The sequence below is a fragment of the Telopea speciosissima genome, chromosome 4, assembly GCF_018873765.1.
Source record: "Telopea speciosissima isolate NSW1024214 ecotype Mountain lineage chromosome 4, Tspe_v1, whole genome shotgun sequence".
Taxonomy (NCBI): domain Eukaryota; kingdom Viridiplantae; phylum Streptophyta; class Magnoliopsida; order Proteales; family Proteaceae; genus Telopea; species Telopea speciosissima.
In genome coordinates, this window is record NC_057919.1 from 3478429 (window position 1) to 3620680 (window position 142252).

The window sequence follows — 142252 nt, forward strand, 5'->3', positions numbered from 1 at the left end:
TCATCAACAGATAAAAGGGACAAAAAGTAAAATTGGACAATCTCACAAGAAAGCCCACCAAGAAACTGATATTAAAGAGCATAATATCATCTCTTTACCAACCAGAATACCATTTCACTAAAGTAATCTCTGGCTAGTGATCAAGATCGACCACTGCCAGATGCAGTGACCCTAAATGCAGGACTTTAGGGACGAAAAGAGTATATAATATGTGATAATAGCATAGAAAAGAACAGAGGACGAATCCCTGGATTTGTCAAATAAAAGAAGAATGCTTGAAACCTTCCCCATTTAGACTATAGGATTCATTGCAAATTGAATTAAAAAAAAAAAAAAAGATACGAATGCAAAAAGAAAGAACAGAATAGGGTTTTCAAATTATACTATAAAATTGTTACAACAATTATCAAATACTAGAATTGAATGAATCAGATCAAAAAACACAATCCGCAGAACAGTAAGAAAAGAAAAGGGGGGCAAAATGTGGATTGGTGATGTAGTAATTCTGATCCCATTTGCTGTAATGCACCTTCTTCCTAGTTCTACATTTTTTGAAAGCTTTATTTTTTCCATTTGACAACTCCAAATTAAGCTAAAACTTGACAAGCGATCAGGGACCTTTGGGTCTGTCTTTTTACAAAAAATCAGCTCCCATCTGCTTCCATGAATACCATATACTCAATTTCCCAATGATGATCATCTTCTGATCTAATCATCCTATAATAACCCTAAAGAGAAAGAACGAAATGAAACAGAAGGGAAAATAGAATCGAACCCTTGCAACAAATGCGTTACCCAATCAAGAATTTCAGATCTGATCAGGGCTGTTGCTGTGCATCCATATACCCAGCATCAACGAGCACCTTCTCCCTCTTGGCCAACTCGACGTCCTCGTCAACCATCATCTTCACCAATTGCTCAAACCCAACCTTGGGCTTCCACCCAAGCACCCGCCTCGTCTTACTGGAATCCCCCTGCAAGTTATCCACCTCGGCGGGCCTGAAATAACGCTTATCGATGACCACGTGATCTCTCCAATTCAATCCGACATACCCAAATGACACCTGCAAGAACTCCTCGACAGTGTGGGCCTCCTCGGTGGCGACCACATAATCGTCGGGCTTGTCCTGCTGAAGCATCATCCACATGGCCTCCACGTAATCCCCAGCGAAACCCCAGTCCCTGGAAGCCTGCAGATTGCCTAGAAAGAGCTTGCTCTGGAGACCGATCTTGATCCGGCCGACAGCGCGGGTGATCTTGCGGGTGACGAAATTCTCGCCGCGGCGGGGGGACTCGTGGTTGAAGAGGATGCCATTGCAGGCAAAGATGCCGTAGGCCTCGCGGTAGTTGACGGTGTACCAATGGGCGGCACACTTGGAAGCGGCATAGGGGGAGCGGGGGTGGAAAGGTGAGGATTCGGACTGAGGCGGAGGGGTGGAGCCGAACATCTCCGAGGAGCCAGCCTGGTAGTAGCGGATGTGGGATCGGCCGGTGGCAGCGATATGGGAGCGAACGGCCTCTAGGAGGCGGAGGGCGCCGGTGGCGACGACATCAGCAGTGTAATCGGGGATCTCGAAGGAGACAGCGACATGGGACTGGGCAGCGAGATTGTAGACCTCGTCGGGGAGAATGGTGTCAAGCCAGCGGCGTAGAGAGGAAGCGTCGGAAAGGTCGCCATAGTGGAGCTTCATGCGAGCCTTCAGGGAATTGTGAGGGTCGATGTAGATGTGGTTGATCCGCTGCGTGTTGAAGTTGGAGGACCTCCGGATCAGTCCGTGCACCTCGTACCCCTTTGCCAGCAGGAACTCTGTCAGGTACGACCCATCTTGCCCAGTTATACCCGTTATCAGCGCGATCTTCCGACGCTGGTCTGTCTCCACCGGAACCGGAGACGGAGAGTGATGCTCCCCGCCGTTCGCCACAGCTGTAGCGGTGGTAGTGGATCCAGATCCGGCGCCATCGTTACTCTCAGATGCCATTGTGAAGTTTTCCTACTCTCTCTCTCTTTCTTCTGGTCCTGTCTTTCTCAGTTTCCCCCTTCACTAATTTGTGTGATTTTGGGTCGACGTCTGGAGTCTGGACACGAAGTGGGGGAAGAAGAAGAAGCATAGACAGAAAGACGGAGGCGACAGTCCTTACATATATATAGTACATAGATTGGTGTAGTGGGGCCTACTCCAACTCTGCCATTCATTTTAACGACAACTGTAAAACAGAGTTCTACCCTTTTTCTTCTTCCCTTCATATTCACAATGGTGGTGCTAGTGTGGTACTCTCTGGTTCTACTAATCTACATGGGAAATCGTGCATTTATATTCTTTTTGGGTGTTTTTATTAATTATAGATCTATTCCTTTTCTCTAAGGGTCCGTTTGGCAGGGTCTCCCCTGCATTTATATTCATTTGGGTGTTTATTTATGGAGTCTATTCCTTTTATCTAAGGGTCCATTTGGTAGGGTTTTAATGCAGGGTTTACCCGAACAGGGGTAAGGCGATCATTCACCACCTCGCTGTGTCTCAGCAGTACGATCTTACCAGACAGCTTGTCAGTAGAGGATCCAAATTGATGGACCATATCAAATTCAGATCAAATTAAAATTAAAAATAGTATCTTTTTTTTTTTTAATCAATATCATCAAGTAATATCAATATCGATCACGGATTCACGGTTGATACTTAAAATCATTAATATATTTCAAAATAATTTAAGAGAGTAAAATCATCAAATTTTTATTATGCCCATGATAAGGTAAAACAAATTTTCCACCTTGCACCCAAAAAAAAAAAAAAAAAAAACCCACTAAAAATATATTTCTCAATAAAATAAAAAATTTTAAAAATTTGAATGCAGGTATTATGGATTTGAAGTGTTTATTTTTGTTTGAAAACTAAGAAGTACCTAGATGGCTTGTTATAGCCAAAATCTAGGATTGTGTCCTACTTTTACCCTCTCTTCTCTTTATCTTCACTCTCTATAATTAATATAAATAATTTTGTAGTACAAAAAGAAAGGGCATTTTTTCTTACTTGATAGGGTTTTTTTTTTTCTTTCCTTGAATTCACATCAATTTTCAGTATAGATTTTTCTTCTTAAAAACATTTTACAACTAATTTAGCTTCAAAATTACAACATGCATTACCATTTTACATTATATCTACTTTCAATTAAACAACACACATTGGTTTTTTTTTTTCCCTCTCTCTCATATAAAGTATACAGGGTTTCATGTTCAAATCTCATTTGGCAGAAATAGATAGGACTGTGAGCAAATACATCAGGGAAAAAGAAAATTTATGAGATCAATTTTCTGAACTTAGCAATATCCTTTTTTTTATTTTCTGTTACATCTTTACCATTGAAGAGTTTTTACCCTCCATTTCGTTTTCAAACAAACGAGATCTAAACTTAGAATGAAACTGCCCGTCAATTGTGCCTACAGGAAGTCAGAGAGAAATGGAGATCTGGATCCAAAAACCTTTTTAATCCAATAGGAAGGCTGAATTAAGAGGTTATCTATCTCTTGGCCGTGGATGAAAAGAAACTCGGTCTCATGTCAATTGCAGTTGAAACTACATGGAGGCTAATATTTCAGCAGTAGTGCGCTTCCAGTAGAATGTGTTGGTTTGAAATCTTTTCGCCTTCAAATCCAAGAAGGCAAGAAGCTGAGGGGGACGGGAGAATTTATGGACATCACACGCCAGAGACTATAGCGATTCTAAAAAAATGAAGCAGACTTCTAAAAGTGAATAAACTTCCCCCAAATAGTAAAAAAACACCCTCTCCCATATAGTGATATAGGACTAGTTTTCCTTTCCTCCACCCACAGAGGATGGTTCGCCCGCCATCCTAAGTTTACAAACCCCTATAGGGTTTTGGCCCTTAAATCCCTCCAAATACCCTTTCCCCGGCCTTCTCCCGCCCAACATTGATCAATTCACCGTAGGTGAAGGACAGCACGATAAGTACAAAAGATCCACAAATTCAACTACAAGAACTTTACAGATGATCCTAAGGTAAGCTGAAGAGTCTTGGTTTCTGAAAACAGGTTGATCGGCAAAGCTTTAATACAACTTATCGTGTTGAATCAAAACAAATTATCGCTTTGTTAGATGACTTCCAAATCAGATTTATGCATCATCACTGCGAAGGGTTTTTGACGCACAGACGTTTATTTACTTCAACAATAGTAAAATTGATTGGTTGTCAACCCAATATCACAACCACCATGCTCATGTTCATTCACTTTTCCCACATCACAGTCAATGTCACATTTATAACAAAGAAAACCTTAAAACATTACTGAAACAGACAAGGAAGGCGCCTAATGCAAAAGTAAGCTCTTACATGGTTACCAAAAATAATAATTTGGGCAAGAGATAAGTCATAGGCAAATTCTAAAATTAATTCCTTCTTCAGTCTACAAAACTGAAAAGTATCTAGTTAAGTATTGCTCAGGGATCTGCAATGGTGACCTCAACCTCAACACCGGGTTCAATCGTAATCGATGTGATCTGCTTCACAACCTCAGATGAGCTCACAAGATCAATAACCCTCTTGTGGACGCGAAGCTCAAAACAATCCCAAGTGTTTGTGCCTATAACAAATCAGAGAAGCATCAATAAATCCCTCCAAATGAAAGAATGAAAGAATGGGAAGGATTTAATCAATTCCTTGAAAAAGACAGGTTGCACAAGCACACAACATGCAGTTGTAGACAGCTCAGTATTTAATCACAGAATGCCCCATTAAGCTTCTAATCATCAACTGACAAACAGCATAGAATAATGTCATCTAAGCACAACCACGACAAAGCATCATAACGCAGATCATTCTGCTTGTTCTTTTTGATGTGGAAGCAAAAGGTCAATTCTCAGATTTTGCACCTAGCATTAATGTCCAGCATCCTTGCAAGGCATGATGATGCATGTGATATTTATAAATATACAAGCACATGGGAGTGTTAGAGGGGGGGGTCTTTCCATAGGGTGTTTCACAACAACTGATTAAGTAGTGAAGGGAGAACAACAGCATGGAGACCTACTTCATGTTCATATCACTCTCCTCCATCTATCTATTATGGCAAACATTAAAATGATCCCACTGAGATCCACAGAAGCAAATGCAAAGCAGCAGTGGCATAAAATCATTGGGAGATTAGATAGTTAAGACCCCAAAAAAATCATTGAACTATAGCAATCTTTTTATAAATTGGTGCACAACGAACAACAATAAAGCCTTGTCCCAACTAAATGGGGTCAGCCACATGTGCTTTCCAATCAGTTCTATTCGACGTCATTCCTAATATAAGGCCCAAACTATGCATGTCTTTCCTCACTTCTCTCTTTATAAATTAGTTCCAACACGTTAAAATAGAAATGCCTCTGAAAATATTATAATAAATTGTAAACGTTAAAGTTGAAAACACTAATCAATGTGTTTTCTTATCTTAAAAGTAATAACAGTGAAATCTAGAAATATAACCCTACATATAAGAACAAGAAAAAGAAAAATACAAGCACGAAATCTTGCATAACCAGCTATTCTGTTGGCCATCCTTGGCAACCAATGGAAAAGAAGTGTCATATCCCGTCACATTTGTGACCATATACAGAAATGAAACAAAATTCTAAAAATTTAAAAAAAAAAAACTTTACTTCAACTCAAATAACCTGGAAAAGAGGTGCAACATCCCTGTCACCTTTGTGCTTATATACAGAAATGACACAAAATTCTAAAAAAAATCAACTTTACTTCCACTCAAATAACCCATAATTATCCTCAGGGACAGAAAATAACCCTTTGTCAAAATCCCTTTGAATGACACATCCTGCCCACCATAGAAAATGAAAACCTATGGAATCCCCTTAATGTTGCAATTTCTCTTGTAAAGCATTGCAAAAAGCTCTCCCTTCCAAACCCCCCCCCCCACCAACACACACCCACCCACCGAAGAACCTGTGTCCAATAACCAGCGACATGCATAAACATGAGTGGCCAGAGAATATAACCAGTAAGCATAATATTGGGTTTAACCTAAAAAATATATGAAATACAAGAGATGGCAGAAGTTCTCAAGAAACAAGCACAATAGTAGATTTTATATTAGACAACATATTAAGTATAACACTACTCAATACTCTCAAACAATAATACATCACCATTCCAGACTATAATAAATAGCTCATGCTTTTCACTAGCAAAAAATTGAACTGTAGATTTTAATGGTAAAACAGTTGTAACATATAACAGAAGAGAAGTTTCAAGACAGAGAAAAGCCGTGATAAAATATACCCAGAAAAAAAAGTCATGAATGCAATTTTTGTTGCGAGCCTTGGCACAACAATTAAGTTGTGCTATTGCAACCTGTTGGTTGCGGGTTCAAAACTTGGAAACAGCCTCTCCTGCGAAGCAGGGGGTAAGGCTGTGTACATTTGCGCCCCCCCCCAGACCCTACAGTAACAGGAGCCTCGTGCACTGGGACACTCTTCAATATGAGAAAATTTCTCAACTTCTGAAGCTGTTGTGATACCCTGTGCTTCTTTTCTTATCAAACACAACACAGGACAAAAGGATATGAGTGGGAAGAGAAAGAAAATACAAGATGCACCCTTCACTGGAATAGAGAGCCATCTGAAATTATTCCCTAGCCTCCATCCCAGGTGTTGGTAAATGTGACATTTCATCATTAGGAACACTGAAAAACTCTGGACTGTGCCCCAGAAACAACCCGCCTAAGTTTCCAAGCATTTTCCCTTAAAATTTTCCTACCAGTTCCAGGTCATTCCTAAAATTAACTCACTTTTGAAACCGATCTTACTCATGTTTCTTAGAAAAACAGACTTGAACATAAGTATTCCTAACTAACAACACTTTGCTTATCAAATATCTAATAAATGAGAGCATTTACAGCTCAGCTCTAAGGATCAGCAGCTGGCCATGACATGTGATACTGACTTTGCAGTTGTTACTGGTAGCAAACCATCCAAACAAGAATTCTCCCAACGATGGCAAACAGAAAAATTGCAACACAAGTTATACTACAGCTTGTGATGCTCCAACTTTACTGGATTGCAGGAACAAAAATAGTTTAGTTGCAACATAAAATTAGAAAAAGGAAGCTCAAATTACTTTAAACATTTAAAAATTGTTAATCCTACACGGATAAGGAAATGAGGCAAATCCCTCCACCTCAACATAAAGTATTACCTTCCAACTGTTCCCATGCAAACCTTTTGATAAACTTAAGTGACAGAGGATTACATCTGGAAAAAAAATAAAAAGAGGCTTACGAGTTTACCTTCTCCACAAGGAGATTTTCTTGTGGTGATGCGCAAAACTTTTGTTGGCATCCTTACTGGACCCTTGACTTTCAGCCTTTTGTTCTTTGCACCATTCACAAGATCAGCACAGACTGTTAAAAGACCAATGAAAACCCTTTATGCCTCGTCCCAAACATAAGGACAGAAAGAAATGAAAATCATAACGAAAGAAGGGGGAACCTTTCTCAAGATTTTTCACATTCTTGGATGAAAGAGTAATCCTAATCCGATGCAATTGCTCCTGCGGTTCTTCTAGACCAGGCTTGACGGGTTTCATCATCCCCAGCGACATCGTATCAAATATCCTGTTCCGACAAAAGAAGAGGAAGAAGCTGACAGATTAGAGACGCAACGGAAATCATGAAGCAATGCACCGAATGAAAACACACACACACACAAAAGAAGCCACAGACAAACGGTTTAGGCTTGTTTCTGGATACGAAAACTGTAATTAATAATACTTCCACAAATGGAAGCACAAACTTTTAAGGTGAATAAGACAGATCAAAGCATAACACTACATACATAAAACTGTTTCACCAGCAGGAGACGCTTAGAGATCCTAGCTAGAGAAAGAACCTCCGTAATACTACTCCAAATCAAGTTCCAATGACTCATAAATTATCATGACTCAGATGGTTACAACCTAGAATGCAAATCCATCAAAGTCTAAGGAGCTTCACTTATAAATCTTTCACTGATTCCTACCACTAAGAAGTTACTCCAGTACAAGCTCAATCTCTATGAAACTACTTCAATCGGAATTCAAATAATCGAACAAAGTTTCAGACAAATGCAATCTTAACCAAAGGGAAAAGTCGTTTCCTAACTCATACGCTACGTAGCAGTATAACACCAGCACAATGAAAACCCTAGAATGCAAATTGATATAAAAAAAAAAAAACAAAAACTGTTATACAAGGATCAACTCAAGCAGACTGAGGCTTCTCAACTTACGGATAACATGAAATTCTGTCAGTTTAACAAGCAGATGTTGTATAACAATGAAAGCTGAAATAGATATGACATCGAGATCCTACCTTCTCTGCTTCTCCTGTTCTTCGAGGTCGGAGAATGAACAAAGCAAAAACCCTAGAAACGTAAACGGCGCGAGGGCTGGAACTATATTAGAACTTAGAAGGCAGAAAGGAAAACCCTAAACAGATTGTTCACGCTGCAGAGGCAGCGTAGAGACAGTGATGAGGGGAAATTTTCTCTCAACTCCCTAAACTTACCTAGCTAAAGGCTAGTTTATAGGAAAGGTCACCACGCTTAGCGTTGTGGGGATGCTTTCCCACGCCTCCTCACATTCTTACCACATGGGTGGTTTTTTAGTTAATTCAATTTGGTTGTGGTTCGGTTTGATTCAAGAACCAATATATACAATCGAACCAAAACGAACTGAATCGAATTAGTTTGGTTTTTATATTCGATTAGTATAAGGTGTTGGTAATTTAGTTCAAATTCCATTTAAGCGAAAATAATCTGCTAAAACAAAACAAATACAATTGGAAAGATTACATGAAAATACAGTCCTAAATATCAAATCTGATATATTTCAACCTTTTTTTACAACTCAACCAAAAAAAAACATAGTATATCATTTCACTCAACTTGACAAAGATACGTGATCGTATGGTTTAGTATGGATTAAGTTAGGTTCGATTAAGTTTTAAGTGGGTTACACTTTATTTGGTTCGGATGAACAAACAGTTGAATGAAATAAAATTTCACTTTCAAAATCAAAACTGAATCTAAAAATTTGGTTCAATTGTAATCATTTGAGTTCGATAATAGTTCTGATTCTAAATTGACACCCCTTACATTCTCTCTCCTCTATAACTCTTTGAGTCGATGAAATCATCTTGCACCTTTGATTGGTGTGGTACAGAAAATTCCCTGCATGACTAATTAGGGCGAATCTTTACATAAACTAGGGTTAGGGTGTTTTTAAACCGATTCCAATCTCAATCCTAGATTTTTAAACATGGATATCTATGTTTACCCAAAAAAAATACATGGGTATCTATGAGTTACACATTTAATGGATCTTCCCAGTGGGTGCTACTCTGTTGTCACTGATTTTATGGTATTTGTCCTTAAAAAATGATCGTGGTAAACTGAGTTGGGTTGCAACAAATCATTTGTTCTTATATTCAGTTATTATCGGTGAAGCCTTTGTAATCAAGTTGGAATTGAAGATGGATTTATTTGGTGGAATTATTAAGATTTGTGTAGATTCTGATTCCTAAGCTTTTATTCGTTACATTGTAAACAAACAATCTCAGTTGCTGATGGAAGTTTTCGCTAACATCTGTGACAGTAGGTCAGTCATGGTCTCCTTTCATTTTACTCGTAGAGATTAATGCACATGCTCATGGTATAGCTAGGTGGGTCTTATGCGACCCAAGGTTGGGTGTTGTGGTCTCCTTCCTTTTTGAGAGGAACTCATTCCCATTGTAAAAAAAATGTTGTCCCTTGAGGAAGAATAAAATCAACCCAATGAGTGGTTTTGCACCCAAAAAAAATAAAAAATAAATAAATTAAATATTGATCACTTGTCAAATTTTGTACTTAAAACTTAATCCTAGACCCTCCCATATATTATCATGCATCTTCGTAGTAGTCTAAGCATTACCACGCTCCTACCGAAAAAACAAAAAAAAAAGCATTACCACCCAGTCGTTTAGTAATCTTGGATTTTTTAGAGGGACATCATACTTTCTTAGTAGTATCGTGCATCCTCTTGATAGTCCTGTATTTTTTTAGGGATGTCCTCCATATAATCTTGCATGGTTACATAATTACACAAAGCAAAACCAACTTTTTTGAAAGCTTAATTTTGCCATTCAATAATTCCGTTTGAATTAAAATATGACAATGAGGAAGAAAGCATATTAACATGATAAAATATTAACAAGTCAATAACGTGATTGAGTTTGACGACCAAATTTAATGGGTAGCAAATCCAACAAGTCAGACATGTTTGTATTTTTTAGGGTATTTGTTTGCATAATATCTTGATCATAGTACTTCCAGGTTGGTTTTTGTTTTTTGTTTTTTGGGTGCTATTTAGCTAATGGTATGGAAAGTTGAGATGAATATGTAAACACGAAGAACACATAATCAAACAAATACATATGAATACAAGGAATTTAACATGATTCAACACGAATGCTTACATTCCCTCAAGAGAACTAGATAATTTTTTAATAATCAAGAAAAAAAAAATTACACCATCATCCACTTCACCACGTGGTCTCCTTTGGTTATATGTATACCTATAAATTTCCCTAAAGAGATAATATATAGGCACCCTAAAAAAATTAATACTCTCATAATTATAATTTTACCTTTGTAAATGTTATAGAACCAAAACTGATCCAACCAAATATAAATAAAGCCAAAAAATACATGAGCTTTGCAAAATACGAGACGTAAAATCCAACATGAAGAACCCACCAATTAAGGGAAGGGTTATGATTTATCAAATAGTGGGAGAAAAAGAGTGTTAGGAGGAGAGAGCTAGAGACGGAGTTGCTAATATGAAGGACCTGGATCTTCTGTAGTGCGACAGGGCATGCAGGGCACATCCAACGGCTGGGGGCACCTGATCACGCAGCCCAGGGTACTCTCAACCGTCTGATGTATGCTGCACGCCCTGCCGTGCTATGAAAGAACCCCATCCTAGCATGACATTCTTGGCAGTTCTTTTTTTTTTTTTTTCTTTCTTAAATACGAAATTCACCTACAGAGGGTGAGAAATATAAGAAAGAATCTGTACACTATACCAATAAAAGGGTTAGAGAATTATATCATCATATGGGTCCACATGGGCCCGAATGGTTAAATTATTATGTGCAAAAAGTATACAAGGCTACAAGCATCTGTACAAGGGTGAAACATGCTTGGGTTTTCAAATACTGATGTGGCATTTTTAAGTTGTAATAGTGCAGCATAAGATTCTTCGCCCTTAAATTTTAAAACATCAGATTTGTATGACCAATCATATATTCAACGTATTCTCTAACGACCCAAATCTTGATCTAAATTAAAGAATTGATTGTGATGCTTTTAAAGCTAAATTAGGAGACAGAATGCTACCAGTGCGCAAGCAGTGTGCTGTCCTTGCGTCGAACACAAGGGTGGGCAAAATGATCACCGCATCGTCATGGAAAGGCAGAATTTTTCGGGGTGTAGCAATCATTTCGCCCATCCCTTATCTAGGTGTAGGGGCAGCACATCGCACACGCTCAGGTGGCGTTCTTTTTCTCAAGTTTTTTATAGAGAAAAACTTCATTCTGTTACTGTGAAGAGATTCTCCAAGAATCGAAAAGAGAATGCTACCCAAGCGCATACGGTGTGAGAAATGATTGTTGCACCTTTGGGAATTTCCACATTTCCATAGGGGTATACACACCCCTATGTTTGGGCATAGGGGCAATGCACTGCATGCAACTAGGTAGCGTGTTCTTTGTTTCAGGTCAAGGATTAAACCCTGGTATTTATATCGGGATCCCAATTGGTCTTGATTGATTTGATCTGATAGAATCAATGAGCAAATTGGCCAAAAAATGCCATAACCTTAGATTTTAGAAGGAGATCGGTCTCAGATCAATTTCGATCTCGATCATGGTTCGGATCTCGATATTGGTTGGATCGGATGATACGGACTGGGATCGCCCAAACTCGGGCAAATATGAAACTTTTATCCCTGTTAAAAAAAACCTATATTTTTTTTGTATATTTTTACCCCTGTCCGTACAACTGGATCAGATCGGTAATGGGATCGGTCTCGACCGATCTGATTCGATACCTCAAACCATGATCTCAATCGTATCAATCTTGGCCGATGTGATTTGAATCTTTAATCATGCCAGATGTGAACCCACGATTGTGACTTGATAATTATTTCCCTTTTATCTAAAATTCTCTTCCCAAGGGGTCAGCGTAGTTGGCAAAAGACCAACTCCTCAAACAAGAGGTCATGAGTTTCCCAAATTAAATTCCCTTCCCATTGTTCTAAAAATCACATTTAACCACACAAGAAATGATGGATGAAGAGATTCTTTCTTCACCTTAGATCAAGGTTTTGGTATATGATATCACGTTGTTTTAGTCTCAATTGATACTAGATATGGAAAATTGTCACCTCCAGTTCCCCTAGTGCCCTGTAATAAAGGGGAGGGGTGAACCCCACCCGGTAGAGTGTTTGGATAGGGGTAGGGTGGTCATTGTGACCCCCCTTTTTAGAGGCATTGGGGAACAGGGACAGGCAAGGAACTGGAGGGGACAAGTATCCTACTAGATATCATTATGGATGGTCCGTATCGGGTTGGATCAAACCATGTTTTCCTCTGACAATAACAATGCCGCCAATCTTGTATCAGAATCATATCAATATCAAATTTATCAATGCCGAAATATATCAGCCGGTTTGATCAATATGATACCGATACCTAAATCCATCAACGCAGGAAGCGAGGCCAACTATCTCTCCAAGGGAATTATATTATAGTATTGGGTATCGTATTAGTCCTTATCGATACTAATATCAATACCGGTTAGATTGGTCTTGTGGCGCCGATTCAAGATTAAAACGCTATTTTTTATTTATTTATATTGATCAATACGAATCAAATGAATATCAATATCAATATATCGGCACGATATGATACCGGAATTAGAAAAAAAAAAAAAAAACCAATTGTTTTCTGTGCTGGGAGCGCAGGCTGCGCTAGACATCCCCCCATACAGTGTATAGTCATCAACCTCGGAACAAACCGATATGATGTCATTAATGGTTAATCATACGTCATATAGGAGCGACAGTGACTGCATTTGCCATTTTGCCCTAAATCTATCATCAGAGAGGCTCACAGCTAATTTCAGATAGTAGGTTCTCGTAACGCCAAAAATTGTCAAAGTTTTGAACTTTCCAACCTTCTATGATCCGTCTCCATTTTAACACGACACCAAACCAGGGAGAGTATTAGAATTTGGAACACAATTTTTCTTTTTTGTTTTTTAAATAAAATTATAAGGAGGATATGATATCGAAGAGAAGACTATAAAGTACCTAGAGACACCCAAAGTTTCTTTCTTTAATCTTCTCTCCGTCAGGCAGTCAGTCAGTCAGTCGGAGATCACTCACTATATGACTGCACTTATCGTTTTTTTTAAGTGAATCAAACCATTGACAATTAGGGTTTTTTTTTGCCAGAAATTACTAAAAAGATCCGATTACATTTGTAGATTAGGGTTTGGAATGAATTTCTAGATTATCGTGACCTCGATCAGGTTCTCGTATCCGATCCTAAAATCTCCTCTTCATCTGATTTTTCTAATTTATTGACAACTGAATCGAGAATCATCGTGAGTTGCTCTCGATCATAAAATCTGTTTATCTGATTATTCTAATTTATCGAGAACTGAAGCGGGAAGAAGTGCAAGATTTTATCTTGTTAATATGCGGGGATCGCAGAAATCAAAAAGGGTGTCTTGGGCCTCAGATGTTAACCTTTGTCAGGTAAAACGCCGATATCTTTATGGAAATGAGTTTTTCTTCTGCAATAAAGTCCTTAAATCTGCTTTGCATGTTCTGTTTGTTTTTTTCCTTCCCATTGATGTTTGTTCTGTTTCAGTTTCCTTGCCATTGATGCATTAAGATGTATGCAATACGAATCCTTTTCAAGAAAAAAAATCTGTTATTAAAACTTATCTAACTGTCCGAAAGGAATTCTGTGGTTCGTACATTTTATTCGACATTTTCCATGTCTTACATCGATTCAGACATTCTTAGATGTGAATCTCTGATTCATTATCTCTTCTCCCCGCTAGCTTCGGTTATAATTTGTTCTTCTATTTGAATCCTTCTTCTTAGACCTACTGTTTCACACCAATAGTTGTTGCTCTTTTCTGAATACTCTTGTTTTCACACTACTGACTGTGTTAGGCTTTTCTTATTCTCAGAGAAGCTTTTTCTATGGTCGACAAGAAAGAGGAGAAATATCCCCATTGCATTGTTGCCTAGTGTTTCCTTTTATTGATAGATGAGCTTCTTGCTTGACATTTGCTATATGCCAATCATTTTTGCAATGAACGAGAACCTCTGGATATTAGAAGGGAACAAACATATTAGGAATAAATTTTTTTTTTTGGGGGGGGGGGGGGTTGCTCTTTAGTTTTACGCACATCCCTGACAACAATTGCAGAAGAAGTCTAAAGTATGGAAAAGGATGCCTTATCGAAACTAATACATTAAGTTTTGAGAAATAAGGTTTGCCGCCCAACGAAATGGGATGTTTTGGACCAAAGCTATCCTAAAATATGCACTATAAAAAAGGCTGAGAACTCGTAAAAATACTGAATATTGGATCCTTAATTGAATGATTGGACCATGTGGTGGACATTATTAGTGTCCCCTATTACTTCAAGATATGGAAAATATCAGCATAAAATTTCAATTACTAATCTGAAAGCACAGGTATACAGTTGATGTAAAGACTAGACCTGTAACACATTTGGTGGCCACATGGATTCTGTTGTACTTGACTGATGAACTTGATCTAAGTGCTTCTATAATGAAGGATTCAAGAAACATGTTGGGAAGAGCATTCATTGGATTGAGAAGGTCAAACCATGTTTGCCCATTGCTATTTTAAATTAAACAAGAACAAAGATTGTGTTAAAAAAAAAAAGGAAAAAAAGAGAGTAAAAGATGTGACTTGATGGGTTTTGAACTGCTGTATAGACCAATCAAAGACATGACCTCATTTAGAACTGCTGTATAGACCAGTCTTAAGTAAAATACATGACCTCATTTTGAACTGCTGTATAGACTCATCCTGATATAGTTAAGGGAGGAATTTTGTAATGGTTTTAAAATGGAGAATACTGGAGATGGCTTGCGTAAGGTATGTAGAATGATGCAATTGCCTGTATTAGATTAAATTTATCCAAGGGTATTGAAACTTTTGCCATCATTGGAATATATGTAGTTGGAGTGTGCACTTCAGTTGTCCATGTAATCATAAGTAACACCTTGGTTGTGGCTCTGGGACTAGATTTTATGCACTTCACTTCCTAGTTGATTCATTTGGAGTTGTAAATGAATGAATTACAAATTGTGGATCCATTGTTGAGTATGTCTTTGCTATTTCATGATGTGATTGAGTAATTGAATGTAAATGGTTAGATCAAGTAAAAGTAACAAAGTATACCTTCGTACATGGTGAATTTGTTATTCTTTTTTGGAGCTTTCATATAGGGTGCTATTTGTTGAAGTATAAATATTGATGCACTAAAAATTATTTGTCCTTTCACTGATTGTTGAAGTATAAAAAGTGATGCACTAAAAATGATTTCCTTCCATTTAAATATATTAAGTGCCATATGTTGCATCATTTACTTCTGATGTCAATGGGAATTGCTAGTTGTTTCCCATTGTGCTCCTTTTGAGTCTAGCATTGCTGGAACTTGTTGCGAATGCAGGATTGTGTCAACTAATAACAGTAGGCAGTAATGGTTCAAGAGAACAAAATGTTCATGTATAGAAAATACAAGTTGTTGCAAATTGAACTTGGCTAGAAAGGAATATTTTTTTCACTTCTTATACCTTCTACAAGGAGAAGTTTATAACGGAGGCCAAGAAGTCAGAAGCTGTGAGGCACGACTTGAGAGTTCTTTGCATATGTTTTTTGATGATGATAAGATTAGAGAGTGACTATATGCTAGCTACAATTATTTTTTCTGCTTTTTTAAAAGTATATTTGGAAGGTTATTTTTTAGAATGAAAAAGGTTTTAAGGAAATCTGTTCCATGGAAGACTGTACAAAGTTAAATTCACTGGGAATAAGAGTAGAAATTAAGGCATCTTACCAATTGATACCCCAGATTTACCATTTTTATCTTGGTTCCATTTAAAAGGAGGCAAGGAGGGAGATATTGAAGAAAATGATTCCAATAACAATAGAGCACATGGATGAAGCTGAAAGTGCTTTTGCAAATCTCTGTTTGATTGCTGTGCTAAAAAACAATTTCCAACTAGAAATGAGTTTAGCTGACTGAGATGTTGAGACAGATAACTGGAAAGACAAGAAAAGATGCAATCAAAGTGAATGCTTATACAGGAGAAGGTTAATGGATGAATTAAAGTTGACTAAGCTGGTTCAGTCATGTGTGATGGACACCAACAATGATATGATGTTAGCTGGAAACTTTAGAGGACATGGGAAGGCAGAAACTGACTTGGGATGAAATAATCAGGAAAACATGGTTACTCATGATTTGACTGAACATAAGGCTTCTGATGTCATAGGATGGAAACACAAGGTCTCTGTAGCACCCAAAGTAGTTGGAATGGGTTTTTGTTGAGTTTATGATTCATATACATCGAAAAATATGTCCGTTTCATGGTAAATTTAAGAAATTACAATGTGTGATGGTTTATTATGAGAAACTCTGATATAAAATTGATGATGAAGAAGGTATAAGCTTTTGGAGATAAGGGATTATGAAATTCAGGAAAGTATTTGGGGAATCGATTAGAATTCACTTGTATATTGGAGGGAGCGGAAGGGATATTATCTTGGGTGTGGCTGGCTGGAATTGCTCATTTGTTGTTTTGATTCCTAAGGTCAGGTCAATTTCTTCACTTTGCAATGTAATTTTTGTTGAATAAGTAAAATTAAAGTGGAGACATAATATCTTTGAGTTTCGAAGGTTTGTGTAGTTCCAGATTTTCCTTTTATACCATTCTCTTGAGAACCGAACAGTCATGGTGTCTTTTATCCTTAATAAGTTTGTTGCTTATGAAATAAAATGAAGACTCATGCAGATTTTGATGTTTATTGTCTATATGTCACATCTACAAAAAAATTTCATGGTATATATTGGCGTAGTTTTTATATTGTCAACTCAATTTGTTCATCTAGTGGTCGGATCAGTTTGACGGGTGACTAGAAATCTCTCTCACCCTCTCACATGCACACAAACAGAAGATGTAATTGTGCTATTGTATTTTTAAAGTTCATAGTTTCCTTTTTCTTTTTCTTTTAAACCTAGCCAACTTTGTTTGATGCCCTTATTTGAGGATCTAAGATGATTGTGGTTTATGGGAACTTGGAAGTAAAGACCTCTTTTTGTTGGATTCCTAGTTTCAGTGTTATTAGCTCTATAAGTCTTCAAAACAACCCACTGGATTTTCTTCTTTGTAAGGGGAGGAATATGAATTCTATATCTATATTGGACTTTTGATGTAGCATTATTATTTTCACAAGGTTGTAAATAATCCAATGTTCAGTGATATGACTTTACTACTCACTGAATTGCTTAAATTAGTGAAAGGAAGTGAGGCTTCTGGCCTGGTTGGTCCCACTGGGGATCCCCGAGTTATCTATTATTATTTTTTTAAATATAAAAAAATGGTCTGAGAGTGTTCTTAGAGAAGGGGGGAGTTGGCCGATATCATTAAACTAACTATCGAAAGAGCGAAAAGTGCCTTTCCAGTTGCGCAGAATCGTTTTAGCCCGAATGATTTAATCTTCCAAGTAGTTGCTAAGTGTGGAAATGAACAAGACAAAAAGAGAAATGGCCCTTTAACCCCCTTTTCTCTCTTTTAATGCCTATTGGTGTTCCAAAAGTCCCCTTTTGTAGTCCCGGAGAGGAAGATGCAGTTTGGGTTGACCTGTAGTGCGACTTGTTAGACATATTATGAATTATAATGTCGGTGTCAGATTTATGATGAGGTGTGGTGGTTGTATCATGCTCAAGGTCTCCAATACTTCCTTGATGCAACTCTTTTGGCAGACTCTGTCAGTTGACAGGATACCCATGGATCATCATTTTCGATGCTGTTTTGCCCTCTTTTCTGATAGATCTGATTTTAGATATGTCAAAGTTACCATGGATCCGTTTTCTTTGTCGCACTTAGTAGAGTTGCTTTGGGAGTTCCAAGATCTTACTAATTAATAATGAGTAACACTTCGCTACGATAGTTGTCATCATCTGATCATTGGTCTCATTGCTTCTGGATTGTCGGAACTTTTGCCCATTTCTAGTAACGCTTCATGCCAATTGTGGACTATGCAAGTAATTTGATGTATTTATTCTCTTGGATGCTTACATTTACTCATCATGGAAAGTAGTCAAGTAGTGGATGATCTTTACTTATCTGAACAGAGTGGTGATAAACCCCTTATAGAGCTGCTACTATAGGGAAAAATAGGTGGGGCTTGAAGCCACCAAACCATTGAAAGAGGAAAAAAATTGGCATCTACTGCCAATGCATGTGCTTCTTTGACTATTATATGGGAACATGCTCAAAGTCTTGAATTAGTTTCCTACTATTTGGTATGATTGTCACATCCCTCCAGTCTGAGTAATCTCCATGATAGTTAGAGTGTGTTACATATTGGCAATCTGAAATAACCATAATACGTTAAGGGCTAGACTATTGCATAGCATCATGCCTTGATTGATTGTATCTGTATCCACAGCTTCTCAGAGCCCGGATTTGAATGAAAGTCTTGAGTCCAATTTTGATCCTGTAGGTCATTTGTTTAAACCATTTTTTTCAAATCATCTTCTAAGTTTCTGTTTGAAAAGCTACTTTTGACCCATATCATGTATTTCTTGCATGGGGGCATTAAAACATTGCTTGCATTATTGTTTCTTGAGGATCTCCAGTTAATAGATATGAAGGATCATCTACTGTTCCTTTTTCCTTAATAGCCTTTCTCTAACAGAAAGAGCTCCTACACAGGTTTTCCAGTGGAGTAGACATGAAGAATCATCTACTATTCTTCTTCTTTTGAATAGTCAACACGAGCTCCAAAACAGCTTTTCCCATTGAGGTTTTGAAGTTTAGGTGGCATTTTCAGTGACCAGATTTTCTTCCTTCTAGTCGGGCTTTTATCCGTTAGCATCTTCCTTGTGCTAGTAAGCTGTTCCAACATTAAAATTACCTTTCTTAGCAAACCACCATAAATTACCAGTTCTTATTCGTAACTGAGACCGCAATCTGTTTTATACCTTTAATTTCTTCCTCTGAAAACAACTGTTTTAATATTCCTTTTCTACTTTGATTAATCATATTCTCACATTAGTACACAGCCAGTTACCAGGGTTGTGAGTTAGAAAATGTATGAGGACTGTTATAAGGAGGGGGTGGGGGCCTTGGAAAAGGCTATCATTCTAGTGGGCTACAATTTAGCTTAATTGCTACATTTTCCCTTTCTATCTTTTTGCATGGACAGTAGGGAATCTGCTCTGGGAGTTTTATAACCTGTTGGATTATGGCTCCTGTGGGCTCTTTGGAATTTGGGTATCCAGTGATGCTGATATGCTCCTTGGCTCCTTGTCATGGAAACTTAGAATTATCAAAAGATCTATTGTTGTTGGTACGTTCCTTGGCTCCTTGCTGTGGGGACTTGCAATTATCAGGAGATTTTTGGTTGCCTTCCGGGGAACTAATATCACTTGAATCTTGCTTATTACCTTTTTTCTTCCTTCTGTGGATACCTCCTGCTGATAAAATGTTTGTTAATTCTCTCTCTCTCTCTCTCTCTATATATATATATATATATATATAATACAAATATTATATAAAAGTAGTTGCTGAATGATCACCATGAACCTTCTGTTGAGCAGGTAAGGCTGTTTCTTTCTGATGATTCACCCTCGCAAGTTGGTATTGGAGCTCAAGATCACCTCCAAACAAAGACATCATGGCTATTACATTCAACTGGAATGGGCGATGATCATCTTCCTCCTGGATTTGAGGCAGCTCATCCTGCTAATCAGTTGAAGGAATTGTCTCTGATCCCTTTGATCAAATGGAAATGTCCTCCTACGGTAAGCTCTTGTTATTTGAGTGCTTGATCAGTTGATCCATGATACCCTGGTATACAGATCATACTTTTAACTCTCAAGTTTAGACTCTGATGGACGTTCAGTATGAGGACGGAGTGCAGTCTCATTTTGTTTCTTGAATGTGCAGTTTGTTTTAATTCCCAGCTGGCAAGTGGTGGCTGGGGAAGAGAGCAAAGAGGCAGAGGTTGAAGACCAGAGAGAGATGAGAGTACTGGAAGCAGTTTATCCTCGTCCTTCTGCCATTCCTTCTAGGTGACAAGCTTCTCCTACCTTGTTATAAATGGGATTCTCTTAGATGTTCTGATGCACCCTCTTATGCCAACTTTCTTTGTCTTTTGCAGCCCTTCTGTTTCACTCGAAGTAGAAGACTATCAACATGATGATTCTCACACTCCTCTCATTCCGGTCACTCCCATTGAGGATGAAGATGCCACAGATCCATCATGCAATTTGGTTGCACCAACTAATTGCATGAGCTCACCACCTTTCATTGTGTCCCAGAGCTTGTTGCCTCCTGGGATGAAACCTCAATCTCAATACGATGTTCATTCTGCTTGGAAGGCACCAACTACCGAAAAACCTGCACTTGATGCTGTACCTGAAGCTGACATCGTTGCTGCTGCATCTGCTGCCTTCACAGCAATCATGCGAAGCAATGAGCAGGGAAGCTTGATTGACAATGACCTGCTTGTTAAGATGCTCAACCACCCAAAACTAATTGAGAAATTGGTTGCAGATTATGGGAAACCCTCCATTTCACAGTCCACACCCAAGCCAAAGTCACCACCAATGACCCCATTGCCCCCTCCCGTCCATATCAACAGGATAGAAGTAGATGTACCGTTTTCAGCAGCCCCCACAACTGGCCACTTCTATCCTGTGACAAATTCTGTATTACCCACTTTGAATCTTCCTCCGCCTGGAATTGTTCAATCTGTGAAAGCACCACCTGTGAAGGATATCAACTACTATAAAAGCTTGATTCAACAACATGGAGGAGAGAAACCAGAAACCCAGGATCACCCCTTCACACAACTTAGTGATCGCCAGAACCAGCAAATACTAGAATCCAATCCTGAACCTGTACAAAGTTCAAAACGGAGAGATTCAAAACCCAAAATCATGAAGCCTTGCATATACTTCAATAGTTCTAGGGGATGCCGGAATGGAGCCAAGTGTGCATACCAACATGATGGATCATATCAGAGGAGGGCCGGAAGCATTCAGGAAGCACAGAGTGCAAAGAGAGTTAAACTAGACAGGGAAATAACAGGAAGGACGTGAGGTGATGTTTAGGTATTACTCAGCGGTGTAATAATGTTTTAGAGGATTTGGTAAAAGACAGTCCGGCTTCCATATTTTTACATTCATTTCATCAGTAAATAGAATTTCTCTGGCGCTCTTTCTTGGTTAGCCCTGTAGAAATTATTTTGAGAACTCAGTTTGCATTTTTTCATTTGTGCTTCTTTTGAATTTACATAAGCCTCAGTTTGCTTGAAATGATAACTTCAAATGTTTAGCTCTTGACAACCTCGTTCATGGGAATTAGTTCAATGGGCTTTAGCCAAAAGCCCAAAAGAGTAAATTTTCTTGACTTTGTGTTTTTTGTGACCGAAGGACCACAAAAAAAGGAGATTTTATTTTGGACTGATTCATTTTTCTTTGTGAAGAATCATCGGGAGTCAGGATTGTCTCCCATTGATTCCAATTCTAATTTGTCAAATTTTATTTTTAAACCATGACTATGAAACATTATATTTGCCCACCATTGATGGAATTTATGCAGTCAGCTAAAACTAAATCTAATGCTTAATCCATTGTTCATGCCACAGTAAAATCATGAGAGTTAAAACTACAATAATCCTAACAAATGATAATAGGAAGGCCTACCTTATGTTGTGTTTAGTTGCTTTCTTGGAAAGATTGACGCTGTTGTGTTTGGTATGATTTATTGGAATGGATTCTCGATCTAAAACGCATTTGTCTTCCTCCATGTCCAAAAGTTTTAAAGCTCTCAATTTGTTTTTGAGTAAATTACTCTGACCTCCTTTGACTTTTTTGATAATGCAGCGAATCTCCCTTGAGTTTCTGATAATTATTCAAACCTCCCCTATTTTTCAAAGTTTGTTTCACTTAACCCTAATCCATTAACAGTGTTAGTAAAAATATCTGTTGTGACCAAAATGCCCTTAATCTATAATTGTTTTCATTTTAATAACCTTCTTGACATCTAACAATGGAAAACCAAGAACTTGATATGGAACAGGGTCACGGTAATGCTGGTTTGGATTGAATATATTTTTTTTTTTAAATTATATCTCAGCCTACATACTGTGGCCTGTTGATCACCGACGCTTCTAGCTCCGCTGGTAATCACTATTTTGAGCGACCATTTTTTTAATAACCGGTGGTCTCTGCGGGGCTTTTGGATTATAGTAAAGAGGTCCAATGTAAAATCTGGGTTTACAATGGGTTCACTGGCTTTGAGTTCCAGCCTCAGGACCCTGATTAGAAGGACGACGAAGGCCAGTGATGTTGTAGGCTGCAAAATCTTTGCTGGCGACGTCTCTATGGACCACCACCAGTGGAGGACTTAGATCTGAAATTGGATTGATTCTGGCCTGTTGAGATCGACGAGGAGAGCAGCTGTACAACGCTGCGACCACCTCCAATTCTGAACTCTTCTTGGGATTTCTGGGACCCTTTTGACCTTTCTTCATCTTCTCCACTTCAGCGGAAGAGTGAAGAGGTTCGACAGGAAGAGGAGGAAGAGTGGGTAGAGACAAACGGATTTTGATGAAGAAGAGGAATTAGTTGCAGTAGATTTTGATGAAGAAGAGGAACTAGGGCAGTTGATATTGTTCTGAATTTGCTTCCGGATAAGCCTCCAGTAGCAGAACTAATTGATGATTGTTCATCAATGGTGAGCTGGAATACGAAGGACACTGTAGATATGGCCATGGTGGTCAGTATCAGTTGAACTTTGGAAAAATAGAAACGCACTAGAACTACTTTCTATATGCAGGTTAGGAGCTAAGTTGAGAGGTTTTGGGAGGTAGAAGATGACGATGGGATTGGGATTGGGATTGAGTTAGCTATTCATTAAGGGCAATAGGGTAACTTTCTAAAGGAAAAAATAAGTATTATGGTCAGGTTTCCTTCATTTTTTCAAATTTAATCGTTAATTAACCTTAAAATACTAATGGATTGGTGCTAAGTGAAACCAAGTTTGAAAAATAAAGGAGATTTGAGTAATTATCAGAAACATAGGAGAGGTTTGCTGAATTGTCAGAAAGGTTAGGGGAGCTTAGAGTAATTTACTCTTTTTTTTTTTTGGTGACTATCCTAACCATGATTAGGTTTCCCCAAATTTGCTCCACAAAAGAAGGGGGAATTAGTATTTAGTAGGAGAGGGGCGGTTTCAGTTTAAACATTAGGAGTAAAACCTCTTCCCTCATTGTTTCCCTCCCGCACATTTCTCTTTCCACAATATTGCCAAGAATGCAACCAAACATAGCAATGGCATTAATGTTTCATGTGAAAATTTTATTGTAATGTTGAATTTGGATATCTATCTTCCCAAGGCAGATAGGATGATGATGTTACCAACTCAGTTGCTTGTAATATCAAATTTTAATTCAATATTAGAATATAATCATAGGGCATCGAGGGGATAATCATGACCAAACCAGCCAATGGTGAAGAGAGAATCTCTTAATCTACAGATTCTTGTGGTTGAATAAGACTCCTGAAATATTGTCAGGCACTATCTGCCTTCATACAAAAGAGAGCAGAGGGAATAATGAAATTCTAATGGCTAGAATTTCTTCACCTAACCATTAGGTCTTGAAAATATTTTGAACTGGCCAAGTGTCAAATTTCAAACTCAAGTCCACTCAAATAACCGCTTGTATGTCCATTCATCTCTGTATTTGTCCTTAATTTTCCAGTGGTTAAATTTTACCACTCGTACCAACTCCGATAAAGATGAAACTTGACTTCAGTCAGTGAACACCGGAATCCACCTATTCACAAAATCACAGCCAAGTCTAACCTGCCATGTTGTAGAACTAGAACAAGGCCTGCCTGTAGAACCCTCTCCAGACCGGTCCACCTGGGAACCCCACTTCATTTTGTTGGGATTAACAACTTCGACTCAATTCTGTAACAATCCAAATCATTCAATGGTGATTGGATCTTACTGAGACGGGTGTAAAGTCTTCAGGGGAAAGAAAGAAAGAGAGTAAGACATTAGACCCAAAAAGAACATCTTTTTTATTTGGTGAAATCCTGGCCTTTTAACCCCAACCAAATTACTTCTTAATAATCGAAGTGTCTGCATTAGAAACACAGGCAAAAACAGCTATTGCTGACCATGAATCGTTTCCATACAAGTACCTTCAAATACAGTCTCAAAATGTAATTAAGAATTTATGAGAGTGGATCACAAAGAATGCTCTCTGATTAGCCATATAAGCGTGTAATAACATGGCTCAACTTCCCCAAATGGATACGCAGCACAAACCAACTTGGAAAGAAAAGCTGATCTGTAGAAATAGAATGTTGAGAGTGTTTGGATCAACGATCAGCCAGTTCTCATGATTATGTGGACACCACTATCGGTATCCACAATGTCACTAATCTCTCCCACTTTCAGAGCATATGTTGCTTCTTCAAAAGGCTTCTGCATCTGCCCTCTGCCAAAAGGACCTGCAACAATCACCACAGGCAATTTGTATCATCAGCGAATTATGGGATGATGGCAAGTCCCTTTGACTAGTTATTACATAATGTATGTAGATAAGCAGCAGATGGATAAGGGACTGATTAGTAGATAAAAACACCACTTCAAGAAAAAAAATCATCATATACATTCTACAAGAAAAGAAATAAGGAGGACAAAAAAATATATATCCAATGCATGAATTACCCTATCAAAAGGAAAAAAAAAGTCAATGCATCAGAACGGAGAAGCTATTTAGCCAATAAACTGTGAACACACAACCAGGTCTTTGTTTAAGTTTTTTCTCGGTAACTCCAAATTCTACAAAAGAACTGATAGACAGGTATTAGCTGAAGAAACTTGTTCCAAATCCAGGGGATCTAAAAGGCTGAAAGAGTGACAACAAACACAAAAAATAAAACACGGACTCAAAGCTTCTTTTCAATCTGTTGACATGATGAAGTTCAAAAACCAACAAAGAAGGCGGGAGGGGGAGCACCATATTTTGGAGAAAACTACTTGGTATGGTTTCAGTAGATCCTTGGAATATCTTGAAAACTTTAGGGAAAACCTTTCAACTTTCTATCTATGGTATGAAAGCAAACCTGCTAGCTGCAAATTTTCATCTGAGCCAAATATTAGAAACAGAGGAAGAAAGAGATAGCCTCACAGACCAACAAGGCCTACTTGCAAAATAACAAGTGTTCTGCACAAATGGCTGTGATCAAGAAAATAAGCAAATTTGCATGCCATTTTACCTTCTCCAATGCCAAGGAGATGGCATTAGCACCTCAGTTGTCTCCACAAACTCTGCCAGTACTCCCAAGCCATGATTAACAAGTCAGTAGCCACTGAATATGGACAGACACTTGCTATCTATGTATTAAAAACATGGCTGTCAAACTCCTCCAGAAAGAAAACATTATTTTCCAAGCTATCTGAAGAACACATTATTAACAAAGGGCATCTCCATATAGTTTTTTACATGACTGGTCAGAGATAGTCAGATTTTCTCCTCCAAATTTTTAAGGCCTTCTCTAGACAATATGTCGGCAAACTCAACACTGACAATCATTAATTGGAAGGCTCATTTTGAGCTACAGTTTTCATCAGGGTTTGTACAGTATAGGCAGCCTCTGATTCTGTTATCAATAATATCCTTATTATCACAAAAAAAAAAAAAAAAAAATCCAGATCCTAGAAGTTTTTAGGGAGTGCAAGTGTCAGTTCCAATTTTGCCTTATATGTCAGGTTAGATACCACGAGTTTCCACCTGGAGTTCAGAGACTAATGACAGGCAAACAAGCTATTATCACTAGATGATTAGGAGCTCCATGGACCATCCACCTATTCTGATTAGATTTTATGGTCATTAGCTGATAAGAGTATCTGGTAGGCATGTGATAACCATTTTAGTGAACATGATGATTTTAGCGTAGGAGCAGCATGCACATTAGATTAGGTCATACCCTATTATATATATTTCATTCCTACAATGGATTTTCTTGTGCTTCCCTAGGATCCATGACAGGGCTATGATTTCTCTTGAATTCTTGCATATATGTCCTTCTCCCGATAAGTTTCACCTAATTACCATAAAAGAAAGATTTGCTTACTAATAGGGAAAACAAATAACCTCAGTGGATGGATTTCCCTCGATCATTTTAACAAAGAGGGGGGGGGGGGGTTGGGGGAGGAACAATTAAGATATCTTTTTAAGAACCTCTTCATGACCAGGGTATACTCATAAAGCACAGACATAATCCCACCACCTACAGCTTCTATCAACTGATCCTTCTGAAAATCAAAGAATAGTTCACTTGAAGTTATAAATGATGCGTCCATTACAAACAGTGGGTGGGTGAAAATTTATAATACATAGAAATTCTTCGGAAGTTGATACATATCATACAAGTAGTCAAGTACCTAAAGAAATTCTTGTTTTAATGCTTATCCATAAAACCTGGGGTTGTCTATACTAATCATATTCCCATATTCCAATATTCCACCCTTCGTGAATTGCACCAGACTACTATTTTTCAGTGGTTTTTTCACTGGTCTTTGTTTAACATAGATGAACCATCATCTCAATAGACTTTTCATCCTTCCAACTCCTGCCACTGATCCATCTCAATATCCTCATCTCATCTACACTCACCCACTTTGTGTCTAATTTTTATCTTTATCGCCCAACATTCAAACCCATAAGAATTGCTGGTGTTAAGCCTTCTCATAAAATTTAGCATTTAGTTTCAACAGAACTTGCCAATAATATTCTGGCCTTTAAAAAACTTATAGACGTAGTATATTACAGTCACTTTCTCAGGAACACAACTTCAACCGTCGACTTGTATTACTAAAATTTCATGCCTTCTTAGCTTTACCAACTCAACTCAACTCAACAATGGCCTTATCCCACCTAAATGGAGTTGGCTCCATGAAATCCTGTTTCACCATTCTCCTCTATTTAAGTTTGTATTGTTCTTAAGCCAAAGCTTTCTAACTTTACAGATTGTATTAGAATAAATATTATGTTAAGCATCTATTTGGATATCCAAGGATCCAAAATATTGTAAAATAACCTGATCTATTTTGGAAGAAGAAGAGATAATTGGGCATTGTGGGAGTAAGGTATATCCTCTACATAACCAATAGATATTCAGACCTCCAACAACACCATAGAGTTTGAAATGAACCTGAAGTTCCCGGTGGTAGAGTGGGAATTGAATCAAACAGATTATGTCAAACATCAGCTGGATCTGTTAAGAAGCATCTATAACAGACATGATATGACCTCCCAACATGCAAACAAAAAGTTGTCTGTCAGCCTTAAATTGGTATTAGGTGTCTAAGGCCTCTTAACTAGAGAATATATTTATGTGCTACATGGTATCACTCAAATCATAAGGAATAGGAATTAATATAGCTAACACTATTAGTACTATCTAACTAATAACATAGGCTTAAATGCCGACATATACAAAAAGTAGTGCAGGATACCTATTTATATTTTAACCATTGAGCGATCAATATAGAACCAATTGGAGATTATTGCTTCATTAATTACGTAACTGGGGTGTGACAGGTATATTATCAGTAGCAAAAATTTTAATCTAAGCTCCAACTTTCTTTTCATCTTCAACTAACAACGTTATATATTTGCCAAATTCAAATAGTTATCAAGTTAAAATTGCCAGGACAAAAATATCTTTTTTCCTACATTTTGAATTCACAAAAAAAGTGCCACAGTGACTCCAAGATCCACTGAACTACAGATGATATATATCAGGCTACAAAATTCTCACATCAAGAAGTCAAAAGAATCATTTCTTGGTATTGTACTCTTAAGTGGAAGTTCTTATGAAGAATCTCTGAATTAGTTTGGTCAATAAAAGCTTAATTGTATATGCAGCTCAGTATTACGGGGCATCAATGTATCATTAGAGCAAAATTGATCTACAGATATGACCAGAGAGAGAGAGAGAGAAAGATCCTAGTTTGCAATTGCAATTCCCATTTGAAGAAGACAAAAGGAAAAATTTTAAAGCAAACTACAAACGGCGAAACCCACGTAAGCCTTATTATACCCATCATCAGTGCGAAAGATTCAGCTAAGACAATTCAAACACAACAATGAAGGTAGAGAGAAAACAAGACAAATTCCTAAAAACTAAGCAGTTACATTCAACTTATGGAAACCACAAGAATCCGGGACGAAGCAGAAGGAGAGAAGTGTGTAGATCGAATTCTCCAAGTGAGATTTAACCACTGTGAAGAAACCCTAACTCTATGGTTTCCCAAGTAGAAGAGAAAGGTGGCAAGAATCCAGAATCGATAAAAAGTAAAATGAGGAAAAGTCAGTATAATAAGAAAGCGGGGAGTGAGAGAGTAACCTAAATCGCCACCGCGCTTGGCAGAGCTGCAATCGGAGTAGCGAGAGGCGAGGTCGTCGAACTTGGCCTTGGTGGTGACGATGTCGTCACGGAGGGTCTTGAGCTGAGAGACAGCGGTGTCCCTGGTGGTGTTCATGATGATGCGACCTTCTGGATCCTTCCAAGAAGCTTTCCTTCTGGAACCCTGGTGCTTGATGAGGATGTGGGACGCCCTCACTTGATTGGAGTTCGACATTTGGATTCTCCTACTTTGTTGCTGCTGCTGCTGCTGTTGCTTCTCTGGTCGATCCGATGAAGCCGAAGCTTTCTTCCTCTTACGATCGTTCCCTATCTTTCTTTCCTTAAAAGTTTCCACTTTCCACAAATACAAAAGCAAAACGCAATCGCTTCTTCCTCTTAATAAAAGGGTGGGTATCACTGTAGCCTTATGACCTGTCCTTCCTTCCCACCCGACGATGGATAAGTTACATAAGTATTTTGCAGAGGAATCTGAACATAAAAATCTATTATTCTTTCGCTTTTTCTCTTGTATCCCTTTCTTACTTTATTTATTGTCTACACACTCCATTTTTAAATCCCGATAAGGTGTGAGAATTGAGAAAGACAAGGCGATTACAGGCGATGTTTAGGAGCTAAAAACTACAGAAGTTGCAGTGTAAGAACCATATTTTAATTGCAATTGATTGAGAGAGAGAAGGACTTTCTTCCCTTCACTTGTAAAAACGAAAATAAGAAAAAAAAAGAAAAGCAAAAAAGTCAAAGAGTGTTCATCGGAAAGGCAGGGCAGGTAGGCAACCGTCATCATCCAATTCCATTCGTCTAACGCAAATTAAATTCCATGATTAGTAACAACTCCAAGCATTCGTAAATCATACACCAAGAGTGGCACCATCATTTCAAATTCTCAATTCCTAAACTACAGCCACTACAGGAGTGAGTCGCTCGCAGACGTATCACGCCTATCAGGCCAGGGCGTAGCACTGTAGCACGCAGGCTATTTGGTGTCTTTAATTGCATCATATCTTCAGATCAGATATAATTAAATGGGATAAATAACGACAACGCCACCCCTTCTTTAACACAAACGTTTGAAGCCCCACACAATATTTATTAAATGTTGAGATTTAGATTATTATTCACTGTGCCGGGGCGGTGGGGTTACAATGACCACCCTGCCCTCCTGAGTGATAGGCCCGTGTGTCTGAACGCAGCCTACACTACAACACAAAGAATATGAACCCTTATTTATTTATTTATTTATTTTAATTTCATTTTTATATGGGACTTTTTAGTTGAGGTAAATAGCTAAAACTTGAGAACTCGACTTGACCTCTAAATCGAATCCAGCTCCAGCCTATTCGTATCGAAACCGGCCAAAATCATCTGTTAGTAGCAGAAACACCGTAACGGGCTTGAATACAACCAGGCATTTCTGTTCTTTAAAACCTTGGTTCACTAGAATCTTTTTTGAAAAATAAAAATAAAAGGCTTAATACCTGAAATTTTATCAACCTTTCATACAAGATTTCTTTCGTGCCCTGCAATCATGAGAAACGCACCTGATTTTCCTTCAAATATTTTTTTTTTGGACCTTTACCCTTTTTATCCACAACATTTCACACTTTCACCAAAATACGATATCAACACAATATCAAGATCAGTGGCTATTAATACCAATATTGATTAACTCAAACCACGTCTACAATGGCCTCGACACAGCAGTCCAAACCTGAGAAAGTCAATAATTCACAGCTTATACAAGATTCAGTCAATAATTCACAGCTTATACAAGATTCTGAATCATCACTAGAGAAAGGTTCAGCCCTGAATTGATTCCTCAGCGTTGGACTATCAAGCATCAACAAAAAGAAGGCTTAGTTAATTAGGGTAAACACTTTCGATAGACTGAGCTCCTCTACAGTGCATGGTTGCACCGCACATCTTGTGGCGCAGCAAGGGAGCTCGCCACGTGGATGAGCTCCCATTTGAACAGCGTAGATCGAGCTGAGAATCCAGATTTCAAAATCAAGAAATCCTCCTGCACATCGCATGTGTACCACGCTCAGCTTTCCCAGCTCAATCCATGCTGTTCAAATGGGAGCTCGTCCTCATGGTGATCTCCCCTGCCACGCTACAAGAAGTGCGATGGACCCCTGCACTCCTGCGCCATAGAGGAGCCCGATCCCTTTCGATACTATAACCAAAAAACCACATCTTGCAAATCATATAAACTTCCTGCAACCACATTAACAATACTACACCCATTCAACATGGAGACAAACAAACGATGAATGATTATTTTTGAATTAAGGGTTTATGAAAACAACCCTCTTTAACAGTTTCTCAGTTATCAAGCACTAGAAGATGTAAGCTGAATCATAATCCTTCGGTAGGAAAAACCAACATAAAACAAAATTGCAGAATTGTCAATGGAGCATCATGGTCTGCCAAAACTTTACAGGAAGACAAACAACTCCTAAAGGTCTATCATTATGCATATTATTGAAAATCAACAATAGAATCCATCCTTGCTTCAATGATGTCCCTTAGCCTCAGCCTTCTGTTGTGACTTTGCCTTAGCCTGACAAAGAGAAAACATAATGCTAAATAATTGGCAATTATCTATGATACAAGTACAACACAGACTGATAAAATAAATCCAATTGTACAGAAAAAAAAAAAAACCAAACTGGATACATAAGAAAGCAAGAAGGGTTAAATGAGCATAAAAAAAGAAATGAATGGAGGAGGTTTTCTTATATCAGACATCCCACTAGAATTTGATCACTTTACTTCAAGGTATCTACTACATCCACATCTTAATCTGTTTTGGAGGTCAAATAACCTTTTGGTTAACAGGGTAAATATGCTTAGCACATTATGCAGCATATGTGCTTAACACAATATACCCAACAAGCAGTCACAGCCTGATAGATGATATTCATGCCCCGTTTGCTTTCTAGTAAAATCCCTTGCAATCGCAAATTTTTGAAGCTGCCAGTTTCACCCTGGTAAAATTATACCCATGTAAAATTTTACATCAGATCCATCATTTTCAAGAATTTTGCCCTTGAATGGGACATAAATTCTTCCTTGTAATTGCAGCTTGTAAAGTTTTCCGCAAGGAGACAAATAGGGCCTTAGAACGTCCATCATGCGAATGTCCCAGCTAATCAACTAAATCATAAGGGGACTGAGATATAAGGAGCTTTGCATTGACATATTGAAGGTTAGACAGGAATGATCACTCTTTGGTACATTTAAATTTCTTAACTTCAGTAATCTTCCCTTTTTTTTTTATGAATTAAGATTAAATATAACCATAACTTATATTCATCAGGATAGAAATTTGATATAATTTGATTTAAAAAAGGAATGTATCTTCTTCAGACAACTAAAGTTTCACATTGGGTCAGTGGATTTGTCTTCCATATGATTCTTAACAAAGTTTCACGAAAATTTTGGCACAATATCAAGTATAAATCTTAAAAAATAAAAAAAGTAATGTATGACTTGGCGTCTCATGCACAAAATTTAAAGGGAGCTCCTCCACTAAATGATTAATTTCCTACGAATTCCAAAAGCATTTGTACAAGGAGAAAATCATGTATGAAGATGGGTCAACAGGCTAAATTTTCTTACTTTCTCTTTAGTTGTTACTTGTATAATTCTTTATGAATGCTAATCCACCTTTATGTAAAATTTATCTTCAAGCGTGGTACATATGGATTTTGATCATTCACTTCCGGATTCCAAGAAGAAGTCCACTGTGAACATTCTATGCTATACATCAACAGTAAATAGCAATTTGTAACTGTTTTATGAGCAAAAACTTCTTAAATGATGACAGCTGTTTCTTGGAAAACAGATTGTGTATTACAAACAATTTGGTAAACCTTGTTTCAGACGAATTTATTAAAAGAATCCACAAAACTGTCATGATTCCCTATTTTCGATTTGTAGGTCACAGGCAAGTTGAGGCCCAGAAGGATGAATGAAATCTTATCAAACCACAGGTAATTCAAAGAAAGAGACCTCACGGATCGTAAAAGATAAGATCCATTTACGATCCAGAGCCATAGGTATACAGTGACAATTCATAAAGATGATTTTATTTCTCATCAAATCAAATCCACCATGAACCCTATATATAACATCCAAGCCAATATATTTCCCTTCACAACAATCCGATGCAATGGAATTCCAGAGACCGATCCGGGAAATGAGTTATAATATGACATCCATATTGACAATGAAAGGACCGAGAATATGAGAAAGATGGAGCAAACAGATCCGGAATTAGAATTCAAAGAGAGTAAGCAGGGGAAATTGGAAGTACCTTAAGATACTTGAGCTTGACGCTTCCATAGACGAGACCGAAAGTGAAGGCCGATGCACGAGCCACCTGCAACGATGACAATCAGAGGGAGAAAGAAAGCTTAAGAAACTTGACAGTATCAGCCATAGCGAAACGGACTTCCACCGAAGGGAGGTGGGGAGAAAAGTGAGGGATTACCAAAGCGAGAGTGCTGGTACCGGAGTAAGGGCCAGGAGGCGGCGCCATGGAAGCTTTGGGATAGCTCAAAATCTAAGGAAGTACAGGGGGTTGAGAGAGAGATGGAGAAAAACCTCGAGAGCTCAGCAAATCGGCCCTAGAATTGGGAAAGTGCGATTTAACCTCAGAGCCTGAGAGGTACTGTCCGTCCGTCTATGCCCTTTACCAATTTGACTCTATATTTGTGAAACACCAATAGTACCCCCGCTATTTGCCTTCAGTCATAGAGTCATGAGTCATGACTTGCCGAAATGGCGAAAACCAGAACCATTCTTCCTTTATGTTTTGGCCACCTAGGACCCTACAAACCCTTCCTAGATCGGTGGATTCAGATCGTCAAGAATCAAGATCAAGCCCGGACGATTCGACCTTTTCGATTCCGATTTTGTAAACCCTCTGATCAAGTAAACGATCCTTCATGCTCCCTAAACCTCGGATCAGGGTTTGAACCGGAAGACCGGAAGAGTTTCCGCATTTCATGCGGTAGGCGGTCATTTCGCCCCTCCCCCTCACCCTTTCTGTGTTTGGGCGCAGAGGCGCACCCACTGGAAACAAACAAAACAAGTAACTGCTCTAGAATTCATCCATATTCTCTCTAGGGATGTAAACGGATCGGATTCGGATCAGATACGGATCGGATGTGATCGGAGCCGGATATTCCCTGGCCGAATACGGATACCTCTAAACGGATTCGGATGCGGATCGGATTCTGATTTTCGACCATCCGTTTATATATCTGCCTTGTGTAACCCGGACCTTCCTCCCCCTAGCGGATACAATTCTCTCTCAATCCATATCTCTTAGATCATGATTCTTTTTTCATCATATTCTAGAACTTGTTTAATCTTCAAAAACCCTAAAAATAATTATTTATTTAATTTTTTATTATTAAGTATTCGGATTTTTTTTCGGACGGATTTTAATCGGAGTATTCGGATTATTTTCCGGATATCTCTAAACGAATACGGATGCCCCTAAACGAATACGGATGCGAATTCGGATTCGGATTTCGGTTATCCATTTACATCCCTAATTCTCTCCATTTTCCTATAAATACTTTTGCAAATGCCCAGTAAAGCAAAGAACTATGGCTCCCCTTCTCTCTGTTTTTTTCAAATTACCTAGATTATCTCTCAATAGTTCATTTATCTAGTTATAATAAATTGATATGGAGATATTAATTTTGGAAATTGAGAACGTCGTGACATGCATTACATCGATGCCACCGCCTTGTTGGGATTGAAGGTAACGATATAGATATATTTTTTTTGGTAGAAGATAGGCTTATTTATTCACATGCGTCAAAACAAGGAATCTGAGTGACATAAATCAGAAATCAAAGGAGTGGAAGATGGCCAATTTGTCCTGCACGCGAGGGACAAGGTATATCGAAGTAAACATAGGCTTGAGACAGCTAATATCATCACAACGCATAACTAAGGAAGAGATTTTCGTGTCACTAAATCACCAAAATTATTCTTGGATCATCACAATACACTGCTATTTCTCATTACAGTATTTTATTATGTCTTAGAACTGAATCTGGGATTGAGAGACTGATGTAAGCAAGTAGCATTAAAAGATAATCTAGGCATTTTAAAACCCCGAGAGGATGTGAAATTATGTTTTAAGAGGTAAATATGGATTAAGCTTTCCTTCATTCATCGGTGATTTGTGAACTAACCCCACCCCAACCCCCATCCCCCACCAAAAAAACACTGTTACAGCAATTACCTAATGCTCTGTTGATTTCCCTACTCTCGATTTCCCAATTCACATGCCTTGCCAGGTAGAATTTGTTTAGGTGTATATAATTCTTCATAAAGTTTCCCACTTCAAAACAAAAGCAGGGTTGTACACTCAACAAGAGCGACTAGAGGCTGCTCAAACCAAAGAGCCAGCACAACCTTGTACAATGGCACAAACAATAACAATTGATCTTCTTCCTTTGTCCTACTTCAGACGAACCAGCACTTTCACTCACCAGTTGAATGTGTACAGATCCAACGAATTCAAAACTAGACTTCTCTCAAGACGGGCCAACCTTTCCTTAGGATTTCATTGATCTTGGCATCAATCTGCCTTTGGCTCTTCAATGGGCAAAGCTCCGCTGCATAGCCATTAAGTTTTGCTGCTAGACTTGATTTCGCAAGTTCCTCCTCTGGCATATTCCCAATAAGCTGGAGGAGGAAGGGATTTCTCTTGAGCTCAAATTTCTGTCAAGTTTAAAATAATTGATGAGCTACAATTTAAGAATTCACCGAGGAACAACAACAATATTGTGCCATGAGCAGCAAAGAAACTTTACAATCCTAAAAAATGATTCCACTTAAAAGTCCCAAGACTTTTCAGTAAATTTCAGTCGTTCATAAAGTTGCGTTGCATTGGTAGGTCTATTGAGAAACTGCAAACTTCATTGCAGAAGAAAAATTTATCGGCACTGTACCTGATGTTCTGGCTCAGCAGGATAAAAAGTTCCCAATTGCTGAATGTCTGTAGTCACAATACTGCTCCTTGATTTGGTTTGTTCCCTTTCTTTGCTCAGAGCAGCCAATCTTACTTCTTCAGTTCCATTAGTGAAGATTATTGACCTGCATATACCCCATACTTCACTGGGTAACTCATGAATGATGCATAGTAAGACGTTACTGCTATAGGTCATGAACAGACTACCTGTACTGAGAACCCACATCAGGACCTTGGCCAAATAATTGCCTAGAATCATGATTAGACCAAAAGACCTCCAAAAGTTGCCTGAAATGAATCAACTTGGGATCATATTCAATCTGCGAAGCATTCACAAAAGCATACAATATGTATGTTATACGAAAAAGATGGAGGAGAAGAAGACCAATATTTCTGCGCAATCAAAATGAATGCCTGCAGCTGCAATACCCAACCCCCCTCCCCTCCCCCCCCAAACAAAAGGGAGGGGGGGGGGGTAGCCGCACATGCATATGGATATGATTTCTCAGGGAATTAACTACTTTTGCAATGTAAACCAGTATATTAGGAAGAGTACCAAACAGCTAATAGGCAGATTTAGGTCATCAGCCAATGGCTGGCAGATTTTGTTTAAAAGACAACAAAACCAATCAACGGAGCCAACCAGGTACTTACAAAAATATATATCAAATGAACCAACCAACCTTTAATCAGACTCCATGAACATGCAACACCAAGATATTTTTGCCATTATCATAAAAAACCACAAATAACCACAAGTTTACTCATAATAAACATAATGCATTCCATTTAGTCATATGCACATTTAAACATTTCACAACGAAGATGAGAAAACCTCAAACCCAAGTCCAAAACTTATGGTGGGTGGGGGACCATTTCTCTCCAAATCATCAGATGAATAAATCATCCATCATCAAAGAAAAGCAAACACCCTAAACTAGTAACACTAAGTCAATAATAGCAACTGTACCTAAGCATTGCAACCTTCCAGCACAAAATATCATAAACCACACAGCAGCATCATGAACATCTATGACTTCCACGATCTGGCTAAAACAAGAATGCATGGGTCTATCAAGTCCTACACATCCTCCCCACTGGGCAATACGTTACAATATATTTCCAATGGAACATTTTAGGTCACTACCCTGTCACCATAGCATCCAAAGCACAGTCCTTTTATGTATAACCAGTTACATTAATTTTGTTCCAACATTCAATTCTATTGGGCATCAACAAAACGGTTGAATAGAGCATCCCCTAGAAGTGACACATGGTACATTGCAACAAAATGAGTAAATCCAGCACGACAAAATTCCTCCCTAATCAAACAAAAAGACACACTGTCCCTAGTCAGATGAAATGTCATGGACCTTTTTGATGCAGGAGTATCTTTAATGTAATATTGTTAATACTTTTTTATGAAATTAGTATTTTAAACAACTCTTTTTAGTTCATGTTGTTTTGCAATTTATACTAGATCCAATTACTTGTTATACTAAATCGGAAAACAATTCTAGTACAATTTTACTATTTCTAGTCAAGTTAGGCTGCTTATTAGTTTAACTGGGAATGAATTGTGGTTGGGCTAGTCTTTTGTTATGGAAATCTAATTGGAATAGGAAAGGTTTTTAAATAATGGAACTTTGTTTTTTAAGGTCCGACATAAGCTAGGGTTACACTTTTACTTCAAAGTTTTATGAAGAGTAAGAATATTTGAGAGTCCATAAATACATGTTCTAGCAGTTGTTTTGATTTAGAGATTTTGGTTTTAGAACAAATAAATTGCTAGGTTACTGAGGGATGTAAGGATGTCTTTCCTTGGTGATTTAGTTGTTGCTATTGCAATTTCTTTCTGTTAGATTTCTTTCAGAGCACTGTTCTCACGATTCTTATTTTGTATTAAAGTTCTTGGTGAGTTGTTTCAATCCTTGATGGCTTGAAGCATTCTTGATATTGTTGAGAAGATTCTTATTTTGTATTGAAGTTCTTGGTGAGTTGTTTCAATCCTAGATGGCTTGAAGCATTCTTGATATTGTTGGACTCTCTTCATAAATTTCCTTTAATTTTAACCATTATGTCATATTCACATTAACCAACAAATTACATTGTATCTGAATTTGTTTTTCCAAACCTAACCAAAAGAGATCTGATTTTACGCCAAATTGATATAATTTAACAAATTCTACTCAAATTCAAATTCTATTTGAGGTCGTATTGACCTTTCCTGCTAATATTCATTTAGTTGTAGCCACCTAATTTCTTTCTTTGTTTTCCATGATTTCATCAACCACACCTATTTACATCATATCTGTATATTTTTTTTCAGTCATAACCTCCAGAGGGTTTTCATTGTATGCAATATTAGCAAACCAGCCCTTAATTTGACAAGGTAGGATTTGATTCTTTGGGCCCATTACCAACAAGGGTAGGATCTTAGGACTATCCTTCATCACATTATTGACAATGGCCAATTTCTATGTGCCTTAATCAACAAGTTATACCAAGGCATCATCACTCGCCAACATAAATGAAGTTACCTTATATCATACTCAAAAACAAAAAAAGATATACATCCATATACCACATACAGAAGCAACCAGCAAGACACCTAATTCAACACACGGAACATTAGAGTGTGGCAGAAGTTAAATTATTTCAATGTTTTTAACAGCCCTATGTTTTTTTAGTTTGAAACTTTGAAAGAGAGACAGGATCCATGGTAAGTATCAGAGTCAATTCCAAACAACAGACATATCTTGCACAGACCCTCTCCTAGTCAATCAAAGATTAGTTTTCATCCTCTTCCATAAAATCAAATTACAAGTAATTGTTCATTGTTGTGAAAAGAAATAAAGGATAAAAATTTTCCGAAACTATACAAAACAATATACATGGCAATTTTCAATACATAATGACTAGCCTGCAGAATGCAAAGGCAACCAATAGTTCAATGATGCCTCAATTTGAGACCCCAAAAGTAAATAATCTCAGATGTCAAATTTCAAAGAATTTCAACAACATAAAGGAGCACAATCTGAACACATGGGCTACAAGGCTAACCAGCATTTTCTATAGGAAACCAATGAACAATTAACATCTTTCCTAAAACTTCACCACTGATATAGAAGAGATTAAAGATCATTCCACCAAGAGAATGGAGTTTTCAGTGAACAATGCTAAGACATTAGCAGAATAAATGAAAAATTATGTATTGATACGAAATTCAATCACTTCTCCTCAATAACTAAACGATTTAACAATTTCTTAAGCTCAATATCCACCCAATTGGGATGGGGGAGAAGGAATAGATAACAGATAAACAGAAATTCCACATTCCAATAAAGAAAAAATAAGAATTCTCATGCATGGCATCTATGATCCATCAAAGACAAATTCACAACAATGCAACATACCAACCTTCTCAAAACCAGCCAACATAGACACAAATTTACATCAGAAATAGGCATTGACCAGGCTAGAACACATAAATGAATTTTAAAGCTTCACATAGACAACGGCATATGAACACGCCATGGACAAGTTACACCAACCAGAGAGCCAAATTTTAGCTTGCAAAACAACAAAACATAAAATGTTGCAAACATGGGCTTTTACTTTGCATTTTTACACTGCCCGGGACTACAAGCGAAAGTGTGGGACAAGCAGTGACAAGACAGTCACAAATTTAACAGGCACAAGTAACTGATAAATAAACATAATCCAATAAGCATGTAACCTAGAGAGTACAAACAATAGTCTGATGGCAAAAGCTCCTCTTCTAAGTTGTCCAAGGAACGAGGAGTGTGCAAGATATGATAGAATACCCAATAGAAAATTTTCACAGAAATCCTTCTAGTGAAGCCATTTGATGATCCAAGTCCAAATTTGTCTCATAATGAAGAAAAACCTCTAAGAAAAGAACAATGATCAAAATTTCGATTCAGAATAAGATCCTCTCAACACAAAACAGGGTTAAAGCTGCTCTCTTGCTACTATAATAAAGTCATCAATATCGATACAATAATTTGGGTTCAGAAACTGTCACCATCTTACCATTAACCTCGCTAAGGATTCCATTTTGCCTAAAGGAAAATTATTTTTTTCTTAAAAACAGGTAGTGTAGCAAAACTAACTGGACTCATGAAGTAAAAAATTGTTGACAAATGACATTCGCCGACATTAACAACATGCATTTAAACTATATAGAGCATAATTCTTCAAGTATTCTGATCATAGCTAGAAAATGCAATCATATAAATTCCAACTTAGCGTTGAGTTACTTCAGTTCCTCGATGCAACATCCACCCCCATCAAGCTGTCAGCCCAATGCAGCCACCCTGGGATCTCATAATTCCATCATAATAGAAATTGCCAAAATTCAAACATAATAGACAATTTGTTACGATTGGAAGAACTCACCCTCATAAATCGGTCTACAAGGGGAGGGAACCCAATATCATATATGCCCACATCCAATCCCTTATGGGACCGATGTGGGACTATTGCACATAACATTACCCCGCCCTTTAACGGCCGACGTCCTCGTCGGCCCACTCCGGATCAGGAAGCCCTTTTCAGGCGGCTCCACTCTGCTCCAGTACCCTTTCCCGGCGGCAGGTGGCCCTTTCCTAGGGGCTTGCACTCTGGCACCAGGTCGCCCCTCCCAGGTAGCCAACCACAAAGGACGGGTCAATGAAAGAACCAATGTTACGATTGGAAGAACTCACCCTCATAAACCGGTCTACAAGGGGAGGGAACCCAATATCATATATGCCCACATCCAATCCCTTATGGGACCAATGTGGGACTATTGCACATAACACAATTGTCTGTGTTATTTTAATCCATTATAAACGTTGGTGTCACATCCTCATAGACCATTTTCCACTGACAGTATTCACTTTAAAAAAGAATACAACTGCAGAAGGAATTGTAACAAAATGCAAGTTTGAAGAAATGCAAATATAATTCCGTTTCATGAAATGTGATAACAGCAAGTATCACAAGTATATATAGTCATTGCAAGGTAATTTTAAACCAAACAAAAAAATAGTGACGCAACCAATTTGTTCAATTTGATCATCCTTCAACACTTTCACTGATCCGCAAAGAACAGAGATAGAACAAAATATCTTATGATCCCCTCAAACCATTGATCCAAGATTTTGAATAATAAGAGAACAATAATTAGGCAAAGAAAAACTTGGAAAAACAAAAACAGAAAGATTTGCAGCAAAAGGAATAGTATTATACAATTCGCCAGACCAGAGCTTGACAAATGGAGACAAAATTCAACAATCCTACCGCGACATCTAGGGATTAAAGCGAAAGGAATCGAGAGGAACGGAAAATGAAACCTGAACGGATTCGGCGTGGTTTCCTAAGCTTCTAAATTCAGGATTGGATTTAGTTCCTCCAGCGTAACCGGCGGTGGTCCGCACAACGCCATTCAAGCATCCGAACACAGCTTCAGACCTCCAAAAGCTCCCTAGGGCGAAACCCGCCGTCTTCAAAGGCTGATTCGAGGGAGCATTCACGCCCACAGGAATACGTTCAGGCAACCTAATGCTCAGAGCTCCGTCTGCCGCAAAGATGCTCAGAAGAACAAACCCTAGGAGATGAGCGGACGCGAGATCTCTCGTCGTGATCCTCATTGGACAACCTCTCCGGCTCTCCCAGCAAGGTAAGAAGTAAAAACTTCACCTTATATCATGGGCAATTCGGGGATTGGGGAACGAAAATTCTACTCGTCTCCCTCAGGTACACAAGGTTTAACTGATTTTTACCAATAATCTATTCCTTCCTGCATTCCTTCATTTCTTGCATTCATGGAGTGATACCGACTCCGATACTGATACATATTGATCAATTGTATCGGTATTGATTGAATATCAAAACAGGAAAATACCACATACGTATCAAATGAGCTGATCCGTATCAGTCAGGTATCGACTTAGGAGTTACTGAATCACGGCCGCAAGTGGTATTTTTTTGGGGTTTAATGCTCACGTGGTAATTATTGATGCGGTCGTGGTCTTTGTACCACATTGAGAGTTTATTTTGACCAGTTTCATAGAATACCAGGAGTCACTGAAATCCTCTTTACCCTGAGTCACTCCACGCGTGATACTACATCTGATTACCACCAGATTAGAATAATTTTGAAAGGCGTATATAACTATTGCTTTCTTCCCTATTCGTCCGTTCAGTGGGGGCTGTATTACCTTCTTTTTTTTTTTTTTGACAAAAGGGCGGTGTTACATGAGACCGTCTCATTTATTATAGTCTGCAGTCTCTGAGTGGTCCTTGTTGGTCCCACTTCCATGGTTCAGCCCATTTTCTCAAGCCATCCAAAATTCAAAGCTTAGTTAGACTGTTAGATTCGATTTCCATGTTTTTAATTTGTTAATGGGCTATCTCTCAATCACTACGGGTCTACGGCCAAGGGTATCAAATTAGAATCGAAAACAGCTCTTTTAAATCGACCAAATCGGTTTTGGTTTTAAAAACTGAAAATTTATTAGGTTAAAAACTGTCTGTTTGAATCACACCGGATCGAAGAAAGTGTAACCCATATGAATCATGGTTTGAGGTATCGGGTTTCCACCGTATTAATATGTACAGGTTTTAAACGTTTATATTTAATAAAAAATCGATACTATTCTCATATAAATTGAGAAATTTTTATTTGAAATACATGCATTTAATTTTCGGTATCCATACATTGACCTTGAGTTGAAGTGATATTATGAAAAATGCAACCCTTCGAATCATCTTTACGTTGGTGAAAGAATCAAACCGATCAAAGTTCAGGAGAGAGAGATATGATCACTTAAGTCTAAGGTCTTAATAAACGCTAAAAAATAGAAATGTGTTTTAAACGTGGGAATGCTTGCTGTTCGTCTTTTTTTCCCTAGTAAATGTGTTTAAAACGGTAAAAAACAAGAACGCGTTTTTTATACCAGTGATCTAATCTTGTTGGGATCAATGGTAAGGCTGTAGAAAAAGTATTAAAATCCTCTGCAATACCAGCGGGGCGGCAATGCACATCCGGCGGCACAGTAGAGGCCATGTGTGTGCCATCGGATGTGCACTGCCGGTACTGCAGAGGATCCTGGTCCGCTGAAAAACCAAACCAATTGGACCCTTAATTCACTCGTCCGAACGAAGGAGACGCAAATGGGAAATGTCGCATCCTCTGGGTTTGTTTTTTATCCAGTCATACACTAGACACTAATACAGATAGAATCCGGGACACCGTTAGATGGTCCTGAGGGACGATCTTGATCTTTTGATCTGGAATCTGATGGGGATCGGACGTCTAGCAGCTATAGCATCGTACAGTGGAGTTACATCATAGCATCCTGATTCCTCTGTGACGTTAACCGACGAAGATCAGTTTCGGAAACGTTATAAAGTAATTACTGCTAAACCCGCGTTGTTTGTAATTGTTTAATCATACTATCTGCAAGTGCTAACTTCATTGCTTCTTCTTGAGGTCTTGTGAACTTTGTCCTTATTAGCCTTTTCTACTGTTCCACTTGCTTTCTCTACTTCAGTCTCAAATCTGAATCGAGTGTCTTAAAGTGGCTTCCACAGTTTCTACTGTCTCCACCTTTCCTCACTCTATCAATCGCAGAAGCAGAACCGAAATGGGTTCTGTTTCTCTGAAGATTGGGGATGGGACTGCCAGATTCAGAAGAGCTTCCTTGTGTTCTTCAGCTCTCAATCTTATTATGCTATTCTCTGTCCTCACCACCAATCTTTTCGCTCTCTACGCTTTCACTTCGTCACCGACAAATCAAACGCTCCATCATACTCACAAGAACATCTCTCTCATCTCGGAACATGTGTCTATTATCCTCAGAGAGATCGAGTCATCCCAGAAGAAGCTTGCCCGGATGGAGAAAGAGCTCCTCGGCTACCAGAACATCGATGTCTCAAGACCCAACGTCGCTAATGAGCTGAAGCTATTCCTACAACACCACCCACTTCCCCTCGGCAAAGATTCCAAGAGTGGGATCACTGAAATGGTGTCTTCCGTCGGCCATTCCTGCGACAAATCCACGGAACTCTTGTCTCAATACATGAATTACAAGGTTGGTGGAGCTTGCCCTGATGATTTGAGCCTCGCCCAGAAGTTGATTTCGAGGGGTTGCGAGCCATTGCCTAGGAGGCGGTGTTTTACCAAGGCCATACCTAAGGTGGGTCTCCTCCCATTTCCACTGTCTCTTTGGAAACCTGTTAGTGACAAGATTGTCAGTTGGAGTGGACTAGGTTGCAAGACTTTTGACTGCTTGAAAACTAAGAAAGTTGGTAGAGGTTGCGTAGGTTGCTTTGATTTGGTTAATGGAACCGAAAAACATAGGTTTATTAAGGCCAGAAGTAAGAACGATTTTCTTGTTGATGACGTCTTGGCGCTGGGGAATGGAGGAATCAGAATAGGGCTTGATCTCGGAGGTGGGTCTGGCAGTTTTGCGGCGAGGTTGGCTGAGAGGAAAGTGACAGTGGTGACAACCGCTTTGGATGTGGACGCCCCTTTCAACGAATTCATAGCTGCAAGAGGGCTTTTCCCTCTGTTTTCAAGTTTGGATCAGAGGTTCCCATTTCATGACAATGTCTTTGATCTGGTTCACGCAGTGAATGGGTTGGGCGATGGGGGTCATCCGGAGAAAATGGAGTTCCTGATGTTCGATATAGATCGGATTTTGCGGGCTGGAGGCTTGTTTTGGTTGGACAACTTCTACTGTTCAGATGAGGAGCGGAAGAGGACTCTAATGAGATTGATTGAGAGATTTGGGTACAAGAAGTTGAAATGGGTTGTGGGGGAGAAGGTTGATGCCGCTGGGACTGGGAAGTCCCTGGTTTACTTGTCTGCAATTCTACAGAAACCTGTAAGAGTATGATGAGACAAAGAGTTTGTGTTTTACAGGATGTGGCCAGAGGTATGAATGCTGGTCCAGTTTCTATTTCTGTTCACACACAATTTGTGTCAATTCATTGCTTCTTTTCTATATGAAATAAGTGAAGCCTTTGTTTTTTCTTTTCCTGACTGTGAATTGGCAGTGGAGGAAGGATAACCTGTAATTTAAGATCTATTGGCAGGACTACTTCTTTAGGTAGGGCAATGGGATGGTGTTGTACCAATATTCTATTTCAGTAGCAAGATGAATCGGTGTAATAGATACTTCCTGGAGTGAAGACTTTCCCTGAGACAATTATGTTTTTCAAGTTTCGTGGTCTTATGTTGCAAGAAGAAAGAGTAGTAGAATTGTTTATTTGAACCATGAAATACTGGAAATGAGAAATTGATCAAGTGTGACCAAACAACCACTTCTTGAATCTACGAAGGTCTGAACTGCATTGATTTGTTCCAATAGATTTAATGCTCGATGAATTGTACTTTGTAGCTTATAAGATGTGAATGTATTTTTATTTTGGAATTGCATTCTAAATTTTGCTTGGTATTGCTTCATTCAATTTCATTTTTGGAAATAGCTGGTAAGGTTTGTATTTATTTTTAAGCATTTTCATTCAAACAAAAATCTTCTTTGCTAATAAAATGGTTGGAATTTCTTCTAGGTTAACCTGCTGTTGGATCTGAATATCACTCTGTCCAACCATTTTATATGCTTCTTCTCCCATTAGGTTCCCACCTTTTATTCGGCATGTATTAGTTCATATCTGATGTTGTGGATGTGTTTGATCACATTGTGAAAGATGAGGCATAAAATAAGATTGAGAAACAATGTCTCCTGTTCATGGAGGCATCTGTTTATAGGTACATATTATATTTCTTTTGAGAATGCTCCCTTGGACATGTCTTAATTCAGGAAGAAAGTACTTACTTCCTCTATATCTTACTTTGTTTTTTCACTGATACTCAGTAACTGTTTTATTGAAGAACATAGTTCATATCATGCATCTGCCCTGTCAATCTGACTACAGATCCGGGTCCTTACTATTAAAATTTATGGTTCCGGTTGTTAGCTTCCCCACCCGATTGATTTATAATTTTTTCCCCAATTTTTCCTTGTATGTACTTTCTGTGATTGTCGTCACAGAGGGCAGTCTTTTGAATGTGATATGACAAGGTTATGAAGTTCAAAATATCATTCTTCACCATGCCCCCAAACCCCCGGACATCAGATGTACAAGTGAGTCCATCAGAGTGGAGATGTGATGACTTGCTTTGGTAGATGTAAGGGAATTTGATCTTGCTTGTTTCTGTTGGTGGCTGGTTCTTAGTGAGTGTAAAACTGAATATGTTCCTCACTCTAAAGATAGCCTTGGATGAAAAACTTTATGAGAATAATTTGCATATTGTTTTGTACTTTTTAAGGATCAAGATTGCAACATTTTATCATTTATATTTGGTCTAATGACACTATAATGCTGGGGATTTAATTCCTTGTATTCTATGATCTTATGATCCTCCATAGCATTTTATGAAGGTCTTCAAATTTTTTAAGTACTGTTCCTCTGCCTCCAAAAATACCTTCAGTATCATTGGAAAATTGGTTAACCTACATTTACCTCTTCTGATCCTAACCCTCTTGCCAATCCTCTCTCCTCCAATCGAGCAAAACGGCAATGAAGGATATCAACTGCAATGCTAAACAGGAGAAAGAGAAGGGGGGGGGGGGGTATGTGTGGCACTATTGTTAGTACCCATGGAGCGTAACTGAGACCCTCCCTGTCAATTCTCTACAACCCCTTCCAAACCTTTTTCTTTTCAAACATAATCAAAAAAATCCCTACACGCATCATCATAAGATTTTTTAGTTATTCTTGCCCACCACACATTTTTGCCATTTCTTTCATTTCCTCGACACTTCCTAGAACTATTAATCAAGAATTTTCTTTTCTCAAATGAAAGCCCCTAGGGGGCATGTAGTTATCCCCTTAAGCACAGTGTTCAATCTCTTGGAAAGGGTTTTTTAGTAAAACCATGCTGGGGGGGAGGGGAGAAAACCAAATGTATAGAAGGAAATTTTATGTTTTCACTTCGATTAATATACATTACCTTAATAAGTGGATAGAGTTATTGATGTAAAAACAACTATTGGCTTTTCTGATTATGCAATCCCAGTGAAGCTGATAGTCATGAATCTTTGGGCCATACAATCACTTTGTAAGGATCAAAGGAATAAAAGTTAGAGTATATTTTTTTCCAATAACCCCTACCCTCTTCTCATGAGTCCCTCTTAAGGCCAGTTTTTAGCTTAAAGGAAAAGCAAGATCTCAACTTTCACTGTTGTACTAGGTATGTACCTTAAGTCTCCTGTTTCCTCAAATTTAACAAATTTAATTCATTCATTGTGTAAGCCATCATTGATACTTGGGTAACTGAAATGGTATCTGAAATGAAGAGCTATCATAGATGAGAAAGTAAAGGGTACTTATTCCCCTTAACCTATAAAAGGTCCTTTGTAAATTCCAAAAGTAGGGAGATAGTGGGGTGGAAGTTGGAGTCTTATTAGACTTCGACACATCTTTTTCCCTCAGAAAAGATCATAGAAAGAGTTTATTTAATTAATGGGAGAGGGATGGCTACATCGCCCACATGCTGCACGCAAGCAAGCAGAACCAATGCAGGTGCAGGAAGTGGCATCATATAAGAAAAGGCAGAGGGTCATTTCAAAGAAAGGAAGAGAGATAGATACAGGGTCACTTCATTCAAAGGAGGGAAAAGAGAAATCGACACAAGGTCCAGTGCCCAGCTTTTTTCCTTAATTAGGGAGAAAGTTTTCTGTCCGGGAGTGTGGCCTATGCTAGCACTCTCATGAGTCTATCTCTCTCCTCTCCATTTGAAAAGACATTTCTGCCCCCTTGTTTTGAGGAGGAGAGAGATAGACACATGGGAGTGCTGGCGTAGGCCACACTCCCAGGCAGAAAACTACTTCCCAATTAATTATTAGGACAAAGTCTTCCTCTACCCACCGAGACAAGCAAAATGAATCGCATTAATACAGCAGTGCAGTAACACAATCACCCCCTCCCCACCCAAAAAAAAAAAAACTCCTGTGATTCCATGGAAACAAGAAGTGTAAAAACTGTGCCAAAATATGGTAACTACAATTTCACCCAAAAAAAATTACAGTAAATATATTAGTTGGCCGATCTGAAAGACCACTGTCAAAAGTTGGTCAAAAGAAACAAGTTTTCTTCACTAGGTGATGTTTATTTGCTTCGTGATATCTGTAAATGTCCTTAAGGTATCAATGGAATTAAACATTGGCAAATGATCCATTGTCTAGAGCGAGTTGGTTGCGATGGTGGTTTTGGAATCTCAGGATAAATCAGCAATTGATGAATTACATGACAAATTGCCCAAAGTTCGGCCAACATATTAACCGATTTCAGTTTCTGAAAAATACCTGTGGCTTCGGCTGGGTTTGGATTTTAGATTTATGACCATTCTGTGCTTTGCTTGTTCTGTCATTGGATGAGGTCTACCTATGATACACTAGTCAAAGCTGTGGGGCTTTTGGCTTGGTTGAGAATGGCTATTTTTTCTATTTTTTGGTTGGGAAAGTCTAGGAGATTTTTTTTTTGGACTTGGTTGGGAAACATTCCCTATTGGGTCCCCAGATGAAATTAAACACCTCATTCACGTAACAGGAGAAAGATTTTTCATTCTTTAGCAGCCATGAAAGAGTTCTATACAGAATTTGATCTGAAACCCCTTTTTTTGACATTCAAGAGGAATGCCTTTCTGTAGATAATTCGGGTCACTGTAATAGACAACAACCCAGAAAGGCCATCACCTATCTGGATAGATTTTTTTTTTTTTTTTACCGAAGGTTCTATCTGGAAGGTTGATATCAAAACAGAACCAGTCTCCTGCTAGGAACACAAATGCATACGGAAGCCCAGATGAGAAAATGATGTTCATTGTGATCTTTATCCTTTGTCTTCTTTCTTCTGGGTTGAGGTGATTGACGTGAGGAATTCAGTACAATGAACGTATTGTCAAATCCAAAGGCATTTATACCTGTACAATATGGGATCTGTTCTAGGACCTCCAATGTATCAGATCATAATCTAAAACTCTAAAGCAAGCTCCATTAAGCTTCATTAAGGATAGAGAAGACAAATTCTAAATGTTTTCTTCTAATAATTTTCAGAAGGAATCAAACCGAAATAAAATATTTGCCATTTTAAGATCCTCAGCACTGCAGGTTGCAATGCCAACCCAGTCAATCTTTCTCAGGTTTTTGTATTGACCAATGCTGTCATGGTTTATCATTAGCTACCAGTGCATCCAATGCTAAAACAGCCAATGCAGCTTGCATACATGATACATGCATTATATTTCAACTCTAAACAAAATGAAGAGAGACTTGTCAAATTATATGGTAGAATTTAGTACTCCCCACCTCATAACCTGTCAATTGCGAAGCTTGATCATGCTGTTCAAAAATAAATGGGAGGCAAAAGAAGAAGGGGGGGAGGCGTGGAAGACTTACTACTACCAGACTGCTTGTGCCATGAGGTGAAGAGAACATATTCTCTCTTCCTGTACTTTCATTACAACACATCTAAATGTCAGTTGATCTCTGACCAGATGAGCATGTACACACGAGAAAGGACTGATTTTCACCAGAGTTTCGAAGGTTTCCAGGTGTCACAGAGTGTGGGAATCAAGCAGAGCCATTCCATGCATGGCCAGAACCTGATACACGATCCTTTGTTCCCTCAACTACAGTATTGCTGATAATTTGCATCCCCTCTTCACTCATCTGCTGAACTTCAGATGGCGATAGAATTCTGATGCAGCGAACACAACTCACAAATTCCCTGCACATGTAAGATTGTTAAATTGACACAAGGTTTTGTAAGACCAACATTACAAGCAAGCACATATGTTTGCCCATTTGGAATTCAACTGCTATTGTTTTCACCACAACAGTACCATCTGATGGCACTGCTGTACCAGAACAAAAGGAAGAACCAGACCAAATAATTCTAACCATCCAAGAACACACTCTTCCTCTATGGGAGAACAAATATGAATATTCTGGTCCAAGGTCTATAGCATGGATGGTTATTTCTATCTCCTAGCTGCTGCCCATTTTGGCACATGTATTATCAATATGCACCGGTTCATTAGAAGAAGAAATAGATGACTTACTCCCATGGGTCATCCCCTACTAGAAGAACATCATTCTCATAGTCCACATACACCAATTTCCAGCCGGAACCTCTTGGATCATCAAGCAGCTCCTCAAGTCCAAACATACAAGCAACTGCATTCCATAGTTCATCATAATTATTAAACCTTGCAACATCAATAGACCTCCCGACAGAACCTAGTTTCTGGACCTGTGAAAACAAAGGGTGTCAATGGCGATTGCGTTGTATGAGAAGGAAACTAGAACACCTTAAAAAGGCAACTGTGCTGCACAAGTGGCAAGCATGCATGACAATTGATCTCAACTGTCTTGAAGACTAGTTAGGAAAAACAACCAATCAGATGATGCTTACCCTCCAGCACATCACATTTCTGATTAAAAAGGTGATAAAATACCTTTTTTTTCTGTAATAAAAAATACTATTGTGAAGACCGAGAAGCCATCCCATTAAACATCTTTGTTAAAAAAAATTTATATATACTTTCATCAGAATATCAAATCAGGATGAATGTCCCACCCACCAGATGAATCATGCTATGGCTCCTTGAAGTTCATCAAACAATATATCTAAGCCTTCTCTATGGTTGACACAGGTATGGCATGAGATTTAATGAAGCTCCAACAAGGTGAAACCGGACTAAAATGTTCCTCTCGAAGTACTCACACCCAATGAGTTTCCTCAAGAGATAGTTTGAATTCATACCTTTGTATATGTCCGCAGGGGTTGAGATACTTGTTGCCACGAGGCTTTTTGCAAGAGACTACTCTCGTCAAAATCCACATTGCTTGAAGATGTTCCCCCAGAGTTGTCGGGGAACTCTTGGAAAGAGAAGCCCCGAGACTCTGCCAGGCTTGCTGAGGTTATTTGAGACTGAACATCTTGGCTTGAAACGAAGTTACTAACCAAGCAGTCAGAAGGATTCTGGAAAGCAGCATCACTCAAGGTACCAAACCCCTTCAAGACCACGCTTGTCACTGACGGATCAACCACAGTGCTTTCACAATTGCTTACATCCAAATGAAGACCACTGTATATTTCACTCTGGTTATTACTTTCCTCAGACAGATTTCTCAGTCCACATGAATTGGATACACTAGGAACGGCAGTTGAATCTTGTTGATGACATGGAGCAAGTTGAACTGCTTGAGGTAGAAACTTTAGATAATTCAACTGAGGACTCCACATCGCCTGGCTCAATGGAGGCAGGCTTGGGTTAACTGCTTCTGGGTACATTAATGACGTATCTTGCTTAGCACCTGATAAGCGTCCTGGTGATTTCAGGTTCCCAGCAAGTGATTGGAAATTACAAGATTGCAACATCCAATCATCACCATCCAAGTACTGTGATGAGAGGTTACTAGGGTATGGAAGTAAGCCATTTTGGTTGTTTACATCCGACTGAAGTGCATCAATTTGTAGCGGGAAGCCAGTATTTGGACACTGCTGCTGAGTAAAGCACAGACCTGTCTGAAACTGCAACATCCCCTGGTTCAATAATAATAATTCATTTACAAGGTTCGGAGGATTCAAGGAGCCCCCACTCATTCTGTCCTCACTACAGTTTCCAAAGGAAGGCAATTGGCTGAGCTGGTCTGTTGCAGCCATAGATGTTGTTTCCAGTATCCCAACATTTGTTTGTGTTGCCACATGCTTTTCAAATTTATTTGGAGGTTGTACATTTTCACGTATAAATGCTTGTAATGCTGAATTTGCATCTATAGTGCATGGGGGGTCTAGGCAGCGAGGAGGATTCTGATTTTCCACCGGACTGTGGTCTGAATGAGGAAGCTGAGGTTTCTGTTGGACTGATGTCTGTTTCAGTGGTTCTGCCTCAGGTACTGGAGCTGCCTTGGATACACAAACTGGCAGGGCAGAAGACAAGGAGCCAACTGGACTAACACTTTGGGGTCTGAGAAGCATCTTCACCAGCTGTTCTGAATTCGTCATTGGAGATCTTTGATCTCCAAATACATTTCCTGGTACCCGCGCAAATGGCATTTTCATTAGATTCCCCCATTCCATTTCTGCCCCTGATAACACAGCAACTCGATTATCTTAGAATCCAATTAGCTCATAAACAGAATATAGTGATGGACTTACCCACATATCCAGTATGAAAAGGTCGTTTGAGACCAGAGGTAAGCGATGGAAAAATGAAAAGACTTTCAGAGGTCTCAATCTCCCATAAGCTAACCCGGTTAGGCATTTCTCCGCATCCAGCTTCATCCCATTCGACCTGATCATAGGACAAAAACGCACCAGTCAAGCAACCAATACAAGCAAAATCTTTTCCGATTTATTGATCTCAAACCTAAACTTTTTTTAAAGGAACAGAACTAAATTCATTACCTGAAGATTTCTCCATTTTGAACCAGGCCACCTCAGAGGGTCCAAGTCACTGACACCAACAACTGTGCCCATGTATCTGAGTAAAATAGAGAATATGTTAATCCTTGTAATCATGAATTCAAAGAAATTGGTATGTACCATTGTACCCAGCATCACAGATTTAATAACCCCAATATTGTCCAGAAAGAAGATATAGCAGCTCCTTTGGAACTGTATTAACATCTCTATATCATGGTAATTTGCAGCTGTTTTATGATTTGATGCAAGGCAGTGTGGAACAAAACTAACGACAATTAATAGAGAGATCTTCTAAAATTAGTGATTCAGAAGGTTACCTGCGCTTACCCGAATCTTCTGTCTCAAACATCATTCCGAATCTCATGCCAACTGAAACCTTGTTACCATATATAGATTTTTGGTACTTGGCCAAAGGAATGACAAACTGTGATGGACATGCCCTATGCAGACACATGAAAAATATCATCGAAATATACAAGGAGCCCAAATGTTTTATCTTGATAAGGATCTTAAATATTCTGAAAGGCATATATTGAAAGAAGAAACATACCTAGGGTTGTAGAAAATGGTAAAGGGGCTTCGATTTGCGGCAGCATGGGCTGCAGCTGCTAGGACTCCAATGTGCATGCTATCAGCCGAAAGCACTGATGACGGCATTGCAGTTTGCTGACGGTTTGCACGCCTCACACCCAGGAATAACTGTGACTTCTCATCCCTTTAACAAGAAGGAATATGCTTTAGTGACGCAATGAAGAAAACTCACCATATGATTCTAGGTTATCAACGTCCTTTTTGAATTTTATCAACATCCACATATATATCCACGTAGAAGTAATGAGGCTTACTGACGTAAAACACCACAAATAAGAAAGTACATCAAGCACAAACTCACAAAGTAGATAATTCACTCACCATTGCATATGGGCATGGAGGCAGAAAGCTATAAACAAAAAGAGCAACTTTTCATTTTCCAAATATTAAGTCATGGATACAGGTTAACGATTCCAATGCTATTTTAGGAGCAGGGTTTCTGTACAACATGTTCTCTAATATAGGGGCTCAATACACTCCTCACCCAAAAAAAGAACAAAAAGAAATAAATAAAACACTGGGTAACATGCATATATACAACAAAACACAAGGTGTAGAGCCAAAAATTCATTTCTAAGTGCTAACTATGGCTAGTGAAACAAGTCTTCACAGTTCTTTTTTGTTTTATTTCATTTTTTTTTCTTTTGGAAGCCGCAATTTGGCAGTGAAAATTTCAAGCCCGGTTAATTTGTGCATTTTGGCACTTTAGAAAGCTGAAAAATAAAAAGTCAACTCTAATGCCAAATGTTGACTAGCGAACCATGAAGTGCTTGATCTGAGTATCTAGACCAAGGCATCAAAAGGTCAATTCGTAAATGTTCCAACTTTAATGTCAGGACCCATCGATCCATGGAATACAGAAAGTAGACAGTTGCTCACTCACAGAAACCATCCAAAAACTTACCTTATAAATAAAACAGCATCACCTGCTCTAAGCCTTTTAGCACCCACAAATAAACTCCAACCGGTAGTAAGAAGATGTCGCTTTGGCTGCCCTACATTATAAAAGAAAAAATAACAGGGGGAAATAAGCTGAAAGTATGAAAGTGTTGAATGACTGCAACTTTCGAATGTGAATTGACGAGTAAATAGTTGTGACTTAATGGCAGAAGACAAACTATGCCCTTAAGTCTTCTCATACATGAACAGTTATAACCTTCCCCAAAGATAAACAGCACTAGAATTATTTAATGGATATCCGAAGAATGCTCACCACGGTATATGTGACGAAACGTCCAAGTATTATCATGCAAATCTCGAACAACCAGCTCCTGAGTTGGAGGTTGCATTGAATAGTCCTGAAATAGATTAAAAAAAAAACAGAAGATTTAGTTTGATCCAACAAAATCTTAGTTAGAATTACAAGAACTTTTTACTCAGCATAGTAGAGCCCTCACCAATGGCGGGAAAAGCTTTTCTGCTGCTCTACGGGGAACTGAGAAGCCACCATGTGTGCTTGTATCGCTGGCAGTCAGAGTCTTGCAGAAGAACTCAGTTGGATGCTTGCTTAGTTTTATTCCGAAATCAGGAATAGGGAAAACATCTTTTTCCTGACCAAATAAGAATAGCATAAAAAAATTTAACCATTTATATGGCCCTTACATTTGAGGAACACTTTTTTATTCATCCAGATGTAAACAATACAAAATGCAGCTTATCAGGAAAGAAATTTCCATTCTGAATAAAAAAAAAAAGAACTGGCTTACAGAGTCCACTGGCTCAAGACTCATTTGTGCATATATCTCATCAGTATCTTTGTCTGCCTGGTAATCAGATAATGTTAAGCAGACAATATCTTCAGAAACATGTGATGAGACCATTTGATGAAAATGTAAAACAAAAAATTCAAAGAAAGGGGAGGCATGCATGGTCTCATAAAGCATACATGTAGTGTGACATTGTGAACCTGGCACAGCAACTGGGCTTGAAGGTTTGGATAGTTTGGGATATGTGAGCTAACCATTCTTTTAGTTGATACTGCCACCTGTTGAAAAGATGAAAAAATCCAGTTAATGGGACGAAGAAAGACGAGGGCAGGACATAGTCAAAAAATTATGATGCAAATCTACTTTACAATATTAGAACTGCAAAAGAGAGAGAGAGAGAGAGAGAGCAAGATAACATACTTCATTAACAGAATTCAAGGAATTATAATGTCACCAATAGTACCCAATATCCCTTATATATCATTGTACTGAGAAGGATTGAGAAATTAGATGATCCACCTCCAACAGCATGCATTAGTCCAGAAGAGTCACAACAATGAGGCACAATGCCAAGCTTCCAGAACCTGGGGAGTTCCCTTGCTCCTGCTGCGTACGATTAGCCAGCCTTGCGGCGGCAAAAGGATTAGACGTCCCCCAATGCTACGGTTCCCTGCGGTCCGAATCCGGTGCCCCAAATTTTAGTTTGAGAGAGAGTGAGGGTGGTCGTAGATCAGGAAAACCAAACGAAGAAAGCAAGCAAGTCCTTCTTCGCGGAAGGACTTGCTTGGTTCTTCATTGGTTAGGGGTTTTCTTCGCTCGTCCCGACCAGACCTTTACCGATGACGGCCGGTCAACTTCAAGTAATGTAAAAGACCGGCACTGCACCTTAGGATGCATATGACGGCCCGGGCTGGGTGGAAAATGTTGAGGTGTGAAACAGGTCCTGGTTTTCTTGATCAGGGGTGACACCACATGTCAAAGTTCAAAAAGAATAAGAGTTTCTGAAGTTGCGGTCAATAAGGTAGGGACCATCAAAACACCAAACCATCTGGAAAGTAGTTGTTTAGTCGTGTTACGACACGGAAATGCATGTCAAAACCACTGGAGAAATCACAGGTTTGTATCTTTAGAGAAAGAGATGAGAGAGATAAAGAATGAGCCACCAGCTGCAAAGAAAAGCATACCTATATGCACTTTCATGTAGAATAAACATACTTATAGTTGTACTTGGGTCATTGAGTACTGAAAAAATATAGATTTTATAGACAAAGGTGTGTCCCTGTAGACTAAATTTTGAGGTTTGCCAAATCAAACACTGGACATCCTTGTTGAAAACTGGCATTTTTGTCCTAGTCATTTTGAAGTAGATTCTAACCAATAGTTCAATGGAGTTCTTCCATTTGTTACTCCAGAAAACAGTTCCCCTCAGAGGAAGAAACGTACTGAAGATCTAAGTTAGCATTTCCACAATGACTCAAATACAGCTCACTCATAACCACCCACACATATATTTTACGACTCTCGTAAAAAACGAAGTCATCTCCACCTATCATTTGCTCCAATCACTTCCTATGATCCTCTGTTCGAACTTCATATGGGCCTCTTTGATCTCCCTCCTTGTTGATTCTTCAATAGAAATATCCATGCTCCTCTATCAGCTATTGTTTCTAGTTACTTTTGGTCATTTAATATCCATCGACTTGACCTTCCACACTCTTCATGTATTCTCGACAGAGATCACTCTCATTAAAGGCATCAACAAGCTGGATCTACTTATTGAAAAACTGAAGCAGAACTTCTGGATGAGCTCAAGGGTAAGTCATAAAGAAGATTACCAACAACAATCAACTTTTTGGTGTTACATGATCATTTCCTAATATATCATCGAAATCTTCTATATGACAACAAATTTGAGTACTATCAGCTAAGGACATGGTCAATGTGTTACCAGCTGTCAACCAGCAGATTGGAATCCTACTGACATCTGTACCATGTGTTTGAATAACCCCCTATGATTATCCAATGACAGAATAGTTCATTCCAGATTACTAATCAATTAAGAGAGAGAGAGAGAGAGAGTTTTCGACTTGATATAAGCTATTGAAGCAGAGGAAGACTCAGTTGGCATGGTTGTAATATACTTCAAGAATAATCAAGTTGTAACATAGGCATCATGGATGGGCCCAGAGGTGTTAAACTCACAAATAGACAAACAAATGGGTGGCATCTAGAACCTCAATCATTAAAACATGCTCACATGTAGTACTACATCCAAGAACACATGGTTTACCCTCACAATCGAATTATCAACCAGTTCACATTTCAAGAAAAATTAGCAAAAATAACAAGGAATAACCATATCAATGGCATTGCTGAACGTAACTTCCTCAAATTGCCTGAAACATTATTTGCTGTTATATCCACTTTACATATCCTATAATACTGCTCTAGCTCCATAGAATTACAAACCACAGAGTACAATATAGTAAAGTTGCCACCGATTGTTAAAAAACAGTAGAAGATTACTCTAAGCGATAAATGGTTCACCACTGTCAAAATAAGTGAAAGCAAACCTGATCGCTATGTCCTTGGGGGAAGTAGTATACGAGGTTGCCGACCTGCGGCAAAGAAACAAGTGGTCCAGCACAGGCATGCCAAAGCTCAGAGTTTAAATTCTTCCGCACTCCTGAAGCCAACCAAATGTGAAACTTTCATGAACAATCCAAGAAAAACTAAATTGTAGAGAAGAATTGAAAAATTCATGTATACATTTCATTCTATTTCAAAAGGTTGTCAAGTCAGCAATCTCTGTTACAACTTCTCAAGAAAAAAACGAAAAAATCTATCTCTGCAACAGTGCTGAATCACTAATAAAATCAATCCAGATGTTCCAAGTCAAGCTTTTTGATTGAATATTTGAAACTCATGTCCGTCTTTGTCACATTAAACACTCTGCGAGTTAAAAGTCGACAACTGAGACACCAAAATAACAAATTTTTATATAGAAGGAACTAACCAGACTGATCTTGGAACTCCTTCAACATCTTCATCTCTTGAAACAGACTAGTGGGTCCCTTGACCAACCCTCCTGTTTTGACCTTCTCATTTACGGAGGCCATTCTTAAAAATTTTGAAGCTTTTACGAAACTAGGATAACGGAAGAGAATAACCAAATCTTCTTCGCCTTAACCATTTCAAGCCAAAATTCCTGTCGCAGAAACCCTCTCATTATAGCTCAAGACCCAACGAAGACGTTTCAAAATCCGACCTTTCCTCCAGAAAACCACAGGACAAACGACAATCACGTCACAAAATCTCATTTCTCCCCCCCCCCCCCTGAAGAAAAGAAGAAACAATCCAAATCGACAAAAGTGAAGCGCCACACTCAAAATCCAAAACCAAGGAACAAAACCTGAAAAAGCTACTGAAATCTAAGTGGGTCTACCCACAAAAACCCCACAAGAGAAAAAGCGGAGCTTCTATCAAAGCACGCGGACCGAAGCATGGGTGGTCGGATTATCAAGTGCTTCTTTCTTTTTTCATCTTTTACACAATTACACCAGAGGAAGCTTTGTCCCTGCCGGCTGCCAATGAAAAAAAGCTTTTGTCCCTATTACTGTATTATTCTCCTGTTAAAGAAACAAACTGGAACGAATGCTACTGCTAATGCGCACCCTCTTAGCCTGCGCACTCTGTTTATGGCGAATCAGTTGCAGCTTTAGACTGGGAGAAAAGAAAAGCCAAAAAAACGAAGAGAAGACGAAGAAAACACGAAACCAGTACTGGAAACTCAGGTTGAGCTTCCTTGTGGTTGTGGGTCTATGTTTGTGTGCGCGGGCGAGAGAGAGCAAGAGAGATTAGACTTTAGAGTAGAAGCAGTAGAGAATGTCAAGGTGGCGCACTTTAACACGTGTTTTACGAGGCTTACAGAGTCTCGGCTTTCTCGGAGCCACTGTGTTTTTTTTCTACTTTTCTTTCCCTCTTTTTTATTTTTCTCTTCTGCAACTTCGTCTATCTTCTTGGTCTGTGTTTCAGTCCGATCTTCCACCGGTCCTCTCTCTGCTCACTCACTCACTCACAGTCTCTCAGTAATGGCAGTCCCTCTCTCTCTCTCTCTCTCTCTTCTTCTCTTTTTCTCTCTTTCTCTCTCTCTGGTTCGCCTTCTCCCGCTTTTACGTATGAAAATTTGACCGTTCGTCACGCGTATGGTTCACGACAAAACAAATGTGAGATTGCACGCTAACATTAAAAAAATAAAAAAAAGAGTCACACGTCGGAGGATGGAAACTTTGATCCTCTGTGACAACATTAGGATTTGGTGATTAGGAATTAATAAGGGAATAAAGGACGTGGAGAAGATGCGTGTTTTTCCTTCCCCTAATTGGATAGTGCATAATACATGCTTTATTAACCTTAAGTTAATGCCTCTCCTTAATCTGATGATATGCACATCACCATTATGATCAGATTGGACTGTTTCTCGACTTACCGTATTATGTTACTCCATTTAATCAAGGGAGGGTGTCAAATTTGGTTCCCTTTTTTTTTTTTATTATTATTATTTACAATATAATATAAAGGGCAGACACATGGAGCAAAATGAACACCGCATCACCCCAAATGCTAAATGATTGACCTTGCTTGATGCTTCTACGCACACTTTCATTAGGGACCTTTATCCCCTAAGTTTCGTTGATTGGTACGGTTGTGCGATTCCTCTCATAGGGGGATTGAAATGACCTCCAACCCTAGATCGAACACACTGCCCGGATGGACTTTACCCCCATTTTATTAGAGGTACTAGGGAACCGTATCGGACAAGGGGACCGCAGGTGATAAAAATTCCTCCCATTATGGGGGCCAATTGGTCTGAAAATAGGTTATCAATCTAGTTTTTTAATAGTTTCGAACTTAAATGGTTAGAATCATAACCGAACCAATAGGCTAATCGATTTAAAATCCAGAGCCATTTTAATTAGAATAAGATGTTAATTTCATTCACATGAGATATGCAATCCACTCTCTTTTTTTTTTCTTTTTTTTTTTTTTGTCACAAAACTAATTTATATTAGTGAAAATTACTTGGACAGCCCCTGTATTATGGCCATTTTGCTTACAATTACCAATATTTGAAACAATTATTTAACATCCCTTGAAACTTGACGGTGTTAGTCCACTGTTAGTGTTTAAATAGAAATATCCATTTTACCCTTATGAGTTATTCAACTGAAACTTATGAAATTAAATGACCAACTTACCCTCCTCGTTCTTCTCCTTCTTCTTCTTCCACCAGGAACACAGATAAAAGTAGTCTCTGCAACTTTTCGTCTCCCAATTCTTTCCCGCTCAGAAATCTCTCAATCAAGCTCTGCAACTTCTGTCTGTTTCTGAAAAAATGGAAAAAAATATTTACCTTGTCTTCCTCCTCATCTCCGTTCTTGCTCTCCCTCTCGTCTCAGCAACATCCACCATATCTCCACCATTCCCACCAGAAATGTCGGCGGAATAGCTTCATAACGCTTTGGTCCTTTGGATCATCGACCATAAGCATATCATTTAATTCCAGCTTCCTCCTCCTCCGCCCATAGGAGTGAGTTCCAGATCCATCAACCTTCCCCATGACTGCAACCTTCTTCAGCCCCACCGACGATGCCATTGAACGTTATCTCCAGCTCACTCACTCATGACTTCGACCCATCAATTATCCTCTTACCATATCGTCCCTCAATAACTCACCTTTTCTGATCTTCAGAAGTTACCAATTGGTTCTTCATCGTTCTGATGCACCATGCTCTTGCGCAGAGTTTCCGATTATTCTTTCAGTTTTTTTGTGCAATTTTCGCGTTCAAGATCCATTAGGAATCTCTTTGCTCGTTGATGGCTTGATTGGGCTTTAGGGCAGCTAAAGAATTGAATCAGATTAATATCTTCATTGGTTCAATTGTATGTCTTGGCATTCTTTGGTTCTGAAACCCTCATGATCTTGAGAGAGGTTTGTAAAATGGTTTTTCTTTTCCCGGATTGGTTTTGTGCCCTCTTGTGTACACTTTAATCTATCATCCAAATTGGGACTCCAGCAATGTTTCAAGAATTGGGAACGAATCATCGGCCTATTAAGAGGCGGATCTGATTTCGATCTATTAGGATTGGAATCCGCCGAGGCCGATCAGAATCAATTGATCCATACTGAATTTTTAGGGTTAGGGCATCAGGATTTCAGTTCCGTCTTTTAAACCCTAGGTTTTATCTCAATTCAACTCATCACGATCAGATGAAGAATGCTGCTTGTAATTTAATGTCATACACCCTGACATGAAGAATGCTGCTTGTAATTTAATTTCATAGTTAATTGGTCCTGAAGGTCATAAGATTGATTTTCTTCGTGTGGTGGAATGGATAGTGTTCTTCATTGGTTGGACAAAAAAATAAGAAAATTGAGAGAAGCCAAAACCAAATTCCTCTCAATCATGACTTAAGGAAGAAGACACACCTACAAGCGTAAGTGGAAAGAAAAAGGGCAAAAGGGGAAAAAAACAAAACACGGAAGCAATTTCTACGGCTTCCCTTGCTATAATGCCAAGATCTGTTAGATCTTTAATAAAAATCCAAAACAGAAACGGCAAAAATGTTCAAGATCTGTTAGCCATGGTTGCCGGGTTTTTTTTGTTGCAGGAAGAAGAAGGGGGTAAATCTGTCACTTCAGCATCCTTTAAGGATAGTTTAGGCATTTACGAAATATTTAATCCATAGCAACGGTGATTGACTAGCAGACAGGGCTACTTAAAAGAAATGGTAAACTGCAAGGGATGTTCAAATATTTGTTTCTAACATTGGCGAGATTAGGTAATTAGATCATAATACAGGGGATGTCCAAGTAATTTATCCTTTATATTACCTTTTATTTTGTATCCAATTAATAACTTGGAACAGTGGAATACCACGCCCTTGAAAAGTGAGAATTATTTAAAGATATGTTTTTAAGTTAATAATTTCAAATTTAACATTAAATTAACAGCCAAAGCTTTGGTAAAATAGCATATGAGACAAGTAGTACCAATCAAAATGAAAGACAAAAAAACATAAAAGGTTTGGCCTTAACTCTCACAACCTTAAATCTTAAGAATTATATAATATGTAGGGTTAAGATGTGAAATAAGCTATTGGGTGGGTTGGTTTGGGTTCGGTTCCCAATTCCGACCCCAAATTGACACCTTTAATTCCCATTGGCCTCTGTGTATGCACAAGAGCCACACTCCCCCATAGGATAGAATTCCTCCCTTGCAAGTAACCACCCTACTCCATCTTGCACCATCCATAGGTTTTAGTCCCTATACCCCCATGGATGTTGTGATATGGGATAGGGTGGTTACCAAGAGGCATAGTTCGTAATCTGGGATTGGTTCAGTCAAGTATTTGCTGAGATCGATCTGATAAACTTGTACGAACAAGGGTATACAAAAAAAAATAGGGGCAAATGCGTTATATTTGAGCCAATTTTGAATGATACTGATCTAATCCTGATATTACGAGCCATGCCTGCAAGGGAGGTATGATTTATGATTCCTATTTTTCATTAAAATAAATAAATATAAGCATAAATTCATTTATCACTATAAATTATTAATATCTTCTTTTGTCGGTAATATTAATAAACATATGCAGAATTACTTTTTAAATGAGATAAAATATTAAAATTAATAAAAATTAGAATAAAATCTCTCATTGTCTCTGTCTTAGCCTCATTAACCCACAACCTATTATTATAATTGTTTATTTATAAATAAGTCATAAATATAAGTATGAGAAAATGAAAACTACATGGTCACATGCAGTGTGCGTTCTTACACTTACATACAAGATTCCGCAAAATTGTCCCATGAAAAGACGGAAATCTCCAAGAACATGATAGTCATTTCGCATGACCCTATGTCTAGCACATGAACCGCACATTATACGTGATCAGACAGCGTTCTCTTACCCTATATGTAGAAGAGAGCCTTTTAAGATTTTCAGTTTCAGTTTATACACTTAACTGAGCATCTACGATATAAGTCCAAAAATGGTTTACAAGTTTAACGGTTTAGGTTCGTGGTTGACGGATGCAATGCCTGGAGAAGTGGGACGTATCATCGGGTGTAACAAAAATAGGATGATTGCCGTCGACGAAAACCGTATGATTTAAAATACAAAAAATCTATTATACAACGTAGGTTGGGGCCCCCTATAGGTGAGATGGTAGGGTTTGCTCACGCTGTTACCAACTCTCGATGTGTTGGGAATCAAAACCCTCTTCCTCCTCCACCAGGTCCCCGCGTCCGGAGCGGCAGTGCTCTCTATCCTCTCCATCCTCCGAGGCTCCGACCCAAACTCATGTAACCTCTAATTAATGCAATCTTAGATTACAAGTTTAAGTGGTAGTTAGGACCGAGCGACTTTTGTGTTCCTGCTTCTAAAACCGTCCATGCTATCCACGTGGCACACATGCAGATATGTTGCGTACCGTACTTTGCAAGCCCCAATTCATTGATGGCTCCGGGTTCCACTCTAAAGATATTTCCTGTATTTCAATAAAAAGGAGGGCAGGGACAGGAGAGAGTGGATTGACGTTTACATGTCACGACGATGGTTCACCGTCGGAGTGTGAGGGGAGGATCGTTTTGTCTTTGTCAACCTTTGGGTCTGGGCTTCTGGGGTGGGGGAGTCTGTGGACCAACCCAAGGACTGTGGATATGTGGCTCATGGATTCATCATAGGTGGGGTCTAATCTCTCAGTTGTCTTTCCTTCCTTTTTATTGAATTGGGGTATAAATGTAAGTCTAAGGAGTGGGTCCCACATTCACTGCAACGCTGGACTCAAACCAGCTTCCTTCCTTCCTTCCTGCTCATATTATTATGGAGAAGTACCATGATCCCATCTTTCTTAAATTGCTCCTTCTATTCCCTACTTAATACTCATTCATTACTCACTGAAAGTGTATTTGGATCATAGTTATTATAAGTATCCGTATAGGATTTTTTTTGGTCAAACTATACAGACAAAATTTTAGGGGAAAGAGTTCTCTGTGGGAGAACGTGGCCCCTATGTATGTAGGGGGTCAATGGGAACGCATGCAGCGGCATCAATAGGGTCATCATTGTTGTCTTTCATGTCGGGTGGGCTGATCATTTCACCACATGTGTCTTTGCAGTATTCCCCCACAAAAAAACATTTCTCTACCCCAAACTTTATTTATAGAATGAAAAAGAAAATCCTTCGGACCAAAAGTAAATCGGGATTTACAATGAAAATAGGGTTTGACGTTAAGCCTTCACACAAGCAAGATTCCACGAGACTCATAACTTGATTAGGAATAATTATCACCTCCAATTCTTCTAATAGGGGTAGTGGACCCTACCTTAAACAGTGTGTTCAGGCAGGGGATAAGATGATCATTTTAACCCCCAATGTGAAAAATTAGACGAATTAGAGCGGACAGTGAATTGGAGGGGATAACGATTCCACTTGCCAGGTACCTGACCTAGATTGATGCAAAGGGATCCCATTGAATGGTCCAATATTTAATGTCTAGAGGCTCATCAACTCATCAGCAATTATTATTATTATTATTTTCTGGTGTTCTGATTAGTTCTAACCCCACTGAACATTGAGGCCGAGGGCATGAGCTTTATGGAGGTTTATGGAGCTTTATGGCCTCTGGGGTGTTGATGTATCATACATACTACAGTACTACACTACTACTACTACTACTAGGTATGGTTGTATGGACTACGGAGTCTGGACTGAAATAAGATGTCAGAGAGAGAGAGCGAGAGACCTTTTATAAGCTGTGGGCTGAGGTAGCTTGCTTGCTGACTTTTGGCACAAGAACCAAGAGCCCTTTGAGAGAGTGTGAGGTTGACATGACGCTCTAACCATTCACTTTCCATCCTCACGCAAGCCTCTCACGATGGAGAAAACAAACAGTGGCACAGTAGTGAAAACAAAAGTTGGAAGCCAGGGTGGGGTGGGGTGGGGAAGTGGGGTTATGAGATATGAATCTATGATTGGGACTAATTCCTCAACGATGCTCGCTCGATCTCTTTGTAGCTCTAATGAAGGGAAGGGAAGGGAAGGGAATGGAGGGGAGGGGAATTGAGGTGGAATGATAGGGTGGGGGACACAGGACAACCACTCAGAGTAGTGTCGGGATTTGGGGGGACATGGATAATACCCAACTTCTATCTGGGTGTCTTCTTTTTCTTTTCTTTTTCTGTTCCACTCCTCCAGTCCCTGCTCCTTAAATATAACCTTTTTTTAAAACAGCACATCCACCACCAAGAAATAAATCTATGAACTGCCCACTCAGTTATATCATACTATCTATCATGTGAGTATCATGTGAGCATATCACATGATATTGAAATTTTATGGAAACATGGAATGGTATTAGATAAGTGGGTGAAGGTAAACTTTCCCCTTAGATGATTTTAGGTTTTTCCCCCCCTGTTTTTCGGACAGATCCTATCGATGCTCCATAGGCCACTAGGTTGGCATCTTTGGGCAGCCAAGGGATTGGGTTGTGAGTTGTGGGAGGTTGGGGGGAGGGGTGTATGGGAATAATAAGATGTTACATCCAATAATAAGATGTTACATCCGACGAGGGGAGAGTTGAACATGCAACCACTCTGTTATGTGTCTAATGTGGCTCAATCTAGTGTATGGATGTTAGATTAGACCAGTCTAATATGATATAAATTAAAATACTTGATTTAACGTGTTTCATCAATTCTTAGCATATCGGTCAAGTAGCTAACATTTGGTATCAGAGTCGGATACCACATCACGAGTGTAAGTCACAAAAGAGCTACTTAAGAAAGGACTAACTGAAGTAAAGGAAAAACCATCAAGAAAAGACTACATGCTCATAGGCAAAAACCTTGGAAAGGACTACCTACCATCAGAATGAGAGTTGCCAAGGACGACGGGTGCAAAAGCGTAATGGTCTGTTATGTGCCTAATAGAACTCGATCTAGTGTATGAGTATTAGATTGGGCCAGCCTAATATGATATAGATTAAAGGGCTTGATTTAAAACGCTCTATCACTTCTAGAGCTTTTAACGTAATGATCAAATACTTAATACTCTTTTTGACATTAGTAGCCACACCATGCCAAGAGGCACTTCCCAATATTTCTAGATTCATGTATCAACTTGTAAGAAAAACAACGCAGTAGAATTGTAATTTTGCAAAAGAAAATAAAGAGGACGAAAAATCAAGCACACAAGACGATGTTTTTCCATGGTTCAACCCCCAAGAAAAAAGGCTACATTCACGGCCAAGCGATAATCCAAAATTTGACTAGTGGACATCCTAATCCGAATCCTAATCCTAATCCTAATCCATGCATATGTATTCAACACTCCAATTTGCAATATAAACCTTTTACATGAGGCAACTAGTTGTGTAATTCATACATTCAATGATAGAAAAGTCCAAGAAGACTTCTACCTCTTATTGTGCTCGACTTTTCTTTAGGTGTAAATCAAACTTTCGTTGAGCTTTGAATTTGTATGGTTTTCAAATTACAAAGTAGAACTCTTTAGTTGTTTTATTAAGGTGGGAAAAAAAAATAGGAGGGAGGGAGGGAGGGGGTTGTGCACAAGAAGGATACAAAAAACACTATCTGATTGTAGGGCTCCTGTGCTCAAACATAGGAGCACGCAAAAGTATTGCCCTGCTCCATTGACAAAAATTGAATTTATGTTCATGCCTTTCATTGACCCGTGCTGATGCAGGTGTTACATGACCAGACACTGCTCGGCAGCATTCCTCTACGCCCTCTCACATGGGGCAATGAAATGCCCACCTCAAACCTTCCTTTGGATGCTAATGCGCTCATTCCCATTTGCCCCCTACCGGGGCAAGGGCCACGCAGCCCAGCAGCAAACCCCCGCTCTGAAACAATCAGCCAAGCCAGCGGGTTACAAAGTGGTTTAACTTCCCATTACAAACGGTGATTTCAGATCTCCATTTAATCGTTGCTAGTGAATGATAGAAGTAATGGTTGATCCCAGGATACAGAAACACCTACAACTACTAACTAGCAAACTTTGTGAAGCATAAATCCTGGAGCGTAATAACAAATTTTGCCCAAGAGGGTACTTTGTACATCAAGATACCTGCTGCCCATGCGTGAATACTGAATTCAAAATTATCAAAATACTTCTTAAGAATACCTGGTTTGAAAGCTTCCTAGAAGACGATCCAAGTAGGCTTGAAGAAAAAACCAAGGCAGGTATGGCCCTCTTAAAAAAATATGAATTAGATAAAAGTGGCACTTGGCTTCCCAAAGACTTAACTAATGTGATTCAACTCATGAGCAGTGAGAAGAAACTAGTTCTTTATGAGACTACAGCCCACCAATTCAATATACTGGATCCCACTGCTTTACTCCATGGAGCACACTGAGGCCAAACCAAACCAATTCCTAATAAGACACAGATCAAAAGTGGGACTTACATACCTTGATTACTGCATCACTGGGTCAGATAACTGCAAAAGTAAATAATTCCACTGACATTATTAATCAAAATTATCAGGCTATAACACTTATATAAATCACAATTCGTGTTCCATTAAACATTAATTGAAATCTAATGCAGCACATCACAACTACCTGAATCTTCTTAGCAAAAATCTTACTACAAAACTTCAAAGCGTCTATTGAAGAGGAGAGATGGGGGAGGAAAGTATCCTGAAGAGGTTCCAAGGATATATGATAAAGAAGAAATGAAATAAAATATTTAAACTTTATCAGCTTTAGCAGCTGTAGCAGCAGCTTGACCACGAAGTCGACCAGTCCTCCTTGCAGCAATGAGACCCACTTTCTGGCCAGGAGGTGCATCACGGCGGACTGTGCTCGCATGCCCAATGTGTTGATGGTTTCCTCCTCCATGAGGATGCTCCACTGGATTCATGGCAACACCACGAACCTTAGGCCAACAGTTCCTCTTCACCCTGAATTTGTGGTATGCATTGCCTGCCTTGAGCATGGGTTTCTCAGTCCTACCCCCACCTGCAACTTGCCCAATCATAGCTCTGCACCCACTTGGGACAATCTTCTTGGCACCCGAGGGAAGCTTGATCCTGCCAATAAATATAAACGCAAACCCGGAGATTCAGAAACAACCATTTACTCTTTAGTTATCAATGAAAATATCTCAAGGAGCTATGTGAACAGAAACAACAATATTTCAAATGCACATTATAAACAGCACTGGAAATCTTTGACACATGAAGATATGATCGCTATGAACTCTGGCAGAATGGTATGAAAAGAGGATAAACCATGCATAGACAACAAGTCACAGATTTTTTGTTGAATTTAAGCCGATGTTCAGAGCATAGGACCTACATTTGCAAAACTTACAACAAAAAGATACTACTGCCACAAAAAAACTAATCAGTAAACAAGAATACACAGCAGAATGAGGCAAGAAAACACAATTGGATATATAGTACACAAATTTGAAAAATGACTCAATTTAAATATCCCCCAAGGAGGCCACGACAGGATGTTATTATTAGAAAAAAGTGGCAGCATCTTGGTCAATGATACAATTGCAACCATGGAGCATGAAGGATACCAACCCTAAGCTATGGATGGATTCATTTCCTCATTCAACCATGCCTACATATGATTTCATGTGCTGTCAAGAAAACAGATGGCAATAAAATACAAAATAAATGTTATAAACAAAACTCAACGTTTCGAGAAATCTTTTCCCCATTGAGACATACAGTCTAGCGTATTTAGAAATATCAGAACATCGGGAAAAGACTGATGATGCAAAAGGGGAACTCATGTGATATATAACATGTCTTCAATTAAACTGTTTGTTAGTCACTATTTTAAAGAGGGAAGGGAAAGCCATTTGAGAACTTACTTTTGGAATACTAAAAGAGTGAAACATATGATGGTTGTTTTTTTAGCAGACACTTCCATTGGCGGTCTGGTGGATAACTTGTGAAGTGGAATCCTCTCTCTTCTGCTGAGGCAGGTGCACTGCATAGGGCCGACCCAAACTCATTTGTGAACCTAGATGGAGATGAACCGGGTGCAGTTTTGAGTCTTGGGTCTAGCAGGATATCAGTAGTCTATTCATTTATTTGGATTTGTCTTTTAGTCTTTTGTTTTATTTTAAATATGATGTAGGCAATGATAGAGTTTCATTATGTTTTAGTTTTAGAGTTAGAATAGGAGTGCTTTGATTTCTTTTATTTATACGATGTAATCTTGCAATTAGAACACAGGTTTGAAGAATGGAATAATGAAGTGTTTGAGTGCCTGCATGGGAAGAATGAATGATTGTGCGATCTTCTTATCCCATCCACCCTTCTTCTAATGTGATTTACCCTCTCCCCTGCAACTCTGATATCCCTATCTCAGGATTCTCCATTCTCCTAAAGGCCCTCCACCATCACCCCTCTAGAAGCCCAAACATAAATTCCTTTTTCAATAATGAAGCTACAGAAGAAATTAAAGACTTTTATGAATCCTTTAATTGGACAAGGTCTTAACAATGGAACAATTAAAGAAAGAGTGTCCTAGCTGACCAATAAATGTACCATGCAAAAAAGGACACAAAAGAAAGTAAGCCATCATTTTTTTCATTATAGTATGATCAAGGATGTGTGCTGCTTGTACTATTTGGCATATTCGAGGGATCGTAGTCCTTCCAAGGAAAAGTGAAAGTGCTGTTTGTATGTTGGGTCTGGAAGGTGTGCAATCAAAACTTAAGGAAAAAGCACGCAGATTCCAATAATCCCTAAAGATTATTGCTGAATTATGTACTTTTTGGACTTCGGTTATGAAATAAAATGATTCTGTGTTGGGGGTTGATGCCTTGAATTCTGTGGTTTGGGTGGTGGGCTGAACTGTGGGGGTAATTTCAGAAATTGAATCTCTTTGTTTTCCCTTTAAATTAGAAAATGTGGGAAATGTAGTCCTAGATAGATAGGAGACCTACTAGGAGCCAGATAACAGGATCAATAGCAAAAGGGGTTGCTGGTTCGAATGGACAGCATTAGGTTTTAGGTTAAATCTAGGGTTTAGGATGGGAATTTGGGAATGGGTCTTATATGGGTTTAATATGCAGGTCTAGGGGGTTATTATGGGATAAAAATAATTGGATTTGGGAAGGTTTTAAAATTCTGCAATTCTTGACAGAATTGAGTTGCAGGTTTTGGGTTTTAATGGAGTGGAGGAATGGAGGGGTTATAGTAGAGACTAAGGGCTAGGGTTAAGGTCGAATGTGGGGAGTGATATGGGGGATGTAGGCTGGAAGTAGGGTTCAAAAGTGATGACTAAAACTGGAGTTATGGGGGAGTCCTAGTTGAGGTAGGAATGCAGGTTTAATGGAGAATTAGGGTTTGATGGATGGAGGGGGGTGTAGATTAGGTTAGAGGAAGAAGGGAATCACTAAATTAACAAACAACTCACCGGATCTACAGATCTACAATAGCAGCAAGTTGAGGAAGCTTGATTAAAGAAGAAGAAGGACCTCCCGATCTACAAGATGCAAGGAGTCGATCGGAGTCCACCAATCCCTTCACCTTGATATTACCCACAAGATAGTTTTGATATTACTCACAAGGTTCACTCAACAAAGCAGAGTAGCAGCTATGGCAGCAAACAAAAGTTTTTTTATTAATCAAATTCGTATGTAATGCTGGCCTCCCTTACAAACTTATCTAGAAGACTCAAAAATAGACTTAGACACTAAAAAGGAATGGCCTAACCTTATCCCTAACCTATCAGGTAACTTAAACTGACTAGGAAACTAGAATATTAAAGGAAATAGACTCAAAACATGGCTGGACTTATAGAGTCCTAATCCAGCCCAACCTACATCACATGACCACTTAACTAAGTCACATGATCACTTAAATTGAACCAATTGGATGCAACCAATTTGAACCGATTCAATTAAAAAACATAAAAATAAATTAAGTATTGGGCTAATCCCGTATGCAACCTATATACCCATATTTTAGGCCCATAAAAGTGGTCTATTACATTAGAAACCCATGGGATCAAAGGCCCAACATGTATGTAACCCAACCCTAGACTTATTCCCAATGAAACAAGCCGTATTTGGTGATGAATCTGCATCAGTAGGGAGGGGGGTTACAGGAAATACTTTGTAAACAGCAAGGAGTGAGAAAGAGATTGTAACAATTTTCTCCATTGCCATTGAAGACTGCTCTCATCTCACCGTGGATGTAGGCACAATGCCGAACAACATATGTACTTGTGCTGTGGTTGCTTGACTGTGTTTTCTTTTTGTTATGTTGTGTTTTTTTCTACACCGTACATAGGATTCAGTCTCTACAATCTGCTCTGTAAAGTTTTGCAAAAGACTTGAGATTCATCAATATCTTGTGAATTATCAAGTGCAGTTCAACATATATAAACTACACTACCACTGTATCATTTTGACTCTTGTATATAAATCTCATACCATTGCCCAGGCAACAGATAAAATTGATGTATCAAGTATAAATGCAGATAATGAGATGGATGAGAAGGTATCGAGAAGAACTGAATTAGAAGTGACTGAATTGGTCTGAACTGAGGGGTAACAACAAATCCAATAGTGGCATGACGAAAGAAAATCAGATAACTCTGTTTGTGACATACAGTGAGGACCAAAAACTCCTACAAAGGTGCAAATTAGTAGTATTAAAAGGGCACATGGAAGGCAACAATAATTACTTGGGTTGAATTCGACAGAAACTTCATCATTGCTGGATAGTTAACTAGATGCATGGCATCAGGTAGAGAAAATGGTCAAGCGTTATTTATGAAGTCAATGTCAAGTAGTTGGCCTAAGGCTTGGTTAGTTACTTAATAGGATATTAGTTCATTTAAAAATTGGAAAAGGGGAATCAAGTAAATAAAATCAACTTAGTGCAATACATGGCAGAGAAAAACCCTATTTTGATTCAAATTCAAGTCACGACGATTAAAACTAAAATGGAAAAAAAAAAAAAAGCGTAATATGATTCTCCAGCAAAAAAAGGAATACGCATGTGCCTTGTGCACTCATTTTGAGACGAGAACCTCAAGGGATCACAATCTTGTATTCCTTCGACTTTCAGAACCACAAAGTCACGAACAAGAATATATGAATGCAAGAAAAATACTGTAAGGATTTACCAGAAACTAAAGCAAAACAAATTCAAATAAAGCAAAGATCATTGTATACACAAGATGCAGAATGACTATAGAGACTAAAATTTCAATGGAGTGAGCAATGAATCAAGATATCTATTATTCCCAATTACTAAGCCAAACAAATAAACAAATAAAAAGAGGGGGAGGATTAGTAGAATAGAAAGACATCCAAAGGAACCTGGAGGTGTCGTTATCAGGGTTGTGACTGATGACGATGGCGTAATCGCCAGAGGCTCTAGCAATGACACCTCGATCACCAACGTGGTGCTCGACGTTGCAGACCACAGCACCTTCAGGGACGGATCGGAGAGGCAAGACATTCCCAACCATGAGAGTGGCCTTCTTACCGCAGTAGAGGAACTGACCCGTGTACATACCTTCAGCTGCAATGAAAAGTTCCTTCTGGTGCTTGTATCGGAAAGGATGACGGAAGGTAACTTTGGCGAGTGGAGCACCTCGGCCTGGATCGTGGATGATGTCCGTCACGACCCCCTTCAGATACCCATTTCGCTCCCCGAAGTCGAGACTGCGGAAGCGAGCAGGACCCTTGCGGTGGTGTGTGTGGGATTTGAAGACAGACCCTGCTCCCTTCCTCTGTGCTCGGATTACACGCCCCATCGCTCACTTCACTCTCTGGATCTCTCAACCCAAGCCTGGCTCTCAGTTACAGGCGCCGAAAATGGGAGATGTATCCCAGCAGAAGGAAGGCTTGAAGAGGCTCTGTGAAGAATAAATACCTTCTTTACTTTTTCGGGGTATTTAAGTCAACCTGAATTTTTTTTTGCAAACCCTAGTCTTTTTTTGATGGGTTTAATAACCCTAGTCCACCATTTGCTAGACCCAGGGAACGAAGAAACCGGTCCCAAGGTGGCCAGTCTTTTTCCCCTTCTTTTTTATTTTTTAGGTTCATTCTCGATGCTTTTGGTTCTATCTTGCTTATGCCGGTTATGCCATTTCCTGGTTTTCCCTGGACTTGGCTCTTGTGCAGCAGTGGCGGGACCCAAATACAGAGGGGGAGTTGGTCATTTCACATGTGGGGCCCAGGTGGGACTCACCTGTGAAATGACTACCTTACCCCTATTTTTTACTGTCGTTTAATGATGTTGCATCTGTGCAGCTCCCGCCACAGTTGCACAAGATCGTTTTCCGTTTTCCCTAATGGTTGGTGTTAGTTGGATTGCCAAACGGCTGGGCCCATTTGACAATACACATCAACGTGAAAAAGGAGGGTTTATAAATATGAGAACTCTTTTTACCAAAAAAATAAATAAGGGTTGATGTTCTCTGTGCTGTAATGCAATCTACGCCTAAACACATGGGCCTGCCATTAGGGGGGTAGGGTGATCATTTCACCCACCCTCATGTGTCGGGGCACAGCCTGCATCACCGACACAAAAAACATTCTCCCAAAAAGTATACAAGAACTCTAGGGTACAAGAGTAAGACTACAACAGAAGATAGAGAGAGGGAGAGAGATAGGACTAGAGTAACAAAATACAATGAAGTGTTAAGATTACATTAGAAGAGATAGAGATTATGAGAGAAAGGTCCCATGCAACTGCACCACACAGCCTCCCTAAATTTACTGCTCCACCCCTATAAAATGGAAACTCTTCCCTAGAAGATGCCCTTGTGTGTGTTCCCATTGGTCTTGCACTGGTATTGGGGCCACATGAATAATCAGGATTTTTCTTCTCTAATAACATTATGGGGAGCATTCTCTGTGGAGGAGCGCAGGGACCATGCACACGCAACAGCTAATGAGATCGCTCACGTTGGTAACATTTCGGGGCAGTCATTTCGCCCCCATTGTGTTCAGGCTCCCCCCCCCCCCCCCACCCACACACAGAACATTTTCCCTAACATTATTGTAGTTTTAACTGAATTTTACCTTATCATTTGAATCATTTACTGAAAAAAGAAGGCTGTCAGGCTGCGTGGAGCTTATGCCCAAGCACAAGAAAAGGGTGAAATAACCAATCCCAGCCATCAGATGTTTGCGTGAATCAATATTGTGCATGAATTTCCCCTTTATCTATTATCCGGGGGAGGGGGTGAAGGCATCTTGTGAATACATCTTATCCATGGGCTTTTGGGGCTTAGTATGTTAGCCCAGTTCGGAATGACTTGCAGGCGGGACTTTCCCCTTGTCCACTTTCAGTTGTCAGTGTGGGAAACCCTAGGCCTAGAGCCCATTCCACTCCCACATAAGTGGGCTGGAGGCCCATGGACATATTTATCCACTTCACCTATGCGATTAGGAAGGCTTTTTGATCTATTAAAAACCAATCATTCTAGAGCTGTAAGGTTCAATCTTGCACGCTTAAACATGGGCAATAGTTTTTAGTTTCCCCAAAAACAGTAATTTTCACTGTTTGAGGCTTTGAGCTAGTGGGCATTGGATGGGTTAGATGTGTTTGGGCTGAAGGCCCAAATTTCATTGCCCAGTTGATACGGGCTCTCTTGTATTTATTCAACGATCCTAAATTCCTGATTGGCTACATAAAACCTTCAACCCAAGAAGGGCAGGCCTTATATGCTTGAAAAGATCCAACTCCAGCCTATATAAGGATGGGCTATCTAAGTAGCCCATATCCATATTACCATCTAATCCATTTATGGCCTATTTCACTATTTTGGGAACTCAACCATATAGGGTAATGATAAGGATCAAATATTTATCTTTAAAGGTAATCAATGAATAATACCTAGCTTACTTGGTAAAGCTAAGACCATGACCAAACCCTACATTACCCACTGCCACATACTTGCTAAGCTTGAATTGAGCAACCAAACACAAACCTGCAAGTAAGTTTACATGTGTTTCTCAAATTTGTGCCTTTTGGTGGGTTAGAGTTTTGACTTTTGTTTATAATGGGGCTTTTGTTATTAGTCTTTAAACGGGCTAATTGAGGCTACAAAGGGCTATAAATGGGCTGATCCAACTATAAACGGCCTAATCAGGCTACAAACAGTTTATAACCGGTCAGTTCCAGTCATTTATCAGTGCCGGTCGGTCTCAGTCAGGCGCTCGCCGGGCTAGTACCAAACACCATGAACAATTGAATAGTAATCGGCCTAGGCCCAGCAACAGGTTATTTAATAAGTGATCAACCTGGTTAGGGCTTTAACCGGTCAGTTCCGGTAATGGTGTGGGCCAGCTTTTGACACCCCTAGCATTAACTACATCCTTAGAAGTCCAAATAAACTTCAATTAAGAGAGAGAGAGGGAAATAGGAAAGTCCATTATCTTCCCAACCGAAACTCTGATATCCCTATTTACTTTGTTGATATTCTTCTGGCAACTGATTTTATCCAGCCCAACCAAAAAACCAAACTCTATCCAAACCTTGAAGAACCCAGCCCAACGATAGGTTATTTTTGGGCTGGGCTAGGGTTTGTTAAAGCGAGCAAGCCCATATTCCAACTCAGATGGGTTTGGGAATTGGGCCAACGTGGTAACACCTGCAGATGGGTTCCAAGCAACGACAATCTTAACCTATCAAACGATCTCAACTACTCAAAAATAAAAATCTATTAACGACCTCAATTTCTCAACTGCTCTATTTTGTTCTTTGATTTTCAATAAATCAGGTGAGGCCCAAAAGATTTATTGAAAGTGACTCCAGGTTTCGAATCCAGGTGGGGGTCCACTTCCAGCCTTATGAGCAAAGCTTTTAAAATATCCATTGATTAAGGCCCAATTCCAAAACCAATCATTGGATTCCATTTAGTGTTGACTGCGGGGGAAAAAAAAAATCTCGTTCATACTTGTTAAGGCATCCCCTAGTCATCTAGGGACCTTAGTTGCCTTGTTGGTGTCGCCTTGTGTCAAAGGCTTTTACCTTGAATCCCCTCGTGACAACTATGATCCGGTTCACCATCGAATCAATCCAAAGTCTAATGGTCAAAATCAAAATCGAACCAATTAATTTTGATTCGATTCAATTTGGATTTAAACAATCGATTTTGGTTCACTTTAACACCTTTACTCATCAAAATCAACTCATTCATATTAGTTCAGATAGACCGATTCCTCGTTACGGTTCTAAATTGACACCCTTACTACTAATGAATTTTTTTCCGCACGTGAAAACTGAAATCTTTTTCCAATAATTTTCTCCATCCTTAGAGGTACACTTAAGTTGTCACACCACAACTCTAATACTTCAACTTAGAGATATTGGCTGTTTTATTTGTGTGTGAAATCTCCTTGAGGGATGAGTTGAACTCAAATATCAAATAATCAAAGTTTAGGCTATGGATTAATTGGCTGTTGCAGCTATGCCACAGCTAAGAGGGGACAGATGTCCAAACTTCAAGATAAAGACCATTTTGACCATAATATATTCCTTAAAAAATAAAAATAAAACTAATTATAGATTTCAGAAAGATTCCAATTTGGGTATGGTTTATTTTTTTGGGGTAGAATTTGGGTATGGTGACATCAATCATTTTTGGGATTAAGTACATAATTCCGTTTATCTATGTACTTATGATTGGCATAGCAACTCACAAATCATATCATATCATACTATCATACTATATTATAAGTATGGAAACTCAAAAGTCATGGCAAATCTTTTCATACCAAAAATACCCTTCAACAATATCAATAAGTCAGAAAAAATACCCTTCATTAATTATTAATTATGAATTTTATTATTATAATTAAATAAGTTTACATTGAAAAAAAAATTAATTATTAGTTATTACTTTTATCATTATAATTAAATAAGTTTACATTGAAATTTACACAACTTGAAATAAATTTACGTTGAAATTTTTCATGTTTTAGGTAAGTGGATTTAAATTATTTAAGAAGTTAAGAATGAGTAGTAATAGTGATACGATTATCAAAAAAAAATTTTTTTTTTATTAATTATTATTTTTATTATTATAATTAAATAAGTTTACATTAAAATTTGCACAACTTGAAATAAGTTTACATTGAAATTTCCCTCTTTTTAGGTAAGTGGATTAAATTATTTAAGAAGTTGAGAATGAGTAGTAATAGAGATACGACTATCAAAAAAAAAAAAAAAACGACTCTTCCTACTAAAGATTACTCTCTCTCTCTCTCTCCCTGCTTTAGGAATCGATATCCTAAAAAGGGATATCCATGTTCCTCAACACCCATGTTGCTTTTGTTGTCCGCCTACTTCCTCTCCATTTTATGGCCTTCAAGGAAGGAAAAGAGAAATAATTCTTGGTCTTGGAGTTGGAGATGTACAAGGTCATACTCATATATATTTAGGATACCTTTCAACCTATCCTTCCATTTTCCCTCTAGACTTGGTCTTCGTCAATTGGGTCTTGCGGAAGAGGACGAAAGAGATTATATTGGGATATGAGAAAAATTAAACAGTCACGAAGTGATAGGCGAGAGACACCAAAGTTTCTTTCAGCCTTTCAATTACTCCCGCCAATGGTCAGCCCGTCCCATTGTCTGACATTCCATTTCCTTCTTGATTTGGGTCTTCATCAATTGGGTCTTGGGGAAGAGGACGAAAGAGAATATTGGGATATGAGAAAAATTAAACAGTCAAGTGTGATAAGAGAGAAACATGAAAGTTTCTTTCAGCCTTTCAATTACTCCCGTCAACGGTCAGCCTGTCCCATTGTCTAACGTTCCATTTCCCTCTTGACTTGGGTCTTGGGGAAGAGGACGAAAGAGATTATTGGGATATGAGAAGAATTAAACAGTCACGAAGTGATAGGCGAGAGACATGACAGTTTCTTTTAGCCTTTCAATTACTCCCGTCAACGGTCAGCCCGTCCCATTGTCTAACGTTCCATTTCCCTCTTAACTTGGGTCTTGCGGAAGAGGACGAAAGAGATTATTGGGATATGACAAAAATTAAACAATCACGAAGTGATAGGCGAGAGACATGAAAGTTTCTTTCAGCCTTTCAATTACTCCCGTCAACGGTTAGCCCGTCCCATTGTCTAGCGATTCCCTCTCTATTGCAATGAGCAATGAGTGATGACCTCGTTTTGCATAATTTGCTATCTGTCATCTCTCCACAATTTCTCTAATTTCCTTGAAAATTCCACCAAAATCCAATGAGAATCTAAGATTGTAATTGAGAGAGATTGATTGAGCTTCTTTTGTTCCCAGTCCCATTCCACATGTCAGGATTGGTTACTCTTGCCCTGCCCTTCTTTTTTTTTTTTTGGGTAAACCTATTGAGCTTCTTTTTTGGGAACCAGACAAAAATTGAAACTGTTAAAAATGTGACTGCCTTGATTGTTATTCCCAATTCTTCCATGGTCTGAGGAAGTGGTTGGATTCAGTGGAGAGGGTTGTAGGAATTGCGGGGGCAGGGGGGATCCAGATCCTTTACTGTCGAGCTGCCCCGTCTTGCTGTGTTGTGCAGACACAATAAGGCGGGAAATGACCGCCTTACCCCCACTCGGGCAAGATGCTCGGGCAGGGGTAAGGTGGTCATTTCCTGCCTTGCTGTATCTACGCAGCACGACAGGACGGGGCAGCTTGGTAGTAGAGGATCCAAATGCGAAATGATCGCTTTACCCCCACTTGGGCAAAGTATTGGATTTATGTGTCCATCAAACCCGGTTCGGTCTGGTTCAATCCGATTTTACTTTGTATTGAACCTTTATACATTTTGGTTTAATATTCTCACATACGATATAAATTTTTTGAACACTATGTGTCCGTGAGTTTTACTTAAAAAATAGTCACGATTAGGGTTGGGGCTGGGCACCTTTATCATATGATCATCGCATTGGGTATGCCTAGACATGTAATATCAGGATACGAATGCGACAAAATATAACTCAAACAACGACTCCATCAATAGCAATAAAAGGAAACATTACAAAATATAACTCAAATTCAACTTCCTACTAAACCCAGTTGTTAACTAACTCCAACAAGATAAAATAAAGATTACAATTTAAATAAAGGGACAGGGATTACCACGTTGGCACCGTGGGAGGAATCTGCACACCAGACCAATCAATGTTCTGGAAAAGGTATCAACCATGTGGAGCCACATTTTCATCACAGATGAAATAAACTTTAAAAAAGACATGTGTAGAGACCTCAATTTTGTGTGAGGATGGAATAAACTTCAAAGCATGAAATTGATCGGATGGTTATGATCATATGATTATGTTGGCCCAATGCCAGTCTATCTCAGATAATTTGTTAGGGCAGGTTCGATATGAGGCTATGAGCATGTACTGTTCCACAAAAAACACTCACTCACTAAAATGAGTGCTTTCTAAGATGAGTGTTTTCAAAAAAAGATAACAATAAATATATATACACACAAAATGTGTGGGACTAATTCATGTTGTAGTAGTTAAATATTATGGATAAAATTTTCATGCACTGTGTGGTGTAGGAACTGTACAACCATCAATTCAAGAAAAGTAAAAAGTTGTCGGTGGTTTTTGAATGGAAAAAGAACAAGTGGGATTTTATTGCACGATATCGGATATTGTATAAGTCATAATTCAAAAACTGTTAACAATTTGAGAAACTCACCTTATCTGATAGGTATATTTATTTTATTTATTTATTTTTTCGACTTATGATATTCTTGTTTCCATGACAAGCAGGAAGTTTCAACAAAATCCTTCTGGTAAGTATTTTTACTTTTGCAATCATCTCTTTATATTTTTCCGTAAACTGTCATTTTTTATTTTTTTTTTTCATTAATCATATGATTGTCATAGATCTCATGTAGAATACGATTACTCTGTGTAGTAGAAATTAAAAAAAATAAATTTTAATTCTGTTGTTGTTGTACAATAAATAAATTAATTTCTAATTAATCTTTGTAGGAAAAATATCAAATTTACTCTACATTAATCAACTAAAGCCTTACCAAAAAGATTGGAAACTGAAGTTGATAGTATTGAAAAAATACATCACATATTATGACAACCCAAAAGGATCAGGAAAAGTACAAAAAATTGTTTTCATGGACGATGAGGTATGTTCATTTAATATTTAAAAAAAAAAAATTTAGACACATTAAAAAAAATAAATTTCATGTCAAATTAATTGATTAAATATTTGATAACATTTTATTTGCAGGTTTAATAATTCAGGAACAACTAATGCTTAATAATTCAAGAATAAGTTCTATGTCGACGAAGAATAAGTTACGCATTTTGTAAGTGTCATTCTTTTACTATTTTCTACAGTGTTTTGTATTTTTTTTTTTTATATGTAATGCAGTTTATAAATTGGATTTTGAAGAGAGCTAATATATTATTTTGTAATAAATTTGAAGATTTTAATAGGAATGACGTAAATTACTCGAATTCATTTAACTGATTCATAAATGAAACAAAGCAAATACGTGCAACTTTACTAGTCATAAATATATGTATAAAGGTATAGATTATTATTATTATTGTTATTATTTATAGGTCCTTATTTATATGTTACTGATTTTTGGTCTGAAATATAGAATTTTATTAGCTAAAAAGCCCAACTAGAAGGAACTCCAGAGATGAGAAGGAACAAGAGAAACAATATGAGGTGGATTGGATCTTTATCCCCAACAATTCCCTTTGCGGTACAGTTCTTGCGCTTCCCTAACAAAGAAGAGGCGTAATGACCATTCTATTCCTGGGCGAACACTCTGCCCGGGTGGGATCCACCCCCCTCTTATTAGAGGAATTAGGGGAACTGTACCGATCAGAAAATCGCAAGAGATATTTTTCCTCAGGTGGAGGCATTGATCACCAAACAAATGCCAAAGAACTAGAAAAAGCAAAATAAAGACAAATATAGTTACCCATCGTCAGGTGTGGTGTTTCTTTCTACCTTACCTGACCACCTCTTTTCTTGCTTGGCTTCTTTCTGATCTGTTTAAACGAAACTACTTTGTAAAAGTTCAGTCTGAACCAGATGGGTCGGTCAAAATTGATCGGTTCTGCTTGGATCGAATTGAACTGATTTTTATTGGTCTAGTTTTAGGTTGCAATTTTATGGAACCAGTAGAAATCAAAACCAAATCAGATCAATTAAATGCATTGACTGAAACTGAAAAGCATACTGAACCTCATAAAAAAAAAAACCAAGACCGGACCAATATTAACCCAATAAGAAACTAAGGGAAAAAAAAAAAACTAGAATCGTTCATTAATTGATTTCCTTATGTGTACATGTAGAATTGAAACCGAATCTGATAGTACTCTGATTACAAATTGATAAGAAATTAAACTAAATTAGATCAAAACTGAAACCAATAAGAAATCGAAACTTTCTTAAAAGCCAATTTAGTCTGACCAAACCAAATCCGAACCAAACCGAATCAGCCGAGAGTGCTGGAATGAGAGACACCAGACCGGTGAGAGAAGAAGTGGGTAAGGACTTATGCTCTCTCTCTCTCTCTAATCCCAGAGGCCCCAACTTCCATGTGCAGCTTCATTAATTTATTGAAGAGAATACAAGCGAACTCACAAAAGGGAAGACTGTGACCAGAACTTTCGCTCTAATCCCGTAATCTATGGCCTCTGGCCTCTGGGTAGGTAAGTAAGAACATGCTTATTACTTTATCTTCTTCCTACTGTCGTTGGTGGCTTCTGACTGACTTATATAGTCCCTTCAAGTACGGATTTTGATTCTATGAATTAGTTCATATATACCTGTCGTCCTTGGAATCTTTGCTTTCTTTACCCTTTTTTTTCCGTCTCTCTCTCTCTCTATAGGGGTTCTCCAATTTTTATAGAAACAAAATTGGAGGGCTGGAACGTTCACCACAACATTCTAGAGTTCATAAACCCCAATAGGGTTTTAGTATGTTCTCCAAAATGTCTTTGTAACCTCTCCATTGTAAATAGGTTCACTTTAATTTTTACACATTAAAATGATTAATTGAAACCAATGATAAGACTACGTACATTATTTTTTTTGCTAAAGGTCAGCAATGTATTGATATTAAAAAATAAAATGGTTTACATAGATGCGCAGCCAATGGCTAGCTAGCACACAATTACATCACTCAAATCTATAAAGTGGCTGGCTCATTGCCTCCCATGTCACTGCTCGCAAAATGAAACTTGGTGTAGTGCTCCAGTTACATGATAATTTCGAAACAGCAGCATGCTTTGCAAGGGCGTCAGCAGGTGAGTTCCCTTTTCTAAAGCAATGAATCATTCGCCATTGGACGGCTTGTAAAAAGCTTGTTGCAGACCACCATGCTTGAAGAAACATCCATGGAACCTTGGATGTGAGTATCGCGGTGACTATAAATTCGGAGTCACATTCTACCCGTATCTTTTCTATATTTAACCTCTGCGCTTCTTTGATGCCAATAAAGAAAGCTGCCATCTCTGTGTTGTAGTTTGTCTCAACACCTTGGTATGTAGCAAAGCAACTGATCATTGCGCCAAGGTGATTCCTGAAAATTCCCCCTGCCCCAGAGGACCCTAGATTCCCCGGAGAGGCTCCATCAATATTAAGTTTGAACCAGTCAAGTGGTGGTGCCCTCCATTTTACTTCTATGATTCGCTTGGTATCAGGCTTGGCAATTGTTACTCGAAAAGTCCGTGCCAAAATCAAATCTTGGCACTGGGTACATTATGACCCTCTTCAGACTCTATACTGGCAGGAACCTCGTGCACTGGACACACCCTTTGCTGATACATAAAATTGTCCTCCCCTCCTGGACTTCTTGTGGTAGCTGGAGCATGGAACTTGGAAGAGGCCATGCGCGCTGTTGCGCATGGGAAGTGGGAACAGCCCTTAAAGGATCTGAAAATAATTGGTTATGATGATCAATCATCACTTGAGGTTTATGATATGATATATATGTTCGATGATGGCCATGCCATGCAAGTCAATCTCCTCCTGCAGAGTTCCACTACTCTCCACCGTCCAAAAGAATCTATTTCTGCTTACAGATTATTAACTGTACCATTGTACCAACCAATGGGTGGCATTTGGTGCTTTTTTTTTTGTTTATCTCTTCCGTATACCCCACCACCGGCCGTCCAATCTTTCTTTGTTCTTGTGTCTGATCGGAAGCTGGAATCTTTTTAGTAAATAATGAATTATTTTTTGAAAAAAATTTCTGATCCAGTAAGCTTTGAAATGGAAGCAACGTGCGGTTCTTTTTGTTCTTCTAGTTGTACGTACGTACGTGTGACAGTGCACCTTATCAGTACCTTCCAAACATGAAGGTTTTACCACCATGTTCATAATACAATAGATTGCAATCTTATGTCTCAACCACCGGATTTGTTTTCTGGTCAGGTGTTTTTACTTTTTGTTTAAGGGTAAGAAAACACTATCTGATCGCGTGGCTCTTACTTCATTGTGGGATCAATGGGAGCATGTGCGCAAGTATTGGGGTGAGGCGATCATTTCACATTTCCTGTATTTAAGTATAAAGACCACGAGACCAAGTAGTGTTTTTTTCCCTCATTTTATTAATTGATCCATTTATACCAAACCATTAAGATGAAGTTTGTTTTTGAGCCAGTTCGAACCATTTTCAATCGGTCTAATTGATTTCGATTTATACCAACTCCTAAAATCCATAGTAAAGTCGAACCTTAAGATTTTAGGTTTGGTTTTTTTTTTTTTTTTTGGGCAATCACTTTCGGATGGTCGGATAGTCCGAATGATTCGGACTAGAATCTAACAAATATATGGTTCTAATCTTCTAGAGAAGTCAAACGTGGCCGTCTATGTCGTCGGTGACCGGTGGGTCATAAACTCATAATCACGGTTATGCACATCAAAGGGTTTTTTTTTAAGGTTTTAGGGGGTCGGGGGTCTTAAAGAGAGAAGAATTTTCTTCTTTTCTTTTCTTTTCTTCGTGACAAGAAAAGTAGTGGCTTTGAATTTGACTCCCCATTCTCCCAAAGGCATAATCCAAAACATTAAAATCTGACTAAATGGGAGTCTCCATCCATCAAAAGCTTAGTTGTCGAAACTGTGTAGGTTTACTTCTACATCGAATCTAAATTCTTACTTGCTCCATGTAATAATATCAGGTCAGTTAATTAATGCGCTTTGACTGATGCAGATTGATCAATCTTACCCATGACACAGACGTGCATTCGCACCCAATTTGCATATAGCTGATGTTATGTTAGGTATTTGATCAATACAAAGGATCTAGAACTAATGGAACACATTAAATCAAATTCTTTAATTAATCTTGTATTAGACTAAATCGATTCAGTCTGGTTTCGATTTTGAAGCCAAACAATTTTGGCTGATGATTGTAATTTTTATCAATCTGATCTCAATTCTAAAAACCCTAAGCCAAACTTGTTACTACTCTTCCGACAATGATAGGAGAATTTAGACGGAATGGTCTGATTTATAGTCATACTTTGATAAGTCCCTATTCTTAAATAATGCTTAACATCAAAATCCACTTCTTTAGGTTAGATATTGCAGAAAATGAACTTTCATATTGTAAGAAGATTTTTTCTTGGACAAAATTTCCTTGAAAAGTTTATATATCGTTTGTTTTACGCTAACCCTTAGAATAAACATGGTCCACAAATCCATTAATGGTCAGTAGAAGTCAATGATAGATTTGCAAGGATATCTCTCTCTTGAACATAATCATTGAGTCCTCTTCTATACAAGTTTAATGGCTAAACGTATGATAAGGCCTAAATTCAAAAAGGTCTCTCAAGTTTGATGGGTTGGTTGGAGGATGTGATTCGATCTCCTTTTATAATCTATGTCACCCTTTCTCTTGGAAAATTATCTTCTTAATTTGCTCGTCCGTCAATTTTCTCAATTTCATCTAATAAGGGAGATGGATCCCACCTAGGCAGTGTGTTCGGATAGGAGGTAGGGTGGTCATTTTTGGGAAAATTATCACCTCCAGTTTGCTGACCGGCCCAGTTCCCCAGTTCCTCTAATAGGGGGATGGTGGACCCCACCCGGGCAGGGTGTTTGGGCATGGGTAGAGAGGTCATTTCAGCCCCCCTTTGTTAGAGAAACTGGGGAATTGGGCCGGTCAGCAAACTGGAGGTGATAAAGATCCTCATTTTTGCCCCCCCTATTAGATGGAATTGAGAAAATTGACGGGGCAGGTAAATTGAGGGGATAAAGATCCCTTTCTCTCATGATTATAAGGAACTAGACCAGTGAGATGGATTCAGAGTTCTCTATCACATATATTAACCCATATACTACTAAGTGAAAAATAGAGAAACATTACATTTCACTAAGCATAGATATGCCTAGAATGACCATTACTCCTTTTTAAAATCCGAATAAAATCCCTTTATACCATGTAGCTTAAAGAACTTTTAAGAATAACACAAAATGTAACTAAATGACGATGTTAAATTCTAAATACACCTATAGAGGTGTCATTTGGATACCCTTTAAAAAAAATAATGATTCAAAAGATAGATTTTTATAATTTTTAAGAGTGTGTTTTTTAATTGATACTTATACATAAATGACTAATATATGTGACTATTGGAAAATATATAATCATCGAGAAACATGTCTCATATTAAAGACATAGTTTTTAGGTCATGTCTTTTGGAAACAATCTTTGTTAGTGTATCTTTCTTCTGCTATAAATAAAAGATATGATCTCTAACCATTTCTCCAACTATTTTTAAGATAATCTCAATTTCTGGTTTTTTTCGTGGTCCTTCTCTATTCATGGTTTTGTCATATTTTAATTGAGCACAATTCTAAATTATTCGAAGGGGCATAATAGGCGAGTACAAGATTACTAACAAATTTCATATATAGAACTATTTTATCGTCGAGGTCGATTCACAATATTCCTCGTCTTACCATAGGGGAGTGTTTGTGGTTTTAAGAACAGTGTCAAGTATCATGACACAACCCAATTATTTCCTTTAAGAGTTTCATGTATTTAAATGTTCATGATGCCATGCATGTTATAGTTTGTCGACATCTTCTATAAATAAGGATAAGTTTCTCTTTAGAGTAAGGTTTTTCTGTGGGTCCATTTTTCTCCATCGGTCGATGATGAGTGAAATAGGGGGTTTTGAAATTTTGACTAGGCATCTATGCCATCCGACACCCATGAAGTTGGTCGTGCACTCTATCTATATTTTGGAACATTTTCAATAAGACTCCTACATTGATGGGAAAATTATCCTCTTTAATTCTCTAAAGCTCAGTAGTGCGGTAGTCCTAGGTGGAGATGCCAACACGTGGTAGTTCAGACATCCATCGGTTCGAGTTCATTGACTATGTTGAGTTCGGACCATTGAATATCTGAGCTGCCACGTGTCAACATCCCCACCTAACATTGCTGAACTTTCTGAATTGGAGAGGATAATAACCCTCATTGATGCATGTGTTGATGTTTGTTTTTTATTTTTGTTTCTAGAGTGACCAAGCCCATGCATGTTACTTCTTTTTAACGATCATGGTCTCACTTAATTCATACCTTATAGGCATAAAGCTTTCGAGGGTCACCAAAAATTCTTTTCAAACACTTTACGAACAGCAAAAATATGGTCGATGAAGGTTTTAAAAGTTTGGATTTGAAAAATACTAAACAACAAAAAAAGACAATATATACATATAAATTGTGGAACCAATTCATGTCTTATCAATTATATATTAATACTTAGTCGATAGAGGGACTTGGTCGGTACTTGTACAAGGACACGATCCACGCTCGTCAATAGCGGCCCATGTGATCGGTCAGGGAAGAAAAAAAGAGAGAGTCTGGTGGCAGTACAGTTGCTAACGGGGAAGTACAAGACTCCTTGGAGTGTCCTTAGCCTGGTTGGTGATATTCTTGATCTTGCTGGCGGGTTCCAAAATTGCAGTTTTGTACATCATGTTCAGGAGACCAATTCCTGTGCAGACTACTTGGCTGGTTTCCTTATTTTGTGTCAAGAGATCCATTTCTGTGTAGATGCCCTTCATGAGGCCCTCTCCGCCTTAGTACGGGAGGACGCCATAAGAAAAAAATATATAGGATGTAAATCCCCCTATTCTCTTATTTAATATAAATTGCCTTCTTCCAAAAAGAAAAGAAAAAGAGAGAGTCATGGATGTTAGAGAGCTTGTAAAAGCATCCCATATTAATGGCACGAGGATCATTTTCCTAATAATATAATACCAAGTTACCAACTGCCACCATAACCCAATCCAAATAATCTTGATCCATTACTTTTTAGTATAGTTGAAAAATCAGGTTTTCATTCGGACGAGTCGCCTAGAAGGACCATACGTCCATTCCTTTTTTTTTTATTTCTTTATTTTATTGATTTTAATGTATTTTCCTATTAATTATGGATAAATTCCCGTGATAATTCCCGTGAACTCTATCTACCTTCATCATGGTTTCAATATCTATTTCTAGTTTGTAATCATCTGCATTTCTTTTATATATTATCCTTAAGCTTGGACTGTACGTAGAGTATCATTTAATTCTACCAATCAATTGGTTTGAACTCCTACAATACCTGAGTACTGCAGCCCACAGAAAAGAAGTTACTGAACTTCGGTTTTCTAGTTATCTTTGAGTCTGCGACTTGAAACTGTGGGCTCTGCATGTAATGGCAAGCAATCTGTGAAGTCTTGTTGGAATTATTAAAACTTTAAAAATAATAATGACTCAAACTATATATATATTTTTTTAAAATTTTGAAAGTGTGTTGGAGTGTTAATTCATTTCTCCAATTGTTTTTAAGATAATTTTAACTTTTGATATTCTCTTGGTTTTTCTCTATTCATAGTCTTTTTATTTTCTAATTCTAACACAACTCTGAAGTACTTGAAAAAACACAGTAAGCAAATGCAAGACTATTGACGGATGTTTTATATAGGACTATTTTATGTTGAAGGCAAATTCACAATTTTCATGATACAACCATAGGCGAGAGTATCAAGTAACACGACCCACCTTGACCATTTCTTTAGAGAACTTGATATATTTGGAGATTCATAATGTCGTGTACAATGCTACTATTTATCAACATCTTTTATGGGTTATTTCCAGTACAAATAAATTTTTGTTCTCTTCATTTATTATTATTATTATTATTATTTATGTTTTTCAACAAGACTCTTTCAGTAATGCACACAGCAAACAATCGCTAGCTCGATTAGTTTGTGGTTTCCCAGTTAAGCGCATGCTCTTAGGAGATCAAGGTATCTATACTCTCGGGATTGCATGTTGTGCCAAACAGGTACCCCTCTTTTTTTCTTTATATTTTATGTAGTAAAGGGAACAATATTAATGGATGAGACAATATGCATGCATGCATGAAGCTTAAAGGAAAAAGAACAGGTGTTCGTTCATCAGTGCACGTACATGCGTGATCAAGGATAGCCCTCGCATTATCTGTACTTTATCTTTATGAAAACCCTAATGACTAATTTTATTTTCTTTAATTGCTGAGACAACTCAACCCCCCTATTAATATAAAGTAGGACTTTTGAAGAGAAATGATTATCTGTTTATATAGTTTATTTTTCCTAATGGGATGTGTTAACAAGTGTTTAATCTTTCAAATTATTGAGGTATCCTTTCTAGCAGTACCAAATTTATTTTATTTTTTATTTTTGGCCATTCTCATTCGAAGATTAGATAGATCTTTCCAAAATGTTTATAATATGGAAAAAGTAGGAATATATGGGGTGTTGGTAAAAATGGGACCGTGACGGCGTGCGTGGGTCCGTGATACTATATTATGCTGTACAACTAAGCGGCTTCGAACCTAGACACTTTCTCTCTTGTTTAAGTTGTTGTAAAGCCCTACTACTTCCCCACCCCCAAAACGACTTCCAAGTTCCAACTGTTATCTCTGGTGAAAAACCCTGCTTGGTCCCTCTTGCCATCACCACGTCACACCAAAACCCTTATCAATCCTGTTGCGTGTGAAAATCTCCGATGTTCGGTTCGCTCACGGATGGACCTGCAAAAACCAAGAGATGAACACAAGAGAATCGGCGTGGCTCCGGCCTAGGACTCTCCGATGCTCAAGTCAGGTCTCCAATGCAACAGCGTAACTGCGTAGTAAAAAGCCAGCTGATCGATGGTGTCCCATACCTGGGTATTTATAGAGTGAGGAGGAGATGAGGCGGTTGGGAGAGTCCTAGTATGGTAGGAGTCCTTCTTTCGGAAGGTTCTCTCACGTATAGCGAAGTGGAGAGCTATTTTCGGGGTCAGACTCTTATTAAGGTAAGAGTCCATGTAGAGTGCGATTCCGTGTTGCGCTGGGATCGTGGCTCGATCCTTATCCCGCGATTCTCAGGATGCGCTGACGTGGCCTGGAGATCCCCGGTGGGGTGCTATGGCAGCCTCAGTGGAGGAGGGCTCGGCCTCGGAGGTCGACGGCCCGAGAGGTTGGTCTCGGCCGCAAGCTCGGCCAGGAGTCTATGGCTGACCCGTATGAGCTCGGGCTCAGCCACCCGCTAGCTCGCTCGAGTCTGGCTCTGTCAGGTGACTTATCGGAGATGGGGTCGGCCCGGTCTCCTGCTCGGCCCAACTCGATTCTCGGACTAAGGTCGGGTCGGCCATGTGGCAGCCTCTGATAGGAGGGGTATTTTATGCCTCATCAAATCCCAATACACCATTACAGTGCCATGTCATCATCCATTGATGATGTGGCATAACTGCTCTTTTTTATTATTATCAAGGTCAAGATTCTCCGGGCCATCCTACACTACGTGTTTATTTTTTTCTTTTTTTTTTGGGACTATCCTACTCAAGGGCCTATAGGCCAACTACAAGCTAAGGGGAAGGGTAAAATAAGCCCACAATCTACAACTAGGGGGGGGAGGGGGAGAAAGGTGGGCATGCACCAACTTGCAATGCCACCAACCAACCGAGCTAGCAGTTGTTTGCTTATTTCTTCTCATTTCATATGAAATAATCTCATTGTCTCTGCACATCATTGGTGCATTCCTCAATGTTGTTTGCTCGCTCTCTCAAATTGCGCCTTCTGAGATGACAGTGTGCGCTCTCATTGGCTACCGCACATGTGTGACCCTTGCAATCTCCTACAGAAAATACTCCCCCTTATTAAAATTAGAGAGAAAGTCTTCTAAGCTACCAACACAGGATATATACACAAACACCTATGTGTCCATCTCTCTCTTTGTACAATAAATGATCTCGCTGTCCTTCAATTAATATTGTTATATCAGACATCATTGGTGCAATCTTATATGTCCTTTCTTATAGAACCCTCTTCCTTAATTTTATTACAATCTCTTTTTGGTGTCTCATATGTGGGTTGAGAGAAAGGTTTTAAATCATGGTATCCGAAAATTGATTTGGTCCGTATTGATCGATCCAATTAAAAGGTCACATTCTTATTGAAAACTACCTCTTTTTAACAGTATCGGCCGGATGTGACCAAAACTGATACACCGATGCGATGCCAAGAAATTCAACCGATATCTTGAAGGGAGATAGATGGTTCCTAACACTGTCCAAGTGCAATTGAACAGTGATATGTGAGGGAGTGTGCAATTTTCTTTTGGAACTTGTATTGTACAAAAATTTCCCATAAAATCAGGTTGAGTTTTAAGTGGGAAAATGAACTCTATCTGGGAGTGTGGCCTACCCCAGCACTCACATGAATCTATCTCTCTACTCCCCATATGAAAAGGCATTTTTACCCCCTTGATTTGAGGAAGAGAGAGAGAAACACATAGGAGTGTTGGTGTAGGCCACTCCTACACAGAAAACTACTTCCCTTTTTTTTTTGTTAGAATCAAATTGAATACAAAAAAAGGTGGAGACAACATTGACTGGGCCTCTTTAGCCTGCACGTGCACAATGGCCAATGGGAATGAATGCACAAGAATTGATCTCGATGAGATTTTAGCCTTTCCATGGGGATTGGGTGGTATTTTCCTTGGGGCAAGACATAACTGCATCTAGATGCAGAAGCCACGCTACCGCATAGCGTTCTTTCTCACACAAAAAGAATTACAATACTCGAACCCCAAAGAAAAGGAATAGTGACAGTTCATCATCAGCCATGGGATGGGACCAACTCTCGCCGATATTACCAGAGAAATAGTTTAGCTTGTAGTTTGTACTGCCGTACTGCGGAGACAGCAAAGGGTCATGTGAGTGCGAACTAAGAAAAAATCGGTTTTTAGTTCAATTACGGAAGTACCCTTAACACATCAGCTACCCTTAACAATATATTGCCCAATATACCTACCCTACCCCAAATCTCCTGGTAGCGACTGCTACGTCCAACGTATATTCCTTAAAAAAATCTTCTGTTTTCCAAATATTTTTCCCTCGATCATCTATTTACTAAATCTGAAGATACTGGGGGACAAAGAAATCGTTCGACTATAGAAACAGACACTCAAATCTACTCAAATCCCTATTTTAGATCATAATTTTCCTTAGGAAGAAGATTGTATTATTGCAGTATAAACTTCTTCACTTGGTCAGTTACTTGAGTTGTGAGGGTGGGTGACTGAGCGAGCTTACCAGCTAATTACACTAATCAAGCTGTAAATAAGTTGTAAACGAGTTAGTGAAGTTATAAATAGGCCATTCGGACTATAAATGGACTATAACCATTTAAAAGTCTCGATCAATTATCGATCCTAACATTGGATTGGTTACTGATAGATCAACATGGGCATGAAGTGCACCATAGCTCACCAATTGCACTAGACAATTGTTGATAATCAAGTTTTGAACTTTAACCGTTCAGTTTGTAACAAAATTTACCAGTGCAGGCCAGCTTTTGATACCCTATTTTCTTTCTTCCTCTATGGCCATAATGCCCTAATCATTTGAATATCTAAATTATGCCCTATAGCTTGTGGGTCTCACACTCTCCAATATTTCTATGCTGACCAAATCTCAGCACCAGATTTGGCCATTTAGGTGTTAAGATCTTTCTCTTAGATGTAATATCTAACTTCGGCACATGTGATTTCATGGTCGAGACAATGTGTTAGATGGTCCCAAATAAAAATTCCAATAAGACTGATTATTTTTTAATTTTTTTAATTTCTACATTATGAGTTTTAAGCATGATAATTTTTGGCTTAGCATCTGTCTTTCAGATCCGGCTAGTGCCAAGGAATTGCTTAAGATGACATCCAATGGTTTGGTTGTATCGCACATATCATGATGCCTGATTGATCGGAGAGGAGCTCTCTCTCTCTCTCTCTCTCTCTCTCTCTCTCTATATATATATATATATATATAGTATCAAAAGGGAGTAAGTAGGAAGAGAGGCATAAGAGGTGGAGGGCATCATCCTTAATCATTTATCAATGATTAGAAGAAGATCAACCCTTTGATTTTCTTTCTCCATTATTGTAAATGGTTGAGGCAAATTAAGATATTACGTTTGATTAATTTTTGCTCTAATGGACACATCAAATGATCTCTGATCATCTCCTGCTTGTGTTGACTTCAGTGACTCTTTTGAGTTTTGACCCATGAAAATCCACGCAGACCTTTTTTTTTTTTGTTTTTTGAATCTTTTTTCCGATTCTTACGATCCTCAAGTTTATAGGAACAGAAAGGGGCAATACAGTCATTAATAAGTTTTTCAACCAAGGTCTTACATATTGGTATCGGTATCGGTATTGGTATTGATATTGGTATTGGTGTATCAATAAGGATTGCGAATATGATCTGTTTGCCCTTCAAAACACTAATACCTTGCGTTTTTTTTTTACCATCTTAACCTTCCCTCCTTGATCAATATCATTGCTACGGTATCAATATCTATCAATATTGAATCGATATTTGGTACTGGTGATATCGACACATGATACATATCGACTTACATGTTACGAATACGCATCACTGGTATCAGCCTAGAATGTGCTCGATTTTTGAAATTTTGACTGATATCTTCTTTTTTTTTTGGTAAAAATTCCGATGGATTCAACACCCATACATATCGATCTCGTATCAATTTTAGAACTGGGGTCCAATAACCTTTTTGATACCGTGAACTAAAACCATGCTTGGACTGTGTTTCATAAGGTTTAAAAAAAAAAAAAAAAGCATTCATACCAGCGGGCTAGTTGAGCCTCTTGGCTGTATTTTTGGTTAATTTATATTTAAATTTAAATTTGAATTAAAAAAAAAAAAGGTATGAGAAGAGATAGGGCATCCTTGCACATGGGTGGTGGAAGGAAGCCAACAAAGAGAGAGACCAATAAACTCTTCTAAATTGTTTTCACCTTCAAAATTTAAATAGAAAAACATTTCTTAAATCAATTATTAATTTTTCTCCGTATTCACTCAACTACCTTCATAATAATAAGGAAAAAAGAAAAGAAAAGAAAAGAAAAAAAAACAGAAAATCTACTTTTTCCAACTTTCACATGTGTTGTGGGCTACACCCGCACGAACACATCCGAAATCGTTCATCCTTGTCTTTGCTTCACACTTTTATCTACTGCTACTCTACCCTCGTTTCTCCCTCTAAATTACGGTAACATGCCATTTGTCACTTTCTATATATGATTACTTGTTTTGACGACTGTAAAACAGAAAAATTAGAACTTTCTCCGGATAGGGTTTTTATTTTATTTTATTTTTTTTCTTCTTTTCTTGGGTTCTATTTGCAAGCGTTATAAAGAACCGATAACACTAAGGCCATGTTTGAAATTTTTTTTTTTTGTTTTTGTTTTGTAAAAGAGATTCTATTGCCAAGAGGGGCAAGCAAAGCACCTGGCATCCTTACAATAAGCCTGAAGGAGCCAGGGAGAGGAAATGGGCCAAAAGGCCTGGTTTGCCACAGACAAGGCCTTCCGAGCTAGAGAGTGCACCACATGGTTAGCATCTCTAGAGATGTACAAGAAAATACAGCTGGTATACAGGGGAGTTAACATCCTGATATCCTGCAACGTGCTCTTTAGGAAAATAGGAGGGGTTTTAGAAGGGTTCCTAATGAGCTCCACCAATTCTTCATTATCGGATTCAACTTGGACCTGAGAGCACTTAGCAGAGTTCGCCAGCTACAGCCCATGAAGAACAGCAAGGACCTCGCCAAGTAAAACCTCATGAAACTGGATCGGGTATGAGCACGCCTGAATGGGGTTGCCCAAGTGATCACGCAACAGGACACCAACCCCACTACCAGGTTCATTCAACCGAAGCGCTGCATCACAACTGATCTTGACGGTACCTGGTTCTGGAGGGTCCCAGTGAGCCTGATTTCCAGATCTAACACCATGGGGTGCACTGCAGCCCTTTGTCGATGCGATGAATTCCTCACAAGCAGCCTGAGCTCGAGAGATGACTTCTTCAGGGGTCCACTCTTTCCTCCCAAAAACCAGATCGTTCCTAGCAAGCCATATGGTCCAGCACATGAACGAGAGAAGGCTAAGCACTTCCTCACTGCTCCTTTTATCAGGGAAATTCAAGCTGGGCCAATGATGCAGCAACTGGGCAAGCTTGAAAGGACCTTCAGCTGGGAAGATTACCGACATGGTGCTACCAAGCCACGCTGCTCTAGCAAAATGGGCAAAGGAAGAGAATATGGTCAATCGATTCAGGTTCGAGCCCACACCTACGACACGAGAGGTCTATTGCAATTTGGCGCTTCAGCAGATTCTCCCCCGATGCTACCCCTTGAGCACAGCATTTCCATAGAAAATTCCTAATTTTAGGAAGAGTTTTGGTGCTCCAGATCCTTTTCCAGACCGGGGAGGGGATATCTTCCCATTCATGCCGTCAAGACGAGGCGACACGGCTCGAGAGTTGCCGATCCCGTTGATTGCTTAACAGGTGGTACACAGTCTTTATAGAGAAAAGACCATTCCTAGCTCCTCCCCAACACACATAATCTTCCGATGGATTCACGCTTAGGTGAATCTTCTTAATGGCCTCCCTATCTTCCTCCGAGAACAATTGATTTAAAAGATCCATGTTCCAAACTCGGTTCCCATGATCGATAAGGTCCTCCACCTTCTCTAGGTGGCACCTGGAAGGACGTTGGCCTTGGATTTTAAAGTTGTGGTGTGAGGGAATCCAATTGCTGCTCCAAATATTCACCTTGTTTCCATTTCCTATGGACCAGAGAAGACCGGACTCAACCACCTTTCTCCCCTCCAGTATACTTCTCCATGCCCAAGAGGGGTTATGACCCAGCGAAGCATCCAAAAATTGGCGGTTTGGAAAATATATAGCTTTCATGAATTTGGCCCATAAGGAATCCAGTTGCTCAAACAACCTCCAGGCAACCTTAGCAAGAAGCGCCCTATTGTGGAGAGTAGGCTCCCTGAATCCCAAACCTCCTTTCTCCTTCGACCGGCATAGTCTAGTCCAGGAAATCCAGTGGAGTTTCTTCCTCTCATCCTCCTGACCGTAAAAGAAATTCGTCGTCGCCTTCCTGGTTGTTTCATGGTGAGAGGCAGGGAGAATAAAGTGTGAACCCGCATAACTGGAAATAGTAGAAGCCACAGACTTAATGAGCACCTCCCGCCCTGCTTTAGATAGCATACGCTACTTCCAACCTTGAACCCGCTTACAAGTTCTATCAGTGATGTCCTTGAAAACCTCCGCCTTTGAGATTCCAATCTCGGCCGATAAACCCAGATATTTGGATGGACCATCACCGTATCGGATCTTTAGTATGCGAGAGAACCATCTTTTGAACTTTGTAGGGGTGTTGGGACTAAAAGTTAGGGTCAATTTACTCAAATTAATCTCCTGGCCACTAGCTTTACAGTACTTCTCCAGACAGTCCTGCAAATGATTGATTTCTTGCAACTGCACCTCCGAGAACATGAGACACTCATCAGCGAATAATAGGTGGGAGATAGGGGGAGCACGACCACGAACCCAAATGCCTCTAACAAGCTGATTCTGCCCCGCCTCAGCGACAATAGCACTCAACACCTAGGAACAAAGAATGAAGATACAGGGGGATAAGGGGTCTCCCCGCCGAATACCCCTTGATGGGGAGAAAGAGCCCTGCACTACTCCATTAACAAGAAGAGAGTACGAAACAGATGTAATACATTTCATGATTAGCTCAACCCATTTTACACAGAAACCCATCCTAATTAAGCTCTCCTTAATAAAAGGCCATTCCATCCTATCATAAGCTTTTTTCATGTCAAGTTTAATCCCTAACAATTTCTTCTTGTCCCTTTTTTGCCTCTTGATGTAGTGGAAGATCTCATGGGCGAGAAAGACATTGTCAGAGATCAAACGATCAGGCACAAAGGCCGATTGGTAGGGAGAGATCACATCATTCAGCATACTTTTCAGCCTATCACTAAAAATTTTAGAGATCACCTTGACTGCTGTGTTGCACAGACTGATTGAGTGAAACTGCTCTGCATGCTCCGGCGAAGGGACCTTTGGAATCAGATAGATGAGGGTACTATTCAGCTCCTTGGGAAGCACACCAGAAGTAAAGAAATCTGTCACAAATTGGTATACATCGTCCTGCGTGGTTTCCATGAACTTTTGATAAAAAAAAAGGGGTGGGGGGGAAGCCATCTTGCCCAGGCGATTTAAGGGGACCCATGCTCCCAATGGCTGCTCTGAGTTCCTCCCTCGATGGACATCTACATAATTCCTCATTCCAATGTTCAGAAACCACGGGCTGAATTCCCTGCAGTGCCTGATTGATAGCTTCCAGGGACACACCTTGAGAAGTGACCACCTCCTTGAAATGATTTAGCAGCTCTGTACTACTGTCCTTATCATTGCTTAACCACTCCCTTGTCCCAGATCTAAGCTTCAGAATGCGGTTCCAGTGGCATCTCTGCAAGGTCGAGGCATGAAAATATTTGGAATTTTTGTCGCCACACTTGGGCCAGTCCTCCCTGACCTTTTGATGCCAAAGTGTCTCCTCCCGTTCGAGTTCCTCTTCAAGAAGCTTGGAAACTGTATCAACTTCTGCTTGATTATTGATGGAAAACTAGGTTTTTTTACTCGACTTATCTTTCAGAAAAATCTGTGGACTTGGTCTTGTCAAATCTGATCAAGGCGAGTAATGTTTCGCAATTTTTTAATGCAATAAATATGTATGAATTAGTAATTAATCAGAAAAATATGAGAAAATCATAAGAAAAAGAATATCAAAGAATTACTTATCAATGCATTTAGATTTTTTATTTTTTATTTGGTAATTAATGCATTTAGAGTTTATACCATTGAACAAGAGAATGGAGATGGGGAATTAGGGGATTTTTACTGTTTTAAAATATGGATTTACTATTTTCCTCAACACTGTTTCTAAGTGAACCGGCTTCATGGTTTTTCAAAAATGACTGAACTTGTCGAGTTTTGTCATGACTCAGATAAAAGTATCGAGTCTTATTTGATTTAGACGATTTATAATCCAGTCTCATCATTTTTTACCTTGGCCTAGTCAATACGATTCTTGACCAGATTTTTCAAAATTGTGACTCGACTCAGGCAACTCAGCCCCAGTCAAAACATGTTTTTCCAACTACGTTTTGAATGCCAATAAAAGTAAAAATTAAAAAAAAAAAATTTAAAATTTGATGACACAATGATTGATTTATGTGTCTTTCTCTCTTATAAAAATCAAATTTATTTTGAATTTTTTTTTTCTTTTCTTGGCATCCAAGCGTAGCCTTAGGGTATACATCAGTTGGGAACGAGGATTCAATTTGGTTCTAGGAAGTGTTGGTATGATTTGGAATCAGATCAAGTTCTGTCTTGGATCCTATTCTGTTCCTACACGGTTTGGTTCCGATTTGTGTACTCGATTTATACTATATATAGTATAATATATTATATTTTAATATTATACTATACTATATTAGTATTATAAAATCTAATACTAATAATATATATTATAATATTTCTTATTATAGTGTATTAAAATACTATAATATGTTAGTATTATATTATATTAATATATTAATATATTGGCACACAAATTCGATTCGGTTCTAACCATTGGTTCCAGTGTTGGGTCTAGAAAGTAACCAAGTCCTACCTCAGTTTTGTTCCCTAGTTTTGGATTGTAACCATATTCAATTCAGTTCTGTTCGGTTCCGATTAATCTATCAAGATCGGTTTCGATTTTCGATTTCAATTCTAGCTTGACACCTTTAGATATAATAGCTTTTTTTTTGGTAACTAGATATAATAGCTTCAAACATTAGAGGGGAATCAGGGACATTTGATACAAGATAGAGAGATATAAACACAAGTGCTAGTGTGGCGGATTCTAAACTTTCCAAACTGATTCCAACCCGAATTAGAATTTCTCGGATTGATTCAGATCTCATTCCGGATTTTAGAGTCTTTCGTTTATGGATGAAATGGAAAGTTGTGTGAGAGTGATGTGGACAAATAAGTGTGGTCATTAGTGACTCACTAATATTATACGATTCCTCTTTATAGATTTTATAGTTACCAATTCCTGCAACATTTCTGGATATGTGATATTGTAGATTTGTAATTATCTTGAAAAGAAAGGGCAATTACGAACTCGTGCCTTTATAAAACCACTCCCACTCCTCTTCCCTCCAAACCCCCCATTCGCCTGTCATAGTCTCTTTTTCTCTCTTTATATCGCTGCTTCTCTCCGACTACCCGAACTAGAAACCCTTGAGCGCTTCAGTAAACACACACACTCACTTTCTTTCTCATTTTGAGGGGAAAATGGCAGCAGAGCTCGAGAAATGCTGCAGAATCCGGCACATTGTGAGATTACGGCAGATGCTGAGGCGATGGCGACAAAAAGCCGCATCGGCTGCTCTGAAATCGACCGGCCGCAGTATCCCCTCTGACGTTCCCGCAGGACACGTGGCGGTTTGCGTCGGTTCGAGTTGCCGAAGGTTTGTGGTGAGGGCGACCTACCTGAACCATCCGGTGTTCAAGAGACTGCTGGTGCAAACAGAAGAGGAGTACGGATTCATCAACCAGGGTCCCCTCGCCATTCCATGCGACGAGAAGCTCTTTGAAGAGATCCTCCGATTCCTCTCCCGCTCCGACTCGTTTGTTAACTCGGACCGTTTTGTAAATCTCGAAGACTTTCAGACGTCCTGTCACGTAGGCATCCGGAGTAATCTCGATTTCTGGCCTGAATCTCGGCCGCTCCTCCGTGGATTTACGGATAAAACAATCTTATAATTCAAGAAAGGGGGATTCGAGATTGAGTGAATATAAACTGAGTAAACCTTTCTCTTTTTGCCTTATTTCTTCTTTTTCTGTTTGAGTCTGTGATAGTTGATGAAGGGCGAGTCTGTTTACCTCCGGAGAATCTAGTGGAGATGGCAAAGAGGTTCGCCGAGTCGTCCCGAGTTCGAATCGGAGGTAGGAGTAATGGAATAACAAGCTTTATATTGAAGAAGATGTAGGTTGAGAGATTTCCGGTGAAGAAAGAAAAAGGGGAGTGGAGACAGTATTCCTCCTCCATTACAATCTTCTCTCCATTTCCATCTCCCTCTTTCTATTTTTTTTTTGTATATTATGTGATTTATTGATTAATTGATGGAAAATCAAATCTAGAGAATTGTTGCAAAGATCGTTAAAGCGAAATTGCTGAGAATTGAGAATCCGTGAGGGAGAGAATCAACATGAGACGAGAGAGAGGGTTGAGGGTGTTGTTGGCTCTTATCATGAGTTGCAGCTTTCTCATGTCCACGTGAAACTGTGAAAGTATTCTTCTTCTACATTTGTTCTGTTTCCTTCCGATACCTTTTTTCTCTTCCACTTTTAAATTTTAATAATCAGAGATTGGTCCCTGCATAGACAATTCTCCATACTTAAATGGGCCCCCTAGAGAATGTTTTGGTTTGAGCCCATAGTGCTGGTTGCGTAGGGCATGGGTCCATAAGGTCATGGATGTTCGAGTCGAACATGGTTTGAGGTATCGGTATCATTACGTATCGATTTCATGACCTGATATCATACCATTATTGTATCGGTGACATGATACGAACAATGAATAAAATGATCAAAAACTCTTTTTTTAAAGAAGAATCAAGGGAAAATGTGTCTGTTACAGCTAATCTATATAGATATCAATTAGATATTGTATCGATTTTTGGATTGACCGATACCTGTTTCGATACCGTGCACTATAATAGATGATGATGATGTCGTCCAGTGGGTCATGGGTGGGTATTGTCCACATGCTCTCGTACTAAGATGGGCTGTGACTGTGAGAACCAATTGTGGGGGCAGTAGAATGGCCCTCAGACTCACTAGTACGGATGGTACAGTAAGCATATAATTAAAGGTTGTGAATTGCAAATCGTTTACCAAAATGTAATTGAACCGTTTAAATCAAATCGATAAATGTTTATTAATTGGTTTGATTTTGATTTTAAAAAGTGAATCAGTTATTAAACGGTAGGGTTTATTGAAATCCTACCATTTAACCATAATTATTTAATCGGAATCATTTATAATTGATTTCAATTTATGATATTGAAATATACTAAATCGAATCAAACCGTTTATACCGAAACCTAACCAATTAACACCCTTTGTGGTGAGTAGTAAGATCTCTCACAAAAAAATAATAAATCTATTTTTGACGGGCAACGGAAAAAGGATTCAAATCCTCGACTGCCTAGCTGCTTGGTAGGACGGTGATGTCTAGACACGGTGAGACACGCAATAACCACCTTTCCCACACTCGAGGCGCTCAGACAAGGGTAAGGCGGTCGTTGCGTGCCTCACCATGTCTGGGCAGCATTGTCCTACCAGGTAGCTCGACAGTAGAAGATCCAAATTGACAGAAAAATGGTTCTCCCTCAAATCGTATTCCCTTTCGTAGTTTTCATGGAAGATGGGATGGGACTCTCTTTCGACCATTTAACCGACACCAACGACTTATAAGGGAAAAAGGAGGGGAATAAAAAATTTCTCAAACATGAATAACCTCTTAAGGTTGGCAGGTCTCTTTCGTTCTGGTCTTTGAAGAATATTAAGTTGGCCAGGCCAAAAATACTCAAATACATTTCTTGGCTTTTTCCATTTTTTTCACCTCAGCTCTCATTCCTTATATAACTCCATTGGGAAAAAGATGCCATTTCTCACATGGATTTCCCCCCCCCCCCCCACCGCCTCTCTACGCCCATATGAAATAATATCTTTTCAATATGGCTATTGGTATGGTGTGCAGATTTCTTCTCATATACGGGCAGTCTAGAAAATCCTCTCTTAATTGTTTTTTAACCAACATTTTAAAGCTCGTAATTGGTGGTGGATTTTGTCAGAGCCAATTTTGATTCAAATCGATCCGATCCAAGTGGTTATTATCAATATAAGGGTGAAAATGGGATTGGCCTTGGAATCAGGAATTAGTCTGATTCTAGTAAAAATAAAAAGGGGGGGGGATATCAATTAGGAATCATCCTTCCGATTCTGATTCAAGCAGCAGGGATTAAGATCGATGGAAATCAGGATCAATCCCAATCGATTCCCTTACCTGGTATTTAAGCTGGAGAGTGGAGTTGACATGGTTTTGTTCTCCATCCATAGAGTTTAGAGATGCCACGAAACCTCAATTGCAATCATGGTTTGAGGTATCGGTACCAAATCGCTTATATCAATTGATTCGTATCGGTATTAGTAACCACTAATTCTGATACCTTGTCGATCCTAAATCGATGGAACAATATGGACCAGGTGTTATAAAAAAACAAACCAACTTTTTAGGTAAACTAGGAGGCAAACTGTACTATACGAGTCGATCCGTGCCAATCCATATAAGTATCCCATCGATTTCTTGGATGACTGATACCTAATCCGATACCATGCACTAAATCCATGATCGCAGTGTCCTGATTCATTGATTAGATTTGCCAACTCACCATTCCATGTGGCCCAATAGGTGGTCAGCCCATGAACTCATGAAGGCCTCAATGGTTGAACTTTTTTTGTGGACCCATGTAAGCCCAAGATGATGGACTTGGGTAGGCTGGCCTCCGCCCAATGGACTTGGTTATAGGCTGACATCCTTGTGATAGCGTGCTTCGTTTAATCCTTCAATCATGGGCTCAGACCAGTTTTCGGCCTAAATACAGGCATTGCCTCTGAAGCCCATCTAAGTAGATGATGCTTCCACGCTTTGTTTGAGTAGAAAATTCATGAATATTCCCATCATTAGTGAATGTGATAGAGGATCGGACAAGCATCTCATTGGTGCAATTTCAGCTTAAAATGAGTATAGAAAATAGATAAAATTTCAATAGATGCCAATTTGTATTTTAGATTCATCGTCATTTGATGAATTTTTTGTAATTTTACTAAAACTTTGATTCAGAGTTTGAATCAGCAATGACCTCCATTACTTAGAGAAAGTGAGCCACCAGTTCAGGTACAAGATACTATCATTATTGCCTGGACAATTAGACATCCAACCCGTAATCGCAACGGCCCAATTGCAAGAGCGGCGCTCTACCAACTGAGCTGTATCCCCCCTTGCCAAGTGGAGCATGCATGAAGGAGTCAAATGCTCTTCTATTCTTTTTCCTGGTGCAGCTGGGCCATCCTGGACTTGAACCAGAGACCTCTCCTATGAAGTAAATCATTGCACCTATGATCCAACCAATTGGGCCCGATTCCATGCATTTCGAAGCAGCCGATACTAGGGTTCTTAGGATTGATTCCATTTGGATCGGAATCGATTGACCCACGATTCTGAGTTTAAAATCCTTGGTTAAGTTAGTTATGAATCTAGGCCCAATGTGGAAATGTTGCAAGACCTTAAATTGGCGGGGATCGATTAGGCCCAACCAAAAACCGACCTGGCCCGGCCAAAAGGCACCCCTACTAGAGTTACCTGTGTTCCAATACCCATCAACCCAGTCTGGCCCTGTGCACGCCACACATTCACAAGTCCAGATGAATGTGTGGGAGAGATAGAAAGCTTCTCTTTTATGTCGAGCTTCATTGTTGTTTCAAGATCTTACCTTTTCCCTTTGTCCCCATTTGTTAAGAGTCTTAAAGCATTAAAAAAATTGTATACGAATGGAAACAGAAAACCCAACATAGTGGGCCTTGCCATAGAAATAGTAGGACCCAATGTATGGGACGGCTGAGGCAAACCCATATGTCATTACTGGACCGTACCCCTTGTATTCCTCTCAGAAAAATACAAGATTTGATTTAGGTGATCAAATCACTATATAAGACACAAAGGGTTTTGGGCTTCTAATCAAACCCTTTTTTTTTTGTTGGTTCACAGAAACTAACTTTTTCTAGGCTATAGTAATGTAGATCAATCCTTGTAATTATTGCTTTGTAGGACCAAAATAGATAATTATTACCAATTTGCTTTCAAGGTTTGAATGATCACAAAGCAGTCCAAATCTAGTATTAATCAAAGCCTCCCTGTTTGTCCTTTTTTTGTTTTCCTTTTCCTATAGACTTTGTCCAGAGTTTCATTTCAACTACTATGATCATAATGCCCAAACAAGATCTTAATTTGTCATAAGCTAACAAAAGCAGAGTTTGGTCAATCAAGTGTAATCTGCTACAGAAAATATGTTGTTTCAAGATGTGGATGTGATTTTATTAGACCAAATCTTAATAAATGATGGAAAAAAGTTTTGGTGAATCCACTGAAGAACAACAGAGCAATCCTTTCATGTTACTATTACCATTTGACATTACAGATGTAACTTTCAACAATGATTTTTTTTTTAATCCACCAACCGCAATATCTTTAGGTGTCAAATCAAATTTTATAGAATTATAGTCTTACATTCAGTCTTTGTTGTGTTTCGTAAGTTTTTTTTTTTGTTTTGTTGTGCAGACTTAGGTACATCGAAATTACACGTAAGGAGTAACGTTGAGATGCTAAGAGTCATAGAGCTTTTAGTATTACATCGTCTTCTTCAGGTTCTTGGTGACTTCATATATTTGAGGAGCCTCTTCATTTAATATCTTAGACCCCGTTTCTTTGATAGCAGAATGGAGTGAAAATGTTATGGGATTGGGTTCCATAGTATAGTGGGTTGGAGAATAAGGATGTGATTTTACTTTTCTCATGAATAGTAATCAAAGTCTTTTATCTTTTTGTGAGATTTTGGATATCATAAAAATAAGATTTTCAAGTGTCATGTCAATGGACAATGCATTTAGTGCTAATCCGTGAGCTTTTGTAAGTTCACCACTCTATGTTAAACAAAAAAAATTGGGATGGGATTTTGAAATGCCCCGTTAATACTTTCCTATCCCCACCTAAGTCTCCATTAAACAAACGTGACCTTAAGGTTTTGGGTTGAACCCCCCAAATGAGACCCCATATTTAGTGTACTTAAAACATGGATAAATTGGATAAACTGTATAGGCCGATTTGTATCTATATAGGTCATGACCGATACTAATATGATACCGATATGTATCATTGGTATCAGTAACGAAAGTAATGTTTTTTTTTTTTTTTGAATTGTAGCTGATTTGAATTGATACGATTCGATATCAATATCGTATCGACCGTTGATATAGTGAACTTAAAACCTTAACCTAATCCTCATCTAAGATCCCTGGGGAAAAGGATCAAGTTGGCCCTTGCAAACAGTTTGATGCACTATCTCCCTTCAACCCTTTGAGCAAAATGCGACAAAAGAAAGAAAAATCCATGGACCGACCCCATCATCTCCATCCCTTAGGAACTACGAGATCACCCAAAGGATGCCTTCGGCATCCAGGGGTCACAGACCGATCATAGAACCCTTTTCAATAAGTGGAACACAGTAACTATTGGCTCTCTGGTTGGGCAACCTAGCCTAATCATGAGATTAACCCAGTTTAATCGGATCTTCAAGAGATGTAGGGTCTCTCTTTTGTTACCTTAGTAGTGCAAACTACGATAACATCAAATCCCTCAAAAGAAAACATTTTCATATTGACTTCTTGAGTTCCTTTTATTTTTTTTTCATTACTTTTAACATTGGATACCAGGCACTAAAGACCAATATGAACGAGGCCCACTGACTTTAGTCGAAGTGTGGGACCCAATTCGACCCCACTAATAAGGTCACAACCAATCATTGGGCCACATTGCACTACAAGTCTCAAAGACGATTTGGATTAGGTTGAATATATAATTGAGGCCAATGGTGGTGAGACAAGTTTCCTCACTTTATTCCATCCACCCCCCGTCTTTTACTCTACTTCTACTAAAGTGTGTGTATTTGAAGTAGTGGTTACAACCTACAACCATGGGTGTCTGCGTGTCGGTAAACTCAAAACCGGTCCGACCGGTTACAGCTTGAAAATCAAACTAATCGGTTATTAAATGGTCCAAAAACCGGCTATGATTGATTATTATTTAAACATTCATGGTACTTGGGTACACGATTGGGACCAACCATTTATAGCTCGATTAGTTTGTTTATAGTTTAATCAACTTATTTATGGTCTATTTGTAATTCATTTATAGTCTAATTAACTTATTTAAAAATTGATTAAGTTGACTAACTAGATTTTGATTAAAAGGTGCACCCAATGCACGAGGCTCTCGTCATTGTGGAGACTAGGGAGGGTCATAATATACACAACATTACCCCTATATTTATAGAGATGTTGTTTCTAAGTTCCTGATTATTGACTAATTAGATTCTGATTATGGACCAATAAACAACAAACTAAATATAAACACCCATGCCTAGTTTATAACTAAATGATGCGATAACGATATAAGGCCTTAAATTAGATCTGAAAAAGAATCAATTGAAATCGATCGATTGACACCCCTAGTTACAGCAAAGATAAAATAATTTGCGAAACTTTTCTCTTTGGGTCTAATACAGGGCAAGCATTTTACAAGACTATTTATCTACTTTGGGAAGGAAAAAATAGAAGGGCTTAAATATACATCAGCACAGTGTACTGAGATAAAATTTGAATCTCCACTCACCCCTCCACCCCACAAAAAAAATAAAAAAGGGGGTTCAATGCCGGTGTGGGGGGTTATGTACATGTCTCATACTAATGGTGGTGTGGACTGTGGAGAACACTATCATTCACCACATTGGGGCCCATGGAAAGAATGGGAGATATTTTTCCGGAAAGAAATATATAAAAGGTAACCAACACTTTGGTTTGGACCAAACCCCAACCAATGTGGTCGTCTTTTTGGGTCAATGCAAACCGGGCCAATTTACTTTTTAGTCAGTATCATATAGACTTCTTTGGGTGGTCCATCTAAATTAGTAGATAGATTATGATGCGAAAGTTTGGATTTTGTGAGTGAATGAGTGAACCCTCCATATAAGGCCATATATAAAAGGGTGTGAATTTTAATCTCACCTTTCTTTTTCCAACCTTTTTAAACCACAATACACAAGCAATGGAATGCTAATTGATACATTCATTAATTCCTAAAGTACGATATCGATACCAATACAAATCGGTTGATCTGATCAATTCTATACATATACATTAAACCGTGACTTTAACTTAAAGCCCTTTTTTTTTTTTTTTTTTTTTTTTATTATTCACTCTCCTGAATATGTTTTCGTGCCATGAAAGCAAAGATTGAATAATTTCTTGGTGACTTTTAAGACTCTCAAATTGTTTTTATAAATAAATGGAAGAGAAGAGAAGAATTGGAAGCAAGAAGGGAATGTAAAAAAAAGAATAAATAACAATAAATATTTCGACCACGTACCATTCCATAAATAGAGGATGTAATTATGGAACATTGGAACGGGGAATGAATGAAACTCAGAGGTAGCAATGATTGTATTGTATAGCCCCACCAGAAGCAGTGCACCACACCACCACCACCACCACTCTTATGTCTTTTTTTTAACCTTGTTTTTACGATGTGGATTCTGTTCTCCTGCACCAGTCATAAAGTATCTTTACCATTATTCTCTTCTTTTTCTTTATCTAAGAGTAAGATAATGGGCGATAGCACTGTACAAGCTGGCAAAGTTAAAGGAAGAACCTTCTCTGTATTCCTCTCCATTATCTCCCTACTGCTTTACTATTAAGCTTTACAGCTTTCACCACCTTCTTCTGCCTCTTTGCCAGGTTGTACCGTAGCATCTCTACCAAAACTAAAATAAAATAAACTTGGGTTCAATTCGGTTTTGATTTAGATACTGCAATATCATTTGGTTCAGTTTGATTTGATTTAATTTAATTTAATTTCTTTTAGATAAAATCATTGTTTGCACTGAACCAAATCGAATGAAGTATAATTTACAGATCGTCAAGAGATCATTGTCTGATCGTGTAGTGTCTGCACCAGTATGAGGGGCATCAATATAGATGCCATTTTTTATTTCATGGGGGTAAGGCAGTACTTTCACAAACACTTGGGCTTAGGCGCATAAATCATGCGACCAAATAACTTTCTTTTTCTTGTAACTTATATAAATCGAACCCAAATTGGAAATAAATCATATCGAGTCCAGTGAAATTATCTGCTATGGGTATTTTTTTTGGGGGTTAAATTGTTTGAAAATGCTTAAAAGGTATCAACATTGGACATTGTGGGATTATATATTCCAGGATGTAATTTTTATTTCAATATGGTGTTCAACTTAAATAAAATTTGAAGCGAATTACCAAGGCCTGTATACAAACCCAATGAAATCGAACACAAACCAAACAGAAATCATATTGTACCATGAGTCGAGCTGAAAAACTAGAACCGAGCCGATTGTCATCCTTATTACATTAAACTAGCTAATTTCATCCAATAACCAAAGTTGAAAAACCAGTTTTTTCGACTCATTGTGCCCTTTTCAAAACCCGGTGAGGCAGGCAAGTCATGTTTGTTTCTTATGTTTTTAATATTTTCTTTATTCTCTTTATCCGAATGAGGAGGGACTGAGGTTATGATTGCTTCACAAGTGGAAAGAAAAAGGGTTAAATATGCATACCCTCCTATAATACACCCAATATTTAACCCCCAAGGATGCCTTTGACAAGTCCACACACATCTCTTGAAAATTCCACATACTACCCCTACTTAACCCCCCCTTAAGCCATTTAAGTCCAAACCGTTAACTTTAGGCGTTAAATGTTAAAAAAAAATTTTTATTGACCAAACTATCCTTTCTTCTAATCACTCTTAAAATCTGAAAAAACCTTATTGCCCTGACCTATTTGTTCATAATTTGAAAAGATCCTTTTGCCCTAACTTCTTCTTTGCTCCTTCTCTGCTCCTTCTCTATTCCTTCTCTACTCCTTCTTTGCTCCTTCTTCTACTAACATGGACTTAAATGGTTGACCCCAACCATCAAGAGATGCTGGAATTTCACAACCGTGTAAACAGCCAAAAGCCCTGAAAAAGTGAAGAAAGAAAAGTGTACACTAGTTTAGATGTAGTTAGCATGTCATCTCCATGTGATCTATAATCTTCACATGTAATCTATGTTTTTGAAGGTGTTCATGTAAGATTTCCATAAAGGTGGGTGGACATAGTCCCACTTTATTTTAACAAAATCGGTTTAATTGTGTTGATAGGAGCTGCCTTAATGGTATGAGTCCAGTTACTATGTGTGGACCTAAAGTATTGTTTCCTTAGTGGGAATGAAACCCTAGTTTTTATGCAGGGTTGGTCCCTGCCCTCACCACTATAAATAGTTGTCACTGACCCATTAAGTGGCCACTAATGAAAAAATCTAAAGCTGAGTGGAAGATAGTAGACCAGACCAACACAGTCCGTACACCGTCGTAGTTTATTGTATGCTCATTGATCTCCATGATGATCCGCATGTTTTATTCTATCAGTTCATGTAATTTAATGGATTTTTTTTTTTTTTTGGGCTGAAAAAATAATCCCAAACAATGAAGTTATATCTTGGAGTTTAGTTGTGAATTTCCATATTTCTACCCAGGTAACCTCTAATGCCCATAATGGCAGGAGTATGTTCTTGTCTTCCTCGAGACAGAATCCTTCTTCTGCTCCCGTAATTGCAATGTAGAAACTAATTGATAGCTTTATGGATTGGAATATTCTGAAATGTGAAACAGAACAATATGAACTGAACAAACATGGTCGGTTTTGCCTGGGCGGCCACTGTCAAGGTTTCAAAACCCAAATTAGGGTTTGAATTGGTGTTGGCGTGGAGAAGAAAAGAGAATCTGGAATATTCGTTAGGCTCTTGGATTTGAAAAACAAATTTTTAAAAGGGCACAAACAGGGTCGGTTTTGGTGGTATTGGCTGGGGAAAAGTAGGTTTTTCTGGCCATATCCTGGTCGGCAGGCGTCTTTGGAGTCCGGCGAGCACTCGTTGGGCGGTGGCCTGCCCGGCGATGGAATGTATCGCTGCCCACAGTCATCGTTTTGTCCCAGCTTTAACAAAAAAAAAAAAAAAGAGGCAAAACAGAGGTTATTTTCTTTGAGATTTCGGTCGACGGGGGAGGTTTTCCAGCTGACAGTTGGGTGGTGACCGTCGCCTGAGATTGGAGATTATTTCCCGATCGGTGGCATGGCAGATGATAGCCTTGTGTGCCGTCTTCAACAACCCAGTTTACGGTTTCACAAAACCATAAAATACTGAAATCGTGGGAAAGGTTAGGGATGATGGAATATTCCAGATTCCTGATTTCATTAAAAAAGAAAAGGGCAATTTGGGTGTTTTGCTTTTTCAACTTCAGAAGGTTTTGTTTTTTAACTTAAGTGCATTTTGGTAATTAAACTCAAGAAAGGGTATAATTGTACATTACCTTCTTCACGTTTGCATTTAAGGCCTAAATTAATGGTTTGGACTTAAATGGCTTTAAGGGTTAAAATAGGAGTGGTACGTGGAATTTTCAAGAGATGCGTGTGAATTTGTCAATATCTTAAGGGGCATGAGAAATATTGGGTGCATCATAAAAAGTACATGTATTTAATCCAAAGAAAAAATAGACTAATATGTAAGACAACAAACAAAAATGGATCAAGTTTTCGTTCAACCACGGTTAATGGGGTATCATTCAATCAGTTTCCATAAAGGATCACACAATAATAAGGGTATATTCGACCATTCATAAATAAGAGGCATATAATAAATAAATGAGTTGGAGGGCGGGTGCATCAACAATTACAAAGGCGTTATAACCGAAGTTCTTGCTTATGGGTTTGTTATGTGACGTCAAATTTGATAGCTCTGTCGCTCTTCTTTCTTTTATTGATTAGCTACTCTGCATATTAGCTAGTCTTTGTTTTTTCATTTATGAAGTCGTCACGCAAATATCTCACTTAATAAACAATATTGTTAAATATAATGCGACAATATCTTGATGACAATCTCCAATTATTTGTCATTTATAGTCATTTACTATTAGGGATTAGTATCCATTTATCCTTCTTGTCTCGCACACGAAAGATAAAATTATATTTAACTCAGGTCCGACCCCTTAAACCTTCGACCCCCTCTCTCTTGTGGGATGTAAATGCATCAAATTCGAATGAAATATAATATTATCCACTTATGTATCTGATTTGTTTTCAAATGAATTCAGATATTTTTTAGAAACTGATTTTGAATATGAATTTCCTCAAATGGATATAAACTTGAATCGAATACGAATTTTTAATTATCTATTTATATTTCTATTATAAAATAGAGATTAAAGAGTGGAGGAGTTCGTGAGTCTAGAAAGAGAGGTATTGTGGGCTCCCTGTCTCTGTCAAGAGACAATGAACTGGATTGGATGAAAACTTGATAAGACATGAAGGTAAAAGGCTGAATCCATTGCCCCCACTTGGGTTGATTTTGAATTGTCGTATTTGAAAGTACATAGATGTTCTCATGAATAATTTTTTTAAATTTAATTTCTTGTTTAGTTCTTTTTAATATACCGTGAATTTGATAAAGTATTATAAAATATTATCTAATTATAGTGTTATGGGAGAGGTTCCCTACATTGCTTGGGTGCTGTTTTGTACCAATAAGGAAACCCCTTTTGGAATCTGACAAAAGGGAGAAGGGCATTTATGATATATCACCTCCTTACATGAACAGTGATATATGAGGGGGGTGTACAATTTCATTTTTGAGCTGGCATTTTATAAAACCTTTTTCCTTTTTTTTTTTTTTTTTTTTTTTAATATAATCAAACGTAAACATAATGGATAATATCCCATCTGAAGTTCAAATATCTATAACCTATATATATGCATCCAAATAGCTTTTGAACGGAATAAAATAGTTTTCAATAACTGATTTTTTTTCAAATACGAATTTTTCCTTATGTGTATATGAACATAAATTGTATATTTATTTTCGACCATGCATTTACATACTCCTTGGTGAACTAGTACAGTCGATTCCATGTCCTCATAGACGTAAGCTACGTATTGGCTAGGTTACTTACCATCAACCATCTTTGGAAAAGGAATCTTGTGATAGAACAAAGTTTTAATCAAAACGAATACAAATCATCTCCCCATACGTGGGTAATAGTTATTCTTAATGTATAATTTTGTGATGACATGTATTCTATGTCTTTTATAAATACTTCTTTAAGAAATCTGTAATGATAGTATAGAAGGGCCTTTAGGAAAAACGAAAAAATGTATTATCATGTAACATAAAGAAAGCGCTCACATATGGGTAGGTGATTGAGGCGAATGAAAAGCTTGCTCCAAGCTTGCTTCTCCACCGTTATGCTTGGAGAAACCATGACTGTGAGGGAGGGACTGCTCCAGAGTCTATCAGAGGGCATAGAACGACTCCATGTGGAATCAGACTGTCAACAGATTATGAACTTCTACAGGACTACAGCCCATCCTCCTATTGGGCTCTTGAATGTCCTACACGACATCAAGCATATCTTCACCTATTTTACATTTTGTACTTTCTCTTAGATTCCCAGGGAGATTAACAGCGTGGCTGACTCTCTGTCTCGGAAGACTGTCTCCTTAGTGAGAACGACAGACTGGCCTATCTCCGTTCCTTGGTTGTTGGATCTATGTAGATCTGACTCCTTGTGTTTCTCCCGTTCTTTTGAATGAAATTTGATTTACCAAAAAAAAAAAAAAAAAAAAACTTGCTCCAACATCAATTGCTTTGATTCTTATAATGCAGAAAAATGGGAAATAGAACGCGGAGATCAAGGTTCTAATCCAATGGACATAAAGAAGGGTACAGGTTTCTAATTTTTGGTGCCAGGGGTACATGGCAGTATGGCACTCCATACTGTCCTCTAAAAGAGATGGAATATTGCAATCGGTTGAGGTGATATGATGGAAATGTACCGAAAAACAACAAAAAAAAGCTGTGGTGATGGGAAATTTTTCACTATGTTAGGCTAAAAACCCCAAAAGCCCCATTTCCCCGTATTTTTGTCCTGTGGAGATGAGTTGATCCAATTTCCCAACTACTTCTTCGCCCGCCTTCTCTCTCTCTTTCTCTGCCGACGATCGTCAAATTTGTCTTTTTGCTCAATTAAAATTAGGAAAAATAAAAAATCTAAATCTGAGAAAGCTCAGCCAAAGGGGGACCTTCGGAAAGGTGGTGGTGCTTCAATGCCACGTGGTACCAGAGCCAGCGAAAGGTCATCCTGAAGACCTGACGTGGTCTATAGAGATGGGGACCACGTGTCGCCACCTCTTCTTCCCTATTACTCACGTAACTGTTGCAACAGTGGCTGAAAAGAGAAGCAACAGTTAGTCCACTAAGAAGAAGAAAGAAGAAGATATAAGAGAAAATCTGGGTTTGGACCACCTGTTTCGTACCTACACTGCCATTCTAGGAAGCGGAGGACCAAACACATCTTGTCATGTACCGCAGTCATAAATATATCTGTCTCTCTCCATCCATTTTCACTTCTTGAAACTCCACTGCATCAGATCGGACGTCGCACACTGACCCTTCAATTGAGTAGTGTAGTGATCACCAACATCTTTAGATACGAGGAGCTGGAGGTTGAGGGTAGGGAGTCCGTACAAAACTCAAAACTCAATCTCGGTATGAGAGTGTATACTGTTAGCAAGTCAATCTATACAATGATTTCCTTCTCAATAGTAACTTAGGGAAAATTACAGGACTAGCTATTTTTGGGTTTTGCATTTATAAAACTGTCCATCCTATATTTGAGTTAATAAAAATAGACAAAAACAAGTTAAGGTTTACAAAACTGAACAAAATAGTACCTCTCCCTCCCAAAATTATTTTTTTAGACATTTTTACCTCTGCCATTGCCTTCTTGCCCAATCATCCTCCGTTCCCTGCAACTCACCCCTATCTCCACCATCGCCATTCTCTGCTACCCAAACCTGCCCCTCCCTTCCCTTCCCTTCCCTTCCCTTCCCTGTGATTACCCAGGATGCCTAGGCGAGAAGGCAATGGCAGGGGTAAAAATGTCTAAAAAAATAAGTGAGGGAGGGAGAGACACTATTTTGTCCAGTTTTGTAAACCTTAATTTGTTTTTGCTTATTTTTGTTAACTCAAACATAGAATGGACAGTTTTGTAAATGAAAACCCAAAAGTAGTTAATCATGTAATTTTCCCTAAAATTTAAAGGAAATAGATTGGAGGGTGATAGCTGCGTGCTTGATTTGGTGGATGATATCCCATGAATGTCAGTGCGTGATAGTGACCTCGATACCATCTATTTTGGATTTAGAGTCTAAGTAGATTATCAAACTGGAGATGCCTAAGTCTCGAGCTGCACAGATGCCATATAGGATGTGATGGAAGGGGTTGTTCCAGTCTTAGCAAAAATGACCAATCAGTTTTGAAGTCTGTCGATTGTTCTATAACCACCTAACCTATTCCTGGTACCAACAGGTGAACGTAAATCTCAGAGCCAATCAGATTTTAATTTTATTTTCTTAAAAACCCCTCCTCCCCTTGTAAATGATAAAATTAGTACAAGTGGTTGGCTCTCACATGTATGTTCACCTGTTGATACGTGCAGAGGAACCGAACTCTTCTGAAAGAACCATCACAATTGATCGCTAATACGCCGTTGGAAGAGGGATCCATTTGTGGAGGGTCGGTATTCTTTAAATTACTCTTTTGCGGCTCAGTCTAGAATCTATGTATCCTCTCGTCGGTACTGAGCCTAATGACTGGACCACGGGGTCCACCAAGTGTGTCAACCAGTTGGTTGATTTTCAATTGGGCTGAGTCGGTTTCAATTTGATTGATATCAAATTGTTTTCCACCAATTTGTCTCGATTTTTTGTTATCAAGGTCTAGTCTGATTTTGAGATTTACATGTATAGATAAGAAAATTATTTAGAAAATCCTGATTTTCTTGGGTTTTGGATTTCTTATTGAATTACAATTGGTCTGGCCTCGAAGTTTTCATCGGGATTTGGTTTGATTTTTGGTTTTGGACGATGCATTCGAGTTTTGGTTTCTAACGATTCCATAAAACCCAAATTTTAAACCAAACTTTTAAATAAAAAAATAAAAAAAAAATGATTCGATTTGATCTGATTAAACCAAACCAATCAAATCGAATTGAATTTTGACAGTTAGGTCCCACCTACTGACCCAGTTACCAATTACCGTCGTTTTCTTTTCCTTCATTTGTTTTTTTTTTTGTGGGAAACAGCGAGGAACTGAAAACCGAGAAAACACGCATGCGCATTGGTTCTCATGAGAATCCTATCTCGATCTCTATCGTTGTGCTTCGTTTTCGTCGTTGTCGTCGTCTTCTCAAGGGCTCACGGCACCACCCATCTCTGGATTCTAGAATCCAAAGCAGTAAAAACGTTTTCATTTCCATTTATCTTTTGTTTGGGATTTATATGGTAACCGGAACACCGACCATAACCAGTCTTCGCATTTAGTCGGTCATCCGCAAACCAAAGACCAAACAAACCCATTTCATTCTTAGAAAACCGACCCATATATATGAAGTAACCCCTCCCTCTCTCTCTCTCTCTCTCTAGGTTTTCTCAAATTTAATCAGAAAGAGGCCAAAAATGAGTAGGAAAAAGGTTAAGCTATCTTTTCTTCTCCTTTTTTTCTCCTCTTTTATCGTGAGGTTGACCATAAGTTACAATCACTTTTTTGTAAACTAATGAGTTACTAATATAAATGTAACCTAATTTTCTTTTCTCACGGGAGAATCAACACTTGTTATCATGGATTCCCTACTAGTCAATTTATTACTTATACAGTAATTTCAAGCTGTTAAACAATGTTATATTCCGATATAGTATTATGGGGCGAGAGTTCTCTAAGCAAACGGTATAGAGAAGCATGAGCACATCAATGAAGTACGATGGAATGATATTGTTGTATATACAAGGATAGTAAGGTCATTTCATAGGAAGAGAGAGATAGATAGAAAATATGTTAGAAATATCTCATACATTGGACTTACTCATAAGAACAAAGATCAAGAATTATAGATTTGATCGATTGATTTCATTCACAACCAATAAAGACGACAAACGAACCTAAAAAACACAAAAAAGGATTACAATGTTAAACCACCTTACATTGAAGAATCCTTATGTATTTATTCTCTTATATTCACTTTGTTTTTTAAATAGCCCACAGAGGTGTCAGTATTTAAAAATTAGGGAAGCAGTTTTCTGTACGGGAGTGTGGCCTACGCCATCACTCCCATGTGTCTATCTCTCTCCTCCTTAAAACAAGGGGGCAAAGATGTCTTGTCATATGGGGCCACACTCCCGGACAGAGATCTTTTTCCCTAAAAATTATTTGTGGGTTATTTGATTTAATTACATATGTAACACATATCTAGTTTGATTTTCAAAGAGTTGGGAAATAGCACGTCACTTGTTAAGGGGAAGTAATCAAAAATATTTGGTTAGCATCTTGGGCACCTTAGTAGTAACTGTAGATATAATTTTCTGTGAATAATAATTTAAACATAATATGATTAGTATTTAATATTGCAACATTAAACTTAAACTAACCCTCAAGTGTCTGGAATTATATGTATTTCTTCTTCCACAATCCTTATGCAAATAAAAGCTAGGGAGGTGAGGAAGGAAAAAGCATAATGGGTTATTCAAATGAAACTATGGATCAATTTGATTAGAAATGAGGTTAGTGAAAATGGCCAAAATTGTACTGAACTAAATAATTTTTCTTTAGCTCCGTTTGTTTCTAAGAAACTAAAAACTATGTAAAAAAAATTTCAGGTAAAATCAACTATTGCCCTTTAAGGAAAAAAAAACTTATTTGACTTGTAATCAAAACACAGGTAAAAATTAAATTTTCCTCATTTCAAACCAAATAAAGATTTAGAGCTAAACGAATATTAGCCTAACTGGGATTTTTATTTATTTATTTATTTTTTCCCTAGTAGCTATAAATAAATTCATAATGAATTGTCATCTTTTGGTAAGAGTATTCACACATAGTTGTTAGGGTGATTTTATTACTTCATCATTTTATTTCATTACAAAACTGAAAAGTTGTGTAGTCATAGACATCTATGAATGCCAGGATTACTCACCATTATTGGTCAATTTTAAGAATGATAATAAAATCTTCTAGTATGGAGAATTATAATCAAAATCCACTTTTTGTCAACCTAATCCATATCTACTTTTAATTGCTATCCCTTCAACATATGTTTAATTATATTTGGTATAATGGTTTATCTAAACCAAAACAGTTGTCTTTTTTTATTTTTTGGTAGAAACCAAAACAGCTGTCTGAGCTGTCTGGCCGGGGAGGATACTCTAGCACCCGCCCTCTTTCTCTCTCTCTCTCTCTCTCTCACACTCTCTATCTCACACACACACACACACATAAAATGATCTCGCTCTCCTCCTATGTACAAAATTCTTCGGTTGTACTTCATTGGTGTGCTCCTCTATGTCGCTTGCTCAGAAAACTCTCTTCCTTTATTTAATCAGGAAACATAGAAAATATCATCAAAACCTACATGATTAGGCTACTATGGTTCTCAAAGTGACTAAATATATTAATCTGGTGATATTGTAGTATTTGATAATAAAATGGGTTGACAAGTGCTATTAAGGATTTCAATAATGTCACATGTGTGTGCTTACACAAAGTTTCGATACAAAGGATTAAAAACCCAAAATCAGGATCCAGATTGATTCTTATTCAATTTGGATTAAAAAAAACCAAAATCAAGATTCGGATAAATTCTAATTAATTTTAATATAAGATTGGATGAGAATTCGACAGGATCCATGAGGAACTGACCAAAATATACTAACGGGCAAATAATCAATTTTGAAAAAACTTATTCTTAATCTGTATCGGATATGAATTTATGTGATTTCAGAAGGGGGGAAGACCGGCATTAGTATCCCACTTTATGCTTAGATTTTGGAAGTAGAATGGCCAAAACCGAGATTGGTCGACCCAATTCTGATTCATTAACTTATGGCTCTATATGACTTTTTACTAATTTTAAGGGGCAAGAGACCGTTGTCTGGGCCTCAAGTGCTTGAACCAGTACGAGCCAATGAGAACTCACGTAGCACGAGGGCAAGAGATGGTGGGGGGAGGGTGGTACTTTCGTGCATTTCTGTGTCTAGGTGTAAGAGCCACGCGGGCCATGCAAATAATAACATTCTTTTTTCCTAATTTTAAAATCAAATATGGGTAGATATGTAGTGCAAACGGTTGGACCACGATCGTCTGGTCCAATAATCAAATAATCACAATAATTAATTATGCAGGGGAATGTTTCTAAGGAAAATTGCACACTAATTAAGTCAGACAAGATTATCCAATTATCAGGGCCGTTCAAGGGTGAGAATCTGTAAACAAAAGATCCTGTAATTCAATTATCCAAGTGAGATCCAACCAAACTAATGCTTTTCAAGATATGTCTAATTAAAGAAAAGTCAATTAAATGAACGGCCCACGTTGAAAGCGACTCATCGACAGAGCGGAGATGGGATCTCCTTATTCTACACGCTCCGGTGGGGAGTACGATAATGCCATAAGACACCCCTCGTGCAGACACACAGTGAGACAGGTACTATATATAGGATACAGCTCAGACGGAAGGAGCAGCTGGCAGTAAGGGGTGGGGACCCCATTGTACATTTGTCAATTGTTTTGAATAATTTCGTCTTTAAATAAATGGAGAAAATACAGAGCGAATTAAATCAATTAAAAATACGACTAAACAATTCAATTGCCACGTGTAGACAAGAAAAATGAGGAAAATATATTTTTTGGTTCTCCTTATATTAGGATTTTTTTTTCTGCTTTGGGGTATTTTAGAAACATAATTTCGGAAGGGCAAGAGGTTTTGGAATTTTCCCAACGTCTTTACCTTTTAAAGTGACACCTAACGCGACTAGTTTTTAACCCACCCAACGCCCACCATCTCCACCTCTTTCACTCCCACACTCTCTTCTCCCCTGCTTCCATCCTTCTCACTTTCCCTCCGTTCTCTCTTTCTTGCTCTCTCTGCAACTGATGAAGACGACTACCAACAAGTAGAAGAGAGAACTAAACAGGAAAAGTGAAAAGCGAGGGAAAATATAGAAAGAAAACAAATACCTTAATTGCTCTGCTCCATTGATGGTTGAGCATCCGCAAGCTTTCTTCCAATGCAAGCCTGAAATTCCACTTCTCTTGCTCTCCAGATCCACTCTGTTACTTTCCTTGTCTCTTTTAGCTTTAAGGTATGATCGATTCTTTACTCTTACTTCTCCTTGAATTCCGTTTCCCTAATTTATTTCTCTGCATTTTCTTTTCATTTAAAAATTTCCTGGCTCGTCAGTGGTGTCCGCCGTCCGGTGATTTTTGGTTTGGAAAGGGAGGTTAAAAAAAAGGAGGAAACCTTTTGTTCTTCGATTGTATGTTTGGTGATTTTTTTCTCTTGAGCTGCTCCGTTCCTCGTATTGGATACCTTTTTAAGCATTTCCGGTGGACTGGATTATGTTTTGGATTGCTAAAATTTTGTTCCGGTGAATGAACGAGAAGGTTCAAGGTAAAGAACAGGCATGGAGTCATTTCTTCTCTAATCGGTTGCTGCTCACTGGATTAAATTTATTTTTTTTTTACTGCTCTCACTGTCGCTGTTGTCCGTAGTGTCTCTGCAATTTCCGAGAATTTTATGCAAGTTCCGATTTACGAAATCCACTGTTCTAACATAAATTATTGCTTCAAAGGTAATCGAAGGGACTGTCTTCAGTAAAGAACGTACATTCTTCCGTCGTTCTCTTATTTTCATTTTTAATTTTATTCAACTCTACGGGCCCCGGTAGGATTAGTTACACAATTTTATTAATCTTTTTTCTATCTATTGTGAGTATTTTGTCTGTCTGAATTGGGTTGAGGGACCTGATTTCAAAATGAGATCCTTGGGAGATAATGCTTGCTCGTTGATTAAATCTTTGAAGTTCTCTATCCTGGATTGGAACATTCATTTCATGTATCTCGGTGCATAAATCGTCAATCTGAATACGTTCGTTATCTTAAAATTTCCATGAGAGAATCGTCGGTTGTGCAGGATATTTTCACAATGCATGACATTGCCTGTCCACTTGTGGTTTTCTCTTTTTTTTTTTTCAGAGCTTTTTGAGGGAGGGAGCTGGAAATACTGATACGACTCTCTCAGTTATTAGATCTGAGGAGTCTTCTTGCTCCATTTCTATGATGCTCTCACTTGCTCATCTCTTTTTATTTTTAATTCAACTTTTTGGGAGGGGGAAGCAGGTTACCGGTTAATTGTTTGCTTGAAGAATACGCACGTTGAATCCAGGCATGTCGAGCCCACAAATTCTTAGCAGTTAGCTGGACTTTTTTGAATTTTTTTCCTTGAGAGGGGGGGGGGACGATTAACAGAACATCGGATGTTGATTCACTTTTTTATGATAGCATTTCTCCGTGAATGCATATAAAAAAGATCAGCATAAACGATCCTATTCATATCCGGTTGGAATAAATTAAGAATACTGTTCCCACTCAACTATAGTTGAGTCTGTAAGTATTTGAAGGTTAACTTGGTCAATGTATGCTATAATTGCTGGTTCATTCACTTTCAATGTAGCTGTACCAGGTTTATAATTAAGGGCTTTCATGGGATATTACAGAAAGTCGTCTCTTGTTTCAGCAGCAAGTATAGCTTTTTATTGTTCGGTTATATCCTTAGTTATGACTCTCTGTTTTCCTTATACTGCTATAATTTTTTTTCCCAACTGATCTGCATGCAGGCTAGATAGTTTAAGATGGACCGCCGAAGTTGGCCATGGAAGAAAAAATCATATGACAAAGCAATTGAGAAAACACTTTCTGCATCAGATTATACTGGTGCTTCCTTGGTTTCAGCGAGAGCACAGGGTGATCAGGTCTGTCAAATATTCTAGTTACTATCTTATTTCCTTATTTAAAATATCTTGATATGTGAGTAGAAACATTTTCCTGTATTACAATATTGCGAATGAAAGCTTGTCTATATTCTTCAGTTCCTTTATAGGTTATCCAAGGACCTGTAATTAAGAACACTTTGAACATTTGTGCATTTTTACCATAATCCACTGTTGTTTTGTTGTGCATGCTGGGCTGCTTTTAACTGCACTCTTGTTGATCTTAAGTTTTGAAGGGTACATTTGATAACATGGTTGTGGGAAATCGTATAATAGGTTAAATATGTTTGCTAATAAGTGGAGGTGATTTGTTTGGGTAATGGTCCATGAAATAATTTTTAAATTAGAGGTCACTTTTTCTGTAAGCTTTGCTAATGTAGTTATTTTACTTTTGAATTTATGCAAAATATTGAAATATTTTGGGTAAAGGTTTCCTACATGGTTCACTTAAGAAGTGCTACCTAAATGGCCCTATAATTTGTCATGTGGCAGATCAGATGGGCCCAAATTTTGTGGACAGATAGAATCATAGGTACCTCCTGCTCACATGTCAAGTTTCTGCCCAATCGGAGTTTGCCAATTGGTAAATAGAGCTTTGAAAATCCAGGACTATGGGAGAGTGCACAGTTTTTGTCAGAGTACCATAGGCATGCATGAATATAAATGGGATACATACGAATACACGAGAGGGTATCTGATAATTGAATTAGGCTCTGAAACATGTGGCTAATCCAGACCACTTATTCTCTATCCAATAGTTGGAATTGCCACATCATTTGTCCACGTATCTCAAAGTGGTGGACTTTGGGAAGCCATCCAAAAAAACAGATCCATGTCAATTTTCTTAAATATTTTATGCATAACATGTTTGATTGCTATTTTTATGTTTTACTTTAGAAACAATAATAATTAAAAAAAGAGAGAAAAGAACGAACAAACCTGATATAGAAACGTAATTACAATGCCTTAACAATCTTGGAAATGACTTTGAATCATGAATTTTCCTTGGGTAATTGATGTGGAACATGGAGGATATTTGGAATTGTAATCTTTTCATTTTAGAGAGCCCATACATGTGGAGAAAAAAAAATCTTTCGGTATATATAGGGAGATGTAAGGTTAGGGATGTTCCATTCCTAACCCCAGATAGGATCACTAACAACTCCAAACAATTACTGACTACAGAACGAATATCAATATAATCAGAAAGTAAACAGTAGGTATAATCATAGTACTAAAACTCGCGAAATTTCGGTCGAGATATCGAATATTTCGAGTATCTCGACCTGTCCGAAACGAAACGCAAGTCCGAAATGAAAAATGCAATATTTGAATATTTCGAAATTTGGTCATCTCGTTTGAAATTTCGGAAATCTCGGTCATCTCGTTTGAAAATTTCGGAAATCTTGGACATTTTTGGCATTTTACACCCACAGAAAAATACCATATTTCGACGAAATTTCGGTATCTCGGAAATTTCGGTCAGACCGAAACACCGAAACGAAACGAGATTTAGTACCATGGGTATAATAACACCCTCAAGTCTCAATAATACCCTACACTTGTACGACATAACCTCAGCCCAAATAGGTCACTAACAGTAGAACAGTCTCACTCTCGCGGGGTATAAACTGAGGGTAAACCCGGAAAAGTGAATGTGACCAGAACACTAACCAACTGTATGGTCTCAAATTCCATCCGGGTGTAGGTCTTAATAGAATGAAACAACTTCCAAAATTCAGAATAAACCCATAGGCAATGGCCAGCAACCTTGCCCTTCAAGGAGGAAAAAGTTTGAGGGAGTTGTGGGTCTCAGGCTCTCACCATAACTATTGTTAGGTGATGAGTTTGTGATTATGGTTGTTGTTTGGTTATATATGTAATCGTCATCTACTGTAAAAGGTGTTGACCATTTCTGCCAACTTTGGAACTTGTAAAAGCTTTCAATCTTGTTTCCTTTCTTATTAAACTCATCTTTAACATAACTTCAAACCAGATCTAATAAGCTGGTCATGGATTGGTTGGCAGTTCTTTCTACACTTTCAAAGTACGGTCATTGGCCCATCAACTATATCTATAGGCTTAGCTAAACCTAAGATCCTCTACAACTCTTATCTCTAGCTATCTGACGAGAAGTAGTAATTAATACCAGAGACTCTTAATTGCCATGTTCTAGAATTTCTTCTCAGCTCCAGGCAGAAGTTATTCATTCATGTCACTTATCGGTCATGATCACTTGTTCATTTCAGCTCAAGAGATGGGATGAAATTTCTTTGAAAGAGTTGATGATCTTATATTGGATTTTTTTTTCTGCCAAATTTATTTAAGGGCACATCACTAGTGATATCACAAGCCACAAGGTGTTTAGTATCTTTGTTTGACATTTTTCTCATTTTCTGAAATTAATTTACTGTGACATGCAATCTTCCCTGCAGTACTATAACAGAAAGTTGAAATAGATTTACATTAGGTTGAATTTCAAGTTTAAATGGGAATATAAAAAACCTCAATTCATCATACATGTCCTTATCAGTTATTCCGTGATCATGATTGGACACAAAAAATGTGATCAAACATCGTTGAAATAATATATTAATATATTTGTAATACAAAACCGACCCCGAACCAAAGAAACCAGAGGGAGATCGGTTGCAGCAGGATCATTACAATAAAAGGAATAAAATTAAATAACTGAAACTCTTTTCTTATTGCTATTTTCTGTTTACATATGAAGAAGAACATCAAAGGTTAGGAAAGTAGGAGAAAGGGATGTAGAAGGGGGGAATAGGATCAGCTATCTCAGCCCATCATCCTGTAACAGGGCCACCCACGGTATCTCACCGTTGCTGCATCTCACAGCTTCATCAATAGCTCTTTTCTCTTCAATCTCTGTCTCTATTCTGTTCAGCCGCATAGTTATTTATAATAACCCAAAATTCCAAAGCAACCCAATCCTAATCTAAATCAGAAACTAATAAATAAAATCTATAAAACAGAAACTAGACTCTAGCTAGGATTCCCAATTAGGATTACAACTGAAATAGAAAACTAAATAAGTGTCTAATAATAAAATTAACACTGAAAATCAACTCCCTAAGCCAGCAGTCCATATCAGCCCCAAAATTACTGTTCGTGTGAACAGTATCACGTGGTACTGTTCACGTGAACAGTAACTCCCCCCCCCCCCCCCTCTTTGGTCTTCTTCATGCTTCAATCTACATCAATTTGGTAATATGAAACTAATTTTTGTAAACAATTTAAAAAAACGCCACTAGATCCAGATTCTAATCCGATCACAGACTTCCATGTAGAGCATCTCTGTCGTTCATGATGCCAAATCACAAATCCGGCACACCGATATATAGTTCACATGACATCAAGCATTGGTGTACCAAAACCTGTAACGTAGCATCGTAACGATAAGGATCTCTGAGGTCAAAGGGTCAACTGCTGACGTCCTAGTACCATAGCCAGTAATACATGTAAGAATTGTACCAAATTCTTTTCTATACACATACATACTGTGAAATTACATTTATACCCTGAAATCATCATTTCTAGTGACATAATGTAACGACCATATGAACAAGATGTCCGGTCCTATCCCTAGTCGACAACTGTTTTGGGTGAAAACCCAAGGAACAATCTTATAAGCCTGTAATTGAATTCATGCAATAATAGAAATTAAATTTATTTATTAAAAAAACTTCGGGTTTGATGTACATACTCCAAAAGAGAAGTAAGAAAAAGTAGCAGTGGCACACTGGCACCAACAACAGTTGCCACCAACAAAGAGAAGATTGCAGTGGCCACCGCTGCCAGCACCATTGCTACTATTATAAAAAAAAAAAAAAAGGTGAGAAGAAGAAGTTATCTGGAATTCTTGGTCTATCCGCCATCGCAGATCTAAAGGCAAGCAGCAGTGAAGGGTTCTGCTTCCGCCGTCTCGGCTAAGTCTTGGCTATATGATGCGTATTCATCATCAAATAAGGCTTGTTTCATTGGGAATAAGTGTAGGGTTGGGATATATATATATATGTTGGGCCTTTGTTCCCAAGGGTTTTTCTATGCATTAGGCCACTTTAGTGGGCCTAAATAGGGGTATATAGGTTGCATACAGGATTAGCCCAATACTTAGTTTTTATTTTGTGTTTTTAATTGAACCGGTTTAAATTGGTTGCATCGATTGGTTCAATTGGTCTAATTTAATGAAGATGATCCTATTGGCTAGGGTTCTTATATCCTATTAGCTACTAGGGAATCTTCTTTATTCTAAGTAGTTTAAGTTGTTTTAAGTCATTGAGGACTCGTTTGAGTCTATTTGAGTTTCCTAGTTAGTTTAAGTTGCCTAATAGGTTAGGGATAAGGTTGGGGGGGCCATTCCTTTTAGTGTCTAAGTCTATTTTTGAGTCTTCTATTATGTAGGAGGCCAGCATTGAACCACGAATTTGATTAATAAACTTCAGCCATTTATGCTTCTTCTTTGCCCCATCGTGAGTGTGCGTTGTGTGTCTCAAAGGTTGCCTTGTGAGTTCGAAACCCTAACCATAACCCTAATTCTGCCCTAATTAGCCTAAGCTGTCCCAATCGGCCAGCCTTGTTAAGAGATCCTATTACCCTGGTTCCTAGTGGGATTACTCCTACCTAGGACTACATTACTATACTTCTTCTTCGAATCCTCTTTTCTTTTTCTTTCCTTTTTTTTTGTTTTGTTTTGTTTAAACATGAATGATTCCATGCATCCAATCGTACCCGAGCTTTATACACACACCGATACAACAATTGGAAAAAACATTTTTTATATAAAACAAAAATTAAATCTCAACGTTAAAGTCCCATATTTACATTTACCCTCCATTTTTGTATGTGCAATCATTTACCCCTCCTTTTTGTATGTGCATGTCACCATCCACTTCATCTTTTCAGAAATAATTAAAAAAAATTCGATATCCAGTTAGCTGATCAGCTTATGCAGTTTATCTTTTCTGTGATATGCTTCTTAATGACACCAGGAAATTTCAAAGAAAGCAAAATATGTTCAAATATCTATGGAGTCATATGCCCAATTCACTGGATTGGAGGAACAAGTTAAGGTATTGGAGGATCAGGTTAAGGTATCAGAGGATGAAGTCTTGACATTAAACGAAAAGCTGACCTCAGCACAGTCAGAGATGACCACTAAGGATAATCTGGTCAAGCAGCATGCAAAAGTTGCTGAAGAAGCTGTTTCAGGTACAGCCTTTTTCTTTTGTTCAGACTGCCAACATTGCTTGCTATATGCATGCACTTAGTAAATAAATGCTTTGTTTATAATTTTGGGTGCTACAGTATATCTCATCTTCATGGATATCCATAAAATTATTAGTCTCTTTACTTTTTCCTTTCATTTTACCTGTTATACACTGACCGCTGAGACTAACTGTTTATTGCAGGCTGGGAAAAGGCTGAAGCAGAAGCTTCTGCTTTGAAACATCAACTTGAATCTGTCACACTTCTGAAGCTTACTGCTGAAGATCGGGCATCCCATCTGGATGGTGCTCTCAAAGAGTGCATGAGGCAAATACGGAATTTGAAGGAAGAGCACGAACTGAAGTTGCATGAGGTTGTTCTCACCAAAACCAAGCAATGGGACAAGATCAAGCTTAATTTTGAGGCCAAAATAGATGATTTAGAGCAAGAACTCCTTAGATCCTCTGCTGAAAATGCTGCATTATCTAGGTCGTTGCAAGAACGTTCCAACATGCTAATGAAGATCAGTGAAGAAAAATCACAAGCTGAGGCTGACATTGAACTTTTAAAGAGCGATATTCAATCTTGTGAAAAAGAGATAAGCTCACTTAAATATGAGTTCCATATAGTATCAAAGGAGCTTGAAATCCGGAATGAAGAGAAGAACATGAGTATTAGGTCTGCTGAAGTGGCCAACAAACAGCATTTAGAGGGTGTCAAGAAGATTGCCAAGTTAGAAGCAGAGTGTCAGAGGTTACGTGGCCTTGTTAGGAAAAAGTTGCCCGGGCCTGCTGCATTGGCCCAAATGCAGCAAGAAGTTGAGAACCTAGGCCGGGATTATGGAGAAATTCGACCACGGAGGTCTCCTGTTAGGAGTCCTAGCCCACATTTGGCTCCACTCCCTGAATTTTCTCTTGACGATGTTCAGCAGTGCCATAAAGAAACTGAGTTTCTCACTGCACGTTTGTTGGCAATGGAAGAAGAAACAAAGATGCTGAAAGAGGCTTTGGCAAAGCGAAACAGTGAAGTGCAAGCTTCAAGAAACATGTGTGCTAAAACAACTAGTAGGCTTCGAAGCCTAGAAGCACAGATGCAGGCACTTGCTCAACAAAAAGGGTCTCCAAAATTAACTACTGATATGCCTATTGACGGTACCTCAAGCCAAAATGCAAGCAATCCTCCGAGCTTGACTTCCATGTCTGAAGATGGGATTGACGAGGACGGAAGTTGTGCAGAGTCCTGGGTTACACCTTTGATTTCGGAGCTCTCTCAATTCAAGAAGGAAAGGGATGTCGATAAGACTATCAAGCCTGATAATTCGAATCGATTGGGACTTATGGATGACTTCCTGGAGATGGAGAAATTGGCATGTTTATCAGCTGAACCAAATAGTGCCATCTCCACCTCAGATGGTTTAACTGATAAGGTTACTAAAGATTTGGAGCATAGTGCTTTGGCTGATGTTGCAAAAGGTGCAGACCTCTGTTTAGAACAGCAGGCTGGCTTGGACACACCAGTGAATCAGGTCTCCTCTAATGTGGAGCACTCAGCAATGGAACTTGAATCTGGCATAGACCAAGTCACATTGTCAAAGCTCAGATCAAGAATTTCAATGGTGTTTGAATCTCAAGCTAAGGATGCTAATGTGGAGAAGATTTTAGAGGACATTAAACATGTGCTGGATTTACATGATTCTCTGCCTCGGAACTCTGTAAGTTCTGTCAAGAAAATTTACTCTACGGATTCTACTTCTGATCATCAGGCATCTCCTCAAGAAGATATTTGTGAAATTATGGAAAGTGGGTTTCCTTTGGCCAAAGACAATAATAATTGTGAAGATAATAGGCATATCATAGACCAGGAATTGGCTGCTGCTATTTCTCAGATTCATGATTTTGTGGTGTCACTGGGCAAGGAAGCTACATCAGTGCAGGACAGTTCTCCTGATGGACATGGGTTATATATAAAGATTGAAGAGTTCTCTGCCTCTGTCAGCAAAATTCTTTGCAGAAAAATGAGTTTGGTTGACTTTGTTCTTGACCTTTCTCGTGTTATGGCCAAAGCTGGTGAACTCAGCTTCAATGTCCAGGGGTATAAGGGAAATGAAGGAGAAACCAGCATGTCGGATTGCATAGATAAAGTGGCATTACCAGAAAATAAGGTTTCCCTGGATGACCCAGTGAGAGAGAGATTTCCCAATGGCTGTGCCCTCATTTCTCACTCTACTTCTGATCCTGAAGTTCTTCAGGAAGGAAGTCCCATTCCAGGCTCCGAACTGAATTCTAAGTCTTGCAAATGCTCACTGGAGGAACTGGAACAACTGAAATCAGACAAACATAACATGGAAATGGATTTAACTAGGTGCACCGTAGAGCTTGAAAACACAAGTTCTCAGTTACAAGAAACAGAGCAACTTCTGGCAGAGCTTAAGGCACAATTGGCATCTTCTCAAAAATCAAACAGCTTAGCAGATACACAGCTAAAATGTATGGCGGAATCCTATAAGTTACTTGAAACTCATGCACAGGAGTTAGAAGCCGAAGTCAACCTTCTACGTGCAAAAGCTGAGGCTTTAGATAATGAACTTCAGGAAGAAAAGTGCAATCATCAAAATGCTCTGAAGAAATGCAATGAACTTCAAGTGCAAATAAAAAGGTCAGCATTGAACTGCCTCTTATAGTCAAGATTTAGTCACTTGTGCTAATCTGCATGACTTGTCTTCTGCCATCTTGAATTGGCTCTGTTGAATAGAGTCTTTAATATGCTTATACTTGGTGAGTTGACATTGTTAATGTGATGGGAATTCACAAAATCCTGGCTGAAGTTGCACTCAGCTTACTCATTTTTTATTTTCCAGTTTTTTGTCTATTTAAAGGTTGATCAGTTACATTTTCATTAAGGCTGCAAACGTTGGCCAGTTGCAAATATAGCATTAGTCTCCAGTAAATTTTGGGGACATTTTTTAGCCCTTTGAAGAGCTAAGAAGCAGTAGTATTTTAAAAGTGATCATGTCAGACTACTAGCACTTATTTTTTTTCATTCTTTCCTTTTAGCCATGGTGTTACTTTGGTGCTTATTTGACTTGTTAGTTTTATCTCTGATCTTTTCTATTTTCTTTTTGTTTTTGTTTTTTGTTTTTTTGTTTTTTTGGCAAGGAGTGAGAGCTGTTCGAAGTGTTTATCATCTTCTGCTGCTGATGTATGCACTAAGACCAAACAGGTATCAAGCATATCCTATTCTGTACTCCCAAAAACTTGGAATTAATTGCATTACGGAGCAGAAATTCATGAGTTCGCTCAGTAAAGATATGGTTGTTTCAATATCTACAGAAACCTGGTTGGGAATTGCTATGAATTTATGGTTGATGTACTTGTTCAAATTATTTATTCTCTTTTCTTGTTTTTTTTTTGTTGAGGAAATTGGTGTATTCTTTCAAGATTTGAATTCAGAGTAGTTTGAGCTGACCTTTGTGAATGCTTCTATGTTATATTTCATGCTTTTCTTCCACACCATGTTTCTGCTGTTGTACTTGAAGCTTTATAAACTTAAGTAGGCAAGAGTTCTGGAATGTGACACAGGTCCAGAATGTTGCTGTTGGCAATCCTGAAAAATCCGTCTCTTAAGATGTGTGTTTGGCCAAGTTTGACTGTTTGTTACATGAGATCAAAAAACTTCATCTTCATATTTGGTTAAACAAATCTTCTGAAGATTTTGAAAATACACTAGACTACTTATTCTCTATACTTATGATATAACTAGCCCAAAATCTTGTGTGTACCACATGAAGACTTGCTTCTTTGCAATCTAAAGTTACTTCACATTAATGTTTCCTAGGAAATTATAGTTAAGGTGCATGATTTGAGCAATATTATGGACTAGTGTCTTTAAAAGGAAATACTAGCCAAATAGAGAGGGGCATTTAGTTACCTTCAAAAGTGGATATCATAGTAGCCAAATAGATTTCTTCCTAACTAGAAGGTCCGACAGATTGTTATGTACGGACTGTAAGGTTATACTAGGGGAGAGCCTAACACACAACATAGATTAGTGGTCATGGGATATGTGCGTCACTACGCAAAATCGTAAAAAAAGTGAGCTTATTTGCCCTAGGATAAGGTGGTGGAGCTTAAAAGGAGATAACTTGAAATAATTTGTTGATAAAATGGTCAAACAAGGAAAGTGGGATTTTGAAGGAGACATTAATACGATGTGGAACAAAATGATTACTTGTATTAAGAAGGTTGTTAAAGATGTCCTAGGAGAATCGAAAGGAAAACGTCATTACTCTAGGGAGACTTGGTGGTGGGATGATGAGGTTCAAACAACCATTAAGACTAAGAAAGTTAGTTTAAAGACACGGCAAAGTAAATAAACTAAAAACAGAACTCTATTTAGCTGTTAAATATTCTAATCTAACTCAAACACTTAACTACTAATCATGTGTACTAACTTTATGGGCTTCTATATTAGGCCCATTACAATGAAACCCAAGAAAATAAAAGGCCCAACCTATAAGATAACTACCCAAAGGTCAATTTTAGTCCATTGGATTGCCACCAACACCTTATGGGCCTCCCAAGCTTGCTCATAGGCCTCCATATGGGATTAATGTCTAATGCAACTGCTTCACATCATGGTCAGAGCATATCCGCAATTTCTTTGGAAATAAATGTGGATTATGTTACAAGTGCCATAGCATTCAAAGATTGTGTCTTGCAGGCCATAACCTCTTCCTTCTTTGTTAGAGTGCTCCATAATTAACATATAGGTCAAAGAATACATAACTATTAGATCTGGAAGTTTGAGATGGATTGGAAGACATTTAAGTTTGAGTTTAGCTTAATTCAACTTTCACAAGTGCAATTAGGGATGGCAATGGGATTGGTTGATCTGGTTACCTGCTCCTCCCCACCCCTTTCAGGTTGGGTATGATATCGGGCTTTTTTTAATTATTTAGTGGTGACCTAACCCAATGGATCGGCCCGTTTGGAGGAGTATTTATATGTTTTACCTGTCTTGTTGATGGCGTTCAGAGTCCAGACGAGTTAGGGCGTCTGGGTGAGAGCTAGTAGCATCGTTTTGGGTGTTCTTGTGAGATCTCCATTTGTATCTTCTTCCATTTACATAGTGAATCATCTTTAGCTTCCCCCGTGGACGTAGGACATCTTATTGTGTCAACCATGTTAAATCTCTGTGTCATCTTGCTCTGTTTTTGTTTCTGTTCGTGTTTCGTGGTGTTTGTTTTTAACACTACTTTGTTTGTTGAATTGTTTATCCAATAGGGATTAGATATTCTCTTGTGAGGTTGCAACCCTTTCTCCTCTCATTTGGCTTAAGGAGCTGCCTTACAAGCTGTTTTAGAAACCCACATTGCCATGTAACATTATTCTCTTGGATTTTTCTAGAAAAGAATAAATATACTATAAATGGGTGGGCAATGTGGGTTCTATATTCTTTATGAGCAGTAATGACCTTAAGTTTGTCAAACCCATGGTGGGTTGGGGCTACTTTGGATTGTAGTAGGATGGGAGTGAGTTTAGGCAATACCATACTTGGGAGTGAGTTTAGGCAATACCATACTTGAACCAGTCCAATTGCCAGTCCTGCATGTAATCTTATATGTCTGCCTGCCCCATGGTCATTCTTACCTGCAAGTTACAAAGTGTGCAATCCTTTTCTCTTCTCCCTCCTCCTGAAGAGTCAATAATGAAGTTGATGAATGTTAGAAAGATTATTTAATGTCGTATTGGGACCTCATGGAGATACCTGTCTACATGTCATACATTACTACATTGGATATTAAATTTCCAAAACTTGGGAACTTGTTCGTTCTACCTAGGAAGCGGTGGTGTCATCTTCTCTTGCAACATGATAATTTTAAAAATAATGAACGGAAAATGAATAAGTTCTTCACAGTTCATTAGTATTAATAGCAGTAACTGGTGTCCAAACATATAGAAACTTGGATAATATTTTTCTACTCCACAACCCCCTTCCCTGCAACTATCTAACATATTTCACTTGCTGGTAATATTTGTTTATTATGTTTGTGGTCGTTGAACTATCAACTTTGGTCTCCATTGACCACTACCTTCTTTTGAGAGCAGCATAATGTTGGGTTCTTTTTCCCTGAAAGGTTTTTTGGTTTTGTAGTGCAGAGGAATTCCTCAAATATAGTTCATTTTCGGGGTTATTTACTTAAGGAAGATGTTGGAAAATTGAAGGGTTATATGTTTTTTTTTGTTTTCTGTATATTGCATCCTATGTGCATAATCTCTTTCTCATTACCCTTTTATACATTGTCATTGTTTAATATTTAGGTTAAGTTGCCTGGGAGGCTGATCAAAACTTCTGCAAATTTGTTAAATTGCTTTTGTTACAGGAGAGAGAGATAGACGCTGCTACAGAGAAGCTCTCAGAGTGCCAGGAGACCATTTTCCTTCTCAGTAGGCAATTGAAAGCTATGCGGCCTCCAACAGAGCTCATGGGATCTCTGCACAGTGAGATGCATCAAAAGGGTGAAAATTTAATGGTAGATGAGCCAATTCCTAGTGATTTGAACCCAGAAAGCATCCACGGATCAAAGTACTTTGATCAGTCTGAAATGGAAAGTGCTGCTTCTACAAATGTTAGGAGAGTGAGTGGTGAGTACCCCTCAGATGCATTCAATTCTCCCAGTAGTCCATCTGACGCTGAAGCAAACATGCACTTGAGATCCCCAGTCGGTTCAAGGCAACCAAGACACAGGTCTACAAGTTCAGGCTCCTCTACTTCCTCTTCAGCCCAAACTCCTGAGAAGCATTCACGGGGTTTTAGCCGGTTCTTTTCGTCCAAAACAAAGAATGGGTATTAGTTTTTGGCCTTTAAATATCAGCAGTGATTCGTAACCAAATGAATAGGCTGTTATGGTAAACATCGAGGTTGAGGCTTTATAGATGAGGGATTGAATGGTTTCTGGACCAGCCATTTCCAAATTTCCATGCTTTTGTAAGAGGAGATTGAAAAAGGAAAATGTTGACCTGGTTCGTCGTTTGGTGGCTTAATGTTGAAGATTTTATGGAGGCCAGAGGGGGAGATGATCATCAGCCTCTGATACAGGTTACATGTGGTCAATGTACAGTTACTCATCTTGCATGTAAAGTGTTTCCATTGGGAACTGGAAATGCATCTGAGGTTGGGTTTTGGAGACAATAAGTCCATGTCATGGAATCATATTTCAGTGGTATAATATTTTCTTTCGAACCCAGTTTTAATGGGCCTTTGTAGAGCTGTAAACGGATTGGATTCGGCTCGGATAGTGCTATATCCCCATCCGCATTCGATTAACTATCGGACGGATTCGGATAGTGCTAAATGGATACGAACACGGATATGGATCGGATATTTTATCCGTTTACATGTAAATATAGCTTTTCGGATAGCTATACCCTATTCGTATCTGCATTCGTTTAGTTTTTGGACGGATTCGGATAGTGTTAAACGGATATGGACACAGATACAAAAACGGATTTCGGCTATTCATTTACACCCCTAGGCCTTTGGGGTTTGAGGGGGTTTGGAAGCGTTTTTGCAATTGAAGAATTTTGAGGTTGTGCAGACTGCAGACAGAGTAACCAAATTCGAGTAAGGAGCACTACCCTGGTTTTTCTGCTAGGAAGGGCAATAAGTGTGAATGATGGTTCACTGTAGTGTTCTAAACTTCTAATAAGAACAAGGACAGGTTTAATCGACCATTATATCCGTTATATTGGGATAAAAAAAGAAATTCACGTCAAATACATTAGGCAATGGAACTCAGTTTATTCCGAATCTGTGAGATTATACGGGTGTGATAGAAAAGTCAAACCATCGTTACATCCAATATTTTGTTGGCGGAAGAGTTTTCTGTTTGGGAGTGTGGCTCCTGCACCAACATGAGACCAATGAGAATATATGAGAAAGTACCAATAGGGCTGGGCGATCTTTTCGCAGCATCTTGTGTTTGTGCATATTAGCTACATTGATAGTCCTTTTTCCCTATTGGAATCGGCTGATTGATTGATCCAAATCAGTAGTTGCAAGTCCTGATCAAGCCACCAAGATTATCCGGAGTCGGTTGAGAATCATCCAAAATTGACCTAAACCCTAGAAAAGCACCTTAGATGAATTTAGCTCGTCTCCAGGAAGGTGTGTGCCCGGGGTGCAGTCAGGGGGCATCCAGTGGTTGAGTTGTGCTGCACACATCTCGGCACACGCCTAGGGATATGTGCAGTACTGCCCAATGGTTGGTAGTGCCTTGGGTGTTCCTTGCTCTCGAGAGTTGGAATCAGTTTTGACGAATTGACTGACGGATCCGATCTGATTATGATTCCTTGAACCCGACCCATTGCCGTCCCTAGATATTTTTTGGATATCCACATCTAGCTAAAAAACAATGGATAAATGGTCGCTTAGCCATGAACAAAAAACCAGGAGTAGTTTGTAGGCTTTATCAGTTCATCGCCTTAGTAGTTAGTACCGTCTACTAATGGACTGAACAGAAACAGAAGTGCTCTCAGCCCATTGGGCATTGGCACCTGATTAAGATCTGAGAAACCGGGAGCCCGCTTGATAACCTTACGAGAAATAGTTTTTGGTGTTTTTTCGTTTTTCAGAATAAAAAAACACCTAAAAATCGTTTGATAACGAAGTGTTTTTTGTGACTGTTTTTGGAAACATAAATAAAAATTTATGCTCCTTGGAAGACTTTTGATCTAACATGTTCTATCGTTTTTTAGTTGAAAATTGGAAAAGTGTGACCAATAAAAACTCCTATATTCGTTCACTATGCTCTTTTGTAAAATTAAAAAAATATGCCAAACATATCTTTTAGTTAATTTTTTTTTTAAAAAAATTTTGCATATTGTCAAGAACAGATTTACCAAACTGGTCAAAAATGATTTTTCAACACAGAAAATGAAAAAACTATTTTACTATTTATGAGCATATAATCAGAACAAAAACTCCCGCAAAATTATCAAATGAGGCACTAGAATTTTCGATCAGATGGGCTGTCGCTTAAGAACCTAAAAGCTGCTATTCTCGTAATCCAACGAGCAGACCACACAAATGGCCCTGGCAGCTGAACTGATTTACTCTAAAAAAACAAAAAAGTTGAACTGGTAAAGCCTATAGTTGATAGCCATTAGAGGTTTACGGCGTAGGTTCTGCTGATACGGAAGATTAGGTCTAGGGAACAGAGGAGAGGAAAGACTGGAGGTCGTCTCTTAAAAGGGTCAAGAGCATTGGGATTTTCGGATTCGAGTGATTGGGATTTGGGGCAGATGAAAAACCACTTTGGGAAGAGGAGCTTAGATTGGCTTATCATAGAGAGGCCTTGGCTTCACCACCATCGTCCATGGTGCGTGTTCCAAGTGATGGTGAACAGCCAAACAGTCCCTAACCTTTCTCATACATACCGAAAAGTTTAATAATACGAATGAGAAGATCTTTTCGCACCCAAAAAAAAAAAAAAAGAGAAGATCTGGTGGGCAGCAGGCAGCCACATCAGCTGGGAAAAGGAAGTTGGCTGGCGGTGGCACATAATGGTACGTACGTCGGTGGTACCAGCAGCAGCAGCACCACAATTGGTGACCATCGTCGTCCCATCGCCATCGTCTTTATTACTCAATTTAGTCATATAACATAAACTGTGAAAACTCGGAAAGTGTATCAATGCGGCGGCGCATGCGGGGTCCTCCACTCCTCTTTTGGAAGGCTCCCTCCTTTATTAAGGTTAGGATCTTCTTAGGGATAGGGATTAGCAGAATGTACATTAGCAGCCAACCATGACTTTTTGATTTGGCCATTATTATTATTTTTTTTAAAAAAAAATATTGGATTGTTGGGTTTTCAGATCTGAAGGATTGATTCTAGTGTTTTTGAGATCGATGGAATTTATTTCTGTTGATTCCAATCTGATTTGGATTTCAATTGACACTAATCTATTTGATCCCATATTTCAATTTTCATAACTCTATGGCCAATGGTACTGCAAAACAATGAATGATTCCTTTGAGACACACACAAACAGATTAAAAACACGGAATTTGGACCCAGATCAATCTCAGACAATTTTTATATTTTTGACATTTAGGTTTTCTCTGTACAAGGATCGAACGAGAAGAATCGGCTGGAATCAGGATCGGTTTCCACCATTCAACTTTCACCACAAAAATTTGGTGTGGAACTGAGTAGTAGTGAATAAGCTCAATAAAATTGACCCCCAACATGCCTGCCCTACAATACAGCCCACCTCCCAACACACTATTGACTCTCCTCTGTCTCTCAACCCCGACCCGCCTGTGTTTGTTTCATTATATATAAGGAAACAAAGGAACAATCTCAGTGACTCTCTTTTACACCCAGACACAAATTTGAGAGAGAGAGAGAGAGAGGTGAAAGATTGTACTGGATATGATTAATATCATCCATACAGAAATACAGATACTGAGAATGGCCGGAGAACAATATCATTCATACATGCAGAGCCAAATCTTACAAGCTGTTCATCTTCATCCATATTGGGAATTTAAAATTTGGCTGTGAGTTGTTGATGATGGAGGTGAATACCCCCCATGGATAAAAAAAACTCTTGGAAGTTTCAATGTTGTCTTTACAAGGAAAAAAAAGGACCACATAAAATTAGGGGAAAAAGATCTCTGTTCAAGAGTGTGGCTTACGCCAGCACTCCCATGAGTCTATCTTTCTCTTTTTCTTGTGAAAAGACATCTTTATCTCTTTGTTTTTAGGAAGAGAGAGATAAACACATGGGAGTGCTGGCGTAGCCCACACTCCCGGACAGAAAACTGCTTCCCTAAAAAATGAGAGAGAGAGAGGGAGAGAGAGACGTGTATTTATTTCAAAGAAGTTTCAAAATACTTCTTTTTCCTTTTCAAAAGATATTTTGGTTGTGTATTTCCCGCAATGTTAGAACTCATGATTTCCCACAAAGTTTGAACCCATGACTACCCCAACCAATGTTGTTTCTAGTAAGTAAAGCAAAGTAATGAGAAATTTTTGGTCTCATATAATAGAGGTAAAATAAGGGTGTGAAGTTTCCTTTTGGGCTCCTTTGAACAAATTGCGTGTCATTTCATAAGGTTTTGGAAGCTGACAACGACTAGTTTTCTCATCCTTTGGGCTCCTTTGGGCATGTGTTGCCAATGGAAATCTCTCCTTTATAAAATAGATGTCTTTGACACTTTAAAGTAATTATTATAAATATTATAAACTCTCTCTCATTCTCACATACTCTCTCAAATTCCTACCCTGTATTTTCCTCCAATTTTTACTGTTTTGAGAAAGTGCATGTTTGTATACATTTGTTCTAATTGATTGAACACAACTTGAGTGTGTCCCGATGTAGCCCAGTGAGTGAGTGCAACAACTACTTGGGAGTATGTTGGAGTAGTTTCATCTTAGTGTTTGATTTGTATTATCCAGATTGCACCGTAGGAGGTGTTTTTAGTTTTAAGGTGAGTGGCCGGTGACACGACTCAACCTCATCGTTTTCTCCTAACATCTTCAAGCTTAATTGTTATAGTAGACGAGTTCGTGAAGCACAATCACTTGTATTGATAGCCATTTGGTTAAAGATAAGTCTTGCTCTCATATCATTGTTATATTTTACATAAATAATGAGAGAGAGAGAGAGAGAGAGAGAGAGAGAGAGAGAGAGAGAGACCCAAATGAGGCATTGCATTGGCAATTCAATCAATTTGGTTTATAATGAATTAGTGCAATTATATATAGTCATCAATTACTACCACCCCTACCATCAGAATAGTAGCAACTTCACTTGATTTCAGTTTCACTGTCATTAAGACTTGCGATGGATTACCATTACTATTAGGAAATGGATTATAATAAGGTTTAAGATTAATTGAGATACCACCTACCTACTTTTTTTGCATTCCTACATCACCTTCCACTACTAAAATGAAAGGGAAGTTAGATGCCTGTCTTTTTGAGATTGCAACCACTCATTTATTCTCAGTATTATTCTAAATAGCAAAACCCAATTTTCCTCACTAACTGTAGAGGAGGCAAGAACACTGTTACTAATAAACACATAAAAATCTTTATAATAAACAAAATGTAACATTAAAATTTGTGGTCTGAACTCTGAATTGAGGGAAAGAAAAGAAATGTACAGGAGAACAATAAAAATAAAAAAGGCCCCAAGAATTTACTAGGCAGGAATATTTGTGGGTCATGTAAGTCTAAGGAGACAAAAGAAATGATATAAACCCAATTGTGACTTTGTGAGATACTATTCTCTTTTTAATTATCTTTTGGTAATGTTGATCTATCATATCATATCATTATTAATTTAGACTAGAATCTAGCTCTTGTTTATGATGCTTTTGAAAGATAAAGACCTCCATTGTTTACACTTTGTACATGTGAACTCTTGTCTCCTTTCCAATCAAAAAGGGTGGTCCATCCCCTGTTCTTATTTTTTGAAGATCTAGTTTTCAAATTATAGAGTCTCTTTGTATTTATTAAAGGTGGTGGTTACAACTAATAATTCACTAAAAATTCAAGAAATTAATCATCAAATAAATAATAATGTAAAAAAGATCTCTACTTGGTGGTGTTTTCTACCCCTTCTCGCAGGACACCGTGAAATGACACCTCTGTTCCTTAGGTAGATACCTAGGTGTGTTTCTCCATTGGCGTAGACGCTTGTGTAGAGACCATGTGACCAAGTAAAGATCTCTTGCCCCAATAATTAAATTGCTTTATTTGTGTGAGTTGACTTAGAAAATTATAAAGACAATTTCATTCAAGATATTGAGAGTTTTTTTCTTCTCTTTTGAAAGTTGTGAAAATCACTCACATGAAGCTTACAAATTATAATAGTATCTCCTTCCTTTGATTAAAAGTAGTTAAATAAACCTTGGATCTGATGAAGCAACCAAAAAGAACAAGAAAACATGGAATGACTAATTCAAGGGTTGGTTCATCAGCTGCTGGAATCATAGGTTAGACCATTATTAATGTAGCATCACATGACTACTTCACATCAAAGGGTTCATGACATAGATTATTATAATATGAAATTGATGTAACAACAAGAACAATAATAATACTATTAATAAAGAAAGAAAGAAAGGAATGAGAAGTGAAGATAAGGTTGTCTTATCCAGACTAAAACCCACAATTTCGAGTTTGTATCCTTCAAAAGAATATGAACATTTGGTTCTTAGTAAACTAGATCCTCTGGGTTCTTTCTTAGGTTATCTTCATACTTATTTTCTTCCTTTCTGTTCTCTTTGAATCAGACAAACGAGACCCATTAAACTAACCAGAGAGAGAGAGAGAGAGAGAGAGGGGGAGGGAGGGAGGGGGAAGCAATTATTTCTGCAGAGCTGTGTGTGGCAGACGACTTTGTGGTTAGAAGTTAAAGAGGAAAGGGGGGGTTTGGAGGGACTTAAAGAATCTGAGGCAGCCTTTGTTTCTCTGCTCTGGTCCTATAAAAGTAGGAAAATGTATAACTAAAGAGACTGTCTTATAAAAAATCTCATAAATAAACGAAGGAAAAAGGCTGGGTATGCTAGCGGTTTATCGTAAACTTACATCTATATGTCAATCTCTTTCTTCCTTCCTTTTGGGGGTAAGGGAGTCATTTCAAAGGGAGAAAGAGAGAGATAGACACATAGGATGCTAGCTTACGGTATACCGTTGGCATACCCATCCCTCTCATCCTCCCTGTAAAATAATATCCCTTTCCTTATATTGAATCAAAAGAGGAGTTTTGATTGGGTATCGCATAGACGTGGAACCACCTTCTAGATAGAGAACACTTTCCCATAAATGAAGGAAAAAAAAGTTATTTGTGATGTCGTGTTACTATTCTCTTCTCACGTTGATGCTTTTTGTTATCGTCTCTCTCATACCTTGATCGATCATGTAGATTATACCATTCTCATCTCTGCAATTGGTGTGACAAAAGAGATTCCCCCACAATGGTGTCATGAGGAATCCTCTTCCATGAATGAATCATATATATAAATTTTCCATTCACATATACAAAGATCAATTGATGCATCGAGTGCGTTCTATCTCCACCTTAAAGCTTGGATTTTTTATATAAACGCCATCAAATAGCATTAGAGATCCAGATTATACATGCACCGACAATGTGAGGACCCATGACTAAGACTAAGAGAGATGTTTAGTCCCATATCGACTGAGTAGTGTGCAACTACGAAACTTATGAAATTGAGAAAGACGTCTCCACAAATTCATATAACCTTCGCATTTAGATTTAGCCACTTTGCACCCTAGATGTTGGATGGATAATTATGAATTATGTAAGGATGATCATGATTCATGATCATAATTTGAATTTGATTGATGGATGATCATAATCTAGTCCATATCATGGAATTCCAATCTCAAAGGAAAACAACTCCTCTCACGGTCCGGACCCGGACCACTAGGTGGGTCAATTGCCCAAGTGGTCCTGCAGTCTGGACCATTCAAATGGGTGGACCTTCCTTGGAAGTGACAATGGTGGTTGCATGGTCCAACCAGTTAGTATAGGGAATCTCCATATGAGATCCAAATGTATCCCAATTCCAAGTCATCCCTTGTGTAAGTAATTGGTTGACCCTGTTTTACTATTTTCATTTCCTTCAATCACGGTCAAGGTACCACTGGGCTTCCAATTAGGGATGTAAAAGGATCGGATTCAGTTCGGATAGTGCTATATCTGCATCCGCATCTGATTAGCTTTCTGACGGATTCGGATAGTGCTAAACGAATACGGACACAGATACGAAAACGGATTTCAGCTATTCATTTACTCCCCTACTTTCAATGCGTGTAGGAACCGGGAGGTATCAGAAAGGTATTTTAGAGAATATACTAAAACCTTGTAGGGATTTGTGAACTCTAAGATAATGTGGTGAACCTTCAAAACTAAAACCTTGTAGGGATTTGTGAACTCTAAGATAATGTGGTGAACCTTCAAAAGCATCATATTGAGTTGATTCTAATAAAATAAATTCTCTGTGGGAGAGTATATGGCTCATGCCCAAGCACAATCACAGTGAGGGGTGAAATGACCGCCCCACCCCCTTGCGAAAGATGGAAATCCTAACCCCTTGATACTTCCATGCGCTCACATTGTCCCCTTTCAAGCGCAGGGGCCACGCTCCCAGATCCATGATTGAACCTGCTAATTGGATTTTCAGACCCAAGTCACATGTACGGATCTAACATGGATGACAAGCATAACTAATTCACCATCGATGGATCCTGGATCAGACTTCCTTCCTTGATCAGATCGAAACCTCTCAAGATGGACAGTCAGTTATAACAATCACCTCCCCTGCTAAAGTTAGTTCAGTAAGTCTCAACAGAGAATCTTTTGAATTTCGATCATGTCTTGATCAAATAATTTAGAAAGAAAAGGAGGGGATTTGGGTTTTCTTTTTTTATTTTATTTTAATATATTTGATGGAAATTTCATGACTTTCTTAGTTCGTCACCATGCACAAATTTCATAAACAACACAGGACAGAACACAGCAAGAGAGAGAAGATCAAAATTTAAAGTTCAAGCTTGAAAAACGGAAATCACCGTCGTTTTCCTTTCACTAATCATTACTCTCACAGGGCGCAACCACACACCACTATAAGGAGAATCTCAAACTTAGAGATATACAAATATAAGTTATCTAACCCAGATAATGTTCATGGGTTTTGGGTCAGAATCACTGTAACAGAGGAACCCCCATCAAAACAGAGAACTGGGTGAGGGGAAAAAGATCAAAATGACAAAGTAGAAAGAAAAAAGAGAGCGAAAGAGTCGTGATGGCAGCTTCAATCTTGTCATCTTCTCCAGAGTCCAAACTAAGAACTAGAAAAATCCCTACATTTCTGAGTTTCGGTTGAGCATAGATGTTAGAGAACGAAACACAACTTCTTCACAGGGAATGGTGAGACCCATGTCGTGATCAAAGCCAAACTCCTCTTCTGCTCTTTGAAGAAGGTTTTGGAACTCAGGATGAGTTAATAAGGAGATTGGGACAATAAATCTGCTTCTCTTCTCTCCAACATAGACAGCAAAGTGGCCTTTAGGTACATCCACTGGTAAGCCTTGTTCGTAGTAGCCTTGTTTCCTTCCTAAGCTTGAGCATCTCTTGAGAATCTGTTTGATAACTGCTGTTTGTGGTAACCTGTTTGATTTCCTGAGAGCCATATTTTAGTTTCAGGGTTTGTTGGAGTGGAAAGCAAAGTTATCAAAGAGATGAGTTAGAGAAAAAAAGGGTCAAGAGAGAAAGAAATTAAGAGACAAGATGTGTAAGCCAGGAAGGTGGTGGAGAGGGAAGGGTTGGAAGGGGTATATATGGAGAGACCTGTAGACTGTGGTGACCCTGGAGAGAGAGAGGTCATGTGGGTTGTTTGGGCAAAGGACTTAGGACCGACCCCATTGGTGTTTTGTGGTGGTGTATGTGCTCGAGGACATGCTGGGAGCCAAACCCATTGGGTTCTCCCTCTCTTGTTACTCCTCTCAAGGACAACATGGACCCTCTCTCTCTCTCTCTCTCTCTCTCTATCTCTGTAGTGACTGTGATTGGGTCTAATTCAAGTTTTCCAACTTTTTGTCTGTTCTCTTATTTTTCTTTTTCAAGCTAGAAAAGTAGGAAAACTTATTTTTCCTTTCCTTTTTTTTTATTTTTCTCTTTCGGTGATGAAAGGTCCAACCTAAAATATCAAAACCTAAACCTTTCTTCCTGTCCAATAGTTCAAGTTGCACAACTAAAACCAGAAGAGAGATGGAAAACCATGTTTCAGTCTCTTAGTTTTAACTTGCTTTGCAAAGTGTTTTGGGTTATGGATTCTTTTCATAGGGGAATTTTTTCTTATAATTAGTAAAATAGCAGAAAATCAATTAAAATTCCCTCTTATATTAAAATGTACAAAACTATGGAATAGAAAACTTCAAAAAATCACAAATCTACAGAAATCTTTGTTACTTCTTATCGATTCCATTTTCTAAGATGTAGGCCG

At 38.5% G+C, this 142252-nt stretch overlaps 14 protein-coding genes and 1 long non-coding RNA gene across 22 annotated transcripts; 4 read left to right on the forward strand and 11 right to left on the reverse strand.

The window, feature by feature from the left end:
• Positions 1-519: 519 nt before the first annotated feature.
• On the reverse strand, positions 520-2023 carry LOC122658742 (GDP-mannose 4,6 dehydratase 1). The gene has a single exon (XM_043853833.1). The coding sequence runs from the start codon at positions 1977-1979 to the stop codon at positions 819-821; it is 1161 nt and encodes a 386-aa protein (XP_043709768.1). The 5' UTR covers positions 1980-2023; the 3' UTR covers positions 520-818.
• Positions 2024-4215: 2192 nt separating this feature from the next.
• On the reverse strand, positions 4216-24093 carry LOC122658732 (40S ribosomal protein S20-1-like). 2 transcript variants are annotated; one of them, XM_043853821.1, is made up of 4 exons: positions 24089-24093; positions 7500-7624; positions 7298-7411; positions 4216-4594 (listed from the first exon to the last, which is right to left on the reverse strand). In XM_043853821.1, exons 2-4 carry the CDS (start codon positions 7609-7611, stop codon positions 4452-4454), a joined length of 369 nt encoding a protein of 122 aa, XP_043709756.1. In that variant the 5' UTR covers positions 7612-7624; positions 24089-24093; the 3' UTR covers positions 4216-4451. The 2 variants fall into 2 exon arrangements, with proteins under 2 accessions (XP_043709756.1, XP_043709755.1); XM_043853820.1 differs by lacking the exon at positions 24089-24093 and adding an exon at positions 8360-8400.
• Positions 13625-21554, forward strand: LOC122658731 (zinc finger CCCH domain-containing protein 6-like). Its single transcript, XM_043853819.1, has 5 exons — positions 13625-13635; positions 13712-13848; positions 19971-20174; positions 20320-20444; positions 20534-21554. Exons 2-5 carry the CDS (start codon positions 13789-13791, stop codon positions 21474-21476), a joined length of 1332 nt encoding a protein of 443 aa, XP_043709754.1. The 5' UTR covers positions 13625-13635; positions 13712-13788; the 3' UTR covers positions 21477-21554.
• Positions 24094-24445: 352 nt separating the features above from the next.
• LOC122660526 (peptidyl-prolyl cis-trans isomerase Pin1) lies at positions 24446-29180 on the reverse strand. Its single transcript, XM_043855868.1, has 2 exons — positions 28809-29180; positions 24446-24902 (listed from the first exon to the last, which is right to left on the reverse strand). Exons 1-2 carry the CDS (start codon positions 29041-29043, stop codon positions 24778-24780), a joined length of 360 nt encoding a protein of 119 aa, XP_043711803.1. The 5' UTR covers positions 29044-29180; the 3' UTR covers positions 24446-24777.
• Positions 29181-31095: 1915 nt separating this feature from the next.
• Positions 31096-33476, reverse strand: LOC122658946. 2 transcript variants are annotated; one of them, XM_043854111.1, is made up of 3 exons: positions 33325-33476; positions 33148-33213; positions 31096-31389 (listed from the first exon to the last, which is right to left on the reverse strand). In XM_043854111.1, the coding sequence occupies exons 1-3, from the start codon at positions 33370-33372 to the stop codon at positions 31342-31344; spliced, it is 162 nt and encodes a 53-aa protein (XP_043710046.1). In that variant the 5' UTR covers positions 33373-33476; the 3' UTR covers positions 31096-31341. The 2 variants fall into 2 exon arrangements, with proteins under 2 accessions (XP_043710046.1, XP_043710047.1); XM_043854112.1 differs by lacking the exon at positions 31096-31389 and having other exon boundaries at positions 33100-33213.
• Positions 33477-35340: 1864 nt separating this feature from the next.
• On the reverse strand, positions 35341-41488 carry LOC122658945 (peptide methionine sulfoxide reductase A5). Its single transcript, XM_043854110.1, has 4 exons — positions 41190-41488; positions 36037-36149; positions 35810-35954; positions 35341-35579 (listed from the first exon to the last, which is right to left on the reverse strand). The coding sequence occupies exons 1-4, from the start codon at positions 41484-41486 to the stop codon at positions 35382-35384; spliced, it is 753 nt and encodes a 250-aa protein (XP_043710045.1). The 5' UTR covers positions 41487-41488; the 3' UTR covers positions 35341-35381.
• A 1851-nt stretch (positions 41489-43339) lies between these two features.
• LOC122657426 (probable methyltransferase At1g29790) lies at positions 43340-45633 on the forward strand. The gene is made up of 2 exons (XM_043852124.1): positions 43340-44777; positions 45547-45633. Exon 1 carries the CDS (start codon positions 43485-43487, stop codon positions 44736-44738), a length of 1254 nt encoding a protein of 417 aa, XP_043708059.1. The 5' UTR covers positions 43340-43484; the 3' UTR covers positions 44739-44777; positions 45547-45633.
• On the reverse strand, positions 45356-65541 carry LOC122657428. The gene is made up of 4 exons (XR_006332306.1): positions 65531-65541; positions 59110-59114; positions 46854-46858; positions 45356-45470 (listed from the first exon to the last, which is right to left on the reverse strand). It is a non-coding gene; the product is annotated as an uncharacterized LOC122657428 (long non-coding RNA).
• On the reverse strand, positions 49321-58211 carry LOC122657425 (auxin response factor 5-like). Its single transcript, XM_043852122.1, has 14 exons — positions 57652-58211; positions 57209-57321; positions 54815-54913; positions 54636-54692; positions 54327-54479; positions 54143-54227; positions 53834-53924; positions 52889-53053; positions 52656-52778; positions 52321-52396; positions 52072-52207; positions 50674-52001; positions 49970-50160; positions 49321-49635 (listed from the first exon to the last, which is right to left on the reverse strand). Exons 1-14 carry the CDS (start codon positions 57752-57754, stop codon positions 49479-49481), a joined length of 2877 nt encoding a protein of 958 aa, XP_043708057.1. The 5' UTR covers positions 57755-58211; the 3' UTR covers positions 49321-49478.
• A 1692-nt stretch (positions 65542-67233) lies between the features above and the next one.
• Positions 67234-72513, reverse strand: LOC122657427 (60S ribosomal protein L8-1). The gene is made up of 2 exons (XM_043852125.1): positions 72034-72513; positions 67234-67762 (listed from the first exon to the last, which is right to left on the reverse strand). Exons 1-2 carry the CDS (start codon positions 72471-72473, stop codon positions 67420-67422), a joined length of 783 nt encoding a protein of 260 aa, XP_043708060.1. The 5' UTR covers positions 72474-72513; the 3' UTR covers positions 67234-67419.
• Positions 72514-94507: 21994 nt separating this feature from the next.
• Positions 94508-95275, reverse strand: LOC122658176 (uncharacterized mitochondrial protein AtMg00310-like). Its single transcript, XM_043853088.1, has one exon. It carries the CDS (start codon positions 95273-95275, stop codon positions 94508-94510), a length of 768 nt encoding a protein of 255 aa, XP_043709023.1.
• Positions 95276-95278: 3 nt separating this feature from the next.
• On the reverse strand, positions 95279-96244 carry LOC122658177. The gene is made up of 2 exons (XM_043853089.1): positions 95759-96244; positions 95279-95674 (listed from the first exon to the last, which is right to left on the reverse strand). Exons 1-2 carry the CDS (start codon positions 96242-96244, stop codon positions 95279-95281), a joined length of 882 nt encoding a protein of 293 aa, XP_043709024.1.
• A 2161-nt stretch (positions 96245-98405) lies between these two features.
• On the forward strand, positions 98406-99161 carry LOC122659717 (auxin-induced protein 6B-like). The gene has a single exon (XM_043854824.1). The coding sequence runs from the start codon at positions 98429-98431 to the stop codon at positions 98897-98899; it is 471 nt and encodes a 156-aa protein (XP_043710759.1). The 5' UTR covers positions 98406-98428; the 3' UTR covers positions 98900-99161.
• A 19012-nt stretch (positions 99162-118173) lies between these two features.
• LOC122658451 (filament-like plant protein 4) lies at positions 118174-132379 on the forward strand. Of its 5 annotated transcripts, none has more exons than XM_043853421.1 (6): positions 118174-118292; positions 119826-119960; positions 124991-125210; positions 125411-127862; positions 128363-128426; positions 131590-132379. In XM_043853421.1, the coding sequence occupies exons 2-6, from the start codon at positions 119841-119843 to the stop codon at positions 132058-132060; spliced, it is 3327 nt and encodes a 1108-aa protein (XP_043709356.1). In that variant the 5' UTR covers positions 118174-118292; positions 119826-119840; the 3' UTR covers positions 132061-132379. The 5 variants fall into 5 exon arrangements, with proteins under 5 accessions (XP_043709356.1, XP_043709357.1, XP_043709360.1 ...); XM_043853422.1 differs by lacking the exon at positions 118174-118292 and adding an exon at positions 118530-118596 and having other exon boundaries at positions 119817-119960; XM_043853424.1 differs by lacking the exon at positions 118174-118292 and adding an exon at positions 118793-118812 and having other exon boundaries at positions 131593-132379.
• LOC122658457 (auxin-responsive protein SAUR50-like) lies at positions 120894-141550 on the reverse strand. 2 transcript variants are annotated; one of them, XM_043853431.1, is made up of 3 exons: positions 141103-141550; positions 139055-139061; positions 138862-138878 (listed from the first exon to the last, which is right to left on the reverse strand). In XM_043853431.1, exon 1 carries the CDS (start codon positions 141438-141440, stop codon positions 141111-141113), a length of 330 nt encoding a protein of 109 aa, XP_043709366.1. In that variant the 5' UTR covers positions 141441-141550; the 3' UTR covers positions 138862-138878; positions 139055-139061; positions 141103-141110. The 2 variants fall into 2 exon arrangements, with proteins under 2 accessions (XP_043709367.1, XP_043709366.1); XM_043853432.1 differs by lacking the exons at positions 138862-138878; positions 139055-139061 and adding an exon at positions 120894-120908.
• Between the last annotated feature and the right edge of the window lie 702 nt (positions 141551-142252).

Excerpts from the sequence above, each read along its gene's own strand:
- LOC122660526 (XM_043855868.1), bottom strand. The coding sequence starts at position 29,043 with ATGTCGAACTCCAATCAAGTGAGGGCGTCCCACATCCTCATCAAGCAC. Across the intron at positions 24,903-28,808 it reads CAAGCGCGGTGGCGATTTAG|GTCCTTTTGGCAGAGGGCAG; the intron begins GTTACTCTCTCA and ends TGATTGTTGCAG.
- LOC122658177 (XM_043853089.1), bottom strand. The coding sequence starts at position 96,244 with ATGGAAACCACGCAGGACGATGTATACCAATTTGTGACAGATTTCTTT. Across the intron at positions 95,675-95,758 it reads ACTCTCTTCTTGTTAATGGA|GTGTTGAGTGCTATTGTCGC; the intron begins GTAGTGCAGGGC and ends CTTTGTTCCTAG.
- LOC122657427 (XM_043852125.1), bottom strand. The coding sequence starts at position 72,473 with ATGGGGCGTGTAATCCGAGCACAGAGGAAGGGAGCAGGGTCTGTCTTC. Across the intron at positions 67,763-72,033 it reads CCTGATAACGACACCTCCAG|GATCAAGCTTCCCTCGGGTG; the intron begins GTTCCTTTGGAT and ends ATTTATTGGCAG.
- LOC122658946 (XM_043854111.1), bottom strand. The coding sequence starts at position 33,372 with ATGGCGCCGCCTCCTGGCCCTTACTCCGGTACCAGCACTCTCGCTTTG. Across the intron at positions 33,214-33,324 it reads GTACCAGCACTCTCGCTTTG|GTGGCTCGTGCATCGGCCTT; the intron begins GTAATCCCTCAC and ends TCATCGTTGCAG. Across the intron at positions 31,390-33,147 it reads TCAAGCTCAAGTATCTTAAG|GCTAAGGCAAAGTCACAACA; the intron begins GTACTTCCAATT and ends TCTCTTTGTCAG.
- LOC122659717 (XM_043854824.1), top strand. The coding sequence starts at position 98,429 with ATGGCAGCAGAGCTCGAGAAATGCTGCAGAATCCGGCACATTGTGAGA.
- LOC122658176 (XM_043853088.1), bottom strand. The coding sequence starts at position 95,275 with ATGCTATCTAAAGCAGGGCGGGAGGTGCTCATTAAGTCTGTGGCTTCT.
- LOC122658945 (XM_043854110.1), bottom strand. The coding sequence starts at position 41,486 with ATGAGGATCACGACGAGAGATCTCGCGTCCGCTCATCTCCTAGGGTTT. Across the intron at positions 36,150-41,189 it reads ACCACGCCGAATCCGTTCAG|ATTGAATATGATCCCAAGTT; the intron begins GTTTCATTTTCC and ends AATGCTTCGCAG. Across the intron at positions 35,580-35,809 it reads CTGCTGAGCCAGAACATCAG|AAATTTGAGCTCAAGAGAAA; the intron begins GTACAGTGCCGA and ends TAAACTTGACAG.
- LOC122658457 (XM_043853432.1), bottom strand. The coding sequence starts at position 141,440 with ATGGCTCTCAGGAAATCAAACAGGTTACCACAAACAGCAGTTATCAAA.
- LOC122658732 (XM_043853821.1), bottom strand. The coding sequence starts at position 7,611 with ATGTCGCTGGGGATGATGAAACCCGTCAAGCCTGGTCTAGAAGAACCG. Across the intron at positions 7,412-7,499 it reads TGTGAAAAATCTTGAGAAAG|TCTGTGCTGATCTTGTGAAT; the intron begins GTTCCCCCTTCT and ends GTCTTTTAACAG. Across the intron at positions 4,595-7,297 it reads AAAATCTCCTTGTGGAGAAG|GCACAAACACTTGGGATTGT; the intron begins GTAAACTCGTAA and ends GATTTGTTATAG.
- LOC122658731 (XM_043853819.1), top strand. The coding sequence starts at position 13,789 with ATGCGGGGATCGCAGAAATCAAAAAGGGTGTCTTGGGCCTCAGATGTT. Across the intron at positions 20,175-20,319 it reads AATGGAAATGTCCTCCTACG|TTTGTTTTAATTCCCAGCTG; the intron begins GTAAGCTCTTGT and ends TTGAATGTGCAG. Across the intron at positions 20,445-20,533 it reads CCTTCTGCCATTCCTTCTAG|CCCTTCTGTTTCACTCGAAG; the intron begins GTGACAAGCTTC and ends TGTCTTTTGCAG.
- LOC122658451 (XM_043853421.1), top strand. The coding sequence starts at position 119,841 with ATGGACCGCCGAAGTTGGCCATGGAAGAAAAAATCATATGACAAAGCA. Across the intron at positions 127,863-128,362 it reads CTTCAAGTGCAAATAAAAAG|GAGTGAGAGCTGTTCGAAGT; the intron begins GTCAGCATTGAA and ends TTTTTTGGCAAG. Across the intron at positions 128,427-131,589 it reads TATGCACTAAGACCAAACAG|GAGAGAGAGATAGACGCTGC; the intron begins GTATCAAGCATA and ends CTTTTGTTACAG.
- LOC122657426 (XM_043852124.1), top strand. The coding sequence starts at position 43,485 with ATGGGTTCTGTTTCTCTGAAGATTGGGGATGGGACTGCCAGATTCAGA.
- LOC122658742 (XM_043853833.1), bottom strand. The coding sequence starts at position 1,979 with ATGGCATCTGAGAGTAACGATGGCGCCGGATCTGGATCCACTACCACC.
- LOC122657425 (XM_043852122.1), bottom strand. The coding sequence starts at position 57,754 with ATGGCCTCCGTAAATGAGAAGGTCAAAACAGGAGGGTTGGTCAAGGGA. Across the intron at positions 52,779-52,888 it reads ACCATTTTCTACAACCCTAG|GGCATGTCCATCACAGTTTG; the intron begins GTATGTTTCTTC and ends GTGTCTGCATAG. Across the intron at positions 50,161-50,673 it reads CCCTGCGGACATATACAAAG|GTCCAGAAACTAGGTTCTGT; the intron begins GTATGAATTCAA and ends TTGTTTTCACAG.